General features: G+C 38.0%; 12 protein-coding genes and 1 pseudogene across 29 annotated transcripts; 5 read left to right on the top strand and 8 right to left on the bottom strand.

Moving 5' to 3' along the window:
- Positions 1 to 6,190: 6,190 nt before the first annotated feature.
- On the bottom strand, positions 6,191 to 7,349 carry LOC131670264 (probable ribosome biogenesis protein RLP24). The gene is made up of 2 exons (XM_058945723.1): positions 7,083 to 7,349; positions 6,191 to 6,751 (listed from the first exon to the last, which is right to left on the bottom strand). The coding sequence occupies exons 1-2, from the start codon at positions 7,161 to 7,163 to the stop codon at positions 6,314 to 6,316; spliced, it is 519 nt and encodes a 172-aa protein (XP_058801706.1). The 5' UTR covers positions 7,164 to 7,349; the 3' UTR covers positions 6,191 to 6,313.
- Positions 7,350 to 7,927: 578 nt separating this feature from the next.
- On the top strand, positions 7,928 to 12,232 carry LOC131670259 (neither inactivation nor afterpotential protein G-like). The gene is made up of 9 exons (XM_058945711.1): positions 7,928 to 8,089; positions 9,287 to 9,489; positions 9,636 to 9,995; positions 10,068 to 10,241; positions 10,333 to 10,486; positions 10,838 to 10,956; positions 11,017 to 11,200; positions 11,536 to 11,764; positions 12,079 to 12,232. Exons 1-9 carry the CDS (start codon positions 7,969 to 7,971, stop codon positions 12,218 to 12,220), a joined length of 1,686 nt encoding a protein of 561 aa, XP_058801694.1. The 5' UTR covers positions 7,928 to 7,968; the 3' UTR covers positions 12,221 to 12,232.
- Positions 12,233 to 12,246: 14 nt separating this feature from the next.
- Positions 12,247 to 18,013, bottom strand: LOC131670262 (pantothenate kinase 3). Of its 5 annotated transcripts, XM_058945717.1 has the most exons (10): positions 17,971 to 18,004; positions 17,812 to 17,878; positions 16,585 to 16,765; positions 15,720 to 15,898; positions 15,307 to 15,648; positions 14,893 to 14,969; positions 14,640 to 14,816; positions 14,034 to 14,187; positions 13,840 to 13,953; positions 12,247 to 13,753 (listed from the first exon to the last, which is right to left on the bottom strand). In XM_058945717.1, exons 3-10 carry the CDS (start codon positions 16,709 to 16,711, stop codon positions 13,700 to 13,702), a joined length of 1,224 nt encoding a protein of 407 aa, XP_058801700.1. In that variant the 5' UTR covers positions 16,712 to 16,765; positions 17,812 to 17,878; positions 17,971 to 18,004; the 3' UTR covers positions 12,247 to 13,699. The 5 variants fall into 5 exon arrangements, with proteins under 5 accessions (XP_058801700.1, XP_058801702.1, XP_058801701.1 ...); XM_058945719.1 differs by having other exon boundaries at positions 16,600 to 16,765; positions 17,812 to 18,013; XM_058945718.1 differs by lacking the exons at positions 17,812 to 17,878; positions 17,971 to 18,004 and adding an exon at positions 17,642 to 17,781.
- A 1,492-nt stretch (positions 18,014 to 19,505) lies between these two features.
- Positions 19,506 to 23,544, top strand: LOC131670270 (uncharacterized). The gene is given in 9 exon segments (XM_058945730.1): positions 19,506 to 19,595; positions 19,707 to 19,791; positions 19,908 to 20,020; positions 20,097 to 20,157; positions 20,312 to 20,415; positions 21,002 to 21,151; positions 21,220 to 21,456; positions 21,876 to 21,990; positions 22,062 to 23,544. Coding segments are annotated over 9 exon segments (1,296 nt in total). The 3' UTR covers positions 22,403 to 23,544.
- Positions 22,570 to 25,111, bottom strand: LOC131670269 (uncharacterized). The gene is made up of 4 exons (XM_058945729.1): positions 23,968 to 25,111; positions 23,582 to 23,871; positions 23,099 to 23,467; positions 22,570 to 23,026 (listed from the first exon to the last, which is right to left on the bottom strand). Exons 1-4 carry the CDS (start codon positions 24,091 to 24,093, stop codon positions 22,570 to 22,572), a joined length of 1,242 nt encoding a protein of 413 aa, XP_058801712.1. The 5' UTR covers positions 24,094 to 25,111.
- A 586-nt stretch (positions 25,112 to 25,697) lies between these two features.
- On the top strand, positions 25,698 to 27,235 carry LOC131670265 (gametocyte-specific factor 1-like). 2 transcript variants are annotated; one of them, XM_058945724.1, is made up of 4 exons: positions 25,698 to 25,853; positions 26,427 to 26,596; positions 26,704 to 26,835; positions 26,921 to 27,235. In XM_058945724.1, the coding sequence occupies exons 2-4, from the start codon at positions 26,432 to 26,434 to the stop codon at positions 27,095 to 27,097; spliced, it is 474 nt and encodes a 157-aa protein (XP_058801707.1). In that variant the 5' UTR covers positions 25,698 to 25,853; positions 26,427 to 26,431; the 3' UTR covers positions 27,098 to 27,235. The 2 variants fall into 2 exon arrangements, with proteins under 2 accessions (XP_058801707.1, XP_058801708.1); XM_058945725.1 differs by lacking the exon at positions 25,698 to 25,853 and having other exon boundaries at positions 26,406 to 26,596.
- A 6,986-nt stretch (positions 27,236 to 34,221) lies between these two features.
- Positions 34,222 to 46,225, bottom strand: LOC131670256 (uncharacterized). 9 transcript variants are annotated; one of them, XM_058945704.1, is made up of 18 exons: positions 46,024 to 46,225; positions 45,486 to 45,589; positions 44,959 to 45,394; positions 44,737 to 44,872; positions 44,553 to 44,666; positions 44,359 to 44,480; positions 44,085 to 44,281; positions 43,859 to 44,013; positions 43,581 to 43,783; positions 43,171 to 43,501; positions 42,684 to 43,109; positions 42,377 to 42,579; positions 42,003 to 42,239; positions 41,872 to 41,924; positions 39,635 to 39,732; positions 38,004 to 38,048; positions 36,936 to 37,139; positions 34,222 to 36,090 (listed from the first exon to the last, which is right to left on the bottom strand). In XM_058945704.1, the coding sequence occupies exons 3-18, from the start codon at positions 45,043 to 45,045 to the stop codon at positions 35,843 to 35,845; spliced, it is 2,859 nt and encodes a 952-aa protein (XP_058801687.1). In that variant the 5' UTR covers positions 45,046 to 45,394; positions 45,486 to 45,589; positions 46,024 to 46,225; the 3' UTR covers positions 34,222 to 35,842. The 9 variants fall into 9 exon arrangements, with proteins under 9 accessions (XP_058801687.1, XP_058801689.1, XP_058801688.1 ...); XM_058945706.1 differs by having other exon boundaries at positions 45,474 to 45,553; XM_058945705.1 differs by having other exon boundaries at positions 45,486 to 45,553.
- Positions 46,226 to 48,885: 2,660 nt separating this feature from the next.
- LOC131670241 (protein cueball) lies at positions 48,886 to 60,125 on the top strand. 2 transcript variants are annotated; one of them, XM_058945676.1, is made up of 7 exons: positions 48,886 to 49,080; positions 53,542 to 53,757; positions 53,919 to 54,102; positions 55,051 to 55,644; positions 55,723 to 56,037; positions 56,706 to 56,991; positions 57,758 to 60,123. In XM_058945676.1, exons 1-7 carry the CDS (start codon positions 49,002 to 49,004, stop codon positions 57,863 to 57,865), a joined length of 1,782 nt encoding a protein of 593 aa, XP_058801659.1. In that variant the 5' UTR covers positions 48,886 to 49,001; the 3' UTR covers positions 57,866 to 60,123. The 2 variants fall into 2 exon arrangements, with proteins under 2 accessions (XP_058801659.1, XP_058801660.1); XM_058945677.1 differs by lacking the exon at positions 48,886 to 49,080 and adding an exon at positions 49,469 to 49,571 and having other exon boundaries at positions 57,758 to 60,125.
- A 757-nt stretch (positions 60,126 to 60,882) lies between these two features.
- Positions 60,883 to 65,256, bottom strand: LOC131670268 (uncharacterized; annotated as a pseudogene).
- Positions 64,885 to 69,631, top strand: LOC131670240 (nucleolar protein dao-5). 3 transcript variants are annotated; one of them, XM_058945675.1, is made up of 5 exons: positions 64,885 to 65,418; positions 65,884 to 67,317; positions 67,398 to 67,613; positions 67,760 to 67,840; positions 68,685 to 69,631. In XM_058945675.1, the coding sequence occupies exons 1-5, from the start codon at positions 65,287 to 65,289 to the stop codon at positions 68,838 to 68,840; spliced, it is 2,019 nt and encodes a 672-aa protein (XP_058801658.1). In that variant the 5' UTR covers positions 64,885 to 65,286; the 3' UTR covers positions 68,841 to 69,631. The 3 variants fall into 3 exon arrangements, with proteins under 3 accessions (XP_058801658.1, XP_058801656.1, XP_058801657.1); XM_058945673.1 differs by lacking the exon at positions 67,760 to 67,840 and adding an exon at positions 68,110 to 68,574 and having other exon boundaries at positions 68,685 to 68,822; XM_058945674.1 differs by lacking the exon at positions 67,760 to 67,840 and adding an exon at positions 68,110 to 68,559 and having other exon boundaries at positions 68,685 to 68,812.
- Positions 69,632 to 91,235: 21,604 nt separating this feature from the next.
- Positions 91,236 to 92,579, bottom strand: LOC131670245 (choline transporter-like protein 2). The gene is made up of 4 exons (XM_058945688.1): positions 92,459 to 92,579; positions 92,087 to 92,383; positions 91,730 to 92,003; positions 91,236 to 91,657 (listed from the first exon to the last, which is right to left on the bottom strand). The coding sequence occupies exons 1-4, from the start codon at positions 92,548 to 92,550 to the stop codon at positions 91,418 to 91,420; spliced, it is 903 nt and encodes a 300-aa protein (XP_058801671.1). The 5' UTR covers positions 92,551 to 92,579; the 3' UTR covers positions 91,236 to 91,417.
- A 5,457-nt stretch (positions 92,580 to 98,036) lies between these two features.
- LOC131670244 (uncharacterized) lies at positions 98,037 to 101,934 on the bottom strand. Of its 2 annotated transcripts, XM_058945686.1 has the most exons (8): positions 101,754 to 101,934; positions 101,518 to 101,650; positions 99,775 to 99,900; positions 99,606 to 99,693; positions 99,211 to 99,528; positions 98,860 to 99,150; positions 98,534 to 98,798; positions 98,037 to 98,453 (listed from the first exon to the last, which is right to left on the bottom strand). In XM_058945686.1, the coding sequence occupies exons 2-8, from the start codon at positions 101,648 to 101,650 to the stop codon at positions 98,187 to 98,189; spliced, it is 1,488 nt and encodes a 495-aa protein (XP_058801669.1). In that variant the 5' UTR covers positions 101,754 to 101,934; the 3' UTR covers positions 98,037 to 98,186. The 2 variants fall into 2 exon arrangements, with proteins under 2 accessions (XP_058801669.1, XP_058801670.1); XM_058945687.1 differs by lacking the exons at positions 101,518 to 101,650; positions 101,754 to 101,934 and adding an exon at positions 100,455 to 100,549.
- Positions 101,935 to 102,818: 884 nt separating this feature from the next.
- LOC131670239 (uncharacterized) lies at positions 102,819 to 104,532 on the bottom strand (the record flags this gene model as incomplete). Its single annotated transcript, XM_058945672.1, has 6 exons — positions 102,819 to 103,085; positions 103,166 to 103,430; positions 103,492 to 103,782; positions 103,843 to 104,160; positions 104,238 to 104,325; positions 104,407 to 104,532. Coding segments are annotated over 6 exons (1,355 nt in total), but the record flags the coding sequence as incomplete, so codon positions are not given.
- Positions 104,533 to 121,896: the final 17,364 nt, after the last annotated feature.

Below are 121,896 nucleotides of genomic sequence, written 5' to 3'. Positions count from 1 at the left end.
AGATTGAAAAACGGTTTATAAATGCTCGTATAAATAGCTCGAGTTAAGTCTCTTCCCCAAGATAAGATATACTCTCTCAGGTTAGTGCGTTTATTTTGCCTAAGACCGAACAAGTTTTCCTGCGCGAAGACGCGCTTTAAAACTCTCGCGATAGAGAGCGAACATTTTACTTTTAATTCGTCATGTCTTCTCGCGGTTATTACTCGATCGGACAGAACTGATTTCTTTCCTCGTTCAATTAATTAATTCATATATGCACATTAATTATGTGGAATAAATGTAGGTCAATAGAAACGTCCACTGCAATCTATCGAAGGATCATCATTTTTCTCAAACTTGCTATAAAATTTGTTGGAAAATTATTGTGATCGATCACTCTTGAGCATAAAAAATATAATTTCAACATACTAATTGTTCTTCAGGATTTCACCATAATTTCAGTTTAATGAACGCGCGGATCATAGATTTTCTCCTTTGTTTCAGGATAAAATCGAAATTTCCAATCCTGTATTCGTTTCGAGCTATTTCGATGATACATTAGCATACTGCTGTTTGAGACCGCAAGTAGAGCAAAACAATTGTTCACTTTTTGCACGAAAAATATGACGTTTTTCATCTCATCGACAATGAAATAACATTTTCAATCGTGCTAAAATGTAATTTTTTTTTGTTTTCGAAAGGCTTTACGTCGAGTAAAATGTCACCTATCTGGACAGGAGCCACTTATATTAATGCAATATTTTGGTACTTCTTGGCTGTCTCCAATGTGATATACAAGGATATCGTTGAGTGGTTTTGGAGAAGGAGGTGAAAAGCAAAACAAGGAAAAAAACTACTCAATCGTGCGATAGCTGACTTGCGAAATTGAATTCGCAAAATCACGCGTAACTTGCAGAATAACAAGTGCCAATGAAAAAGAATTTTCTAGTGTCTACTTGTGCGAAGCCTTAAAAAAAATTTTTTTTCATTTGCTTGTTAATATCTGAATGCTTTCATCGTACATTATATACCGTAATCGACGTTAATACAAATTATTTTTAGATTTTGCCTTCAACGTAGCAGGATAAGTTCAAAAAAATCTTGCCTACATAAGCAAAATAAATCCAAGTGACCCGTAAAAAAATTTTTTTTTCTTTCTTGGTTTTACCCGGAATTTCTTTTATACCTTTTATTTGCGTCAATAACATAAACACGAATAAAATAAAGAGTAACACATTGAAAAGAGCTTCCGCGTTCACTAAATCACGAAAAGTGTTGGCTTTAGTCAAACGAAAGCGCGGGAGAAACGTTTTTGGAAAAAAATATCTCGGAAAAACTTTCTTGGCCGGCGCCAAGGCATCGTCAAACAAGTCACGATGCGCCCGAGCCAAAACACAGATCTTTCGAGTGCGTGATCCTGCAAATTTCAAGGGACTCAAGGATATTTTCCCTTTTGTGACTTTTGCCGCTTGCTGGCGAAATATTCCTTTTCTTCGAAAAACGTAGATGTATCCCGTGGTGCTTTTGTTTGCCGCGTGGCGGTAACTCGTCCCCCCCCTTTCTTCATTTGTTTTCTTTGCACGATGCCTTTACTTTCGTAGCGTCGAGTTGGAAAATTTGGCGCCGTATTGACATTATCGTTGTTAATTAGATCTTGTTTACTATTAAAGGAGAAACTTTTGACTTTTCCGTCGGTGCGGGTGGTATTTCAGTTTGAAGAATTTCTTAACGAAAATGCTGTTTGATCCTGCTGATGAGTATCGACGCTTTTTGTGAATCAGTAGTTGTTTATATTTATGAAGTTACTTATATTGTTTACAATATACAGTAAAATCTTTCTCTTTACTGTAATAATTACGTTAAAAGTACGTTGATAATATGCGAAAAAGGCAGATTCATCATAGCACAGCAAAACCACGTTCCTAACTCTATTTAATCATTGATATTGTTTTAAAGCGGTTTTTTTTGGAATGGGCAAGTAACGGGAAAATCTGAGCGGGTCGCCACGGTAATTGCTGAAACGGTCTCGAGCTACTGCCTCACGGAGTATTTACAGTGTCATCGAGGCCTCACACCTCCGTCGGTTTTTCTCTCGGGTACATATTATATAAACGCGCGCGTCTAACTGCCTGTTCACCTTTTTCTTTTTAAATTCCTCGTTGAGAGAAGATTGATTCTCTGCAGAGTGTAAGAGTGCTTTTACGGTGAATGGGATGAAGGTTTTGAAAATTACTTCGCGTTAAATCTTTGAAATTGAAGTTTACGTCTTCAGTCACCAGAGAGACTGACAGCTGATGGGATTTCCGTAACGCGCGAGCGTCGCAGGTTTATTTTTCTACAACTATTAGTGTTGACAACCGTGCTCATCTCTCGTTTGTATTAATATTCAATTTCATGCTTGAATCAAATTGAAACTGTTATAAAATACACTGCATTCATAAAATAGTTCGATGCTTTGAGGTGCTGACATCCGTGAACGTTTATTCACAAATAAAAACCAGTTACGTAGATATTAACAGATTCAGTTATAATTCCAAACTTAATATCGTGGCAGATCTATAAACGATAGTTAATTAGCCATATATAATGGGCAATGTATCGAGTTCATTTCTTCTTCGTCTCTTTCTGAATACTTCGTACTGTCAGCTACGCTTGACAACATAATTTTCTTTATTTTTTAAGCTATTGGTTTATTTGATATCAAGCTTTTTGTAAGATATCTCCATATAAGAGATATCTTATTTTAATTTAACTATTTTTTATTCTTTTTCAATTGTTCATCCGGGACTATTTGAGGAATCCGTTTACATAAATTACATTTCAAATTTTTTCAAAATAAATTAACGGTGCCGAATGCACCGAAATTAATTCACAGAAGTTCATATGAAATATCGATTTATAATTCTCTTTATTGTTGATAATATTTATCCGAAGCTAACTTTACGACAAGATATTCAATAAATTTATATCTTTTATAAATAAATGTAAATAGAGTGCATTAAGATTATTTTATTGTATTATTTTAAAGTTAGACCGTTGAAAGAATGTGGGTGTCATTATCTTTTCAATGCCTACAAATTATTATGCTTATTTATATTAATGGAATATTGTTATTAATAGAATATTAATAGATGTAAAACTTTTCGATCTATTATTTAGTGCTGATAGACTTATAACAGTGACCCACGTGACTACATTCAGTCAATCAAATTACGAGTAATAAATGACTTCACTTGGCAGTCCATTATTTTTTTATATAGGAAAATAAAAATATATAGAAGCAGATGTACCTTGCACGCTTTTATCTTTTTTTTCACTTATTGTTGTAATATTTAACGAATTTAACATAAATTATTTTTTTCAAAGATGGATTTTTCAATATTTTTACAAAACAAAATTACAGTGGAAAAATGTATGAAACACCTTTTCAAATCCATGATTTATCATATCGAAAACTACTTTGGTCTTTTTTTAGCATAATGTCACAGCGCAACAGCTGCGAAGAGTGGTAATCAAGTTTACGATTGAATTTATGGGAACCAATACAATAAAATTTGTTTAAAAAAAAATTTCGATATTAGTTTCAATAATTTTGCGATAAATAAAAAGTGTGCTTATTATAAAGCTATAACAAAAATAAGTAATAGTAAGTTCAATACAATAATCAATAAAAAAAATCATTGTTGTAATATGAATGTAAGTTATAAACAGAGAACTATGGCTCTGAGTAAGAAAGGCAATTATGCACATGTATTTATTAATAACAAAAATTTTTCTTAAAAATATTTATTGTAAAATAAGCAGATTTACTCATTGGTAAAACTTATAGTTTCAACAAACTTAAAAAACTCTTTCATATCATTATCAAATGACGCAAAGAACAGATATGTTAACAAAATCAGTCTAATTAATAATTTTGATCCCTATACTTTTGCTGACCATAATTTTAAACTTTGATTTACAGCCTACAACACTTCATCATTGTATAAACTTATAGATAACTGTTATAAAACTGCTTTATACAGTAATTGAAATAACGTTCGATTTTGATATAATCAATTTATACCATAATAAATATATTTTTTCAATAAATTGTTTGAATTATTGTTTTGTATAAAACAACTATAACCTACATTAACATTGGATCAATTAGTTACTTATATAATTGATTATTGTATTCAACTTACTATTACTTATTTTTGTTATATTTTATAAATAAACTTTTTATTTATCGCAAAATTATTGAAACTAATATCGAAATTATTTTTTAATAAATTTTATTGTAATGATTCTCATAAGACTCAATGCAAACTTTGACCGCCACTCTTCGCAACTTTTGCGCTGTGACCATGTTAACAAAAGGTTTATAAAATAATCAATGCAATAATCTTTCTGTGTTTTTTTAACTTGTCAAATTATTGTTAAATCTTTAACCTAATTTTTTAATAAAGTTTGCGACATAACAGCCTTTATTTCAATCTTACACATTTAAAAACCAGATTATAGATTAGTAACAGAAAATATTTAGAATGATTTCAACCTCTGATTTTTACGAAACGATTTATTCGCTGCTAGAATCATAAAATGAGTGTATAAACAATAACAGTACAACTTAATTTTTTTTACTTTAATTATCTTCAAAATTACCCATATCAGTTATGATAAATTAAATTTTTATTACTAAATCTTAATTAGAAACCACATCTCTATAAGCTTATTTGTCGTCTCATAACAGTATATCACGTGATTATATTTCATACAATCAGATCACAAATAAAATACTTCAACATCGCATCCATCACTTTTTCATAAGGGTATTGGAAAGAACTTACCTCGCTAATCTATTGCTAAACTGTCGAAGATTGATAGAAATATTGGATGAATTGCTGATCGATGCGTGTCAGCAAAAATAAAATCAAAGCCCTCAAATAGAGTAGGAACACAGCCGAAGAGGAAGTTATGATACCTATTTTACATTTTTGTTTATATGGAAGTTTGCTTCAACAGTTAGAAGCATCATTGTCTCGATGTTGATAGAACCCGTAAACATGAAATTTATTGCTCTATAAGTATTTTACGAACCTGATTATGACGAATCCGGTCCAATTGTTGCGATTTCACATTCACAATCGTTGGTGCATCCGATGCCTTCCAGATAATACAGCGACTAACAGCAATAAGCATGCATTTACGATAAACAACAAAGTATTTCCACCAATCTATATATTAGAAGAAAAGCACGTTTGTAAAGACCATGCGACACATTTTTTGAGATACTATTTATTAACAAATCAAGTTTCAATAAACGAAAATTAAATTAAATTTAGCCTTGTAAATAGCGATTGCAAAAGCGATCGAATAAAGCTCGGGACTTGTTTACTTTTCGAAAATAGTAACTTCTCTTCTTTTTCGTGTCCTTAATGATATGCACGTATAATTAGTAATACAATACAATGGGCGCACGTGTGCGATCAGGGCGGACATTATATTTTAAAGTTTTTTACGATCGTCATAAAGAGGAAGCTGATACTTTTACCCTATATTTCATCAGTATTAAATTACACTTATTATAAAGTTGATGATTTCAAGCTAGTTGCCAACTTGTAGATTTTTTTGTAGGTAAATCTCACTTTGCACGATGATTGTGTTTGTCGATTTTTTTGAGTTACGAAAACTAAAGCAATTCAGGAGAATTATTACGACAATTTTATTATTTTGAGTCACTTCATTTTAAATATATTTTTATGAAATGCAATTTGAACAATTCTGATTATATTGATTTTAATAGGTAAAGAACAATCTGATAACTTAATTATTTAAAAAATATAAAAAAATAATGATACTACAATTATATATTTTTCAAATATAAATATGTAAATTGTCAAATGATTCATTATATTATGCAATAAATAGTACATATTTTGTGAAACACAAAACGATTCCCTTATTAATAATAATAATAATAAAAATTTATTCATCTTAGTAATAGTCCAAAATCAATACATAGTATTTCTTTTTAATTTCAATAGCTGGCTCCATCTACATGAAGTTGTAAGAAATTAACTAAAATATCTGTTGATAATTCAGTAAATTAAATATTTGTTATCAAAATATTTTACTTCCATAAAAATTATACAATTATAGAAATAAATTATCAAAATTATTCATAAAAATAATCAAATTTATTTTTATAAAAGAGTTTCTAAACGAATAACACTACAATACTTATATTAATAGCAATGATCTTATTGTTACTTCAACAGTATTTTAATATAATTAAAGAATTATTGTTCCTAAACTAAATTAATTAAAAAGTAAAAAATAAAGTCTATAACTAATTCACTTCGATTGCCTCAGCTTCCATTTCCTCGTCACTTTCTTCAATCCTATCATCATTTTCTTGTTCTTCTTCCAACTTCTTTCTCTCCTTGAGACCAGCAGCAGGTGATTTTACAAGAGACAGATCTCTTTGAACCTCCTTGATATCTCTGTCTTGTTCAAGTTCACGTCCCTTTCTTAGTCGTTGTAAAATGTGTGTATTGACTCTCTTTTGTCTAATGCTTTCAACCTTCTTCATAGCATCGATTGTCTGGGTCCATAATTCTCTGTTATATTTAACTGGAACATTTCTCCTTTTTTCAAATTCAAAGGTTGGATCAACAGCCAATTCCTTGCCAACTGTTTTCCTGTATGCCTTGGTCCATTTGACTTTTCTTGGATTCTTCTTCTTCTTGAAGGCTGCATGACACTTGGATCGACAGAATCTGAAGATCTGTAAAATATATTCAGGTTGTATAAAATGGTACATACATCTTCTAGCATGAATTATTAACACATATATCAATATAAATAATCAGCAATTGTTGAATGTTCATAGAAATGACATATGTCAAATAATATGTTGAACAATTAGAATTTATTTACTGCATAGGTCAATAAAAATTTACAAAACAAAAGTACAATAAATAGATTTATTGAATCACGTAAATTGTTTTCGTCAGGAATAAATTATTAGAAAAACAAAAGCAAAAATTACCAATACTCAGAGCTAACCAAAAAATTAATCTCATCAAAAATAAATTTATCTAGGCAAGAAATCTCACCTTGCAGTCGTTTCGAACGAATTGAATACCATGTCCAGGATATATCCTTGACGAACAAAAATAACACGTCTCAATCCTCATGGTTTCCTTCTTTTTTAATAGAAAAAATACGAGGAAAAATGCGTCGCAAGCAACGCAATTTACACTACACGTGTTCGATCTGGCAAAGTCGCATATAGAGCGCCACCTGAAATACAGTGGCGCGAACTTACGACTTTGAAGAGAGAAAGAAAAGTTCGAAATTCAGTTTATGCGTGCTTCACTGGTATATTTATTTGTTATCGTGATGAAGTTATTAAAATATAACTGTACGTGCAGAGGAGAATAATGTTTTCAGAAAACACGAAAAGATCTAATTGAACCTGCGACCAGCCAATGAACCGAGAAGAACGAACTTTTAGCGCTTCCCTCGTAGCGGACTAAAGCTACGCACGGGGATTAGCCAAGGCATTACCCGACGACCTGGAATCGCGACAACAGACCGCATAATTCCACAACGAATAATCGATGAGGCAGCGGAATGAGTAAACACGAGCGATGTCCTTCGTGGATAAAAAACAAAAGTCCATCATTCCCGTTCGGCGTTAACACCCTCGTCGTACTATCGACTTATTGCTGCTGTGCTATAGTTCGACTGGAAATCGATTGCGCGCGCGCGCGCGTGTGTGTGTGTGTGTGTGTGTGTGTGTGAGCGCGCGAGCGAGCACAGCTTAAGATATCGATTCGATGCGCGGGCACGAGATACTAATTTAATATTGAAAATACCGCGCGCTCTACTACACGTGAGAGACAGTCGCACGGAGACGAAGAGCACAGTGACACGTTAGCCGGCTTACGCGCTGGCTTATTTTTTCTTTTCCTTTCTTTGGGTTCTCGTTGCAATATCATGTGGAATTTCTTAATGCTGTCGGTGATCGTTACGATTGTTTCGTTGCTCTTCCGGCATCATCTTACCTCACCGATTAGCATCGTCGATCATCCCGAAACTAGTTATGACTATATCATTGGTGAGGATTTGTAGTGTTTTCGTTGTTACTTACGCCTTTTTACGTCTTGTTTTATGAGCTAATGCATTTCGGAATTTATTTATTTATTTTTTGAGTGTATATAATTACTATGCAATGTTTTGCAATGTGTGTCATGTACAAAAATTATATAGAAGTTTCTTGCTTTTCTCTCTCTCTCTCTCTCTCTCTCTGTCTTTTATCTGCCGAAGATTAATGATGAATCTGATGAAGCATTGATTTGTCGAAGACTATAAGAATAATCACGTTGCGGCGCGCCCGTATAGTTCTTCTTTCTATATAATATAATCAAACTGAGCGCGATCTACGAGGAAAAAAGGATGCTGTTTGATGAATTCAAAGTAATGTTGAAATAATTTTTATTAACGTTGCGTAACTGTTCAATGAACATATAAATGTATGATGCGAAGTGCTATGTAGCTTTACTGACAGAATTGGATTGTTCATTGAATTTAATTTTCATGACAATGTCGTTATCGTTCTTTGAAATTGTCAGTAAAAATTATTTGCAATGATGTTTTAGCGTTTTAAGTATTTATGCAGTAATGAATTTGATTGTGAATTTAAAATTTTATTTTTTTTGCAACCGAATTTCTACTCCATTGAAATAAAAATACACGAATCAAAATAGCGATTAAAGTGAGTATGTAAGACTGACAGATAAGTGATATATAAAAAATAATGAAGCATGAGTTTAAAACTTTGAAATTGAAGTCCAACCATCCGGTCGGAGGGATTGTCCGTAAAACTTGTGTAATCTATTAGCGTCGAAATTAGTGTTGAGTAACCATATAAAATTGAAAAAAAGCATACTCATGGCTTCGAAAGTAGGCGGTAAGATGGCAGAAAGTAAAATTCAGGTATAGAAAACTGACAAACAAGAGAGGTATATATATAAATACATGAGAAAATATACAGGAAATTAAGGAAATTAGTAAATGTACAAGCATAGAAAGATATGCGAAATTGAAATAGGAGAAGAGTTTCTATAGGAATTAGAGCCGGCAGTACATGTTGTGTCCAACGCCTCTCAGAGAAAAACAACAGTTGCTGCAAACCACTATAGAGGCAGCTGCGACACACCCTTTAGCTATTTCATTTGCGAATGAGAAATTTCATCTTAAAACAAAATAAAATTATTGAAATTTTGTTAATAAAAGAAAAATGATTATGTTCAAGTTGGAGCCGGCACCGCTGGTTGTGTTATGGCCTCTCGTTTATCCGAAAATTCAAATGTGTCAGTATTATTGGTAGAAGCTGGCGGATATTTCAACTGGTTGTCTTCCATACCTTTAGTAGCTCCCGGCCTGCAAAAGTCACAATTCGACTGGAGCTTTAAAACCGAGACGCAAAAATATTCTTCGAAAGGATTGTGGGATTACGTAGGTGCAGTTTTGCTCTAATTCTTTCTTTGAAGCTTAACTCGCATTACTTCATTCAAATCGAAAGTGTGCAAGGCTCGTTAAAAAAAAAAGCCAAAGCTCTGTTTACCCGCATTAAAAACAAAAATTCAATGATTCCGAAACAGCAACAAATAATCCCGCGCGGCAAAGGTCTCGGTGGCAGCGGTCAACTCAACTATTTAGTCCATTCATTCGGCCGTCCAGAGGATTACGATCATTGGCCACGAGGTTGGTCTTACAGCGACTTACGTCCATACTTCATACGCGTTGCCGAGACGATGCGGGTACGAGAGGCCGATGAGAGTATCGAACTCGTTCGCGCTTTAAGCATCGCCGAACGAGCGATGAACGAGACCGACGTCAAGTTCAGCAAAGCTCAGACTACGTTGTTCGAGGGTAGCAGATGGAGTACTTTTCATTCGCATCTGCAGCGCGCGTGGAACAGAAGAAATTTGCACATTTTGGTGAACACTTTAGTGACGAAGGTGAGACGTTCGTTGTATTTTTCTCGCTCGCGTGGAACTGCATTCTTATCGATCGCTTTTCCAAAATGAAAGGTGCTGCTGAACGTGACGAATCGAAGCGACGGCATCGAAATACGATACGTCGACGGGATAAGGGAAAAAATCGAAGCTCGGCGAGAAGTCGTACTTTGCGCGGGCGCAATTGGAACGCCTCACCTACTGCTGCTCTCCGGCATCGGGCCGGCCAACGATTTGCGGAAACTCAAGGTACAGTCGACGCTCAATTAACATCGACACGCGGAGCCCTAATGAACGCGCATCGTCTAAATTTCCAATAAAAATTCGTCGACACACACAGGTTGACGTGAGAATGGACATGCCGGCCGTTGGCAAAAATTACTTCGATCACTTGAATATGCCGGTATCAGTGAACGTCGATGCGCCAGTTAGCGTTACGCTGGCTAAACTGCAAACCTTTGCTACTCTCGCTGATTACTTTGTGTTCAAAACTGGTAATCATGTGCAATCTTATACAATTATCCGACCGTGCACTATATTTCGTTCGATCGGTCTCATGCATATTTTATTCGTGTTTTTTATTCCGATTTATTTCTTTGCCATTGCAAATTTATTATTGTCATCGTTGAACTGACGTTAAGTTATCATCTTATCACAGACATTTCTCAACGGTCAACAACTACAATTCAGCGCAATCGCAAAAATTAGCTTTTGACAGACTTATGGCACTCGTAAAAATCGGTTTTTTAACGTTTCTTGACAGTGCAAAAAAAACCACGAGACTGGCATATATCTGAAAAAGAATACATTCCATTCGGCTCGTAAATATTTGTCCTGCGTTCAAGGGTACCTTGCTACAAATGGAATAATGGGCATGGCACGTCTCGACAACAGCGGCGTAATACTCGCCGGCGTAGCTGCCAACGAGAAGCTACTCAAAGACCTAGCGAATTATCGTACAGAGGTAAATCGCAGTAGAAGCGAGAACATCAGCGTGGCCGCATCCAACGAAAACAAACGTCAGACTTTCAGGTCTCTCTACCCAACGTACAATGACACGGTGCGCGAGGGTTTCCTGCTCATGTCGAGTTGCCTTCAACCGCACAGTCGCGGCTACGTAGCTCTTCGCTCGCAAGAGCCGACCGACAGACCAATTATCGAGCCAGCATTTTTGGAGCGCCACCAAGACGTCGCGTGCACCACGAAAGGTACTACACACACACGCACACGCACATATTGATTTCGCTCGTTCCGTCTTTTCCGTGGAAACGACTGCCGCATAATTTCTGTCTCGTTTTATTTTACTTCTGTTTATGCAGAATTTTGAATTTTACAATTGGATTTGTTCATTTTGTGTGTGATATTGCAGCAATGTTGTTCTATAAAGTGTACTAATAAACGAAACAATTGATATGTAAACAAAAAAGAAAACACCTCAGAGGGAATAAAAGAAAAATTCGTCGAGTAGATACTTATTATGTTAGTCATGTCGCACTTTCCTCCAAAAGTCGCCCTCGATATCTCTGACTCACACCTGTTGCAGCGATAAGACTTGGCCTGTCGATCTTGGAAACACCGTTATTCCGTGAATTCGGAGCTGAAGTACACGTGCCTGATCTCGAAGAATGCCAGCATCTCCCACAGGATTACTACAATGATGCTTTTGCCGAGTGCGCGATAAGAACCTCGGCGCTTACTGCACATCATCCTTGTGGAACTTGCCGGATGGGAGAGAATCGCGATAACGAGACTGTCGTTGATGAGTTTTTAAGGTGAACTTTTATTTATTTCTATTAGGAAAAAATTCAATTTTTTTAATTAAAGATCACTAACGCGTCGAATTAATTTTTTCAAACTTTATAGGGAGGCAAAAAGATCAATCGGCTCTTGTAACACATTGACAATTAAAATCCTTTCAATTTTTGAGATCAATACATTTTCTCAATAATGCACCATTACAGTAAATCATTCAAAAACTAACTTTATTTAAAAATCTAAACAATTGAAATTTATAAACTTCATATTCAATCGTTATAACATTAATACGAGATAATATTCATTTTCTCATTGACATGACGTCTTGCAGGGTATACGGCATCGAGGGTCTGCGAATAGTCGACGCCAGTGTGTTTTCAGTCCCAATCTCAGGTAATCCAAATTCCGTGATTATCGCTCTCGCCGAGAAAGCTGCCGATATCATCTCGCAATCGACGGGATCAAGACGGTAATATGTAGGAGAAAAGAAACAAATTTACCGTCTCATTCTTTGCTGTGTGATTAACCAGTGCCTTTGCAAGTATATTTTTCAATAATAAAGTCATCTATTAAATGTACAATTCTCTCGGGGTGTAAGTTATATCGAAGAAACATTATTTTGTTCTTGAGAAAAAACGAGAGTTATTGATTTCTCTCTAATTGTACTACATACATAGTTAAAAAATCATTCGCACTGACGAAATAACAATCACATTAGGCAAAGATATTAATTACTAGCCAATTCCAATATTGATTTTTCGTTGATATTACTTTCATGAAATTTTGTGCATTTTTTTTTGTATGAAATGTCATGTGCATTAGAAAAGTTTGAAAAAGAATGAAAAAGCTTATCAATGTACATTCAAAAGTTACATATTCTTCCAACACAAAATTATCACCAAATGTGATTTTTTTAATAGTCAGCGCCTATAAATTATATATCATGTTCAAATCATTTTTAAATTATCATAATATTTATAATACATATAATTAATATATCCTATTTTTTAATAAACAGATTGATAATGTATTACCTCACCTAATAATATTATGCGTTGCATTTGTACATTATTAATTATTATTTAAATTTTTAAACGAGTGCATAGCAGTGTATCAGAATAACAAAGTGTAAAATTAATAATTAATATTATCATCGTTATATAAAATAAAATTTGTAATATATAATTTATTGAAAAAAAACTATTTTTGAGCGATTGGATTCTATAATAAAATAAAATAATATCGACTTTTATATTATGTAAGCGCGTAACATTAATTCGTTTTTGTTACACATAATGGTTTTTTTAATCGTAACAAAGGAAGCTTCTAGTATATATACTATTACCAGTCATGATTTCGTCTATTTATCAAACAGAAACCTTATACATAATTTACGCTAAAAATCCCTTTCACAATTCCAGTTAATACAAAGGAAAAGACATCGTATGTAACGCTACTTTTATAATCTATCTGAACTTCTTCTTCAACATTAATATAAAAACATATTTATAATAGTTAGCTTCAAAAGAGAGTAGCGTAAATAGAAAAATAATCTACTATTCTAGTTGTAGTGAATTAACAAACAATTTCTATAAAATATTCAATTTTAAGCAAGATTGAAATTGGGCTATTCCTAAGTCACAATTATGTGGTTAAAATATAAAAATATTTTCTTTTTAAGCCATAAGTTATTAGAAAAGTTATAATTGCCAAATCAGATTAGATATTTTACTTCCAAATATAAGCTATATAAAAAAATGTCGAAGAATTTGCCCATTTGCCATTCACGCTTGGAATGATATCGTTCTTATGTAGAAATTATTAAATACGTCAATAAGTTAACAATCATAAGAAACAATAAAAATCCGATAATTCATTTCTTGTGACTGCTGACACAGTTATGTTAATATGATCCTATTTGCAGTTTGTGCATTATGTGATATTAATTTTCTTTAACTGGTGTTACCAGTGAATTGTAACAGGCATCCAACTGCACCGAAGTATCCCTACGAAAAGAATTAACAAAATTAATTAAATTGTATAATTTTTTATTTAGTATTAAATATTTTTCAGTAATTTATTTACGCCAAACCTCGTGTTCTAAGAAAAGAGCTTTGAGTGTTCCTTTAGACCAATAATCCATGGCAGAAGCGAGTAATTTCATCGAAATAGGATTAACGCGTAAAAAGTTGCCAACAAAAACTACCTGCAAATTAGAAAAAAAGGAATTGGTATATTATAAAATTGAATGCCTATAATACTAAAATTTGTTATTGATAAGCTTACCCTCTCGATTTTTTCATTAACAGCGCACATCCTCGTGATAGAGCCGATATTATTTGTGATTGTGACGAGTGTTGCTCGGGCGAGATCTTCTTTAGAAACGGCATTTCTTCTGTCTTTAGAATTCATTTGCCCAAAGCTATAGACATCGTAAAAACTTAAAATACGTGCAATAATTAGAAAAAGAAAGATCTAAAAAGCAATCTGAAAAATAAATTAGTGGTGTGTTGTTAGTGGATTATGAGGTGGAAGCGTCTATTGGCGATTCTATATTATAATTGCGGAAAACAGTGCGCTTAAATAAGTAGAAAAGAGAATGATAAAAGGTTACAAGATGATTAAAAAAAGACAAAGCTAGCTTAAATAAATCCAGCTGAACACATTATTTTTACAAATACAACCGATTATTGAAAGCAATCAGTATTTAAATGATATTTTATTAATTAGTTATATTTTAGCAATTACAAAATCGTGCTTGAAAGAAAATTTTATAATTTTATAGATAAACTTAGAATTCAAAACCCAACTTTAAGTTTCATGCTAAATAAATATCTAGTTAATGAGAGCTGCATATATGAATAAAAACTCAGGATGCATAAGATGAATTACCTGCTCGCGACGAGATCCCCTGGTAAACCAAAACGACTATAGTCACCTCCGTAAATATCTTTGACCAACTTATCTACTCTATTACTATCCCCATGGGTGGCCAATTCTATTGCTTCCTCGAATGTATTACATCCAGTCAGTAGACAGCATAATCCTAAAAATGTACCTCCACCTAAACTGTAAAAAAATTACTTTTAATATCGTATTACCAGCAAATTCAAATTCAAAAAATGTAATAGAATTATTTAATTACCTAGTACCACTTATCCTTTTGTAGTTGTTTGGACCTTGTACAGTAAGGATGCTGACCCCGGAACCAATATTTACAAGCTGCAATGCAATTTAAAGTCGTTAGAATTCATAACAAGCCTGATTTCAATCAGAGCATTGAACTATTGGTTATTCGACATAACGATTTCGATTATTCATTTATTTAAATGTATTGAAATGAAAAGACCGTTTATCCTTTCCGAGTAAATGAGAAATCATAGTCTGACTACGCAAAAGTTCATTTTTCAACTACAGAGATAAATACCTATTCAAGTCTTTCACATATGAATAGGATGTCATCTCTATTAACTATCAAACTTTTGAACTTCGTGTCAATCTTATCACGATGAAAACATTACTTGAAAAAACAAAATAATAAATACAAGCGAGGACTAACCAGGAATGGATATGGCTCGGAGAAGTCATACGGCATCTTCTGACACTTATCGTCGTCAGTTGGATTCGCATAGTAGTAACATTCGTTTGGATTGTTCATTTCGATGTACAACATACCCTTAATCAGACTGTCCAACTCGTCGAACTTTGCCAAACTCAGATTAACTTCCTTTTTAAAGTTCTCTTCGAATTTGTAAGCTCCACCACCAGTTGCACATACCGTTGTCACCAACGTAGCCATACCTTTGGACTTTGCCAATGCTAAAAAATTACCCATCTCGCTCGTGGGGAATCTTATAAAGTGTAATGTACCACGTCTGCCTCGTATGTATACGTCGTCCATCTGTAAAAAACAAGTATTGCTCAACTAGTTTTTGCTTATTCACTTAAAAATACAATGCGTAGGCGACTCACTTGAAGATGCGCATCTCGGTGACCTGTCTTGCCATATGCAGAATTTTTAGTCAAATATTGACGAATATTTTTTAAAGTTTCGACTTCCGCGTCAGCTTCATCTTTTGTGATATATTTTGGCTCGAAATATACTAGTTTACAAAGTGTGCCACCAATGTCCATGCCGAACCATGGCATAGCTGAAAAATCGTTGAAAATCACCGGAATAAGACTGATTATTTATTGTGTTTTCAAGAATGCTGAATCATCGAAAATGATGGATTTTATCGTATTATTAATATAATAATTTAATATAGTACTGTAGAACATAAGAAAAAATAAATTGTTTAAGAAGGTTGACTTTTCCTACTATTTCGTTTTTTAAGAACGAAGTGGTTTTCTTTTGAAAAACGCCCGATTATGGCGCAGTGACAATGACGCAAGTTGATGACTATTCATGAATTTTCGGTTTTTTTGTGCTAACAAGCTTGTGTCACAGGCGACTATAGACGGGCCTTTTTTAACTTTAACAATCATTTACTTTAAATTTTCATTTTAAACTTTACTTGAAATTTTCAATGAACTTCACAATATATTTTTTACTTATAGAAATGAATAAAATCCATTGATTCTACAATTCTAACATGTTCTTGAATGTAATGTGTTGAATGTGTTAAAAGTTAAATTGGTAAGAAAAGTTATTCGTTACAATTCAATCTACATATAAATTTACGCTTTGTTATTGAAAATCATGTTATTTACTGAAGGAAATCTAATACAACATGGTTAGCGTACTACACTCTTTTATTAGTTTACTATAAGAGGGAGGGTGGTAAAGTATTGTGTAATAAAAAAATAAAGGTTGCTAATTCAAGCACACACATACAATTCCCAGACTCACAGGGTGGTGAGCTGTTTTTTGACTGCTTGACCGGCATAGCCGAAGCATTGGTATAACCATTTGAAGCCATGACCTCTTCATTAAGGCACTTTTCATAGTTTTGAGGCCTCATATTTATATTTGCCTGTTGCTTTCATTGAAAAGCCCAATTCAGCTGCACTTTTAGCTGTAACATACAATATAAATATTATTTATAAAAGGTACATCAGATGATATATTTATTTATTTTTATTATATATTGGAATCTGTTCCTATCAAATTGTCTGACACATTCAAATAATTTTATTTCAACGATGGTTTCATTTAAAGTATTGTATTCAAAACATTTTTTAAGTGTTTATACAATGACACATGTTATATTTTTTTACCATAAATAGAAACACAAATGACAGTTTTCAAAGGAATGCTTTTTCTACTGTACTATTAAAGTTATATTCAATATGTTTGCTGTAGGATCAAATTATTCCATATACTTTTCATGATTTATTTACATATTAGGTCTTCTATGAAGATAATTGAGAAAATAAAGATTAATTATTCATGGTACAAGTCACAAAATGTTGGTGAATAAGCTTAGCATTTAAATATATTTAATGTAAAGTTTCCTTTCTGCCAAATTGCAAAGAGACCCAAATTTTTTAAAAGCTACCAAACATGAGGAGACTAGTCTGTATAAATTTACATTTGTACTACCGACTGATACCCAAGTATTGTTCTGTTTCTGTTTGCTTCCTTTTGAAATTTTTTACACAGAAAATTTCCTTATACAAAAACAATAAATCTCTCTCTTACGCCTTAATGCTTTTGACACATGACATGAAAGCTAAGTCTACATCATTTCATACAATTTAATTTTTCTCTGCCTCATTTATAAGTCAAGGTTTTTCTAATGATTTTCATTACCTAGTGTCAGTCATTCATACAAGTGAATTTTGAGAAAACCATAGTAGAAATTGCAAGGTAGTTTGAAAAAACTTGCAAATCATGAAAAGCTAACAATCAGCTGATAAACGTCGCGAGCGCACGCTGTGCTGGGTATTACCTAATAACTATCAGTGGGAAAAGGCAGACGTGAAAAAATTTCTTCGGAGATATAAGTATGTATGTGTGTATATATACATCGTGCGCGCGGCGATGATATTATACTTTACTATATAACGGTACTCTCTTGAATGGAGCATTCCACGCACACAACATACAGCTGTCTCTCACCTGAGCCGAGCAGCATATTATATCGTGTATACACTTTTGGACACTATCAACTGCCGCAGTCGGCTATCTAAAAAATATACGAGTACAGAGAACACAGCACTTAACCTCAACAATCTGTCTTTAAGTTGTATCTCTCGTCTAGTGCAGTATATATACTACCTCGCAGTTTGTTTTTACGCGACTGCGCGACTGCTTGCCTGAGTCGCACTGGCCGTGTGGATCATCACCCGATGTGCGCACAGCAGCTACGACGGTACACGCGCGCCTGCGGCTAGGGAGAAGGGGTATAACCCGATGGTTACGTGCTTGGCTACTACAACGCATTTACACGTCCTTTCTGGATTTACATATGTGTGTTATATTATCGGCCTGACCTTTAACTCTAAAAATAGGTGTTGATTTGGTTTTTCTTCTACCTGATTGATCGTAAAGATTCGGCAAGATTCTTATTTGATTACTTATGGAAGAGGAGGATATAGACGCATTGAAAAATTAAATGTCTGGTCACAACTTTGGAAGGTCACGGAGATTATTTATAGTTATATGCACTACATACTACATATACCTTATAAGACTTTATTCAAAAACTTAGATTTATACGATGAATTAATGATAATAATCGAATATGTTTTTTTGTCAACGACATTTTTTGTTATATCATTTAGAAAATATTTTTTTATGTATGGAAAAATAAGGTTTTTTTTTTCGTTTAAATTGATGGATTCAGAGCATTTAATCATTACGTTAATCGAATTAGCAAAAAATATTTTAAAACAATAAATATTTTTAAAAAGTGTGAAATATGCAAACGGGAATTTTTTAAGAATAGAAAATAGAATATTGAACTGTTGTAGATTGATTATGAGCCAAAAATAAATAAATAAATGAATAATAAGAGCTTTCATTATAAAAATTAGGCTCTATTTATATACACATAAAAGTGCAAAGGTATTAATTTTTAAATTATTACGTTTCGATTTTTATAATTTATTTATTTAGTATTTACATTTTTTATAACTTTTTATCTCTCTAAATTATTATTAGATGCGATGTCATTTTACAAGTTCACGACAATGTAAATACAGTGTAATATGTACTAATGATCGGTTAATCTCATATATATTTGTCAGATTAATTTATAATTTTATGATGTTGCTAACAGTACAGATAATTAATTAATTAGGTTAACACATATGTATTTATCTTTCATATTCAATACTCGAATGTTCTCTTCAAATAAGGTGTGACAATCACGAGTGCAAACAAAAATGATTTAAACATGAAAATGTATATAGCATTTATAGTACGTGAATTTTTCATCCGAAGGTAGGGCGCGATTGACACACACACACACACACACCCACACACACACACACGCGCGCGTGTGAACTTCAGACTAATTAAGTCTGAAGTTTATCTGGTGTTTTGGCCGCAGCAAGACGAACTCTTTCTTATTTATCAATTTCACGTCGCGTAAGAAAGATTAGATTACTGACGATATCAAATATCAAACATCGTCTACAAGACTGTCTAAAGTAAATATAAATACTGTCAACTCATTATAACCTCGTCAAGGTTTATCCGACGGAATCCTCTAGCGAGACACGAAATCTCAGATTGGATTTTCTATCCAATCTGAGATCAATTTTTTGCGAAAGTGAAAAATAATCGAGACTAATCTGTAGTGTGAAGAAATGAATGCAACACTGCGAAACCACTACGGCAAGTATGTGAGCCATATTCCCGATGGGCTTCGCGAACTCTGCGCGGATATATCTCGGGAGGTCGAATATTTCATTCTTATTTGCAGCCAATAAAAGTTTTTTTATTTGCTTGCGTTTGTGTAGCGTGATTTCCGTGATCAGAGAGCAATAAAAAGATTTTTTCTTCGTTAGGTTATACGATCGCAACCCGACGATGTTTACTGTTTTATTGCCGATTACTTGGATACTTTGTTTATCACCCGTGAGAACGCTAAAGGTGAGCTCGCACGATGAAAAAAAAAAACTTTTACGATTCGATCGTTCCTGCCGTACCTCGTTGTAATTGAATTTTTCCCTGTCATTTCTAACGTTCGCGTCTTTCCCGCTGCCAAGTTGCCGTACAAATTGTGCAAAGCGTGACAAATAAGAGCGAGCATATAGTGGAGATCTTAGTGGGAACTGGCTTGAGATTGGAGGAAATCGCCGCAGTTGCACCGCGTCTACAGGTTATTTTCACATCTTTTGCCGCTTAGTTTATTTTCAATTTGGAAACTTATATGCAAGTGTCCCCGGTTCCTTTAGAAAGCGTTCAAGGTCTATTTAAATGCCAACGACGAACAGGAGACGGGATGTGGCTGTGACGGTAATCGATTTATTGCATTTTCATTGATACATACATCTCGATCCATTTTACTTTTCTTCTTGCTATTTCTTTGGCTTTACGCAACTTATTTTTTTAATATCTACATTTTAATGTCATAAATAAACCAATGTTCTCATTTTTCTTTTTCATGTAGATGATATCTTAGGTGGCAACGGAAAAGACATATCACTTTGCGAAATTTTGTTAACGACTGGAGCGAGTTACCGAGATGCACAACTAGCTGCTAGTAAAATTCAAGTATGACAATCATCGATCACTTAAAAAAAATCAATTTTTAATGAAATGTCAAAATCCCTCTAGAATTAGTTAATAATCAGTGTTGCATTTTTAAAACCGAAGGAAATTTCGTTTACACAGCTCATTTGAATAATAATTGTGAAGATTAGCTTAATCTTCGTAATTACGCACGAGATGCTTTTTTCTTGTCGCGCACTTATGAGATGTATTTCGATATTTCATCCAAGATTATTTTCGAACAAAAACGATAATTATCATCGAAGTGTAAACAAAATAATTATCTTATTAAAGAGATACGGCTGTCTATGCACGTCATTTCAATTAAAATTGTTTCTATCAAGGCAACATCACAATTAAAATTTTTTTCTTAGTTTTAAACTTTGCTCTTGCACTAAATTCGCTAAAACTTGTTGAAAAAAAACAATTGCTTATCCCCATTCCGAAGATATTCCAATCGAAGAACGAGTTGATTAAGTGCAGGAGAAACGATGTAGCAAAGCGTGACTGCCAAAAAACACGACGACGGCACGAAAAGCACGTTGTTTCACGCGCATTATAGTAAAAGCAACGCTGTTGTCTTCGATAGGCCTTATTCCGAAGATACCGCGAGCAAACGTTGCTCGCCGAGAGCCGAGGCGAAGTTCAATGGCAACGCGCCGCTGCTAAGACCGTGGACTTGTTGCGGAAGTCGGGGCTTACGCGAGTTCAAGCGTCGTACGCCGCTACAACTATTCAAGTATTCATCTATGTGCTTCGTATTCGTTGCTCAGTCGATGCAGTTCTGACTTCTTTGATTGCGCTTAGGCCGCTTACAGAGGATACTACACGAGGAAAAATTTGAGGATCGGTCGAGGTCAGCGTTGGCTACGGCGGAAATACTTTCTCGTATTAAAAACACCAAGAGATAATTAACTTTTCTATGCAGCTCGGGATGGAAAGGGACCGAAAGGGATTGTCGATATGTGTGCCTGGTACCGCCAGATGATTGAAGAATCCGGTATCACTTCTGAACGGGCAAATCGAGCAGCGATTGTCATTCAGGTTATTTCGAAAAAAAAACACATATACACCATTTTTCCTTTTACGTAACATACTACGTCGAAATTATACTCAAAAACAATCAGAAATTTTTTTCTTCAACAATCTCGAGTCGGATCGTTCGAGATTTCCTCGCATTAATTCAAACGAAACGTACAAGCGTAGATGTATATATATGTGAAGAGATACATGTGGAGTGCGCTAGTGAAAGCACACTTTTCGAGTGCTTTTCCTCGTAAATTTCATTTACTCCGAAATCTGAAGTAACTAATAGCGTACTTGCTGTTTGACGCCTATACCGAACAAGCACTTTCATATTTCAGAAGAAACTGGCTTGAAGCGTCGAAGCCCTTGTGATATGTAAATTCGTAGTTGATTTATTTTTTGAGTCAAGAAATTCATCCAAGTACGTGTAATTTCAGACTGCCTATAGGAAACATCTAAAGAGGAAATCAAGGGACCAGAGGTCGGTTTCATTAGAAATTTCGAAAGAGACACTCGAACCGTCAGAACGAAGTGAAGATGCCACTTCCGAAGGTTCACTTCTTTTTCTATGTTTCTTATTGTTATTCGCATTTGAGCACACGGATTATCGTTAATTTTGAAAGGTTCAGAAGACCATGAAAGCTCTGTGAAATCTCATTCGGAGATGGCACGTACTGAAGACGAGCTCGATGACGACGCAAAACTAGCTACCGAAGCGACTGAAGAACAAGCGCAGGTGCAAGAGGTAATCGATGCAGGAGCAAAGCCGCTCTTCGACACCAGCGATGCTGTGCCGATCGAAGACGTTGACCAAGTTGCTGATGAAGTTGAGGATCAGTCGGCCAAAGAGCCCGAGGGAGAGGAAAATACGGACGGCGATGAACAAGACAAAGAGCACGACGAAGTCGAAGAAAACGAAGAGGAACCCGTGGTGGAAGCGAAAAACGAAGATGCCGAAGAATAAAAAGCTTTCTGTATATGTTTTTGTGGGATAAAAAGAGCACGCGGCTAATTTACAAAACGGTCATAAAAAACCTTTATATCAAAAGAATATGGTGGTACATGTAGAGTCGCTATATATCGATACTAAAACAAAAGCAAAGTAAAAAAACAAATCTCGAAAAAGCCTGCTCAATAATACGAATATCTGCTGGATATTCTCTTGCAAGCCGTCTTCCCCTTAGCTCTCCGCGTTTCGACGTCGCGGCTTGGATCCTTTTTGGCGTACTGCTCCTGCAGAATCGACAGCGAGTCCTTGTGCGCCAACGTCGCCGAGGCATCTTCGTTGTCGTCATTGTCGTCGTTATAGTCGTTGTCGTCGTCGTTGTCGTTGTCGTTGTCGTCGTCGTTGTCGTTGTTGTCGTTGTCGTTGTCGTTGTCGTCGTCGTCGTCGTCGCCGCCACCGCCGCCGCCGCCGCCGTCGTAGTCTTCGTAACGCTTTTGCGTGAAAATGCCGGAGTCGCGCGAGCACGTGACCGACGGGCTGCTGGAGAGACGTTTCCCGTTACAAACCGAGCAGCGTTTCTTCTTTGAGCGCCGACGCCTGCAGCTGGGACACGCTTCGCGCGCGATCGCTGTGCAATCTTGCCTGCGACGGGAGTGGAGAGTCATCGGAATTAATTTTCGCGCGATTTCACGAGCGTTTCGACATCACACCCACCAAGTCAAGCAGCACCGAGCGCAGCAGCAGTAGCACGTCCGACAGCAGCTGCAGTGCCGGCGATAATGCTGACAGTGAGCGCAATGCTCGTGCCACTGACAGCTGCTGCTGCTGCTGCTGCTCGAGTACAACTCAAATCGCTGGTCCTCGCAGACGTGGCCCGAGTGTCGGTGCGAGCTCTTCTTGCACCTGTGCAACTGTCGCTTTCGGCGCGCGGCTGTCTCTTCGTATCCGCGCGTCGGCGTTTCGACGACCTCCATGTCTGCTGGAAAATTGGCGATCTCGTTGACCCGCGGTACGTCGCTCGAGAGCTCGCTTATCGTCGGCATTACCGCAATTGTCCCAGCGATTGCATTCGTGGTTCCAGATCAGGCCGATGCTTCGACGAGTCTCGCGATACGCGTAATTCGCAGGCTCCGGTTTTGCCGGCGATCCACTGTGCAAAGCTCCGAATGCATTATTTGCAAGCGAGTGCAGACTTACGTGTGCGCGGCTAGAGACGACAACCTTTCGTTGGCGCGCGCTTGCTCCCCGCGATACAGGCTCTCGCATTTTTCGCGCTCGTCCGCAGTCGGACGCTCGGCTCTCAAACGTAAGCCGACAAAGTTTTCCGATTGGTCTTGGCATTGGTCACGGACGATTTCAGGCTCCTCGGTAAGCTTGACTTCCTTGAACGAGTCGATCAATCCAGTCTCCACGTCCTCCGGTATTGACCGGTGGTACATTTTTTCATCGACGGGATCGACCGGTTTGTCGGTTGATTTTGAATCTTGCTCATTTTTTTCACAGCTGAACGAGTCTTCATTCTGAGATCATTGCATGCGAGCGTTATTCGTGAATTATGTCCGAGTGTGTCGCGTGATAATTACTTCGGAGCTTTCCTTTTCGACGCGGTTCGAACTGAGCCCGAAGTTTTTCGGAAACTTGCGACGAGCTCTTTTGAAGGCGATCGACATGGCTGTTTTAGAGGACGATGGTCTAACGCTTTCCGACATGATCGTTCGAAAGATTGTTCTTCACCATTGATGTTTATCACGAGACACTAAGAGACAGAACATTGGTTAGAAAACTCACCAACCTAAACGTGTCTGAAAATCATTAAGAGTTTACCGCTTTTGACATAAAAAGTTTATAGTAAGCAACTTCATGCTTTAATAAACATTACCAATATAACCAAATGAAATACTTTTTCTGTATTGGATTGCATAAAATACTTATCAATTAAGTCTTTTAAGACGACATGACCTTAAGACTATATAACATTATGCCTAAAAACTCAAATCTAACGACGTTGCAAAACTAACGGGTTTGACCGAAATTTCATCGGGAGATCGAAATTTTTACTATTGCATTCTGAATGTTTAAAAAAACGGCATTCAATTAATGTATCAGATTTATTTGTGAAATTCGCTATATATACTTGCAAGATAACTACTTTTAACGACGAAAAGATATGTTCTATGGTTATAAAAAGGAATATTCTTGATACGAAGGTAATTATTTTTATGCCGAAGAATTCTCCCGTTGTTAAATGTTTCTTATAGCTTGGTGCGGAATGCTGCTTTTCCGTAGTTATCAAATTGAGACGTTTATATGCGATTACAGGCTCGGAAAACAACTGCTGTAATCTTATTATATGATATGACAATCCCGTTAAGCTAATTCTCTTGAGCAAATTCTCTCGCAAATAATATAAATATCTCTTGTTACAAGATAATTTTCTTCCATGCAACCGGGAGTTGGCATTTACAGCAATTTTAGAAATTAGCAAAATAATATCGTTCCGTATGAAAATACTTGACAGCAACATGATGGAATTCAACTTAAAATTGGCATAAGATTCATAGATTTTAACGAACTAGCGCACCCATGTTTACGAGAGCGATTAATACTCTTAGCGATTTAATAATTATCAGTTTAAGCTCAAAATCATCTCGCATAGATAAAATATATGCATCAACTGTAAGCATAACAACGCTGTACGCCGTTTTCTGTATATTTTTTCTAAAAATATTTTTGCAAATAAAAGTAAATCATATTCTATAAGAGTTCATACTTTTATTTTTGAAATTGCCATCAGATTTATGGATCTTATCAAGTTAGCGCGACTATGTTTATACATGTTCTTGTAAAAATTTGTTGTTTATAAGAGTTGTCATTGTTAATTATTAGGTTTTGCTCAAATCATTTCATTGTTATACATGCTGTTAAAATATTTTTAAAGTGTCATGAATAACATTTTCAGTTTTGTGTGTATTTTACTATTTTTTTATTCTTGCAGTAGAAAACAATTAATTTTTTACAACAAGAGCAAATCTTGTTGAATGCTAGTTTACAAAGACACTCTGGCGAAAGAAATCCTCTTGAATGTTTCGTTGTAATGATAGCTGAAGAAGAAAAGATGCATCTTATAAACGCCTTAAATACGTTGCAAGATGAAGGGAGGAAAAAATGTATCCGTTTTCAGCCAAATTTTCTGACGTTTTTCCGAGTGTCAGTGTGTTTGAAGTATTTATATATTCAAATCGTGTCCGCTGTCGAACCGGCTCTTCTCATAAGCCATGCTCTCTCTCTCGTTCGAATTGACTTGTCAGCGTTTTCGGAACATCCTGCCCTTGTGATTTTCTCGCGGGAACGACGGAGCCTATAAAAGCGTCGGCATGACACGACGAAGAAATCAGTGTTGTTGGACCCTTTGTTCTGACAATACGCATTTGCGTGGCTTCGAACGAATTCTTCTGGAAGGATATCATCGGTAAGTGTAATTCAAATAATCCATTGGCATTATTTCTCGTACGTTCATGATACGACTGATGAGTCGCGCTTGTGCATAACTTTCGAACTTTTATTTGTTCATTGAACAGAGTATTTTTTGTTATTTTTACTGCGTGCACGTAAAGTTGACGTGGTGATTACAAACGATGACTCAAGCTAATGTTATAAAATCCACTTCGTTACTCGATTCGTTGTGCACCAATTCGAACTGTACGTTCTTGTACTCGAGTTTTGAATAATGATTGCTATTTCACGTTTCTAATTAAAGCACCAAATAACTTTGTTGAATTGCCAAGAGAAACTATCAGAAAGTAACCATGATCATCAAGCTAGTAGTCCAATATACGGATCTACATATTAGCGCTCAAATGGTCATCTTTGGACTGCGCAATATCGTTCGACAAGTATATAAAATTTCAATAAATATACACACGTTCAATCTACTTAGCATAATAAAATAATAAAATTTATGAATTTATGCACAGCCAGTTTTAGCACTAGCGTCTTTAGCGTCGTTATGAGCTACTGCAATACGAATTATTATCAATTCCAGCCGAAATGGAGCTCGAACCGCTTGAGGTTTGTCCCTACGACCCGTCGCATCATATTCGCAAGTCCCGTCTGCAGCGGCATTTAACGATCTGCTCCAAAAATCATCCCAATTCCAACATGAAACGCTGCCACTTCAATGCCTCTCACATCGTGAAGAAAGTCGATTTTGAGGTGAGTGACGGGGCTGATTTTGACATTACGTGGCCTCTCGGCGACGATTATCGGTCGTCGAGGCGCATCCGAGAAATATCCGATTAAAGATGTCGCTCTTCTGGCAGAAACACCTGCTCGAGTGCCCAGACCGGGAAGCTGTGCTGGGCGCGTCAAGCGACGATCCAGATATCCTTACGCCCATGGATGCACTCGCGAATGCAGATCCCAACGGCTGGGGAGAAGGCGCCTGGGGAAACGTGAGTTCGCTCTTCTTCGAGTGCCCGCAACGCGCTGGCGGCGCGCCCACGCGAGCTCGATAATCGCATGTCGATTCTCTTGCAGGAGAGTGCTGGCGAGACTTACAAACCAATCGAGGCTATGAAGGACCGGGCGATCCCGCATGCAAAAATTGCCTTGTCGAAAGCCCAGCGCAGAGAGCACCGTCATCAAGAGAGAAGGAGATGCAACGAGGTGATTAATAAGGAGCAGGTGAAGACGGGCAACCGGCGCTCCGTGTGATTGCTAGTATTCCATTCGGCGTAATGCTGCGTTTGCCGACCTTTTATCAATTTTATTGCAGCACAATGACTGATTTTTACGACTGATTTTACACCCCGACTGATAAATTTCGCTAGCAATAAACGATTTTTTATTTTTAACGATGACCTTTTAGTTATTGCAGTTACCATCAATCAGTTATCATCCGAAGTCGTCATGCTGCTTCATTTGTATATGCTCGATCAAACACTCGACTTCTATCTATATTACGAACTCTTGCGCTCTTCGTGCTTAGCAAATATTCGGAATCGGAAATGGGACAACTAATGACTTTGGTATCGACGCTGCTATAAATCCTAAATTAACGTAAGAAATACAAAGGAAAGACTTATTGAAATTCTACGCTCGTGACTCGTATTGGCTACATAGAAACAATAATTTCAGTTTTAACGTCGTATGTATTTCACGATTCAAATCTTTTAGCAAAATTATCAAGCGCTTTAACGTGTTTAGATTCTCGTTTTACAGCGTACGCCATGGCTAGCTATACCGCAGAATTAGAGGAGCCACGTTCGACAAACTGAATCATTATATTGTATGTGGATTAAACGATACCGCTACTCGCGAAATCTATCGTTAAAGTCGGTTTTCATAAATATTGGTGTGTCAATATGTATCTCTTCATTATCGGTGATTTCGCGTTGTTCTAAATGGACTTCGATTAATTTAATCTTTTATCACGATCGAAATTTTCGTATGAATTCTCTTCGGTGATACGTATTAAAAGAATTTACAAATGTAAATTTCGAGCCGAGTGGAATGCGCACTATCTCGTTGGCTTTTCCATGCGCAGTTGTTTGACAATCATTAGCTTGTCGAACGCGCGCGTCAGCGACGGCTGAGACACTACGCGAATGCCAACACACCGACGTCGTCAGTAGGAATGAGCAGGCGTCCGAAATTTCTCCGCGCTCGCCCCGTCGTAATAACTCACTTCGCTTTCGCTTGAGTGATCATTATGCACCGAAAAAAGTCAATTGACTCGTCGCAACGACCAATTGTGTAAGCTACAGCTGGTAAGTACCTAACATGGCCGTGTGAAAAAGGGAACGTTTTCATCTGCGCTGCGCGCTTTCCATTCAACGTCCTCTTTTCTCGATTTGAAAATTGTATCTATACGTTGCGGGGCCTTAACGGAGTACGGACTGCCGAATCTATAATTTTCTAAGTAGACCCGTAGACGCTTGCAATACCTGAAATCGGGCAATTGGCAGGATGAGTTGTCGGTTTGCGAACTAAAGAGCAGGACTAAAGGGGGAAGCTACAATATTGATGAGACACTTTTATTAATAATTATTAGGGTAATGCATTCGTTGTTATCCAGTATAATATTTGTCATTATGAAATGGAGATCAACGTAAGTATCAACTGGCGATTGATGAAATATCTGATTTCATTGCTCACGTGTGTCAACAATCATTTATCATCAGAGATTAACACGTTTCTCTTATCAATTACATCAACATTTCAAGCAGAGCATCAGCTTCATTGCACGTGCACGTACGTATAAATAATTGCATTGGATTACGCAAGAGTGATATGGCGCTCGCATCCGTCTCGAATCCTAATACACTACTGGACTAGTAGGTGTAATATTCGTTTGTTATGGCGCCGAGCGTCTGCCTCGGCAGAGTGGGGCGAGAAAGGCCACGCCTATTTGTTATTGCTACGGGTCTCCATTCCAATCGCAAGTGTTAGTTCGAGCGACGGTGCCAGAAAGCTTGACGAATCCGTCGATTACACTACGATGGAACTGGAATTTCCGCCCGCGCGAACGTGAGCGCACTTGCGAATGGGGCGCCCGACCGCACGCGATGGATTTCTTTTTTGTTGCTCGCTTCAACATCAAAGACGCGCGTTCTGCTTTTCCTCGCAATCTGTTGCTTAGACCGTAATAATTAAGAACGATCGAACATGGGCGCCAGAGTGGCGGCAACGGCTTTCTGTTAACGAATGTATATTGGATACAGTACACGTGTCTTGTTTTCAGGCGATTTCTTTGCCTCGGCTGTTAGACCATATAAGTAATAACAGTTAGTTGTTCATTGGACCTTGTCATGAGCAATGAGAATCAAACATAACTAAATAACGAATCCGAGACCTTCGATTCGAATACAAAATTAAACTCCATTCTTATACTTTCAACTACGCGATGAATACGGTTCTATGTTTTCACTTATGCGATCTATTCTCGGCGAATGCGCTCTTATGCGTCTTGATGTGCGATTTTGAAACTCATTTGTTCTATCGCTCAATCAACACAGAATGTCTGCATTTTTATAAATAATTGGGTTATTGAAAGGGCCGGCTGCGTCTACCTAACGTTGAAAGACTGGGCTAAAGAAGAACCCGCCGAAGTAACTCCTTTCTATTGAAAATCAGAAGGCTAAAGTGGAAGTACTCAAGGATGAACCGATATAACGAAAAAAAGTTTGTTCTTTTCGGCATTCATAACACGAGTCTGCCGAGTATCGAACATGCTAGGACAGCGAATGCCGATGAAGAATTGATGCCTATTTCAAGCTCATCGCTACAACAGCGACACCACAGGGAGACACACGACCAAAGTGAGCTTTCCCGATATTGGAATACCATGGGTGTTTTCCTGAGAATCGAAAATAATACTTCAGATCCAGCTGTTTTATTCGGAACATGTACCCATAATGCATATGCGTTACATAAAGGTTATGTAAGTCCTTGTGTATAACGCGCAGGTTAGCGGAAAAAAAACTCTTGAACAGAGTCGGAGGCGTCATTTTAGAGCACGCGAACCACTTGAGGTATTATTACTGAATGAAGTCGTCGTTAACTAAAATCTTTTGGAATACCCGCCCAGCCGTAAGTGACTTGACCATTTCTGATAGCGAGGGAATATCTGCACGAACACAGTGGTGCCCTGAATTGGTCGCCAAATGCAATGGAAGAAGAGAAATTCTGAAGACATATTCGAATGCGATTGGCGGTTTTGTAGATTTGAACTGCGAATCGCAATTGAAATGAGTTAAGTAGCGAGCAGAATTGGCCACGCGGATAAGACAAAAAGACTGGCAGACACTTTCCAGATTTTCCAGCGTAAACTTTCGAGCGTATAAATAGTAGAACTTGGGAATTGCCCATACGCTATCGCTAAGGCCTCTTTGACGACTTGGGGTTTAGCGATGTTCACTATAGCAGTCCATACGTGATTGACGTAAGCAATAGGACGCTCTGTGAGTCGGTTCTTCAATTTGCGCGATAACACAGCGAGAGATAAATGAAGAGAAGTATCGTACGGCATAAAACATGTGCATGTCTCGGAGTGTGGGCGAGCAGTCTTTGCGAGATCCGGAATGAAAGCAGTGTACCGCGCAAATTTTACGATGGAAAGCGTTTCACTCTTCAACAGTGGAAGTGTTTCAACACTGACTTGTGTATGCTGTGAGCGTCGGTGCGACGGCCTAGAATCGCTACTGCATTTGCAGCAAAAGACAATTTATCGCTATTGAGACCAAGTCCGAGCATCGAATGTTTTCACTGGCTCTTCGTTTGGCTATTAGCAAATCGTAAAGTATCGTCGAAAAAATTATGCACCTCATACCAAATTTGACGTACGCTCGGCTTAGTTCGTACTTCATTCTTGCGTTGGCCGAATCAGTGGTAAGTCTGTGTATTATGCGTCGATGACGTCGAGACGGCGAAACACACCGTGCTACTTTTATTTTGCTCAAGATGTGTTCAGATTTCAGAATAGGGTACAATCATTTGACGATTCCAAGTTGGTTTATCGTTACCAGTGATGCGCATCTTGTCATTTGACTTGGAACCACGTGCCCATTTGAGATGATCGGTTAGGTTGAAAAATTCTTCTTATTTTTATTTCTTTTAATCAATGAATATGCACTTTTCTAGTATAAAAAAAATCAATCACTCAGATGGAGAAAAACCACTAGGTACAGATTTACAAAAAAAAAATACAATAATTTGAACGGTAAACGAATCAGATTACAGCATAACGAAGAGGTGAAATCGCAAAGCTCGTTATATGATTATGCAGAAATGGATCGAACGGCCATTCAATATAAAAAAACTGGAAAGGCTTACCGTACTCCTGAGCCAATGCAACGCAACGTGCACTGTGCCTATAGGACAACGAGGCACCAACGTTCTGGCACCAACAGCAATGGCTCGATTCGGGAACGCCTCAGAGGTTACCGAAAGCACTCGTATAAGCCGGCCTGCCAAGTTGCACTCTCATGTAAGTATAATAAAGCACGATAAACGCACGATAAACAACAGTAGACACGGAATGGTGTACATTAATAGACGCAGAAACACGAGAGAGGTTCTCTCGTCACGATTTCCTCGGAGAAACTGCTCGAAACGCATCTCTGAATGGGCTTAAATCGAGCAAAAAGGGTACGCCCAGCTCCTTTCAAACCCATTGCGGCTCAACTAGTACCGAGGGGCATCTCATTTAGAAAGGCCACGTGGGCTGAAGGTCTATCGTTTTGTTTGCTATTTTTTTTATAGCGTCGGTCCAAACGGGACACGTGTTCGCTTTTGCCTAGAGTTGTCTGTCAGATCCGAAAGTTTCGTGAGGCACGTGCTCTGTTTACGCTGTACGCACTGTCACAGATTTGACACGTTTTACCTTTATGTTTATTGGTTCTTGGAACGCAGGCCGTGAACACTTAAATCATTTGGAGGTTTCATTTATTGCTGATTCTCACCACTCCTCTGTTTGATCAATTTTACATGAAAACAATATTAATTATCAGCTCGATCGATTGTCTAATTAATGTATTTTGCGAACCAACGTAAATCGCAATTAGAATTTCTCTTTTGTACGTATTTCTGAACTTCGAAAGTAAGTTATCTCTAGAACTTCTAATGATCTTCTAATGACGCATAGATTATAGCAATTAAATATTGACAATTTAATTCATAAATATTGAACTATTGCGATTTATTACGAGACTCGTGAATCAATAGAAGCGCAATTATCAATAAATTAATTGCAATTTATTATCTGAAAAGAATTCTAATTTGATCGATTACAGTAGCAGACATTCCTATAAAAGCTGTCTTTGACACTCAAATCATTACAGTAAACGCATATTTTAATAATATTTAATAATAACAAAAGTAAATTGCACAATTTTATTATCATTATTAGCTGTCGCTGAAGTTATGAAGTGTTGTTACATGTCAAACAAAATTTATTTGAAATAAACTTTATTACACCAAGTTTATTTATTATCTGTCTTATATTTTAAGACAATGAGTAAATGCCATTTCTATATGAAATAAGCACATGACATTCGGGAGAATACTCAAGTGCGTATTTTTTCTTTGTTTTAAAATGTGATAAACAGATTAGGGTTTATTTATGCATTCGTTAGTTTATGTTTTTTAAATCTGGTGTTTGCAATGGTTGTCTTGAGGAGATTGCTGATAAAATAATTTGGGTGGTTTCGCAGTCTCGTGATATATTCTTCGTAAAATTTTGTAATTTCTTCTTTAACTGTTGGAACCTGTAGGCCATTTCGAATAATTTCGTTTGGAACTAACTATGAGGCTGGTACGATGTTACGTATAAGACTTTCGATTGAAATCTTTCCAGGATTTCAATATTCAAGTTTGAAGCAGCACGCCATAGTTGAATGCCATAAGTCCAAATTGGTATGAGTACAATTTTAAAATAAAATAAAATAGTAAATTTTAACGCAAGGTGGAGTATTAAAGGATGGCATTCTTACTCTATTTGTAAATGTACAGAACGTAACCGAAAAAGAAATTGCATGGAGAATATTCACTAATAACAGATATATTACGTGCAGATCAAAATCAATTGTAAAGTGATTTTACCTTAAAGGTTTCGCTCTACCGGGTTACTGATTCTCATCACTTCTGCGGTGGATCATCATTACCGTAGCACATTCCCAGGCAACATTGGTTGTACCCAGTACGTACCTGCCACCAGTTTTTTGGAACGTTATCATTAAATGTGGTACTAGTAGGACTGGTGGCAGGAACGTACCTGTCAGGTGTAAATGTCCGCTTAAGTAGCAAGAACATTGTTGCCGGTACGTACCAAGCTCGTACCCAAAGACACGATAATGGTACATTGTTGCTACCTTCTGTCAACTAATGTTTGGTACGTACCGGCAACGATGTTCTTGCTACTTAACCGGACATTTACACCTGGCAGGTACGTTCCTGCCACCAGTCCTACCAGTACCAGTCCTACGGGTACGTACCTGGTACAACAAATGTTGCCTGGGTATTGTCTTACCGGGTATTAATTTAATCATTGAAAATTATTAGTACTCTATTTAACGTATCAGTCAAAGTGATTTTGCTTATATTTTTCACTTGAATCAATTTCAGGAGGTCAACAGAGCACTAAATATCCGTATTTACCGGGACTACGATCTCTTAAAATTATGGATAAATGATGTTGCTTTAATAAAGGTAATTAATACATTTATGTGAATTTCTTTCTTGTTTGTATCTTGGATTCTTGTATGTCTTTGTAGGGTTTTGATATAAATTCACGTTTTTTAAAATATATTTATTTTTTTACATTTCTAAATTAAATCATCACACTCCAAGACGTGCGGATAATCGATTGTGATACACGAAATAAACGTGCAATGTTTTGATTCTATTTGTTTAGATAAATAAAGTTGCCTACAGCATTTTATATAATCTCTAACAAATATATCTTATATATCTTTATGCGTTTTTTCTAAGCTGAATGGGCCTTCACGGTATTATCTCAAAGTTTATAAAACTCAAATATGCGCTCACGATCCAATTGTGAAAGATGAACCATGCTATGAAAGTATCAAATTATTGAATTCATTTATGTAACATCTGCTAAATCTAATACTACGCGTAACAAAATAAGAGCAAATGTCGATTATAATTTAGACTAATTACGACAAAAAAATATGATAATAAATGTTTTATTTAATTTCAGATCATAAAAAATTTTTAAATAAAATTTGAACACGAAGCGTTACACGTCGAGTATCAATGTTTAAATATAGTTTGTTTGAGCTATTGCAATTCAATAAAAAGACAGTCGTTTATTTGTTTGGATTTATTTTTTCACTATTGAAATATAAAATACAATTCGATAACAATACGGTGATCAATAAATAAAATGTCGCACCCAAAAAACATATTCCAGCATTTTTCGAGCAGTGCAGAATTGCCCTCGGAGGTAAATTTTAACACTGAATATGCCGTCTTTGAAGATTTTGGAGTTACAGCAAGCTTCCTTATCATTATTATTTCTTTTTAATTTGAATACACTTAATACTAGCGTATTGGAATAAAGTGACTTTCTTATACTCCAAACTCTTCAATGAAACTATTTACAACGCGACCATACTTAACACATATAAGTTCAGAGAATCGCCGTAAGTTTTTTTTTCAATCGTTTCTTTTCTTTCGCTCAATGGCAACAGCATTAATCTGCTTATCACTTATTACGATGGTTACGCCATCAACTTTTATCTATTTACAAAAAAGTATAACTAAGTAAGCTGCTTATTGAATATAAAAATCCATCTACAAATATTACAATTTTTGTTTGTTTTTATCATTCATCGGACACACCTTTCTTTTATAATTTCAATGCTTACACACACATATTTAATAAAGCAAAATCAAACAGCAACTTTGCAATTATATTTTGGCAAAAAGAATTTCAGTACTTTTCCAAGCTGTCTGTGACCCTGCAAATACTTACACCGAATGACAGTTGTTTATCATTGCATTCATTTTACACTATACCGAAAAATTAAGAAACGTTACTTTACACTCTGCAAAAATAACTATTCCAACAGTGACAAATAAAAATTGGTACGAAGCTTACAAAGACGTTGGATTTTTTACTTAACAAGTAGTACTTTTTGTTAACTTATTTACGCGTATTTACAAAATAGTTTCTATGAAAAAATATCATTCAAATGATTCACTTGAAATTTAATGAGTTGACCGGCACTACCACTGCATCGAACAAATTTTTTTTTTTATGTGGACTCTAGAAAATCCGTGTAGTCTTTCGTCATTGATGCACTTTATACAAAACGGCATAAACGAAATAACTAATTTTTTTTTATTTTCATTTGGCTTATAAGTCTATATACTATACATCTGTGTATTTGCAAAACAAAAGTAAATTTACAACGAAACATACGCTTTCATAACATGTTAGAATCTCGATTATTTTTCAAGACTGAATGTTATGTTACTCCAAATGCAAAAACGAGACTTTTCATTCGCACGTTTTAACAAAGAAACCTTAATTGACTAATATACATTGTTACTTTGTTGATTTTTTGTTTGGAGTTTGATCAGTCGACATTAATTTTACCTCGAATGTATGCAAGTAATTGCACAGAATTTAGGCACATCGATCGGAATATTAATATTGCAACTTTTGAAAATTTTCATATAACTACCTATGTTAACCGCGACACAGTTGAAAAAAAAGTCTCGTTTTTTACGCTCCCGATGAAAAGAAATATTTCACCAAATATATAAAGGTTTTCAGTCGAATCATCTACTTAAGTATTCTCGTAAGTACGCTCTCTACGGATTACACACCATCATTGCTTGCGATGATTTATAAAAAAAAGAAGAGCATCGCCACTGTTGCTTTTTTTACACAAAACTCAAGGTGCTTTGATTTATTGCTCTCGTTTGCGGATTTTAGTTCATCCATGGCGGTGCTGATGCGTGGTACCGTGGATGATGCATCCTTGGTGGGTGGCGTGACTGCGTATAGGTGGGCGGCGATGGTGGCGGTGGTGGCGGATTACATATCGAAGCCACCAGGGCTGCCGGTGGTGGTGGTGGCTTCATCGCTGTATATGGTGACATAAGGTTGTACTCCATAGCTCCACTCACCTGATGCTCGGGCAACGCGTTTTGACTAGGTGATCGACTCCCGTCAGACCCTACAATTATAAACATCCACGCAGCGCCACGTCAGGTTTACCATTTTTATTTTCAATTACGTGAGTCGTTCGATTGAATTTTATGTATTTTATTTTATCTTTTAAATGTCATATTGTTAGTGTAAATTTTAAGGAAATGGGTATTTAAGATACTCGTTTATGTAAGATATTTGTCAATGTTAATTTTTTGTCAATACTGTTCGCTTTAGAGAAATTGACATATCATAGAATGTATAATTTCTGTACGATTAATAACTGCGTGGCTAAGATTTGGCGTATCTGTCAACAAGATCATCGCTAAATTTTCAGTGAAATATTTTTTGTCAAATCATTTGTCAATGTAAATTTAATGCATGAATAAAAAATGCGCACGATCGAGTATAAAATTATTAGATGCATTGTCGATTTACCGAAGAATGTTAAATCTTTGAATGTAAAGCGAGGACAGATAATTAAGTATCGATCAGCATTATTGGGATACAAAATTCAACAAGTCGACAGAACTACAAAAAAAGGACAAACAACGATATTTTTACCGATCTAGTGAGAAAAATGACAATCTTGAAAACTTCAATAAACGTAATAAAAACATCTTATAAAATAAAATTTTCACAATAAAAATATGTAATAATAAAAATATAAAAACCACAGAAGAAACAAGGACACGTTTATATGAACGTAAAAAAGTAAATGTATGGCATAATAAAATCAAACACAATTCATGAAACCCGAAAGTATTGAAAAAAGAAAATAATCGAACGACCCATCTAAGAATAAAATAGGAAAAAAAAGTAGGGTGCGATGTACCTTGGCGTCTTTTCTCTTTTTTATTTTGGAATATTTACCCTGAACAAGTCTCATCTGCGGCGGGGGAGGCGGCATGTTAATAGGCGGAGGTGCGCCATGATAAGGAACAGGATGTTGCTCGCCTTCGCGTGGCATTGGTGGCGGCCTATTCGGTGGGTAACGCGCGAAATGCGTCTGCCATGGCATCCCAGGAGGTGGTGGTGGCGGTCTGCCGTGCTCGCCGTTCATCGGCTGCTCACAGCCTGCGAGCGCATTTTTTTCATGTTTTAGTTGGTATATTAAAATTGATTCACAATTTCATAGCTTATTTTTAATTATATTAATATGCGATCATTCGGATATTGAAACTGCTTGAACAATTTGATTTGATATTGTTATACAATACGGACGTTGTTATTGTTGCCGTTATTGTTATTATTACTTCAAGAATTACGTTCATGTAGAACGTTGCAGAGGTACACTAGGTACTCGTGCGCATGTCAATTGGTCATTCGATTTGATAATGTTTGATATCAAAAAGATAACACTTTATTTATAGCATAAAAAATAAAATATTAATTATAAAAGTGAATTCTTCGTGTCCTAAAGGCCCATTGTATCATAATAAAATTGACAAAGGAAAGCGTCTTGTAGCTAAACTATTGACGATCTTATTAAAGCAATTATGAAAGCATATATTTTTCTTGATTAAAGAGAAGTTAGAGGTCACATAGTGTAAGGAAGATAGCGTCTATTTTTCTGCCAAGAATTTTGTTTTGCTTATTAATAAATTTGCACGATATTGGTAAGGGTTTTGATAAAATTTAATATCAACATTTCACAAGGTAACGTCAGCGGCATATTTTTTTATTTTTAATTTGGTATATTAAAGATTGTCACCTAGGGAAAATTCAATTTACAGAATAAAGTTCATACGTAAAATAATCTTTGGACACTGATCTTTAAAATGGCGTACGAGTGAAATAATTTTTATAAAATATTTTTAACAATTAATTAAAAATATGACCGATATGTGGTTTTACGTCGTTGACAACTATTAATTATAATTATTTTATGCTTAAAACCGAATAAAATGAAGAATAAATCTCATTGGACAGTTCATTTACCTGGATTATGACCCGGAAATGGTTGATCCATGCCACGTCTTTCATCTAGACAAAAAAAAATCAGAAGCATTAGTCAAATCAATCAAAAATAAAGTTTCAAATCAACACATTGAAATTTATTACAAAAGTGAAATGTACACGCTAGTAAGCTAAGAACTGTAACGTGCAAAAAAATTAAACAAATATATATAACGTTCCCCTGATTCTCCTCTGGCCTCGAACGCATGCAGCAGTATTTTCTTTCCTACAGTAGAATAGAATCGAAAAACAAGAGAGTTGATGATATTGCGCTTCATTCACCACCCAGCCAGAAAATAAATAAATAAAAAAAACTGCAGTAACAGATCTGTAAACGGTATGATTCGCCAATAAATGAAGAGAAGGACAAGAATAATAACGTTTCTTAGACATGGAAGTAGGTGGCGTAGGATGGATAAAGATAACTTGCAACAACATCAAAATAAATAAATAAGTAAGAGCTCTAAACAAAAAAATCATCATGACCCTGAAAGTAAAGATTCGCTAGAATATCTCTACACTATCGATATGCTAAACGAACAAACTCAAAATATTCGTTATAAAGAACCCTGGAAGCATCGAGTATGTTGGTATACACTTTTTTGGCAGCTGTAAATAAAGGCATTGGAAATATGCTTTTTTTTTAATGCATTTATAAGAATTGAGAAAAAAGAGCCATTTGATTATTTTAGACTATTTTGCAGAAAGCATTTAGAACAACTAATGATGCAGAGCCAAAGCAAGATGGTATTTGTAATATAATCATTCTCTGTTGAGGTGCTTTTATATATAGAGTATCATCTACAATTCCAAAAATAAAATAAGTGTGAACAGATATACAGTATGTTTAAAAATTATTCTGATGTCCGTGCTAATTATATACAGTCTGCTGCGTTGCTAATTGTTATGCTGCTGCTATATTTTCTGCTAATTAACGCAATAATAATGGCTCGAAAAAGATGCCATATTCGATTATCGTTCGATAGTTTTGGAAGATTTTTGCACTCTTTAAACTGGGAGCATCATCCGCAGGTTCGTCCGTACGAATGTCCGTTGATTTCTAGTAAATGTAGGAATAATTTACGCAACTCATAATAAAAATCAATTGTTTACCAACTCGGCTTGTCAAGAAATCAAATTATATAGCAATACTTTTGATAAATATAATTGTGATAAATGTTAGTTCTAATTCTGTTGGTAAACAAGATTTTTCATACCTTCACCACATACCAGATCTAATCACAAATGTAATAAAAATAATTAATAACAATTTCAGCTTCAGGAAACCGGTTCCTCTAGAAACATATAAGAATTTCGACCTGTGATGGGCAAAAAAGGTGTAATTCTCAAATAATCCTATCGATGTATACACCAATAGAAATAAAAGAGCCAATAATACTAAAATAAAAAAAAGTAAAGGAAAGAAGTTGCGATAGAAATACAGTGTTTTAACAAATTCAGCTTATTTTCTCTTTTTTGAAGAGACACAAAGAAGTGGAGAAAAAAATGGTTTATCATAAAATTTTTATGCAATTGCAATAAATCGAAGAAGAGCAGTCTGTTGTGATGACGGCCATCCCTAAAATATCGCTGTCTCGTCATTAGTTACAGACCTTGGTAAGGTGGCGGCATTAGCAGCTGCTTGCGTTCGCCCGGCGGTAGATTCGCTCCTGGTGGGCCATGCATCACGTGCTGCTGCTGATCACCTTCTCTGCTTGAACAAGTGAGTTACTTGCATTAGTTATTACGCGCGCCCCGCCCGAAATATCTTTAATTGACTGTTCTCCCAACGGAATTTCGTTTCGTAATACAAATTTGAAAATCCTCTAATTATCTTTTCGTTTCCAATTAATTTGCTCTTTTTTTTTATGTTTACAAGATAAGACAATTAGAGGTTTAAGAAATTCCTTCGATAAATTTTATTTTCCAGTTTCAAAAATGTTCAGAGGTCATTTGATGTAGATAGCACGATATTTTCACAAATATTTGGTCATCGAATGTTCGGCCGATTATTTTAAAACTTCAATTAGCAACATTGTATCAACTGAAAAAAATTCGACGACTTGAATTAATTTCAAAATCAAACGCATATGTTAAATACTAATATGTGACAAAATTCGTCATTTTCTAATATCAAATATTGATATTATTAGAGATAAGTTGATGTTATCTCATATAAATTAGTATCAAGTTGAGAATGGAAAATATTTATAGAAGGAATATCCTACTCTTTACAAAACAATTATTATTGAATGACGTATTTCTGTAGAATCATTGCGGTCATATCAATTTTTATTGATGAATCTGTATACTTAGTTCATAATTTTTTTCTACTATAGTTTTTCTCTATATTTTATCTTTTTCACATAGTTTTTTAACAGTAATCTTAACTTTATTATATCATTAATCACCATAACGAACTATTGAGACTGTGAATATCGTAAATTAAGTGATAATAAAAAAATTTTAAGTTGAGATAAAAAAAGATGAATTAGACATTTTTAGTATCAGAGTACTTAACATTTTTTAAAGCTAATACTTAAGGCTGAATATAAAATATACCCATAAAATTTGATGCAGTTGTAAAATATATATCACATACACTTTTTATTTTTAAATAAACAATATTCTCAGCCGCAAAATAAAACTCATAGTTACGCACCAAATAAATGTAAGTTAAAAAATAATTTCAAGCTGATAAAATATATCGTCGTTTTACGAAAGTATCAGAGGTTTTACGACAATAATATTCCATTTAAAAATATAGTTAAAATATCACACGAGGTTCGCATATTTATACATTTTTATAAATAAACACATGGTTGTAAGAACATTATCATATTAAAAAAAAACACCATTTAATTGTTTGTGCATTACTAAACAAAAGTAAGCAACTTTCTTTGTTCAGAGGGAAAGTTATTAGAATATATGCATACGTCGAAAAATTTTAAGCCACTGTTCTATTATTTTTTCTTTTTTTTTTTTGAAAAATTAAACCATTAGGTGGCAAAAACATTGGAAAAAAATATTGATCTTGAAATTTAATGTACAAGTTTGTATATTATGATATTTTTTCAAATATGTGTAGAAGAGTATACAATTCTCTTTATATGCTACATTGGCGTTTCCTTTATATCGTAACAAAAGGAACATAAGATATTTACATTTAACAAATTGATCGACTAGATATAGATTGTATGCTTTTCTACACGAACGCTGTCTAAATTTTCAATTTTTTTTTCAAAACTATTTTTTAAATATTTATTTTATTAATAGTTATCTCATAGTATTCGGTATGATAATTTTATTTATGTTGATTGGTTTATCGCCGTGCAGTAAGTGAAAAAATTTTTTTTTTAATTTATATACCAGAAACATTTTTCTATTCCTCTAGTTACTTAAAGGAAAAAGTTATTTTTCAATTGGCAAGACGAACATAAAATGTTGTAGAATAAATATACCCAATATGAAAATGCAACTGTTTCCTTTTTCAAATTTTTCACTGAGCCATCGGCGAGAAGCCAATCGATATTTACTTGATTAAGCAAGAGTGAGCTTCCTAACTCTGTTACCGTATTTTCTGTGATTTATGTTTTTGATTCTATTTTTTATAAAGTTTTTTTAAGAAATAAATTATTAGCACTTTATGGTAAAAATTTGTAACATTTTGTAAGATACACCTAATTTCTGCATATTCATTTGAAGGCTTCCTTGGTATTGACTCTATCTATTACATAGGTACGAGAATAAAAAAATCAGTACTTTATATTTTTCTTTAACACTTACAGTGTATAAAGTCCATTAGATAATCAATACACCTTAAAATATACAATAGAAATGTGTGACTTACCCAGCACCATGTCGTTGAGTCGGTGGCCTATTCATTGGATGCATCATAGGTTCCTTAAGAAAACAATAATTAGTCAGATTGATATTTATAAATAGTTTTCACAATTTTCTATAACAAAAAACCAAACTTACAGGTGGCCCATCGACATCAGAGAATCTTCTCTTGAGACCTTGACCTTTATGATGTTCAGGTAGATCTGAATTTTGATCAAAATGGGACTGCGGCGGCGGTGGTTGAACGGCATAATGCATTTGCGGTGGTTGCATTTGTCCATTTTGATAATGAACTGGTTGATGAGGATGATATTGCATTTGAGGTTGCATTTCGGGTGGAGGTACAGGATGATGCGGCACATTAGATGCTGGTACCTAAACAAACAATGATTTCAACCAAATTGAAGTAACATTATAGTATAAAAAAATTATATGTATATTATTTCCTAAAATTCGTCAGTTCTTATTCACATAAATAATCAAGTTTTGATTATTGGTACATTTATATTTACCTGCATTTGTCCCTGAGGAGGAGGCGGTTGTGGTAGCGGTTGTCCTTGATAAAGCCACGGAGCTGCTTGCGGTGGCGGATGAGATGGTGGCGGTACACTTGTTATGATATTCATGGAATGTTGCATTTGATTAACTGCCGGAGGTGGAACCATCTGAGGTGGAGGAACTGGCTGTGGTGGCATGCCTTGATCCACTGGACCTACTATAAAACATATTAATAAATTTATAATTATTATATTTATAATGATAATTTATAATAATTATTATAAATTTCATGTGTTTCAAATTAAAATGAAAAATCTTTACCATCTTGAGGGTGCTGCATCTCTCCACCTGGCGGTGGCAATGGTGGTTGCGGTCCGTGTTCGGCCATGGCCTGAGATGTTGGCACCATGTAACCTTGCGAAGCGGGTGGAGGCGCATGCATCTGCATTTGCGGAGGTGGAGGTTGACCGTCGAACTGTGGCGGTGGCATATGCTGTGGCGGTGGTGGTGGTGGACCCATGCCTTGAGGTGGCTCGTGGTTCGGTGGCATTTGTTGAGGTGGAGCTTCACTGTGATGAACTATAAACTGAGTTGGTGCTTGAGCCACCGAAGTTTGTACCGGTTGGTACTGAATCTGATAAGTTTGTGAAATAGGCGGAGGTGGCTGATTCGGTGGAAATGGTGGTGGAAAGTGAACGTGCATTAAAGACGGTGGTGGCGGTGGTTGTTGATTCACGTTGATAGGACCTGAAAAAAAAATTTGTATAGTTAATTTACAATTAGTTGTCTACCAATTAAAACGATCTACCTGAAGGAGGGGGTTGTTGTAAATTAACATTCACAGTCTCGATCATAGTTTGCGTAGGAGTTGCTGACCTCGGCTGAGTATACACATAAGACACAGCCCCATTGATTGCACCCGCACTGCTACTGATAAAAGTTTGTTGGGGAGGTGGTTGACTCATGACGTACATCTGTGTCATAGGTTGCGGGGAATTCTGAGATCCAGGTGGAGGCATCCCTTGCATTGGTAATGGTTGACCAGGATGTATTTGGTACTGAACCTGGTTGACTCCTGGGGGAGGACCTATCAATTGCACTTGACCAACCGCTGGAGGAGGAACGAACGTTTGCATTTCCTAAACATAATTTCATGTTATAAAAGTAAAATCTTAGCTTTTTCCGGTTCTAGAATGTATAGCAAATAAAACAACATACTTGAGGTTGATCTGATTGTGGCATTGGTCCAGCAGGAGCTGCAATATGAACTCCGGTAGGATGAAGTTGTCCATGAGTCCCAGCAACTGTAGCTGTTATTATTGTGGCTGGCATTGATACAACTGTGCTCTGAGGATGCGGTATCATATCTTGATGTATAGTTACGACGCTTGGTTGACCAATCGTCATTGTTTGAAATTGAGCTGGAACAAGCAATAATAATTGCGTTGACAATTTATAAAATAAGATTACTCTATTTTAATTATTTAATAATTTACCTGGTTGTATTTGTTGCATAGGAGGTTGTTGAATCACCTGTTGTTGAACAGGTGGAGGTTGTTGCTGAATGTAAGATTGTAATTCTGACTGTATAGTCTGAATCAAGTTGATAGCCAACTGTTTAGCATTTTGTAATGCCACAGGATTTGGATGTCTGAAAAAAATAATAAAATCTGTGAATAAATTGAACAATTAAAGAGATTAAAAGTACACGTTTAAACGCACTCTATACACAAGTGAAGGGGTTCTGGAGATTCAGTTCCTAATCCAGGATCAATAAGCTGTGAACCACGTCCTCTCAAACTAACTGTAGCACCCGTTTCACCTCTTATGTACAATAAGTTAGCACCGCCAACTCCAATAATCCGCCCGCGCAAATCAAATCCTTGCGGTGCATTTTCGATACCAATGCAAAGTTTTTCCTAAGTTAAATATAGTTAAGATAAATATAATACATAGTTTGAGTTTCACGAGTGAATAGGATAGAAATAAGTCTTACAACAGTTGGAACTCCTGAGTGTAGGCTCATCAATGGTGGAGGTGCATTTGTAAATCGACTTGGTCTATTTAAAGAACTCCTATGTTCAGTCTTAATGATATCATTAATCTTTTGTACAGCCACTGCAAAGCATTGATTCTCATTAGTAAGTTATTCATAAAAGACAAAAATAATAATTGTCAGAATCAACTTACAATCGATATTGTGCTTTGAATGTCCTTGTATGTACAAGTATAGTGGACGTTCATGAGGACATCTTGCTTTCTCCTGTTCAGTCATGAAGCGCCCACGAGTGGATACTGTTGCACCTGAAAAAAAGAGATAAATGATTATTTTATAAAAACATCTTCGATTAAAGTTTAAATAATAAATAATTACCTGAAAAGGAATTGATCTCATCCTGTATGTAACCTTTTGTTAGTAAGGTTCTTGCACTCGGTGGAGTTTCGTTAATTTCAAACTCTGTTGTGAACATTTCTGTTCCTTTGTATCCACCATTGGATGATGGCATAAGCTGAAAATTAATTACAAAATAATTTAATAAATATTTTACACGTTTTTATAATATTCTATTTTAAAACATAATTCAAACAATCATACCTTGTTATTACCATCAATTGTCTTTATTTTTCCTTTTGCCATGTGTAAGGAATTAATCCTGATAGCTGCATTACCAGCTTTTTTCATGATTGCTGGTGTATTGTACAATCTTAATCAGCTTCTAATTTAAAATATGTACATCTAACATAAAACAACCAGCTAGAATTAAATGCAGCTACCATCTTGTTTTCTTTCACTTTCTATAATTTGTAGTAAATATCAGTTGATTCACTTGTATACTAGGATCATGTGATAATTATCACGTTTTTAACGACAAAGCTCCGTTGAATCTAACATACGAAAAAGGAGTAACTAAAGCTCTGAAGTGTCCTATCGAAGAAAACTCAGCCTGAAGAAGTATATCCATGTAGGCTTCCAAATTTAAATTAGAGAAACTAGAACTGCTTCTTCTCTCTCACTTTTACATGCATATACCCTGTGAAATCAGAGTATATCATTTTAGTAAATTTCTCTTTATGAACATTTATTAAGTTAGAGGTTAGTTACATACATACATATATACATACATGTAGATACATTGTGTGGAAAAGTTGCTAATTAACATTGTTGCTTCCAATGTACTCTCTTGTATGTGCTATTGGGCAAAAATAACGAGCTACGAAAGTGGACACTGTACGATCAAAAATCATCCGATTTTGAAAGTGTTTTGAAAAACTTTCTTTTTAAAATTCAAGTTTTGTCGTACTAAAACAACTGGAAAACTATCACATTCTAACTCAAGCTTTTGCTTAACCTATCTCTCGCTCTCAATACTAGACAGAGATAAAAGAACCGCGTAAGAATATCTACTAGGCAAGTTCACATTAATAATAGCAATATTGATCACAAGTGATCACGTTCGCAAAGTGAATATTATATTGAATCGTACATCCTCTACATGTATAATTTGCACTCGAGTCGAATTTTCCTCTCGGCTTGGGACATACAACGTCAAACACTAATCATCAAACCGAGTACATAAAAAAAAACAGCGCGAGGTCTTCCAACACGATTAGCCAAACATCACAATAATCTTCCGTCTCTCTTTCTCTCTCTCCCTCTTACCTCTTGTACATTAGCGGAGTAAAGATTTTTTTCTGTGCCGCGAACGATGATGGCGAGTCTGATAGATACTTAATTCAGTAGCCTATCATTTTTGGTTCTTCTTCTTTTTTTGTTCGTTTCGCTTTTAATCGAGTGAGGGGGAATCGGACACGACAACCACTCGCGACCTGACGATATCCCGCGAAACTGCGAGAATATCAGATGCCCAACGCGGCTCCAATTGACGACAGCCGCTCGCGCAATCACGTTATAGGTTAATTCTCGTGGGGCTATTGCCCCACGAATTTCTCGCGCGGGAAATTTTAAGCGGAGCTAACATCTTTTATAATAATTTTTATTTTCCTTTGGTTAAAGTTGGTTAAGATCAAATATTTATGGACTAAAATTATTTCTTAGACTGACACATTCATTCGTCTTATTTATTTTTGAGTAAGCTTCATAAGCGGAATAAGACCATTAATAAAATCAAGTTACATAAAAGAAGATTGCGCTATGTATCTGTATAAGGGCTGACTGTTAATTCCTTCGTTATATCGCGCTCCGTATTTTCATTATCGACGGTTATGCGTTATGTTTAGAGTTTTTCTCCTTGTATAATGTATTTTTTGTTGATGTCTCTTTTAGAAATTTGTGATATCTTAGATCAACATTACGTGACAACGGAAACTATAGTATTCTACACTGCAAAAAGTTCGATTGCATTTTTACACGATGTCAAGTGAAAGTGTTCAATCATTATCAGCATAACTGAAAGCAACAATCATTCGGGTAAGCCATCATCCGTATTTTCTCTATACTATCAGACTGTGAAAATCTCATGCACAATATCGATTTTATCTCTATAGCTCATCAAGTGCTACTTAAAAGACAATCGTTATCGAATGATGTACCTAATCAAAACCACTCGAAATTTGCGTCTAATAGAACATTGTAAAAGAGTGACACGACAGTAATCAGCTATTTCTTCACACGAAACAATAAGCAATTGAAATAATCGCAAAAAGAGAGTATCGAGAGGCATTAAAAAAATGAAACTGGATTCCGTTTGCTGCTGAGTAAGTCGTCATGCGCGTAACTTTAGATGACCGCATAACGCGCCACAATATACTGGCCTACGTGATTGATTGCTAATTTCGAATGGAGCTGCGTTTCGCTTAATTGATCGTGTCTAGTTCTGCAACTGCCAGTCGTCCTTCTATTATTATTTCTGTATAGATGCCTTTTTGTTATGTATGATGACGGTTGTTCGATATTCGAATTGACTGTCGTCTTGGTTGTGGCGTTCACCAACAAAAGATTAGTCTCGTAACTATAATAATTGATTAACTGTCCATTCGCGTATTAATCATCGATGTTGTATCTCAAACGGTAATTTTTTATTTTTATTCGAAGCGAACTTGTAGCAAAATACATCATTGTGTACGTGCGTGAAAGCCAACTGAACTGTAAATAATTCGACGATCGTTCGGGGTAATTTTTTCACAGGCCAATAAATTCACACCCACGCGCACTACGCACTCCTTTCTCTAAACTACACACACGACCGTCATTTTTCAGTGAGTCGGAAAAGTTACTTCCTTTCATGGAACTCGTGTTAGAAGTGCTTGTACCCCGTCCTCAACCGAATCGATAGCTGCTATTAAAGTGCCTTGTCAGTAAAAAAATTCCTATTTGACAATCAGCTAAAATTAGATTTACTTTGTTGCATATCTCAACAGATATCTTTTCACGCGAACGGATTATCTATTATTGATTTCTTTTGCGTACTTTGATGTAAACATTTGGAAGATTGAAAAATTCTTGACGACAAAACGTAAACTTGTTTTGATGTTTCCATTCTACGCTGACAAAAAAAAACTTGTGTTACAACCTAAGGAAAATGTGGCACGCGAATCCCGCAATTCTATAATAAATTCATTGACCTCGTTTACCAAACATCAAGAATTTCATAATATTTCTTTTTGGGCAGTCAGTAGTTTTGGTTCGAGGAGTTTTCGGAAAAAAAGAAAATAATCGAAAATATTAAGTCTTGATACATTGTTTTTGTACATGTATGTACGTTCACATTTAGTTTAATGAATTTGATTAAAATTATACTTGCAAATTTAATGTAAGTCTATGAAGAAGAAAAAAAATTCAAACGTTCATGCGCTATAGCAAACATCCTTGTTTTTTACAACTAATATTCATGAGTCGAGCGTTGATACGCAACATATGGTTGAATTTATTTTTTTGACCTTGATTTATTCAAAAAATCTTGAAAAATACTAGAGTAATTATTTCTAGTAACAATATCTATTTTAAACTTTACAAGCTACTTTCTCATTATGGTAATGAGGATTATTAACTTGAGCCTGATTGTTCATCACTTCAAGGTATGAAGTATATTTTATCATGTCCTCTATAACTGAATGATCGCAAGATGGGAAATAAATTACGTGCTATATCTTACAGCCACTCGAATCTTATCACTTGCATAAAGTAATTTATTGGTGTATTATTTTATACGAGCCATTAGTTGTCAAGCCGGCGCAACTGATACTTCGAATACCCTGCCTTCTTCCCGGAACATTTCTTATACATATTTTCAGTCAATCAAAATTAATCAAAGCAAATAAACCATTGGCTATATATGGAAGACAGGCAAATTCCCACGCAGAAGTAACATGTTACAACCCTTCCCGAAAAGATAGGAATTTCTCGTTAAATATTTCCCACTCTTCTGCGCCGCCGCATGCTTGTGTAGGAAGAGAGAGAAAGAGAGAAAGAGACAGAGAGTGAGGGAGAGAGAGAAAGAGAGAGAGATCGTGCCTCGCTCGCAATCTATACAACACGTCCAAGCTTCAGTCGGCTCGCAAGCACTGTAGCGAGAGCATTGCATCCCTTTTGTATATAGTAGCGCGCGTAAAGTTGTCACAGGTATAGTCGTGTGATACACGCGTACGAATGAGGACACACGTAAAATTATTTTCACAACGATGAGTTACCGTGACAGAATCCTGTTGATACTTAACCTTCTTGTGGCAGTTAATCTCACGGCTGAAGCACGATCATGGGGTGAGTTTCCACGAGGAATCCAGTTCTCTCTTATCACTTTTATTGTCGAAACCGGCACATAGCTTTTCCTTACATTCGTTAAAGGCTCGTTGACACTAGCGTAAGGGGTTACGTAAAGTTCGGAATATTTATTCACATTGGATTTTATCGCTGAGGTGTTGATCGCTCGGATAATCTATGACTGATAGTCCAGTTGAAAGTGTTTTATGTACTATTGACAGTTGTATAAATATATATTCAATGTCACGAAAGATAATCTTGGCAAAGTTATTACTTCGAATTAGTATGGATGCATCGGTGTGCGCACGGCATTATTATGAAAAGGTGGCGCGCGCTGACGACTCCATTCGCCTGCTGAGCCGAGTCACGTAGGCCACTGAAGCAGCATGCTACTATACTTATACTACTTTCTGCATACTGTGAGCGTCTTTTTTACTTGTTCTGGAACATGAATGAAAATTCGGAGGGACTGACCTTCTTTCGATATCGAGGTATTCGTAAAGTATCGCATCCATTCTTTTTTTATCACAAGTAGATTTTGATTTTAGGCGCGTTGAGAAAAAGCCCTTTTACATAACGAATGTCACGAACGCAAGTTAAGGCGCGCACGATCAAGAAATTCAGCTCTAATAATTTACTGTAGGTCGCGAGAGCAGTGTGAGTTGTTTCGTTTGTTTTTGTTTTTTTTTTTAACTTATACTGGTTAATCGTGCTTTCGAAGAGATACTTTGAATGTAGTGTTATCTTATGCTAAGGCTGAGGATTACCTGAATTGATGTTAATTTCTTATGCTAGTGAATAAATTATGTACACGTGCCAACAACAATTATAAATGAATTTAATTATTTTACATAAGTGAACATCGACACAGTACAGTTGTATCGTAGTTTATAATGAAAATTCATTACGTAAAATAAATTATTTTTACAATCGAAAATCCAAGTATAATAAACGATGAATTATCTAACGCTACCTTATAAATGCTTGTTATTCTGTACAAAAAAAGGAGCTTTAATGTACACGTTCGTCTATATCAAAGATTTTTCAGGTTTTTCTCGTCATTTATGATTCTCCAAGTATACGTGCTTTCAATTGCTAATTCGGCTACATTAACCAATATACGCAAGTGCTGATATGTCCAGTCTAACGTTCGTAGTTTCTTTTTCTGACGTCTTTTCGGCCGAAGATTGAAATTTGACGCTATTAAATCGCTGGTTTTATTGAAAGGTTTTATCAAGTCACACGAAAGGTTTTGCAATGCAATTGTGATAATTTGGAGGAAAAAAACTGATGAACACTGCACTTTTGATACGACCGTATGTTATTAATGTGGAAAAAAGTGTGTGCAACGTAATTGATTAAATTGTCAGTTTTAGATAAGTCATTTGATTCCTAATCGCCAATAAAATCATCACCTAAACCGAAACCATTGTCGCTATGAAAAATAGTATGAGCCGCTTAGATTTATCTCCACTTAAAGAAACCATCGTCATAATAAATTAACAGCTCGTCAAAAGTTTATGACTCATTATACAATTGGAAAAAAAAAGATTTGATGGCAAACATTTTAGTAACGATAATAATCTGTCGCGAATTTCCATATTTTGCTTTAGCGCTCTAAATTGTGCGACTCGGATCTTCTACCATAATCTGGCTTTCTCCAATTTCTCGTTTAACATGTAAAGAACAGATAGAATTCGCTGATTTTGTGTATATATTATCGTCCTTGACGTAAACAAAAAAAAACTTGCCGCGTTGCCGATTTTTGCGTGTACGTAGGTTCGGTGTGCTTGCTTTGCAGAAAGGTCGCATAAAACGAGCGACTGGAAGTTTCCGAGATCGTTTCGAATTTTCTTTTGAGGTTATTTCATTTCCATTCATCAAGAACTATTTACCACGTGACCATCGTCCAGCCAATCAGATCACGAATAAACTGCCTTCATTTTCAACCCATCTATTTTTCTTATAAAAAAAAAAAAGGACGAGGAGGAATAAGAGGAATGGCAGGATCTAAAGGAGCATGCTGGCGTTATACGTATCATATTGAATTTCCCTGATTTGGTATAAAAATGAGATATGATTCACTAGTATGTTTATTAAAAAAAGTGTTCTACTTATAAAGTAACGTTTGAATTACAAAGCGCATTTAATCGATCCCAGAGCTGTCGAAATTCAATTTTCGTTTGAAATGTCACGTGAAACCATACGGCAAACCGAAATCGGCACTAGAGTCAATAAAAGAGGTATCGAGTGGCCCCTTGTCGCGCGAAGAAGCCACGTGCGCGTATGAGCCCAAATTGGCTTGCCCTCGCTGCTTCGTCCCTCGGCTACGCGATACTTGGTCCGCGAGGCAACGGTCTTCACCAATATTGAGCAATCGATTTGCGTGCGATCGCTTAATAAGGATGCGTAAATGAAAACACTTGGAATACCGGCTGGATAGTTTTCCTTTCGTCGTGCGCCAAGCATTGAAAATCGATGTGTTTGCTCGGGATCTTTTTCCTATTTCGTTACGCGACGAAGAGTTTCGTTGCCTCGTCGCACGGGGAATCACGCCGGGACCGATTTTTTACTACACGCAAAACCTTCTCCGCGAGCACTGAGCTTGTGGAGAGCCTTAACTGCCACATCGTTGCTTCATTCGTGATCTACCTGTCTGTCCAAGCTAACTTTAGCTCGCTAACGGCAACGAATTTTTCAGTCGACTTATACAATCGATGCGGCTCGCGCTGAATTTTCAGCGCCCAAGTCACCTACGAAACTTGAAACTTCGTTATGCTTAATTTGACGTACTCTCGGGTGACGGACGAAAGAACGAGGAGTGCTCGTAACATTTGAATATGCACAAGAAAGCTAAAACTTGGATACACGAAGCGTTCCGCATTTTTTCCGTTCTTTTAATACGAGTCAGCGTTCAGTCGTCTACGTGTACGTAGCCACGCGCGACAAACCAATTTCTTCTCTCTCTCTCTTTCACAACGCGAGCCTCGTCTTAAATTACACCTCGCGACTAAAAAACTGACTAGGAATTCGCTGATTGCGCTTTTAATTGGATAGCTGCGCAATGGACAATTACTCTTTTTAAATTGAAATTCAAGGTCGAGCGTTTTCGGAAGAGCAGGACTCGCGATCGAATCGACGATTACGCGCGTGACGTATATATTTACGGTGAGACGGCTACAGCAGTCTTCCTCGAGTGACCGCGCGTTCGAAGACCAGCGACAATACGTCTTCGCGTCTTTCAGCTTGAGTTTCGCGAATAAGTTCTTTCTCGTTTGACGAATGGCAGTACCTATAAGGATAATGCAATAGCAATGCTCGATTTTTAGCTTCTTCATTGGCGCCTCGACCGAAAAACTGATAGCGAAACATTGACAGCCACGTCGTTCAAAGGCGCCATCCAAGTTGTACTAACGGTCGCGAATCGTTTGTCCTTCGCTTCGGCTTCGTTATCAAGTTCCAACTTTATCACTGGCAGTCGACGTCCAACCTCGTACGATTAGCTAGGCTGTCAGGCTGACGAAAAGCAAAACAATCAGGGAATAAGCTAATCTCCAATCCGCTGAACGTTCAACTTCGCGAGGACGAACGCCAAATTTTATCGAGCAACGTGCGATACTGATCTCGGCTATGCTTTTACGACCGAGTGCCATGAAAATAACTTAGGATTACAGCAGAGTTGATGTCCGAGGGCGCACGTCTTTGTTTGATACAAGGGTAAGGGTTGTACATACGTTTGGAGGGATGTTTAGGAGAAGCTAGTGTGTCGAACACATGGGCTTGGACTTTCTCGAATAGCCAGCTAAGTAAGCCTCGAGCGAAATAAAACATCACCGTCGATGAGTCGACGGTGCTAGCGTACCATCTAGCCAAACATCCTTGTCTCCTCAATTTTTACGAGCTCCTTCGAACCCTGTTGTAAATCACTTGCTGAGAAGGTGAAAATGCACTCCAAGCTAGCCTCGACCGCCCGGAAGAATTTCCTCTCCCTTAGGTCTAACTTACAAAGGTGCGCAGCACTCTCGCAATAAAAATCTCATACTTTACATTGACTTTGCTGCAATCACTATACCTTTGAAATCCGATGATACGATAGACGCTCGTTTAGTTCGAGAAAGGCAGGACAAGGTCGCTTGTCGCCAACATTCGACCCAGCGTTTGCCAGGAAAACCTAATGAAAAATCAGGGAAAGCGTGGGAACGAAGGAGCCGAACCGACAGTGAGGCCCACTACCAAAGGCCCAATAACAGTTTGCGTCAGCTACTGCGGAGCCTCTCTCATAGTACATGCTTTCACACCATCGACCCACGTCGCCAATCCTACATAAATAACAGACCAATGCGAAGGTTAACAGACCATGACCGAGGTCGCTGAATTTCCCGCGAGCATGTGGTCGAGACACCACGATGCCAACGACCACCGTGGGCATCCCTTTTTCAAACTTCAAATTTCTTTTTGCAGATCTAGCGGTGACGGTCGACAAGGATATCAACTTTCTCGCGCGCAACGGTACTCTGCTCGGCAAAACCGTCATCGCCAACGCGACGAAGATGTCGGCGATGGCCTACGACGACTACACTCACACCATGTTCCTTAGCGATATGAACAATCGCGAATACGCGATTTTTAGCGTCGACCTACGCCTGAAAAATGTCACCGTCAAGCCTATACTCAAGAGTAAGTATCATTTCATTCGTTTGATTCAACCAAAGCGCACGACGTTCATCGTTATTTTGTCAGTACTTCTTTGTTATGATAGAAAGAAATTTATTAATCTTCCGTTCGTTGTCAAAAGACATTCAACGCGGAAATCCACAATACTTTCATTTTTGTTTTAGGAGATAAAGACTCACCAATAGTAAGCATGGCGTTCGACACGCCAAGTCGCACGTTATTCTGGACGACAAAGTGGTCGTTGATGAAGATGAAGATGCCACGCGACAGATCACCAAATAAGCCTTCGCTCGTCCATAAATTCGACGTGGAAAGTGCTCGTGACATTGCTCTCGACTCGTGTAACAAGTAAGGAAGCGCACTGACTTCATTGTATTGTGCAAACGTATCCCTGAAGCGAAAAGGTAGCCTAGGTTTCGCTTGTTTTTAATGCACGTCGAGTTCGTTGACCGTGAATAATCGAGTGTATTTCTTCAACAAGCGATTCGGTTTTACTTAATTAAGAAAAAATCTTTATTAATTCACAATTTGATTAGAATATTCACAGGCTCCACTGCCGTTTCTTTGATCCTATCAATTAAACGAAAAACTAATACCTTCATTGAAATTGATACGCAGACCGAAAGCATTTTCTAACCAATCAAAGCCAATAAAAACCAAACGAGCATATAAATTCCTTTCGCGAACGAAAAATTCACAAAACTGTTACATATAATCGACCGTTATTTCTTGTGCGTCTATATAGAAGTTATCTGAGGACACTTTCAAAGCTTAAAAATAAATTGCGACACTTGCGTAACGCACTGAGACAGAAGAACTTTTGTTCTCGTCTAGATCGATCGTTAGTTTTAAAGAGAGAACTTGCTTTGTTTATGCTATGTACCTTTTTTGTGAAACATTCGAGATTAGAAACCTTTTCTACGGTTTTTTTTTAAGACTTCGTGTGTTTGTCTTACGTTAATAATTCATTTTTTCTGAGGAATGTGATGCCGAATGGAAAAAAAGATTAACTTAGATGCCGAGGCTTCTAGAATTTCCCAATGACGTAATCTTCGTTTTGCTTTGGCACTACGGGCTACTTATCGTAGTGTATCATTTTTGCGTTGACGTTTACCAACTGCATTATTTAATAGTAAATTTTTATTATTCGTTTATTTTTCCATAATTTCAATTTGAAATCAAGCTAGAAATTACGTTCCACGAATGAATTTTTATCAAAATTATTCCAAATTTCAAATCAAAACGTTAAGTAAATAATAACAACTTATAAAAGTGCGTTATTTAATTGATCCACAGACGAATCTATTGGACGACAAGTAACCGCTCATCGCCAAGTATAATGCGTGCAAATCTCGATGGCAGCGATATGAAAACCCTGATAACTGAAAATCTCTACGAGCCAACAAGTATCGCAGTGGATCACACGAATTCCCGTCTCTACTGGATCGACGACGAGGAAGGTATCCATTACAAATTAGAAACGAGTAATAGCGACGGAAGTAGTCGCACAGTTCTTGTACATGGTACTCATCAAACTCCACTACATTTGGCATTGGATAAACAAAATCTATATTGGACGGAGATGGTTCACAATGCCATATGGAGGATCGATAAAGAGCCGCTAGCTGAAGTAGATTTACCTAAAAAATTAATATCTTATTACGAGAAGGGACAGTCTGAGCCGACGAGTATACTCGCGATGGATAATTTGGGAAGTGAAATCGATTGTAAATCTATGAAGATCGAAGAAATAAAAAGAGAGAAAATACTTGCCTCTACTTTGAAAAGTGCTAACAATCTTACCTCGGATGACGAAGACGTTAGTGATGATAAAGGGATTTGTGCTAATGGAGGTACTATCAATGGCACTGATTGCAAGTGTAAACCAGGGTAAATAATGATTTTCCTGTCCGAAAGTACATACTTTAATTTTCGAATTGTGTATAACTTTCAACATTCTCATTATAGGTATAGTGGGTCAAGGTGTGAAATTTCAGTGTGCCATAATTATTGCCTTCAGGGTGAATGTTTTGTTAACGACAAGGGCTTACCTGTATGTAAATGTAGTGCATCGCATAATGGATTAAGGTGTGAGCATGACATTTGCGATGGTTACTGTCTGAATGCTGGACGCTGTAGTGTCTACAATGGCAAACCTATCTGCGATTGCAAATATTCAAGTGGTGTTCGGTGCGAAGTTACTTTCAACATGGCAGAAATTTGCGCTTTGTTTTGTGTAAATAAGCAGCTACAGATTAATAGTGTGGATACTAGCTCCTGCAGGTATGACTTTATTACCAGTACAAGTATAAAGAGCTTAAGACCTCTCAACATGAAAATTTTCCTAATTTTTACGATTATTTTAGAGTTGAATCGCATAGTCAGAGATCATTTTAACCAAAGGTCTTATTTTAAAGAATTAAACTCCTGGAAAGTAATTAAAATCTTGATGATATTAACGGATATTGAACCACGTCTAAAGAGAAATGCCTTATAGCTGTTTTTCATCTTTTTTTATATGTATGATAAGTTAAATAATTGAGCTCAGTTGGTTTGAGCATGGTTTAAAAGTTATAATAAATAGGGAAAGTTTAATCTTCAAAAATTAGAATACCAATTATATATTTTATTTAAAATCACGCTCAGTACATTAAAGTTTTTCAAAGTTTAAAAATCTCATCAAAGGCTAAAACTTTTTAAAACATTTGAAAAAAATTCAAATTTTCTAAATATCTTCCAAAAATATTAAATAAATAAGCCCCGAAACCTGATGGTAATTCTGAGATGAAGATTATAACTATATAGAATTCTTATTAGAACAAAAAAAAAAGGATTCTTATTAGTTGTAAAATCGACAATTTTCAAATTTAAGAAGCGTTTAATTTTATAAAATTTAATTAAAGTATAATAAGACTGATTATGTTACTAACTAAATTGGAAAAATTAAACAGGTGTACCGAGTTAAATCAAACGATTGAAGAAGTTCTGAACTACGACAATTTCAACTGCACATTTCTGATGCCATTGCTAGCTGTTATCGTTGTTATGATGACGATAGTTGTAATAATCTTGAGCGTATACGTGAACCGGTTGCGACGAAGGCCACGTGTGAAGAAACGTTTCGTGGTGAACAAGGGTGGCGGTATTACCCCACTTACCTCTAGGCCTTCACAACTCACCACAGATCAGTGTGAAATCACGATCGAGAACTGTTGTAACATGAATATTTGCGAAACTGTAAGTCCAAAATTAGCTAAAAAGCAACATTTTTGGTGTTTGTAATTTTTTTTTTATTTTTCGGGCCATTTGTTTTTTCATTAGATATTGTTCTTTTTCTAGCCTTATTCATTTTGTTTATTTATCAAACTTCGTTCACATATTGTTACAAAGTTTATTTGTATTATTACATTCATATCAGTGTTTTATTTGAAAAGTTTGTGTATTATTAGCGCATGAAACAAACAATATGTTCGACAATATTGGTGTGTGCGAAACTAGATGGTATTAATCCTTTGCTGTGATTTCTTTTTAATGTTCCAAGCTTGTTATAATAACATACAAGAAAAAGTATTTGTTTTGTGCGCAAATTTTTTTTATTCTTTCGACAAGTTGTATTTTTGCGATTAATAATATTTTTTACGCGCATAAGATATTTAGCGATCTTGCTTTCGTTTCATTGAAGATGCCATTCTTCTAACATTACAAGAAAATTCCTCTCTCATTTACTTACAAATTCACGTGTTTAGCATAGGCATTATGCAACACGTGGTTTCCAGAAACTTCATTATTCAATGCTTCTAACACATAATTGAATTGAAAACAAAATAAGGTTTGCTTGAGAAAGCTAGCATTCAGAGTATAAATAAAAATGTGGAAGCCGCAGATGCATGTGAAAAAAGCAATCATTTATGTCATTATTAGCGTGAAACCTTAAAAGAAAGTCATTGACAATTAATATGGATCGGTGTAAAATCAGAGGCCGCTTTTCTTGTGTGTGTTGCAGCCATGCTTCGAACCGAAATTGCGCACATCAATCACAAGGAGCAATGTCATTAAGGAGGAAAAAAGCAACCTCTTGGACAACATGGAAGGTGGCAACAACTCATGCTAGTACTGACTACTTGCCTTTGTGCCCCCATTTTTTGGAGACTGCGTTTTAGCTCACATTGTGAAATACCATTGTTAAGTATTGTTGTTAAAGTCCTATGGACAAATTTGTATAAAATATATCAACAAATCTCTACAGAGCTTTGAGAAACCAAAGGCTATCTGCGCTGAGAGAGAGAAAGAAAAAATAAATAGTTCGCGAAGGTATCTTTCGTGGGACTGTGTATAGAAAAGTATTTGAAAAGGATTTTTTTTTCTCGGCGTGTAATATTATTTTTTTGTAGACAACTTTGTAATAACTATGTGATTGGTCACGATGTTTATAACATACGTGCAACTATGAAATAGTGTGAGTCAAGTCAGCCCCTAAAATTTTAAATTTCTATAAGTTTGTACAAAATTTAGAATTTTATTTCAAAAATATTGAATTATAAGTTAAGTTACTTAACGAATAGAGTTCGTTGTTAAAATCGAAACATTTTCTTTACTTTGTTTGTTTGTACTTAGTATAATTAAAACAAATGAGTTACTATTTTCAAATTTGTCATAACTGTTATTGTAAAAATGTTGTACTAGGGGCTGGATTACATATAGCTTTAATGTAAACCACAGGCGAATCGTAAATTATACTTAGATAAATAAGAATCCATTAATTTTTCTGTAATAATTATTTTTAATTATCAAGTTGCCAAATGCAAGGAAATTGAAGTCAGTTATAAAACAAATTAGATGGAATACTTAATTGTTTTTTTTTTCTGAAATGGTTCTAAATATAAAGTTACTTACAATTTACAATTAATCTATAAACTGCTTAAACACGTGTTCATATACTGATTAAGTCTACTTGGACCAAAGTAACAAAGTTGCAAAACCACATTTATATTGAGAAAGATATGCTCGCCGTTTTTTTTGGTAATTTATAAAAGTTCGTTTTAAATTTATTTCACATTCATAGTGTTAGTTATCAAAACAAAGTTAAGAAAATTCATGTTAATTTGATGTCACCTCTTATAAGTTATTGTATTTATTAGAATCGCAAGTGGAGAACCTATATTACATTTTGTTTTATATATTCTTAAGTGAGTTCCTTTCCGACGAATTTCTCATAACGTTTACTTTAAAATCAACGTTCCTAAAGTTTAGAATAAAAATTAAAAAAAACATCATATTACTTTTTAGATGTTTTAAGTATTTTTATTATACTAATACGTGACCACGTACGTCACTGATTTGATCATAATGTAAACTAAAAAATCCGCGAAAGCAAATTTTACATCTGTCCGTAAAATTCATTAACGCAGCTGGTAAGTTAGTCAGTAAAGTCTGAGTTGATACTAATTTTTCCTAAATTGAATTATCATTGCTAACTATAACTACTGCATATATTTAATTAAGGTAAACTTAAAAATAGTTTACTATAAATACCGCTTACAAGAAAATCTCACTAACATTTATATATCGAATATATTTTTCATTATTCATTTATATATCAATTACATTTTATATTGAAATTTCATGACAATTTAAAGAATTAAGAAATTGCGTGATGCGTTAGTCTGTGCTCTTCCATGCAAGACAAGTAAACTTGCAAGTAGTACTTCTTGTTATAGATGCTAAATTTATGTGCAGATTAAATATATTTTATTTATATTTATATCTAAATAACTGACTTCATTCGTATCTTGCTAAATAGAACACACTCGTTGGATTTCTTGCGATGCAAAAAATTTCAGTGCTACTTATTGTCACTGTTACTTATGCCAATAAATGTTCTTTGCAGAATCCATGATCAAAATGAATAATAATTTAATTTTTTCGAATCCACCTCGATTCACTCGACTGTTTCTTATGAGCACAAAACTTACTCCATAAGTATATTCATTCCAAAGTTGTTCAACAGAGATTAAAGTATATTTCAACGTACTTTGCATAATCTTTGAAGAAAATTAAATCTGTTATGATCATTTTGCTTATGGATTCAGCATTTTTGATGTTAATTTTACGGACTGCGCCGGAAAATAGCCCTCTCCCACACACTCATCCACAGAGTTGTGATAGTGGATTTATGGTGAAAGGGATGTATTCCTAAATAGTAGAAATGTTTCTTTTTTATACCAAAAGTGATCTTCCATGGTCGCTATAACTTTCTACACAATTTCGTTATGCCAACACGACTTCCGATTGGTCACTTTACGTATAAAAATGCTAAACATATTCCCACTATTATAAATATAAAAAAATACTTAATACAAATGGCCTTTATCTTGTATGTTGAATACTTTTTTATTTAAGAATACCCTAAAAATCATTACATCCTATCCTAGATTTCAATTCCAAAATTTTATTTTAGTAGATATTGTTTAACATTTTCTTTATAAGCAATGTTCGCTATTAATTTATTGCTATAGCTTAGAAAAGGCATTGTAAATCTTATCATTGTTTCAAGTGACAAGCTTCAAAATACAAAAAGATAGAATCTCGACATATGAAAATCGTGTTGGTGGTAAAATCAGTAATGAAAAGGTGTACGGGAAATATCCAGCCTAAATATTCCACCGATTCCATAGTTGGCAATATAACCATATATCTATAGTATCCCCATGCAAGAATACATGAAATGTCAAGACCTCTCCCACCCACTGTATTCTTTTTCTAATAAATGTCTTCCTGCACTCGTGCACTAACCGTGCAGAGTTGTTGAGTTTTTTTTATCAGAAATTTGTATATTTGGAACAAAACAATATTTGATTATTGTAGAAAAGAAATCGTATAGTAACTGTTATTCCATATTGTTAAGGAACGTGGTGAGCAGAAAAAAGGGAGGAAGTTGGATGGAAGTTCTATATAAAATGCAACTCTAGAAAGAGCATCGTTATTAATTTAATTTAACGCTATATTTATAATAGTTTCCCATAAAATCTAACTCCCAAAACTTCGTTTTTTTACAATAATTTCATAAGCTGGTTTGTCATTGTTACCATTTGAAATGATCAGTTTAGCTGGGCCTATTTATAAATTAATTAATTATTTATTAATTAATTTATAAATTTACTTGTAGTATTGCTTTGAGTTTTTCCCTCATACAATTCTTTCCGTAGCTTCTTTACGTAGCTATTTCCGTTCTTTAACTTTTATCGTTAAAGTAACTATAAACAACCCAGTTTTCGGAATGAACAATATGTACTGGTCCCTTGGTTCTCTTGTGTACGATGGAGAAAATCATTGACCCCGATACGTCATGAAAAAGATACAAATTGAGAGTATCTATAAATAATTAAAAAAGATTTTGAGTAAACATAAATAGTTTTCGCAAAGTCCTATTTATTATAGATGTAATAAATTTACTTTTATAAGCATCACCTATTCCTTGAGTCACGATAGCAACCAGATTTGGATTGATATATTTGTATAAAACTGACTGATCACTCAACACTTGACCCTGAGAGTGAACACGTTCGATTAAACTTTTTGAGACGACATGTGTTATCTGTTGTGTCTTTGGCGAGAAAGCTATCTCCCATACGTGAACGAAGGCAATGAATTTTGAAAATATATCACAATCTTTATGGAAGCTTTTAAGCTTTTAAATAGTTTTACACACCTTGTGAGCGATTAGATTCTGCGAGTTGCTATAAGTAAGCGAGTATCCGAATAATACACCAGTCTTTCTGTCGGCAGTGAAGATGTAAGTACATAGTACGTCCAGCAGAAGTTGCAACAGCGCTTGCACTTTCTGGAAAGACGTGCGCTCGGTCGTGCTTATTCAAAATAACTATACCACGTTAAAATATATCCATTAATGCATGTAACAAAATTGACTGCTTGATTTGGTAATTTAACTTTGTCAGTCTATCCAGTAGCTGTCCGTTTATTGGGTTGAAAGTGTATATCATTCCATTTCCAATGGTCTACAAAATTAATAATACTCTTAATTTTACGTCGACTTTAAAGGTCGCGATTGAAAATGCGGATAAAATTAAAAATTAAGTTGCCTGTTGCAAGCAATGCGCACTGAGGTGAATGCGGCAAGTGCCTACTTTCACGTTGAACATACAAAACTATCTTGTTAAAATCCTGAGATAAGCCTTTGATGTTATTGACTCGTGATTGCCAAATCATTTCACCTTTCTACCTCTACTCCGTACAGCTATAATAAATTGTTAATATAAGTCACACGAAAATTAAAATCAGTTTATCTATCGTTCAAGTTTGATATAACAGTTTCACCTTTCCTGACGATGAAACAGCTACAATCATTTTATGCAAACCAAATTTATCATGAACCAAATCGGCTCGTTGATTTGATTACTGTCGTTCAAAACCCAAAGTTCCTTGCATGAAAACGTTTATCTGGTTTACTTATAGAAGAGAATATAAATCAACAATTTAGATATTAACAACTCAAAAGAATACTGCAATTACTTAAAAATTAAAGCCTAGCGAATATAATACATCAGTTTATTTAGTCAGTCCAACGTTTGACAAAACTAAGACAATTGAATAAATTATACTAATAAAAAATCTATTTGTAAAGAGTTAACACGCTAATAAAATATTGTTATCTAATAATAATTCAACAATATAGTTGATTTTATATTGATACTCAAATGCCTGAAAATAATATTTTCAAACGCTTAATAAACCACCTTTTGATATGATGACTCTAATACTACTTTTTTGCTATCTAAATTAGTAACATACAAAAAGTCTATCCATCTATATATCGTGAAATAATTTTAGGGCTTTTCTCAAATAATACCACGCACTTTCTATTATTACTGCCGGCTCTAATAGATATTGCAGATATGTTTCCTGGAAGTATAGTGTAAACTTGTAAGGTCCTTGAGCACCGGAGCCAAATATAGTGTTAATTGTTATTGACTGAGGCTCCGATTTAGGTTCAAATATATTGATATAAAACAATAATGCTAAATTGTTGTCACCTTTCAAGCAAACATAATTTGATGCTGTTCAAATATACCTGTAATAAGTTATCTCCATAAATAAAAAACTCTATTTTAAAATAATTAAGATAATTTTGATATAAAATTTTTTACTCGGTTTCTTGAGATATGAAAGGTGCAGAAATTTTCTTATTTTTCAATTTTTCTTCAGTTTTACTATGATATGAGGTGACCTCAGTACCATTATTATAAATTGGTAGAATGTGATGTAAGGTTCCATCCTTCATGTGCCATTAAACATCTTCAATCCTGCAAACATTACAACAGTATTACTTGATTGAATTGCCTATGAAAATACACATAAAATGCATTTCATATTTTATCGAACATGTAACAGAAACTAATTCTATCAATATCTTATTACAAGATATTGAAAAAATATAGATTTATGAAAAATTCTGTGTACCATACAATTTATAATTGTAAATTTAATAGTGCACAGCAAAAAAATTGACAAAGTAAAACCTTTCACTATTGTAAAGCCCTGCTGTAGAATATAATATAAATGGAGAATAAATTCTGAAATAGACATTACAAAATTTAAATATGTATAAAAGTGATTTTGAATACTTTTTTATTGGATTATAAAATATTCAAATTCATGTAGCATTAAACTCATTAGTTGTTATATCTATTTATCATTAGTTGAAGAGCAGATTAATAAAAACTAGTTTGAAATTATAAATTGAGTGAATTATGAGAAAAAATAATACCTGTCTCAATTTTGTTCTGCTAATGTCCATTCATTTATTATATGTCCAGTAGCTAAATTGCAATAACGGACTAAAGCTGGGACACCACCATTCACTGAAATCAAAGCTGCAATTACATTTTCTTCAGTTGTAACAACTACTTTTTTAGCCATTGAAACCGTATCAAAACTTAAAGCAATGAATATCAGGAAAAATTTATAATTTAATAAATATTGTTTTTTATTTGCTTTAAATATTTTCTTCTACTTGCTCACATAGATCGAATCCCAAACGGAGCCATTATTATGTTAATTGAATTTTCTGTGGATTTTTTTCAATTTCACGTTCTGGATCAAAATTGAAAGAAACCAAGTAAATTGTACCAATAACTTATGGCATCTTGATTATTATGTTTTGAAGTAATCACTGTGCAACAAAAAATGAATAATAAAATTTATATAAAAAAAAATAATTATCTCAGTAATATTATTTAAAACTAAATGAAAATCCGTATACCGTATACCGTACTGCTCTGTTCAATTTGCTTGTTTCAGTCATCCGACAACTTGTCTGCAATCCATTGTTGCAAATAAATATTTCAATTATTTATATGACCGAATACCAAATAACATTTGAAAGCTTTAGGCTCTCTCCAGATAAGATCCGAGGGTCAGAAAACCGCGCGGTATTTTGCCACAGTTCGCTATTTCGCTCTGTTCCAATTCTATACTAACAATAGCTAAAAGCAATGGCAATAGCATTGTGATATGTCGGGGTCGGAACATGTAAACACAGTTGATTAGAAGAAAGTAACTAGTTAATTTACTAAATTAACTTTTTTCATTGTTATTGTTATTTTGTGTAGTTTTATAGATCAACATTATTTTTATTTATATATATTTTTTCTTCTAATCAACTATGTTTACAAGTTCCCACCCCAACAACGCTATTACCAGATTGAAACAGAGCGAAACAGCGGACTATGGCGAAATACCGGGCGGTTTTCTTTTCTGACCCTCGGATCTTATCTAGAGAGAACCTTATCCGCACGCTTGTTTAGATCTAAAATATGGAAAATTGATTATGATACATTTGAAAAATATGTAATAATTATCTGAATTTATTTTATTCATTAATAATTACACTCCAGTTAGACATTTTTAAGAACACTTTCCAATCATATTTCTGAACAAATTTATTAAATTTAACATTTATTTAACAGTAAAAAATTTGAATTATATTGAGAACAATCTTACCTTCCCATAATTTTCAAATAGAATAAAATAAAATAAGAACAATAACTATCATACGTATCATTTTTTAACACACGTTATATAAAAATATCAAAGGGAAATATTGCTGCGAATTAGTATTTCAATGAATTTCATTGATGAGCGTAACGAGTTGATCGATTGATGATACTTTGTTTTACTCATTGTTTTTCTACGTTTATCAAAACTATCGCATCACGCGCTATGAAAACTATATAAACATAGTTAAGCTTAGAGTACCGAATCCGAATATCAATAATGATTCAAAAACAATATTCACTCATTCGTTTCCCGCAAATCCTTCTATGACGTTTGTTAAGGTACATTCTCAATAAAAGATGCGTGAAAATTGAAAACGCACCTTAACAAACATGCTACTCGGCTTTGATCTGCGTGCAGCGCCATTGCTGCATCGTCACTCTTCAGCGTCACTTCGTTGCTCAACGTGAAGTTCGGTGCCGGGATCATTTCATTCTCTACCTCATTTGTCGTGCACCCATGAAGACAGCAGGCAACGCGCGCGTCCCCGTCATGGCCACCGAGGACATCGGCGTTTCTGCGCTCATATATGATTATCTTCTCAAAAAAGATTCTCAGCTTGCCAAGGTTTTCCAAAAGAAGACTAACGCTGTAAGTCCAATATCAAATTTTTAAAATCGCGTGAAATCTTGCTACTTCGTGTTGAGAGTCCCGCCATTTACTAAAGCAACCACGTGGACCCCGCTCGACTTTCTTTTTCAAATGATTTTCCTATGAAAATCACGAAATTTTGGGCATTTCGCCATTCAAAATTTGTTATTTTAATATTATTTATGAAACTCATCAATTAATTAACAAGATATTTCAAAATAATCGACTTTTTTGTATAGTCTTGCGTTTTAAGAAATACACGTGCTTTTTTAAACATGGACCGAGAAATCAAATTTTAAATAAAAATAATATGACTTTTTTATAATATTTGTTATATTTATAATATGCCATATACTTATATAATATTATATCATTAGGGTGATATAATATTTATTATATTATCTCATATTGATTATTCAGTCTCATCAAGTGAATAAGCTGATAATTATTTATTTACATTTTCAGCCTGCACTTAGTAAAGGATGCCCTTCAATATCAGAAGTTTTTCAGTATTTCCAGAAAAATTCTGCTAAAAAAGTTTCTGTAAAAAATGTCAAACAGAGCAACAGTTCAGATTCAAGTTCTGAAAGTGAAGACGAGACTCTTAAGAAGGCACCTCTTGCCAATGGTAAAGGGCCTGTTAAACAATTAGCTAAAAAGAAAGATGAATCGTCAGATGATTCCTCTAGTGAAGAAGAAAAGCTTGTTACTCAAAAAGTACCAACAAAAGTCATTGCTAAAGTACCAGTAAAAAAAGCAGAAGAATCATCTGATGATGATAGCTCAAGTGCAGATGAGATGCCTGCCCCTAAAGCTGCTGCTAAACCAACTCCAGCGAAACCAGTTGTACAAACCCCTGGCAAAAAAGCAGAATCTTCTTCTGATGAATCTTCGAGCGAAGATGAAAAGCCAGCTGCTAATACTGCACCTCAAAAACCAGCTGTAAAAGCCACACTTACAAAATCAGTTGCTAAGCCTCTTGCCAAAAAGAAACAATCTTCATCAGATGATTCAAGTGATGATGATGAATCAGTTGCTAAACCAACTCCAACAAAATCAATTGTTAAAGCTCCAGTTAAGAAAGTAGAATCATCATCAGATGATTCATCCAATGACGACGAGAAACCAGTAGCTAAGTTACCAGTAAAATCAGCAGTTCAGACTAAATTTACTCCTATTGTTGCTAAGGCAGCTGGTAAAAAGCAAGAATCATCTTCAGATGATTCTGATAGTGATGAAAAAGCCATAAAAAAAGCACCTGTCAAAACTCCTATAACACCAAAACCAGTAATGAAAGCCCCAGTAAAAAAGCAGGAATCAAGCGATGACTCAGATGAGTCGTCGTCAGAAGATGAAACACCTGCTGTGAAATCCACTCCTGCTAAAACTCCTACAAAACCAGCTCTAAAAGCTCCAGCAAAATCTGCAGATTCTGACTCAGATGATTCCTCAGACAATAAACCAGTAAAGCCAACTGCACAGAAAATAGTCCCAAAAATTACCCCTGCAGCAAAGAAAGCAGAATCCTCCAGTGATGATGACAGCACTGAAGATGAAACTGAAAAGGCTAAAGCTAGTCCTGTAAAATCTGTTGCCAAACCAGTTGTTAAGAAGGCTGAATCCTCTAGCGATGATGACAGCAGTGATGAAACAGATCCAAAAGCAAAGGCTACTCCTGCAAAACCAACTCCCAAACCTGTTAAAAAAGCTGTTTCATCCAGCGACGATGATAGCAGTGATGATGAACCACCTGCAAAGAAGGCTGCAATTCCTGTAAAGTCTGCTGCCAAAGTTGCTAAAAAAGAGTCTTCCAGTGATGATTCAAGTGATGATTCTGACGATGAGCCTAAAGTATCATCTAAAGCTACTAAAACTGTACCAGTAAAAGTAGCTGTAACAGTATGTATTTGATTGCAATTCATTAAAATATAACTTATTCATAATTATTAATTATTAATATTTTGAATTAAATGTTACAGCCTAAAAAAGCCAAAAAAGCTAATGATGATGACGATGATGATGAAGATGACTCTGAAGATAATCCTGAAGAAATTGAAACACCTAAATCTGTAGCAAAGTCTAGCAAACGAAAACACGAGAATAACGAGGAGAACGAAACAGAAAAACCAGCAAAAAAATTTGCTAAGAATAACTATAGCAATTTTGTAAAAGGAGGAGTACAAAATGGAGACAAGGTAAATAAATTATATTAAACTTGTAAATCATCTTATTCCAAGTGAGAATTATTAACCTTTTCTGCTATAATACAATAAAGAAGGCTACATTTATTGATTATTTTTCAAAATGCTCTTGAATGATTGCAATAAAAATTTATTTACAGAAAAACACACCTTTTCGGCGTGTGAAGGACGATGAAATTGAGGTGGCTCCTCATCTGGCCAACAATTCATTTGAAGCAAAGGTAAATGCTTGGAAACAAGAAAAGAGAAATATAAATCACCTGCCAATTTGATAAAAGGCTAAATTTTTATTCTTTCAATAGCTAAAAAATTTTTTATGCTTCAATCCTAAAATGTTTCCTTGCATTCACCATTGTTGTTGAATAATTAAAATTTATATTAATTATCTAATTTCAGATCTAATGTGATAAATTATTGGAATATTATAAACTATTTTATAAAACTTTCAAAATATGGCAGCTGATTTGTTGTTTCTCTTTTCTGTTTATAGGACAACGCGGAAGGAGCGGAAAATGATGGTTTCAAAAAACAGAACGGCGATAATTTCCGCGGTCGAGGAAATGGTTTTAGGGGCGGACGCGGTGGAGATCGCGGCGGTGGTTTTAGAGGACGCGGTCGTGAACGAGGTGGCGGCTTTAGAGGACGCGGTGGTGAGAGAGGTGGATTCCGAGGTGGTAGAGGCGGTTTTGGTGGTGACCGTGGTGGTAGAGACGGTTTTGGTGGCGAAAGGCGGTCTTGGGGTGGAGGTGACCGCGGTGGCGGCGGAAGAGGAAGGGGCGATGGTTTTAGAGGCAGAGGAGACGGTTTTAGAAAATCGTGGGGCGAGGGTGGAAGCAGAGGAGGTGGTAGAGGTGGTTTTAAAGACAGACAGAGCTTTAGTAATGATGCACAACCACAAAACAAAAAAATCACCTTTGACGAGTAAACATAAATAACAAATGTACGTTAATTTAGGGTAAGATTACTTTTCTCAAAATGAATAATGATTTTTAAGAGAATAAAATTGCATTAAATTGTAGTTGTATATCTACGTATTTTTTGTAACGTGTTTCTTTTGGTTTACAGCGAGGATCAAGAGGGTCGTGGGGAGAACGGGCAAACTTGGATTTGAAACACACTCGAGGTAAGTCTTTTCGCCACGAAAAGACGAAGAAAAAACGCGGTAGTTATCGAGGCGGACAGATCGATATGAGTGTTAATTCTATCAAATTTGACGACTAACATATATTTCAAGTTTGTCAACGAATGCGCATGCTAGAATTTTAAGAAAATGTCATTCTCTGAATTGACGTACTGCAACTTGTAAAAAGAAGGGATTTCTAGATTGAGGTCTAACATAACTGAAATTTATATATTATACATATTTTTGTTACAACGAAGTTAGATAGTAATTTAAACATGTTGTATCAAACCTAAGATTATTAATTGTTACGATGCAGAAAAGTAATTTGCATCGTAAAGTGTACTAATTCTAGAGCAAATAGAAATGGCTTTACAATGTGTCGTAAGCTCACATCACTGTTTTAATTACCATATATGCTATGAAGTATCTTAAATAAATTAGTACTTTTGCTTTCACACTACATTGTTTAAAACAGCTATTAAGTTTGTATGCGCTATGTTCGTTCCGTATAAATCGCAAGTATTCCATTTTTTATTTCACTTTGTCATGTAAATCAGTAAGATTTTTTATTGAAGAAAGGATTATTAATTTCTAGTTATTTTACTTAGCAAAGCACTCACATTGCGAAAACTGATCGGATGTTAAATCCTCTTATTGTTTAATTAGGGAATTCCTTCTAAATATTTTAGACCTACAGCTTTGTGGGTTATTGTAATTGCTCTGTTGATTTCAATACTTTTGATTTATTATCAAAAGTCATTCTGTAATATATTTTGTACTAAATTATATAAATTTCAAAATATTATATCTCCTCAAACAAACGTTTTAAATATATGTCATTAGAATAAAACTTGGTAGAATGTCAATTAGTAATATTTACTCAACATTAAAATCTTTACACTTAACTATTTTGATTACTTGTTTAATTTTATAATTTCTCTTATCTCACATGCCTAGTAAAATTTACCTAACATTACAATCCTTATACTTAACTGTTCTAATTACTTGTTTAATTTGATGATTTTTCTTATCTCATATGCCTAGTTTATAAATAGTAAAATATATTCTCATGTATGACTAATTTACTTTTACGGTTACTTGCACTTCGATCATTATACTGTTAAAATTATTTTTAGAGATTATTATTTGTTTCATAAGCATTTTTGTTAGAGACTTAAATTGAATATATAATATTTTGCTATTCACAATTATCGAGTTAAAGTTGAATAAATCGGTTGTTCAGTAGAAATGTGGAACGGTGTAAAGTGAGGTAGGAAAAAGAATGAGGTTGGTAAGGCAGAAGCGTTTCGTCCCGGCCCCAGATAACACAGTGACAGCACTGTACCGTCACAAGGAGTCATTGAGATTCGACGATCGGTAATACTTGCCACGAGTGAATGAATATTTTTCAAAAATTCGATACTTTTCAAAAATTTCAAAATAAAAATTACTTACTTTTTATCAATGACCTCTGTTATTTTCAAAAAATGACTCGATAATCTTATTTTTCTGCTAAAATTATTTACATTCGTATAATTAATAATATTTATATAATTGAGTAATGTTGCAAGCTTTATTTCTTATCGTATCGTATATTGTATTTCATATGACTTATTATTTATTGATAACATTACATAGTCGGTATAAATAAACTGTTTTTGAGACCGTCCGTAAACATGACCATAGAAACTATAAAAGAAATTAATTATTTAAAACATTATAACTGTTGCTTTCAATTTGGTTAATTTATTTTCATCGTTAAATATTTATTAGTTCACAATGTACATAAGTAATTATTTATTTCAGATTTATAAAAACAATAAAATAATAATATTATTTCTAATAAAAATGAGAGTCGACTAGGAAGATAATAAATCAGCAGGAATTCAGCAAAAGCATCCTACAAAGAAAGATGGAAAACGTGTATAGTGCAGAGAGCAAAGAAAGGCCTCCCGCAAGTAGAGTACTTATACTTGAGTATTGCTGTATGTACACCTATTTTACGAGGAAAAAACGATGTAGATATATATGAGAGGAGGCGATGCGCGCGCATTGCTCGTCCGTGTGAGTATCGTGAGTCAGTATACGTATAGCAAAAGGCGAGAGCCGCTTTCTGTTACTCTCGCACACGCACACACATATATCGCATGGAGGCGCAGCGTCTTTCTCCGGAGCCGGCTAGCTGCTATTCTCGGTAAAGCCGAGTGGGGCGCCGCAAGCTGAGCGCTGCTGCCACCAACGCTGCTGTTCGCCAACAGCAAGTCAGTGCGCTCGTAGCCGTCACTCGGGTATTGCGGCAACATTCGTACACTGCAATATATAACCAACACGACTCTCTCTTTCTCTTCGCGTGTGAGTCTTGGTTCTTTTAGTGTTCAGTGCGGCGAGTTCGAACAAATAGCTTGTGTTCTTGGCAAGCACGTGACGATGTCGTCGCGGTACCACCGCTGAAAGTGTGTGCCGGTGCTTGGATTTGAGTTTCGATCGGTAATCATCGACGCGCTGAGAGAAAGAGTCAGCAACAGCGCTACGTAAAGCAAAAAACATGGGTAGTACGAGGATCTATTCCGACGGCCACGAGATCGATGGGAGCTGGGTGCTCCGGATCTTCGTAACCGACCTCAACGTCGAGCGCAGTCTCAGAGTCAAGGGCGAGCTTCACATTGGCGGTGTCATGCTACGACTCGTCGAAGATTTAGGTACTTTGGAATACCTTTGCTTTTTATATGCAGTGTGCTTTTAGTCTTTTCTAAGGCTATAATCAACCCCGGACACGTATCGACTATATAGCCGGCATGCTTTTAAATCCGAAATAGAATCGGCTATTTGTGGGACTACTTTGAATTTTCATTGAGGCTCTTTCTCTCTCAACGACGACGTGGAGAGCAGCCGTCATGTATACGTAATCTGTTAACGATTTATTTGTTATCCGACCGTTTTCATGTATGTATCGGTGGCTTATTTTTTCATCTGATTCCAGTCTATCGCTGCGAAACGCTTATTATCAGATAAGTAGACGGTTTCGATGAATTCCGTTTCGCTTTCACATTTTAAAGTCTCGCTTGATTGGATTTGATACAGAAACTTCTTATGCCTTTTTATGCTGCCAAGTAAAACGCAGTTTTCTAGAAAGTATTCCAAAAATAAACTGACTCCGCGGCTCCGAAATAGAATGGCGAAAGAATCGATCATTTCAAAATTTGTTGGCAAAAGTTATTAAAACAGCGATTGGCAAAGGCATATTTTTAAACGTGAGTAAGCTCATTTAAAAACATTTCGCTTGTTAGCATAAGTCGATCGCGCGTGTATTGGAAAAGCGCAGAGTAAACAAAAGTCAGCTGTTAGCACGTACTATGGAAAACAATGGCAGCACGCGAGAGAGTGTCAAGGCGTGCTTATAGCGCAAACTGCAATTGCTTTGTCAATTTTTTTCCTTCACTCTCGTTCTATCACTCTATTGTCGACGATAATACTAATTGTAATACTAATTACAATATTCATCAACCTGCGTATAAGTAGCAGAAGTCGTGAAAGTATATTATTTTGCAGCGTGCACATTTCTAACTTGCGTTCCTCGTTAAACAGAGGTGTGTCCCTCAACTTCTTTTCTTTTTCGTTAGTGCAAATTCAATGTTTAGCCACATGATGAGTCGGCCGAGTGCCGGCCAGCTGGTCTCGAGCAAAAACTAGTTTTTTTTGTTTCTTTTTATTGTCTTCTAACATTTTCTTTACTCTTTGAAAACGCATCGCAGACGGGGCCGCATCGCCCAAAATTCTAGGAAACAGGCGCCCGACAGACGCTAAAAGCGTGCGCACACAAAAGATTCCTGGACTCTGCGGCACATCAATTCCCGCAAATTTCCGATCGTTAAACAGTTTTGGTGACCCCCGCCCCCCTCGTTTTCTCACACAGTCTCGTTCACAATTGGAAAAATACCGTGCTTGCATTGAACCAAATGTTGCGCAACCTGCGCACTCGACTGCCTACTTTTTTATGAAAACTCCATCGATGTTTAAAGGAAACTCATTTAAAACGCATACAAAAAAATGAGGCCTCTGTGTGTGCATGTGGCGCAATCGCTAAAAAAGGAAATGTAAACTTATCGCGTCGGTGTATTTTAATAAAAATGTCGAAAGTCACGGTTGAAAGATGGCGGGTGTCGAGTTGTCGATTACCTTGAAATGCATTTCTCCACACACGCGCGCGCGCGCGCACACACACGTATACAGCGAGCGCGTTCTAGAGGAAGGTCAATATTAGTTTTGTACAGCTGCGGCGACGAGAGAGCATTGAGGTGGGTCGCCTTTTATACACGATGTAATAACGTAAGAATGGACCTGCGCGTGCGACGCACATGTACGAGCCTACAAGGGGAGTCGCGCGCGCGCACAAATAGTTGCACTTGAATGCCCGCGGGCCAAGCGCCACGCGCGTCTGCATACGCGAATCAGAAACGTATCGCGCACAATAGCAAACGCAAACAGCCTTTGCCGTGTGGTACCGAGCGGAAAATCGGTCACCGAAACCGATCGGTCAGAAGTGCTCGGTTAATTACCCATCGAGCGCGGGAGGGGGGGAGGGGCGGTCGTTGAACGTACGAACCTGCGTGCGCGTAGATCCAAGTGCGATTCGCATAGACGAATGAATAATTGATGCGCGCGTTTAGCGCCATTAATCCGCCGGCGCCACGCCACTTACGACGACTTTAACGCGTATCTTGCTCCAACGATTCGATTGCTAATCAGGCGTGTGCGTATCGCGAGCTTACAATGTGTCGTTACTCCAAAACTCTGCTCCGACAGTATAACGCTGGTCGTCGTTGATGGCCTAGGAGAACAATAGACCATGTAACCAAAAGCGTACGAAAGGAAGGAAGAAAAACGAGAGAAAGATTGCAATACACGTATAGTGGTCAGGTCGCGCCCTATACGCGATATGTGCTCGCGACGCCGCATCTATGTGTATGCACGGCAGAGAACGAGGCTCTTTCAGTGTGTATCAGATTTCAAATATTCAGTAGGCGCGTCCTCTCTCTCTCTCTCTTTCTTTCTCTGTTCTCCTCTCAGCCTACTACACCTACAATAAAGCATCGGATTATGTCTACTTGTGCAACGGCGTCGTGCAAAATGAAGGCTTTGCACAGGCGGAGAGAGAAAGAGAGAGAGAGAGAGAGAGAGAGAGAGAAAAATGCCAAAGTCGAGTAAAAGTCTTGGTGTTAGTGGGAGGACAGCCTTGTCAAAACATCACCGCGAGAAGCTACTTATCACTGTCTCTTTGAGTCAATTGATCCACTCCCCGTAACGTAAACGCGCCTGGAATTTTCGTGGAATACTTCCAAAATAAAAGAGTCGCGCGCGCAGATGTTTTGGCGAAGCGTATAAGTTCGGCAGTGGCGCTGTTACTGCAAGAGACAGTGTCGATGCCCCAAATGTCTGCAGAGTCTAGGATGCATCTGGCGTGCAGTTGGTTCGCTTTTCTTTCTCTATGCAGTCGATCATGCACGGAGCTGCGCGCGCGCGCGTGCCTGCCTGCGTACCAAAGAGGACCGCGAGGAGCAACAAGTTGCCCCTGTTGTTTTCGACAGCCTCCTGTGCGCGCCTGCGCGTTTCTATATCCCAGAGACAGCTGGTTTGCCAAATGCTCACACGTATACTAAGACACGATCGACGTTGAATTCTATGCCTGTGAAAAATTATATTTCTATAAGACTGACTGATTAAGTTTAAGGTTAAATTGAGCAATTTAAATATTGATACGCGGAAGAGAATCGAGCAAAACGAGTGTCTAAATTATGCGTTGATTGTTAGAACGACGAAACCAGCGATAAGACGCATGCGAAAAGTTTGCGCAACATATATCCCCGGAAAGGATATGCGCGACGTGGAAAGCGATCGCCATCTGTCCGCGTATACATCGAGTAAATTTCGCGCCTCGCTGGCAATTAAGGCACACCGTATAGCCGTCTGCGAGCAGGCGCGACAATAATATTTCGCGCGACGTCGTCGCAACGAGAGAGAGAGAGAGAGAGAGAGAGAGAGAGCGAGCGAGCGAGCGAGCGAGCGAGCGAGCGAGTTGCGACAGTGTGACCGCGCCGCGACATTTTCCCGAGGTAAGATAGCAATGAAGAGGAGAGGAGGGACTGGAAAAACTGGAGTGCACAAGAGAGTCGACTCGTCGCTGTCGCCATATAGGCGTTTAGGGCCGACGAACTGCACGCGCGCGCGACCGTGGCGTGTCCATTAGCTGAAAAGTCGAAATACAAACGCGATAAAAACGGAGCGCGCAGTTTTCGATAACGTGGCGCAGCTATGGCTGTTTCTCTCTCTCTCTCTCTCTCTCTCTCTCTTTCTCGTTCTGCATTCGTGGCCTGGGTCCTTTGGCGCACTAATGTTCTCGTACGTTCGTCCGACAGCTTGTTTATTTATCGACTCGCGCGCGTCGGACGAACAATATGGGCGAGATCCATTCGTGAGGAGCAAACATCGTTAAATGCTCGCCATCCAGACGACGACAGTTGGACGTCCATTTGTAACAGGTCGCTTCATTGACATATTATCAAGTGCAATTGAATCGAGAGAATTCGACGAGTATTCCGCGATAGGCACGTGACGTGTGTCATAGCCATTGACACGGGGAGCGATTTCGAAGAAAAGAGAAAAGCTAAGAAGGCTACGTTTTCATTCTCAGATCGGTTGATCGTATTACAATGATTCAACGTAAAGTTGCGCGTGCGAATCTCCATATAACGCGAGAGCGAGAGAGAGATAGGTACCTATATGGACCTCCCGTGCAGCGTGTTGCTGAAACCGCATCTGCAGCACGACGCTCGAGGGAAGGCCGTTATTCGTCCGGTCTCTCTTCCAACGTGCACTGTACCACTATGGCACATTACGCGAACGCGCTAAACGTCTACACGCCGGACTCGTTCGCTCTCGATAGTCGTCTGTGATTTTTCTCTGGGGGAAAACTGCTCCCGACAAACCGACCGGCTCTTCGCCTTCCGGAAGAAGAAGCTGACGCGCACGCATTGTTCTCTCCGCGCCGCGAATTGACTTTCATCGAGGTCGTGCGCGCGTGTATCGTCGATTGATGTCATCGTCATAATTTATTCGCTAAATCAGAAACGACTAAGGCTCGACAGTCGGATTCCTCGATGTGCCGGGCAATGTGCGAATTCCGTTCCCTAAAGCGCCTCACTCATTTTTTCCAAAATCCCACGTTACGTACGTAAGAGTACTTTACGCAAGGTGTGTAATTTACGATCGGGGTATGCCAATTACCAATGAAAGCCCTAGACTACGTTAAATCTTAAGCAATAATAAATATTCCATGGCCTGTGCAATCGTAAATAACATTGCAGCTGATGTAAGCGCACTTTTGGCAGACCACATCGCGAAAGACTGAATTTTTGCATGCGCAGGATTAATGCGTGTCTACATAAATTTCACACGCCGCACGATTATTATAGTTATACACGCTTATTGCCTGTTAAGGTATCGCGAGAGCCGCGGTCGAATGCCAACCGTAATCGTGTACGTATAGCCGATCGTCCGCGGTACGGACAATCGACCGCGGCAACCATGATTCTTGCCCGAAGAAGTCGAGCGACGTACGCGCACCTCGACCGATTTTTTTTTATTTACCACAACGCCGATGATGTGCGTCGTCTATTTCGCGTGTCCGTCCCGCGTTGACGAAAGATTTCACGAATAACTACATAAGCGGCCGTATAGCCTGACTCTCGTCATGTCGCAGTGTACAATCGTCTGTCGCGCGTGCTCTTTGCGCGGAAATTAGCTCGGCAGAATTTTTCGCCTCGCTTATCTGCTGCACGCAACTCGCGCTCTCTCTCGCTCTCTCTCTCTCTCTCTAAAAATAGCCACAGACTCTGTCGCTTGGCGTACTTCCAGAATCCGAATTTTGAGGAGAGCAAACGAAGAGAGCGATATATTTTTACGTCGCCGTATGAATGGGGCTATGGCGAAAGTGACGCAAGTAATTTTGGAGCGCTCCTCGTCGACAAATTTCGCCTTGACGTTCATTAATAAGCGACCGTTATCTCGGAATTTTCCGTATCCGTAGGAAATGCTTCGAGAAAAAAATAAAAGCTAAGGAAATAGCGTAAAGTTCGAGCATCATTAAAGCCGAGAGACGCAGTTACAGAGCGATCAATCACGCTCTGCCGCCGCCAGCGTAGAAATTTTCCTTTTCGAAACGACCAAGCGAGAGAAAAAAAGCTACACAGATAGTATCGCGGGGACTCAAGGTGGTCCCCGAATAATCTCTTGCCGCGCGCTCGCAGGTGCATCTCCCGGAGAGCTGTTTTCTTCGGGCGCGTGCACATTCCTTTTCAGCGTAAGAATGTCCTGGGGTGCCCTTCACACCGCCATTGGAACGCGTATCGATTTTTCCGTGCTCTTATTTATTTGATGCTCCTGGACGAGCGCGTTAAATCCGACGCGCCCTTTGGCCTTGCTCACCGAATTTCTTTCTCGTTAATCATAGGCGCGAGAGGAGTCATTGGTCACGGCGTCATTTACGTCAATTGATTCGACTTCCAAGAGGGCTCGGCCGGCCGTAAATCACTCGATAAGAATTTTCAGTTTTGAGTCGAGTCGAACGCCAACGCAATCGCGCGAAGACGGGAAAAGAGCTCGGGCGGAAGCGCCTTTTCTGAAAAGTTTGTCGCGCGAACGAGTCCACGTCGAGCCGAGTTATTCAAATGAGAGACAATGGCACGCGTACATTCGTGAAAAGAGAGCTCGACGTCGGCTCTCTCGGCGGCGACGTCGTTATCATAATCATCGTACTCGCGTTTAATGGCGCACGTCGGTAAATAAAGCCAAGGAAGGTGTCGTTGTCTCGGGCCATGTAAATTGTTTGCTTGCTGGTACCGGAAATTCGTAGTGGCAGGAAGACCCCGCGGCAGCTCTTCTCTACGTGCTACTCTCCATCAGGATATTGCCGTAGCTGAGATTCTCGTTTTTATTAAATGTCCCCACGCGCGTGCCGAGGAGAAAAAGCGACCAAGGGAATGTACGTTTTTCGAGAGGGACAACAAAGGCTTGCTCCCTCGAAACCGTGAAGTGCATTTGGAATTGCAGCTCTCTCTCTCTCTCTCTCTCTCTCTCTCTCTCTCTCTCTCTCTCTCTCACGCGCGCGCGCGCGCACGCCCCGTTGTCGTCGTCGTTCGAAAGAACCGTCGGAGGAGGGAAAGGCTTTGATGTGGCCTGTGGGTTCACTTTGTCCTTGGGTATTTTGTACCTTCTCTCTTTTCAAATACGACGAGGGGAGTTTTAACGCGATATGCCGTAAACATGAAAAATCCTTTTTGTTGGGGTTAAAGTATCTTGAAAAAAGAAACAAACGAGAGCTAACGGTGCGGGAATTTCTCTCTCTCTCTCTCTCTTTGAACTTTATTTGCTCACGACTAATGTGGAATCAATTGGCATAACAAACGCAACAAAGGTATAAATGAACTCATCAAAGAGCATTGTTTTTCTGTAAACAAGATGAGAAGAAGTTGAGAAAGAAAACCTTGCTGGCAATGACCAACGTAAAGAAAAAAAAATTTTTAAAGACGGAAAAGAACGATTCCAGCGAATATCCCAAATAACGCTGAGAACCGGTCAAATTCACTGCATAAATTAAAATTCTTACGAGGGTTAGCTCATTCAAAGCACGCGGCTGAAAAACTGCGCGTCTCGCAGCCGATGAAAAATATAATGCCCGTCGAAAAAGTTGAAAAAGGTTGGCAAGCTTGAACCCGATCACTTGGTCAAAGCTACGTTTTCGCGCAGCGACCCATAAATTGGTGCTTTCGCGCGGGCGGAAAAAGTTGGAACTCGGAATTCCCCTCCTGTGGACCAATAATTCAGGGAGATTTAGCTTCCAAAAAGAGGAAGAAGAAAAAGAAGAAGGGAATTCGCGCGAGATTGAAATGTCAAAGTAATAGCGTGATTTCGCCGATCATGTTAAAGCAGCGCGAGAAACCGTGCGATAAAAGTACAGCGCTAGTATGGAACAACGCTCATACGGTATATAAAGTAAGGCGATGACAAGACTGCATTCTTCTCGCGCGCCTCTTCCGCGAAATTGGCGACTCTGCTATCCTGTTGGTGCGACGTGTATACAGCGTAGTCGACTCGACTCGACTCGACTCGACTCGGCTCGATAATAATCTCTGCCTTCGTGTGCATGCAGCTTGAAGCTCGAAGCGCTCTTCCTTCAACCTTTCACAATTCGCTTCGCGTGACACTTTTATCGTCGCTGTATAAACTTACCTTTTTATCGCCCGAGGAAATTATCTGCAAGTTGATGGCTTTATCCACGTATTGAGTTGTGCATCTTTCTAAAGACACTTTCATTCGTCGAGAGCTTGTAAATGACGCATATCGATTCCCGATCGTGTTATCAACTAACGAGTACGTTCAGCTGCAGTATTCGTCACGCGTAAAAATAAAAAAGAAAGGGCCAAACTTGAGGGCACGCGTCGTTCGAGGCGTGCACCGCGCACGATACAGCTCGTCATCGCGCGCATTATCTGCTTTGGCGTTGCTGGATGGCAGCGCGGCAAGGCAAGGTCGCGATTACGGTACACGTCCACGGCACAACGAACGCTGCAGACTTGTTTTCTTGCGCGCGCCAGCCGGCTAAAAGACCTTACGCGTGCTACGCGCGATCGCGGATTCCGTGCCACATACTTACCCACACGCACGCGCGCACCGTTATAACGCAACGCATTTTGGTTGTTTTTTTTTCTTTCTTTTTTCTCGGAAACGCCTGCTACTCTGCATAGTGAAAGCTCGCAAGTGCGCCCGCGCGCGTGTGTTTACCAAGTTGCGAATGTTTTCGATTAGCTGCTGCCACTGCGGTACACCCACTGGGAATATCTTTATATACGCGTCGCCGTCTGGCTTTCGTTTTGCTCACTCGGCGCGTGTTATTTTCGACGTTGACTCGCGAATAACAAGGCTGAGTAGCCTCTTTTACAGAGAGAAGCTTCTTCGCTGCCTCTCTTTTATTTTTTAATCGATCTATCGGTCGGCCATTCGTTTACACAACTCGCTTACGTAACCAATAATACGAAAAAAATTATATGCATTCCCTGAAGAAGAGTCGTAAAGTTCGCGCTGCAATAACATTTATTGTCTCCCGCGATAATGTGCGACTGGATGAGTGCGCGTATTGTTGGCGCCTCGTTAAAATATCAATCCATTGACACCTGCAATACAACTGCTTATTTATGCCTAAAAAATGGCCGTTGTTCAATTGCCAATTGATCACTGCTAGGCACGTATATTTTAAAAATTTCATTTCACTGCACAGCCCTACATCGTTTTCCATTTCCTCGTTGTCGCGCTATTGTCGTGTACAAGGTACGTCTACTCCCTCCCGAAAACACGTTGTCGTCGGGTCCGGAGGGCGACCGACAAATCACTCACGCGAACAATATTCGCCCCGGCGAATATAATAGATTCAAGCAAATTAAGCGCATCCAAGGGGAAAGCCGTAAATCAGGCATCCGCTCTCGCTCACTCGTGAGTCACTGCCTGCTGTCGCTCGCGCTTTTTACCCTTTTTAGCATAAAAATCGGTCGTCGCTTTCGCGAGCGCGTACGGACGCGCAGTCAATGGGATTTCTTTCCGCCGAGTGAATCCACCTGTGACTCACGTACACCAGCTTCTGGATAATCATCGCGCATTAGTCACATTTGGTATTTTTCACGCGGCCGCCTCTTGCATTGACCGACGGGAATGGCTAAGTCTAACCCACTTGCTCTACTCTGTGGCTTTAATAACATTTGAATTTACCAGCCTGCGTGCATTGGCGTTGATCGAGTGGGTCGTTTAATTCGAAACGACCTCTCGCGCGCATTAACCGATTCGATTGGAATGTGCTCTTCAACAATAACGCCACTGACTCACATGCAAAATTATTGCTCGTGATTTATTGCGCTTTCGTTGCGCATAATTGGCGCTTCTTCATCGAGACGCATGCGCTCATTGTCGACGGGCCAATTCGACCTGATGGATTCAATGATCTCATAAATGCAAGGGAAACGCGCTAAAACAGCAGCACTCGCGCAGACCGTTAAAGGTGTTAAGTCCAACCTACTCCAAGCCTCTGAATTAATCATCAGGCGGATTAACAAACTTGGCGCCATTTTCTCACGAGATGCACACAAATGCATCTTTATATATATAGACGTACTTGTGTACAGAAAAGCATTTGCCTCGACCGCTACCGTCGAGTTGGCGCCACTCCAACTAACTATATAGTATAAGAGAAGGCATCGTCCGCTGCAAAAAAATGACAAAGATCTTTGGAGAGCTGACTCACACTCGCGCGCGACGCACAGATATGCACCCAAGCTATATGCTTGAAGATTTTTCGGAGCCAATTGTTGCTGCGCCGCTGCTGCTTAAGCGACAGATGCAATCAATTTTGTTTTTACGCATCTCGTTTTTTCGTCGGCGATGATTCGTTTGCGTCTGTTTTATTCCTTTATTCGTCGGACGTCCATTTTTTTCGATTTGCAATGTGTCACGTTACGTCTAACTGAAGAAAAAAAAAAAAAAATTGTCCTCAAAGAGACGACGATAATAGTTGTTTCAAGGCTATATTCTTTTGATTTATAGCCTCAGTACTACAAAAGTGCTGGCTGTGACTCTCCGATATTAGAATGTCAAACGATAAAATTAATAACGTTCGTTGTCACAATAGTTTTGCACGAATACCTCCAACTATACTGTACAGATAAGTGACTGTGATTTCAGCGCAATCTCATTAATCTATCACTTTTTCTCATTTGTTTCAGGTAAGCCGCAACATCGCGAAATCCATTTCAAATGCAAATTGACGCGATAATCAACTCGTAAGTGTATTCTATTAATTATCGTGGATAATGATTCAAGTGAACAATTGAAAATAACAGAAAAACGGCGGAAAATCCATGGAAAAGATAGTTGGTAGAGGTTGAGTCAGATAGACGCACAACGAGTTGCAGCAGCAGTCGAAAGGAAATGTTCGTTGTGACTCAGAGAATGAAAATAATATGTCGATCGAGCGTAAATGATGTAGAAATGATTGTTGGCTAAGGTCGAATCAACGTAAAACTGCGTCGAATTGACCCGAGAAATAACTGCCTTGATAAGATCCCAAGCAATGATTTTGAACTTATAAACAGGCTGCAGATAAACTGTGACTTCTTTCATCACACATCACATTAGTGTCGTTCAATTAACGGACACACAGCCTGCTTATATTTTATCTCTGGTTGCTCTAGTATTTTAATTTGAAATATACGCCCTGACGTTAACTACTAATCGACGCTCGAGCTGAGGTCTTTCAATTAATCTCTAAAACTAGCTCGTCCCTTCTTTCTTGCTCCTGTCTCGGTTGAATTGACGTGTGTATTTTTTTTTTTCACTGAAACAAACAGAGTGAAGAGCAGCCTTGCACAAATGAAATAACAAGGCCATCGTCGAATCGAAAATGGCGCGCGGCTGAATGTGGGAACGAGACGTGAAAACAATCGAAAGAAAAACCAGCGCGCTGATTTTTCGAGCTAGCAGATCGAGCAGAGTCGAGCGGAAATCGCCTGCGTGTGTGACGTTTCATACGAAGAAGAAGGAAGCTTTTATAAGTTGGTTCGGTGTAACGCACGCACACCGCGCAGCTCGGCGGATCCGATTTCTCACGATCGGCTCTGAAAATCAGGACCGTGTGCGCGTGCATGTGCAGCTAATTAAGGCTCCTGCCGCTTGCCGGGTACGCGAGAGGTCCCCAATACCCTCGACGCTCGATCCCCTTGTAAACACACCTGGTCCGTGTCAATTGGGTTTTCTCGGCTTTTCTCCGTCGCGCGATCGCGCTCCCGTTGCAATGCGCGTACAACTCTGCTCATGAATATGCGATGGCTCTCGGAGAGTTGAATAAAGCGCCGCTTTGATCTGCTCGATTTTTCGCAATCGTGAGCACTGGTTTTATAGAAAAAGAACAAGCAAAAGACAAACGCAGCGCCAGCTTGGCATTAAATATTCAAATGGAAAAGCAGCTGGACTGCACTCGTTTTATCTGCGGTGCGCACAAGTTTTGACACTCAATTACCAGCGCGGACGCTCTCGACGAGTTTCTCAATTATCAGCGGGCTGCAGAAAAGTAGAAGAAGCAGAGAAAGTGATAAGTTTACGAGGTAAGCAGAGCGCAAGAGAGAAGGAAAAAAACGACAGGCCAATTAGCGGCAACGTCTTAACTTTTGATGCTGTTGCACAGACGATGATTCGTGGGTCGCATAACTTGGCACAAACTTAATTGAACCTTGGACGAAGGGATAAAGAAAAAAAAAGCGATCACCTTGCCTGCAAAAGCCTTGACTCGCTCCAAGCTTAAACTTGCAGTCAAGGACAAACCCTATTATACGTCAAGCGGGTCCACGTGCGCCTCCCCTCGGCCATTACCGTCGAAGAAAAAAGCAGCGATTCGTTCTATTCCTGAAAAAACGACAGAGAAAAGAGGTTATACAGTTGCAGCCAGCGAACATTGGCCCGCTCACCCTGCGCAACGGATAACGCAGACGGACAAGCCGTGGACTGACATAATAAAGTATCGCCGTGGCGCAGAGGGAAAAGCACAAAAGTAGAAGGAAATAGCCAGAGCTTCCCGGCTACTAATCAGGGCTCACTCGAGAGGAAGAGTCTTCTCGTTGGAGCGAAGTCGCGCTCGATTGAATCGCAACAGCGCGACTGGACGGTCATTACTTCCGAAAGCCGAGGAGGTCAAGGCACGCGAAGGGGGCAGCAATTGTTCTTTTCGCGAGTCCGCCCCTTTGTCAATCAAAGTCGGCGCGCCATTCTGATTGAGCCCTTCCCGTGCGCATACTGACTGCGAGGCCAACTCGATATTCCGCCTATTGTCTCCCCTTGCAAATGCAATTCCACTTGGCGATAGTTATGCAAATATCGATATCGACAGACACTACGCGGTCGCGGAAGTGCTTAATTGGACCCTTTTATTTTTTACTTTTCGACATCCGTCAAACTAAATTCAACACGCGTGAGCTAAACGAGACTCGGCAAAATTGCTTTTTCGAATGGTCCCCTTTGGTGAATCGAGATTTTTATGGGTCTCCCCCCGCCCAACGAACGTTATTTTTAGAAGTGATCCCAAAAAAAAAAGAAAAGTTGCGCGCCGTTAAATCAGCCGGGTGAGCGTCGAAAACAATCGTCGTCCACTCGAAACTTTAATCCAAGCGTTCGTTGCACGCAATCGAGCAATCGAGAGAGAAAGAAAGAGAAAAAAGCGCGCGTCTGACACATTCTGATGTCGTCAGTTCCGCACGTTTTATTTTGACGTTCACCCATTCCACTTCGGTTCAGTGCGTGTGTGGATATTTGATCGTGAAAAAAATGTCGTCAGCTGCTGGTAGACCATTTTCAAGGAAGAGAGAGAGAGAGAGAGAGAGTTTCACGATCATAACGATGACCGGGAAAAAATACGCATAGCAGCGTAAAGTGGAACGTGCTTCTTTGTTCAATATTTTCGAAGTATAAATAATAAACAGTCCGCAAAGATCCAGTCTTAAAACTTAACTCGTTTAGAACATTAAATGTTATTCTTACGATGAGTCATAACAATTTTATTTGTGCATGTGTGGGCGTTTTTTGCCGAGTTGGCTCTTCTTTTGTCTTCGAGCACAATCAACTTTCTTACATCGAAGTCCTCTTAAATTTTGTGAAACACGAAATTCTTCTAAAAGATCGTATTTCGCATGCCAACCGTTGCAATCAATTGGCCGAGTAAGTTAAGGCGACGATGCATCAGCGCGTCTGTCGGCGCAACTCTCAATCGCAAAATTAGCCACTCAATCGTCCGTTAATTAGCAGTCAAACGTCGAAGTCACTCGAAAGAGGCATCGCGTGTTGTGTCGCGGTCGTTGTTTGTTGGAATTCATTCGGCGTTGCCGTCTGTGCATACGTTCGCCTGCACGCGAGAATCCAGAACAAAGCTCGCTGCAGGTGACGTTGAGTCTGATTAGAATGGCAGCACTGTTGCACGATTAATTCGAAGCATCTGCCTGTGTCACTCGGCGTCCGAATTTCACGTTGGACGGAGAGGCTAGCCGTCGCCTTCGTTAGCGGCTCCCGCAGCTTACGGAATTCCGCGCGCGACTCAGTCGATTCGCGTTGCTGGGTGTACACGGGCGAACGCCTCGTACTGGCTGGTCGAGCTGGCGATAGGCACGAAAGGTGCAATCGTAGCAAGCTCTTGAAACTCAACCCAACCCGTCGCGGTATTATTTTTGTGTAATAAGCTTCGCCAAGCACTCGCGCGCGCACGACTTCCGGCACGAGCGCCGAGCGAATTAACAGGACCGGTCGAGAGCCCCGAAAACGCTTCCTTTTAATTTTTTGACGTGTGCGGTTTCGAGAGTGGCCGCGCGTTCAAGGCCGCGATACCACGAGCGCATAAGAGTGCAACGACCTTCGTGTCCGCCGCTGCGCGCGAAAGCTACATTCTGCAGTGTCACACCCATACAGTTGCACGATGATAAAAGTACTCTCGTCATTTGACCATTTCTTTATTCCTTTTTTTGTTTGTTTGCGAGCTGCTTATCGAGATGCCGGATGTCAGAGCTGCAGCAGACAATGCACGTGATTTCGTATTCATCCGTGGCCTCTCTATCGCTGTAAACAGTTTCATTATTAACGACGTTCAATCGAATCCTTTGTTTCTCCAATTTTGTTATTGGTTTTTCAATGATGGCCTGCTTACGAGAGAGAGAGAAAGAGAGAGAGAAAGATGGTAAAATCAACCGGGAATACGCTCAATACCCCGTAACGACGCGGCGAATGACCGTGGCCGTAAAAGTACTTACGCGAAACTAAAGTGGGCGCGCGTAAGCATATAAAAAGCGGACCGTCACCGTATAATCGAATAGCTTCTAACCCACGCTTCTCTCTCTCTCCCTCTCTCTCTTTCTTTCTTCTTGTGCAACAACGGATTATTCGCGCAGAGAAGGCCCACACGCGCGCTCACGACTCTTCTTCGGCTTTTATGAATCTCGATATTTCACTCCCCCCCCCTATACACTGTATATATATCCAATTTTTTTCCCTTCTCTCCCGGAGCCTCGTTCGCGCGGCCTTATGTTTTATTGATGCTTCTGTTTTGTCTACAAGGCTGCCGACGCGCTCGCGTTGTCGTCCTTAGAATTTCTCTCTCTCCCTCGAGAAAGAGAGAGAGAGAGAGAGAGAGAGAGAGAGAGAGAGAGAGAGAGAGAGAGAGCGAGCTTCCTCTAATTCCGAGGCTACGGCTGCTGCTGCGCCGTCGACGTTTGCACAATGCAGACGTTCTTCCTCTCGTCCACGACGACTCTCGTGCGATCAACGAGCTTTTTTCATTCGCCGATGCAATAACAATTGCAAAGGCACTTAGCGCGAAACACTAAAGCGACGCTTTAGAAAACCGAAAGAAGGATGTTTAAAATATGGCTGTTGAAGCGATCGGATTGCAGCTCAGTAGTGACGAAGAGGAAAGCATTTGCCACTATTGCGAGTCGAGGCTGGAAGTCCCGGAAAGCTAACCGGGGCGCTCACGGTCCGTGAAAACGCCCGCGAGAGAGCCTCGTCCGTCCGCGCCAGATGGGATTGCGAAATGTCGGCGCACACGCGGGCGTACCGAAGCCGCGCGATTGTCTTTCGCGCCGTTGCCGCGAGAGCCCACGCTCGACCGGAAATGCTTTAGCCAAAGATAGCCCGCCGAGATGTTGCCGCGCTTTTCCCCGCCGATTTTTCGCGGCCCACTGCTTCCTCTCTTGCGAAAGGCCTTTGGCTCCGAGTACAGCGAGATGTAATACTTTGGGCAGGAGGGCCGCTATTGAATATCCGAGCGGCGCGCGCTTAACGAAGTACCGCGGCGGGCGCGATCGGCGAAAGATGGCGAGTCGAAAGTCTCTGGGCGATGCGCGCGATCGATAAGCGGCTACGGCGACGACGGGGGCGGCGAAACACAAGCCGGATGAATTGGAATCCGAACTGGTGGTTAGGAGTAGCTTGTAAATAATGTAGAGAGAGAGAGATAGAGAGTAGCGGCTGGGAGATCCGAAAAAGCGACAGAGACGTAGAGCGCTCGCGTGGGTTGCACTTACATAAGTGCAAGACAGAAGCGAGAAGGGGGAGCGGGGAATGTATACGGGTACAGATGATACCGAGACTGGATAAACACAGGAGGGAGCTGCCTGATGGATAAATAGATAAACACATGCAGATAAGAGGATAGCAGCGGCGCGGGCATGGGTTTGCGCGCGCGACGATTGATATTTTCAGCGCGCGCCCGTGTTTACGCCTGGCTTTCGTCGGCCAAGGGTTGCCGGAGCTCGGCCGTTTCGCCGCTCGCCGACACCGATGTCAAACGATCAACACACTTATACGTCGGGCGCCGCTGCTGACTAAGCCTGCCTTTCGTCTTGTCATGCCGCGAGAGCCGCCGCCAAGGGCTTAGCAACGACATTAGCAGAATTGCGCCGAGTTGGCTGTGGCCAGAGCAAGGAAATGGAACGATGGCAAAAAATGCAAAAGCATTGCTGGCCGCGCGCGCGCGCGCGCGCGACAGAGCACGACAAAGCGCGACAAAGCGCAACGAGAAGAGAGAGAGAGAGAGGATTATTAAGTGGGCAAAGCAAGAGGCCGTCACTTTTTCTACAGTTGGGGCATCTCCACTCTCAGTCTACTCCAGCTCTGCTCGCAAGTGTTTTCTTTTCCAACGCTTCGGAATTTAACGACTTTCGCCTGCACATGTACGCGCCTACGTGCACAAGTGTGCTCTTTCTTTTCTTCTTCTCTTCCGCGGAAAAAAAAAAAAAATTCGCTCGCTGTGCTGCTCCGGATTTCGCTCGTCCAACGCGCACAGCGACCGTTCGATTATAATCGCACGCGCACTGGAAATGTTTGCGCGCGCGACACACGAACCGAGCGATATTAGCGGATTGGCGAGGAGAGCGATTTGCGAATTGATATTGTCGGAGGCGTTCAATTGGCGAATGAAAAAGAAAAAAAAAATGAACGTAAATGCCGTGCAATCGTAGCCACTTGTGCCTGCTGATAGAATAACGAGTTACGTAGCAGCATAGCGTCCCATATGTCACTCCGTGCCAACTGCGCACGCCCACGCATTTGATATTTTTTCGTTTCGCGCGCTTGATAACGGCTTGACGCCGATTTCCAATGCGGATAACTGCTTTTCGACGCGCTGTTGCCGGGTGGTACGATAATTTGGTTATGCTATTCTCCGTTCCGTCATAGGAAAGGCCTTCGATGAACTTCGGTGCAACTGTCATTTTCGGCGTCACTGTGATTGATAGAAAATGTAGTTTGGAAAACAGCGTATTCTTCGTCTCGGCATATCTCTTGTTCAATTCACGACGATGCTCTTTGGAGTGTAAAGCAACGCCGTTATTTATGGTTATTTTCATTTAAACTCGACGATTTATCATCCTTCTAGAGTTTTCGACGTACCATCCTTCGCATCATTATACTGCGATTGCATGTGATACATGTGTTTTGTTGTAAAGCATAAAATATAGTAAACTATTGAGAAGTGCCTCTTTAAATCGGTCTCATAATTGCGACGTCAATGAAGAAAAAGGTTAACCTTCTCCACAGGCATTTTGTTCGAATACAATAACCATACATAGTAACGCAGTCAAGCACATTTTCTAAATTAAAAGAGAAAAATATCGTGGAAGAGAGTAAGGCAATGGCCAAGAGGTTTCATTCGGAAAAAGAGAAACAACGTAGTATCGCAATTATAATTTCAAATTATACGAGATAAAAACGCTAATTTGAATGAATGTCAATCAATTCGACAAAATGCCATCATCGACTTAGCATTTGAACGTGACTCATCTAATTCTGTTATTTTTCAACTAATTTGGAAGGAGCGATGTTTTGTCTACCGTATAAGCAGTTTTTTTGGCACAACAACGTACAATTTTGTGCCATTTTTAACTGACGGAAAAAAAATAAAGAGCACTCGGTCATTCTTATATTCTCATTCATCCTTTTCAGGTCTCTACTCTCCGCCGCGTACAATTTCTTCATTCTTGCTGCCTCTCTCTCTTTTTTAGCCCTTTGGCGCGTTTTCTTTTCGCAATTTTCTTGCTTCGTCTGTTTTTTCTAGTAGTACAGTGTCGTATTGCAAGCGTCTTGCGCGTTTGTTTTTCATGCCTGTCTTTCACTCAAAATAGCTTAGAGACTTTTGTAATTAGCACTAGACTTTGTCGCCGTCGAGATAAAAACATGAAGCAGAAAAATCGCATAATAGGTCAACGACGCACCTGTGAAATCGGACGCCCAGTCACACCGTCCGAAAGAAATTAGACGTTGTGCGCGGATAAGGGAAATTTAATTAGAAAGCCGTGGGTGAAATGCTAATGCCCTCGTTCATCACTGAGTCGCGGGCCTCTGCGCGGCATCTTCGGCTGGGCGCGCGCTCGCCGCAAATATACGCCCGCGCATTTTTACCGACGGAACAACCAACAAGCGCACACGTTCGCGCGCTGAACCGAGTGTAAATACTGCGCAGTTGCTGGTGCCCTCGCGACACGGCGATATCGTTTCGCGCGTATGCGCCAGTGGACTTTTTGGAGAGCGAGTGTTGCAAGAAAAATCAATTACTCGTAAAGCTTCGTCGTCGGCGGCTCGTAATCAGTAGATGAATATGTTTGCGCGGACGTCTCTATAATCTCGACTGCAACGTCAGCGTCATTACGCCAACGGAGATTTGAAAATATTCGCTGAATAAAGACAGCGTGCTGTAGCCGGCTGCTGCACGTCTCTAAGCGGACGTAATTACGCGGCATTAGCCATACGGTTTCGCCTTGCAGCATTACACGCAGATAAGTAAGCTTCGTGCACATCAAAGCTGCAAGTTAGAGAGCATTTAGGCCCGCATGCTAGGCTCGCTCGCGTAATTGCGGAAGAGTATATTACGTAGACACGAAAATTTACCTCCCCGAAGGCTGTTCGTGCAAATGCACCCCGGATCGCCTTATCTGGCACTTGCAATTAGCTGATTGAATGTTTTTTTCTTCGTTTTTTCGCCCAGCGAGTTACGCGCCCTCGCGGACATTTCAGAAGGAACCTATTACCGTAAATCTCTTATATTAAACCGCGCCACGCCAGAATTTATCCGCGGCGATTCGACGGAGGCGCCTTTCTTGTTCGTACCAAGAGTAATTCTTCGAGGCTTATCGCATTATAACCGTGCGACAAAATCAGCCCGACTATGCATTATCGCGAAATCAATATGCCGGGAGCGACGCGCGTGAACGAAAGAGGGGAGGCAGCTGTCGCGCAAACGTATCGCGAGCGGAAGCGATTTGGGAGTACGTAGTAGCCGCGGCAGAGGGGGAGGGGCTCTCCTCGCGAAAATCCAGTGTCGCAATTTCGACATGATTGCGCGATACATGTGTGTGTGTATATATATATATACAACGCGCTACTCGTTTCTCACGTGCACGTATATGGTCCTGGACAACACGGGCGACGGATTTGGTGCGGCCGTCGGCAGCGGCGTTCGCAACGATGACGAAAGTTTCGCGCCGAGCCAGAGCCTATATGGATGGTTATTAGCTCGAGCGACGAAACGTCTCTGTTTGCTCCTTGGTCCGCTCGGTTGACACTGCCGTTGGCGCGCTTTCTCTTCTCGAGCGGCGACTACGACTTTGCTCGATTGAATTCTAGAAGTTCGGTACGTGGCTCCGCATTCTGTTATCGCTCGCAAAGCCATAAATTCGAGTTCAATTGTGTATCGGTCGATGGCGCGAACCATTAGTCCTAGTTATTGTTTGATGTAGCGCTTTGGAAGAGATCCGATCGACACCGGCGATTCGCTTAACAATAGTTTACTCCACGTAGACGCATACGTCTAGCTCAGCGCGCCAAGGCGTTGCGATAAATCAGAGCATCGATTTTTAACCCTCTCGTGCTCCTCTTTCCCTATGTAATCGTAAAAGCAGAGAGAAATGAAAGGGACGACGCGCCCTGCAGTGCATTTGACTTATTATTGCCGCGAGTCTTTTGACCTACTTTATCTGTGGCTGAGAATCGCTACGGCGCTCCCACAGTCGCGCGAGCGCGCATGTCACTGATTGAAAATAAAACCACAGACAAACGGATAAACAGAGAAAGAGGGACGAATCGGAAAGGAAGAAGGAAAAAGCGCGGGAAAGCTCGGTGTGTGTGTGTGTGTGTGTGTGTGTGTGCGCGCGTGTGCGCGCGCTCTTTTAATGCCGTTTGTGATCCAATTTATTCCTCTTCCTTATTATATAGGAACTCCAACCCCTTTCTCGAGCGTAGTATCCTTGGCGATCGAGAAATTTTATTGAAACCAACGATAACTTTGCTGAATTACTCGATAATTGCTTATTTTGTCGTGATATCGGTCTTTTAGGGCTAACCGTATAAACAGAAATATCAAGCTTCTGGTAAAAAAGTAACGTTTCTTTATTGATTCAATTTTTTTTTTCATAAACTTTACACTCATAACTTGAGTACTAATAAGAATCTTAATACGATTGGATTGGTTAATTAAAAAAAATACATTCCACAACATAAAAGCACATTGAATAAAAAATTTACAAGTAACATTCAACTTGAATACAGCATTATATTAAATGGCGGATTTCGGATTTTTCTTTGCATTTAAAATAATCATTTCATTCATCGACATTGCTCGGCCAATGCCAATTATCAAAATACAGTAGACTATAACAGGAAACTCAAATCCCCAAATGAATGACATAGCCATATCATGAACCTCCATATGCTCTAATTTGATGATTCCATAGCCAAAAACGATCATCATAGATGTGCTTCCTAAAAATCCCATAAATGCTAACGTGTTGAAAACCTGTAGAACAAAGAGACTTGCATGAGATAGACCTTGTTGAATAAGTACAATGTATAATCGACATGGACGTACCTCAATTGTAACTAAATATAATGCAGCGTTAGCTAAAACGATTTTGAAGGTTTGTTTCACTGCTTTGAATAAATTACTTCGGAATATTGATGCGTGAACCAAAGAAGTATGTACTATAGTAGGTACTAGTATAGCTCTGACTATTAATTCCAAAACCATATCATATCTATATCTCGAATATTCTGACTTTTTTTTATATTTTATTGCTTTTATTACTGCATAAATCACTGGGACGATCAAAGTTGATTGCAAAGCTATCGTATCTAAGTGATTCCTTGAAAAAGCAACGGATATGTGATTTATTTACAACACAGAAAAATTATTCAGTTGATGGAGTTTAAAATTCAGCGTTTTTACCTTGAAACCATTATGTAACTTTGTACGGCTGAAGCAGACGATATTATGCGCTTGTCCGTGGTCCAATACCAATAAACAGTATATTCCGCAATAACAGCCATGGAGAAAAGGATTATAAATGCCATTATTACAATTCCTCCAATAACAATAATTAAACTAAAAGTGACGATCCAGAACGTGCTATCATTCGACGATAAAATGAATCTTAAAGCATTTGCTGCGACTAATATTGCTATTACCTCAAGTAAAGCTACTATGAATGTAAATAATACTATGGCAGGGCAGTCGATAATGGCTCTGAAAATATAAAATTTTTTAAAGTAAACTATATGACATGCGAATAATAAAATCTTAGGAAGAAAAAGGTTTTACTGTGAAGAGTTGTCAATTAATTCGTAAAGCGTGTTTAGTCCTACTTTCTGTGCGCATAATGCTATTACGATTGCATATAATACTAAAGTCATAGCGGAAATACTGAATACTAAATCAAGAGCAGTATATACCGCAGCCATTCCAATAGTTATGATTATAACAAAAAATATCACAGATAACCACGAATATACTTTTGTAAATAATCTTATGTATATGAAATAATTGTATGCTGATACTGAACCAAAACTTAAACTAAGTACGAAAACCACACCAAAGCTAAAAAAATCAATTTAATTTCTTAGAAATATCATAATAATTTTTAAATTAATACATATATTTTTATTACGTTTCCACATTTGGATTTAGGTATGACAGGGCAATATTTATGTACCGATACAAAACAAAAAAAGTATCATTATAATCGTGCAACAAAATATTATCGAACTTATTTGTTGAGCTGCGGGCAAAAGCTGAAAAGAAGAAAATATAATTGATGGCCCAGATAAATAGTGTAAAAAAGTCTGAAAACGAACCTTGCACACATACCGTTACCCAAAGTAACAATATAAAATTAAATATATAGAAAAAACGGAACTTTGTATGAGATTTCTTTTCTATCGGATTCTTGAGACTACATTGTTGAAGAGCATGAGCATCTGCAATAAACATTTTTTTACTGCGTACTTAATTATTTAAAAATTATTTTGTAATTTGTAAAATTTGTTTTATAAACGCTTCACCAGAAAAACGATGTTAATTTATTTTTTCAAAAGACCATTTGATTAACAATTATAGAAACTTAATTCGGAAAAAAGTCAGTAACGTGTACAGTTTCAAAATACCTTGTATTATTTTTCACATTTTAATTGCATTCATTTACCAAAGCATAGTCCGATACGAACGAATTTTTATGGAATAAACTAGAGTTATCGATAATTCAATCACGAATCAGCATTATTACATTGCATTTTAAATATACGTACGCTCAGTGTCAGATTGCATTGCGAATCAAACTTTCCTTCCGTAAACTTTGTTTCTGATCAGTGGACGCTATGCGTCGTGTAAACAATGAAGAGTATCGTAACAAAATAGACGCGAAACGTCCAATGCGAAGGCGCGTGTTTGACTGCTTCAGATATAAGTCGATACTCGACGAGGCACGCGTAACCAACAGATTGGGTGGGGAACACGCATTTCGGTAAGGGGAAGAGTGGCAGCATCATGGGAAACATTCATTTGACCTTCCGTATATTGATTTTTTTTCTTCTCCGACTAATGGTCATAAGAAAAAAAAATAAGATAAAAAATTTCGATCAATAAAGTATATGTTTTTATACATCAATAAAGTCTAAATATTTCTGAAATTTGAAGTTGTAATAAAATATAATATTAAAATAAACTCATTGTTCGTACGGCACCTGTGGAAGGTTAATTAATTTTCAAGCATGTATGTGATTATTTGAAAAAAATAAATGAATAAAATTATTGATTAAATAAAAAAGTTTATTAAGGTAAAAAATATCTTAACAGCGTAAAATATTACTTATACTAACATACATATTCGAAAAGTAATTGAAAAATTTCAAACTATTATTGCAAATTTCAAACTACTATTGGTGATAAAAGGTTACTTATTTTAGTTGAGGTTCATTTCACTGTGATCTTCTGTATTTAAAATAATAATTTTATTGATTAATTGTACTTTAATAGTAAAACTCATCGATAACTTAGAAGCTAAATATCTATATAAAACTACTCTAAAAATTCTTATTAGGTTTAGGGAAATCTGTACTGGGGAATTTATATTTCCAACGCTTATCGTGATCATTGGTAGTGGAATTATTAGGCTTCTAAATATATCGTAAATATTCCATAAATGATCTGAAATAGTTACAAAGAGAAATTCAGTGTGAAGTATACGTTACAACGTTTAATTGTCAAAGATAATAAATTCATTTTTTGATAATGAATTATAAAACACTAACTCACCAGTAGTATAGCCATATATATCTTAAAGCGATTATACCATCTCAAACGTTTTCTGGCAGGAATTTAGAAATCCAATTCCATAAATTTATGTAAAGATCGAGGTAGTTGATAGATCAAGATCGAGAGTGGTTACAAGGGCCAATTGAGTTATAAAATAATACGTACAATCTTTCTACGTATTTTTCTACTTTTTTTATGTTTGAAAGCTTGCAGTATTAAAGCAAAAAATTGAGACAATCATTGTTGATGCAAATACTGTTCCAAAATATTTTCTATATATGATAAACCGTTAGTTATACTCAACAATGTACTATTATTTACCATTGTACTCATTATTAAATATGATTACCTTAATACTTCCATTGTAATCAACGCGATAGAAGTCTTTACGTCAAAAAAAAAAATTAATAGTGTATTCCGAAATGTCTATGCAAGAAAAATTGTTGATCACCTTTACCATAGTCAGTCCGCCAATCAATAGTTATAAATATCATGGGAATCCCGGCGGTTAGAAAATAAAATGAATATTATGGCATTTAAAGTGAATGAATCTAAAAAAATTTTTAATAAAATCATCGGGGTAGTAAAAAGTAACGATGAGAAGGACTACGTAGTATTTGCCTGGAAAAATATTGACAATAAATACTTAAAAGTCCGGAGCTTATTCGATTTTTGGAGCTATTCGGTTCACCAACAACTGTAGTTAGTCCGGCCTCAAAGTTTACGTTTATCGACTTTAAAAGAATTATCAATACTAACAATCGCGTAGATAAAATTCGATAAGATATATATCAAAGCATACAAATAAGCGATTGTCGGTTCATTATTTGAAGATTTATCACAACTAAATCTTGTAATTTTGTTGACTATCTTAACAGAAGTTGTACGACTTTCAAACAACAGCTAATTATGCCGAGAATTATTAACACGCTAGCTGTAGGCGCAGATCTTTGTTTCTTTTTCATATACAAAAAGACAAGTATATAAGACTGCCATAGATAAAAACAATACTATTAGTGGTGTAAAGTATATCCTGAAAAGAATAACCAGGAGATTATAGTATTTAATCGATTCAATTATTATTGCTCTTATGTACGAACTTTGTCATTGGTGCATTGATTACGCTATATATGCGTCAAGAGTTCCATCGCGATTAGAAAAGAATCCCGATGACTTATTTATACATCTAATGCAAAATGACAACTTATACAAAGTTTTATCGAAAATTTAATGATAATGGTAAAACTAAAATAAACTTTCGGGAATTAGCAATATCTAAAGCGTGCACGTATTTAACTGTAATTTCTATTGTCAACATTTTCTTGAACGACAACTCTCATAAACATATATATAACCCCAATTCATAGTCATGCTCCGAAGGAGCAGTCAAAGTGAATAGTTTAACTGCTTGTATCGTGAATAACCGAGGTTGAATCCAAAAATTACAGAACTAGTTGTAATATTGTGGTGTATTATGGCTTTTATGTTTGCTTTGGCATGTGTATCATCTATTATAACCGACTATAACAGGGAACATCTTTTTCTTTATAGGAAAAATCCATAAAGTTGGTATGTATCATTTTTTGAAAAAAATTTTCACGTATTATAAATAACTCATAGAAACATGAAAATATATAATTCATCCATTTGTAAATGGTAACTTTCTATTAGATTTGGATGTTGATTTGGTTGATTTAAAAGAGAATCTATAAGAATTTATAGAAATAGTAATCATTAAATTTATATACTAGTATTGTTTAGCGTACTTGTTTTTATTTTATGTTTGATTGTTATTTATTGCAATATTTGAACTTTTTATATGCGAACTTGGAGATTCTAATGAGTTCGAATAAGTCATGCTGTTTAAAATAGACTATATACATCAACATTCATAGACAAATAAAAATAAAATTTGTATCCATTTTTCTCACAAAAAGGGATGAACTTCTATTTATTTCAAGATATATTGGAAAAATTATCTAAGAGATTAACTAATCTACGATTGATAAAGCTATTATACTATTAAACAACACTAAATTTTACATACTCAATATGGCTCCAATCTTATATTAGTATGAATAATACAATTAACATCATGTGCTTTTTATTACCTCTAAGAAAACATACGTGAATATTGTTCAAATTTAAGAGGTCTAATATTTTGATAATTAGTTTCAGTTGCTTATATATTTCGTAATTTAAAATATACTAAAGATAAAAAGGCGTTCTACTCTATTTTATTCTATTCATTTTCTTTCTCTTTCTACAACATTTTAGCACGATAGTATTAAATTTAGTGTCACAAATGATTATAAAACTAACGATTTGTACTAATAATTTCAAACAAATTTATCAACAGCACGATTCCATTCTTACAGATTATTATCAATGATAATTATTCATAAATTGAATGTACTGTTGAATTTAAATTCTAATCTCACACTCTTAGATGTATAATAAAAATGTTTCCAAGTATACGAAAATTTCAAATTTTGCGTTCTTTTTTAGCATCAACCAATCACAATGCTGAATGTCGGTGACTCGTAATTTTTTTAAGATGAAAAAAGTCGTCCAAGGGAATACGATGTACGAGTTTGTGTTCTGAAACTTGTATTGCAATAAAATTTTCATTTATTTACTGGGTAAATTTTCAAATATAAGTAAAATCCAATGGCGAGTGGTTTTGTGCGCATAATTCCTTTGTAACTTTGGTTAAAAATCTGCATTTACGATAAAAAATACCACTTTTTGAAGAAATACTATTTTTTATTTCACCACATTAATATATAAATTTATACATCGTATAACTCAAATAATTTCAGCATTTTTCATCATAGCAGCATTTTGGAAAATCGAAAGAAGAGAAAATTTATTGGTATAGGTTGATTTTCTCCGAAATGTGGCGCGCTTGAAGCTTGATCAGATTATGATTTTGCCTATAGGAGTGTGTATAAAGAGTGGCTATAGTGACGTGTTCTTATACTTTCTTGCTTTTATTTCTCTGCGAGACTTCTCATTACTATTTTTCAATGTGCATCTTTTGCCATATCTTTCTATAATTCTTGAGATTCAAGAAGTATGAGCAGAGGCAGTATATTTATATTTATAGTATATTTATAGTTTTTATATAATCGATTAATTATTCGAAAATTTATAAATATATGTTACATCGATAATTACTACATCACACGTAAAACATGCCATTGTAAAATTTATAATTAGTTTTTCATAAAATTTAATATCAATATCTCCAATTTTATGTCATATCCAAAAATCAAACAAATTTAATCTATTTACTCTATGAAACTATTCTGATTAATATTTTAAAATGTATTGATGATATTACTAATATTTACAAGATGGAGAGTTTTTCCAGTGAAACTTCCGTGATTAATAACTTTTTATATTAAATTCTCTCTCATTACAATTTACAATAGGTTTTTTAACTCTAAGAACTTTTTATATGATTGAGAAAAACGATACATATTAGAATTTTGGCTTTGAAAAAATTTAACAATTAATTATTAAAATTAGGTAGGTAAATTTGAAAATTAATAACTTTTTTAAAAAAGTGAACATTTATTCCATCAATATTTTACTTTACAAAAATACTCTTTTAGCAATAAATAGAAATGGACTATCAGAACAATACATAATATATTTGTATTGTATAAAATGATTACTGTTGATTATATGAATTATTAACTGTAAGATTGTGAACACTGTACAGTTCAAATAATTATGCATAGTTAACTTTTTGAACTTGTTCTTGAGTAACTTCTTCCTCTTTATTTAATATTATAATTTTATTGATTAACATAGTTTTCACAGTAGCCGATACTAAAACTGTAAAGCATATCATTGGATAAATGTATCCATGGATAATGAAAGCAGTATTTTGTATGTTTTCAATGGTGTTGGGATCTCCAGCAGGAACTATAGTATACACAATTACTGATCCAATCATCGTTAACATCGATAATATAGAAATTAGACTGTCGCAGACCTGAAAAATGGAAAATTTAATGGAAAAGCATAAGTAAAAGTCATTTTAATAGCTATTTAATGGCTAGGTAAATAATATACCGTAAATGTAGCCAAGAACAGTGGGGATCGGCGTAACACCACTTCAAATGCTGTTTTCACAGATTTTACGTAACCGGTTCTATAGAATGTCATGAAAATTAGAGCAATTTCGGGCATCTTGAACATAAGGTTAACTTTGCTCACAAAATACACAATCGAATGTTCATTATTTCGCCGAGATCTTGTGTGTTTGAAAGCCTGAATTATTGTGCAGATGATCGGCATGAATGGAGTAGACATAAACGTAATGGACTTAATGTGATTCCTGTAAGTGACAAATTATTAACATGCGAAATATAATAATCGTTATAGAATATTGTTGTTACCTCAGTGCGTTTGCTACACTCTGTCGAAGAAGGTATGATGCATTTTCATCTTTTTTCCAGTAATAATAATTAGCGTACTCAGTTACTATCAAAATAACTAAGCTGTAGTAAAAGTTCGTCACAAAGATTGCACCGAATAATATGATGATTGCGTTCAATATAATAAAGCTCACACTGCGCGAGGAAAATATATTGAATAGCAGTGCATTGACAGCAAATGAAAACAGCAACGCTAATAATACCGTAGAAATGCTGACGAAAAGTACGATTGAAGGTCTGCAGAGTATGGCCCTAAAAAATTGACCAACCATATACGCCATTGTATTGAAATCCTCGTACAGTTTCACTTACTGATAAGAATCCTTAATTAATTCACTAAGTACACTTTTGTCGGTTTTTAGGTAACAAAAGGTAGCAACGACCAAGTAGATTAACATTATGGAAATAGGCACTACATATAATGTGAGTGATAAAATTAAATGGAGATCGCTAGATGACAATATCAACACTGTTATATATACAGTTTGAAAACACAGTATAATCGTGGCTAACAAACAGTATCCTACACCAATTTTGATGAAGAATTTAGTAAATCTCGCTATTAGAAATGTGCATAAACATATGGTTGTGACACTCGTTATAATACTCAATATGAATCCATACGAAAATCTGGAAAAAGTTAACACATTGCTTTAATTCGTCATTGTATTCAATTAATTATATCTTTGCTTTTAACAGTAGAGTACCTTAGTACAGGTGCATTAATACAGAGTCGAAGGAGAGTAAAATACTTAGCCATAAAGTCATTGGCGTGTTTTAGAGGTGCCATGATTCCTGGTAATGAATGCAAAAATGCCATAAATGATTAAGTACAGAAGTTTATAACCAAGTCGGTGTGTTGCATCTATTAATTACCTAAAGTACAGATGGTCATCCACACAGCTATGGCAATTCCGAAAACGATAAGACATAATTTATCCACTGGGCGTTTGTAGTTTTCTATGGGATTTTGAAGTACATTTGCTTGATATTGAGGAACATCTGTAAAAATTAGAATAATAATTATAATTAACCGAAGCAAGTCCCGGAAAATTTGCCGAACACGAGTTTGCGATCATGAAAATTATATTATAACAATAACAAGCTTTTGTATTACTTCTTAATAATTTTTTAAAAGGATATAACTGTGGAAAGCTATAACATGTTTAGAACGTATGTTTAATTTTTAATCGTATTTTTTAAACTTTTCATGGTTTTTAACACAGAATTTCGTATGATAAAAACTTATAACTTCGTTGATAACATCTTTCAATAATGAGTATATCAATATTTATTTACCAACAAATAATATTGTCGGTTGTATCATAGAAAATCATAGGAATGCACAATAAATTATCGAATTCTTATTAATTCTGCCAATAAATTATTTAATTTTTATTCGTGTATGAAAATAAATGGGAAAAATGACGAAAAAGATGAACGCATGAGGTATGCTAATCACTAGTGGTATAGAAAAAACTATTTGTAAATACGCTTATTTATATTATATTAATATCAGCAGTACTGTTTTAACCAAACTAGATTTATAGGATTACCAATATTTTCAGTACGTTTATAATTCGGAATAACCTCCATAATTAGCACTTTATCGAACGATACTATTCACAAATTGATATTTCTTAAAAATCGTCTCTACACTACGATAGGAGTGCCCGAAACGTGCTTTTCGGCGACTCTAGTGTGACTGTGAACTTTTATACTCTTGAAATGATGGCAGCATGGTGGCACGTGTACCTTGCTTCATAGTAGAGCCATAAGTGAGTAGTAAGAATGGGATATAATTAGAGATGTATTGTCAAGGTAACAAGAAACTCTCTGTGCTTCTGCACGACTCAACGTATACAGTGAAAATTCGTATTTATCACTGGAATTTTTGGATGACTCCTTACGAAATTTCTGAATAGCGCCATAAGCGTGGACAATGAGAACCTTTATCGATAACGATATCTGGTTGCTACATACGTCATTCCACCATGATCATCTACAGTGCAAGAAGTTCTTACGGATAATAGAGGTGTGTTTAACTACATGGCTTTCATTGTATATTTTTATATTATAAGTAATGTAATGCGAATCGAAATATACACTTTGAAATGGCGTATATTCTAATAGTACATTACGATACAAGTGCGGGAAAGTAGATTCTTGTCTCGTGTGGCGTTTACGCCCGAGCGAAGCGACGGTGGAAAGGTTCACGAGACAAGAAACTCCTTCCCGAACATGTGCCGTACCGTATTTTTTGATTCGACGTGTGGAAAGTGCGATTTTCAACGCACGTTTTCTGCCGAGCATGCGGGAAACACGCACTTTGCGCACGGAGTATCGAAAATATATATACCATTGATATTTCTCCAAACTTTCGAAAAAACCGGCATTATTAGTACCAGATTCAATAACAGTCATTGCTTTATTTTGTTACAAATAAATGTATTTGTAGCTCCCCTATACAATTACGTCCTTTTTATTTATGTATTTATGAAGCTTAATTTATTATTTGCTATAATTATATCTAGTCAAGTTTTAATGGTCACTCGTTAGTCACTTAGTGCTATTTTCTTTATGTTATCGTACGATGAAATTGTATCTGAGCAAGCTTACATATTGTGGCGTTGATTTTGGTTTTGGGTGTGGCATTGATGTTACTGACTGACTTCAAAATTTCACTACTTGAATTCTTTGCCATGTTGCCATTATTTTCCATTGGATTTTCAGCTCCAGGTTCTTCTTCCATCTAATTGTTATAATTGCCACGCGATTATTTATGACATCACTAATTACAATTCATTCTCTTCATTATAACACACACACACACACACACACACGTTTTTACTTACAATTTCCGCCTCGTCGTTGAAACACTATTAAACTTTTTACACAATAGTTTGCTCACTAAATGAAATAGTAAATTAATAAATCCATGGAGCCAGAAACTTATAAATAATGCAAGAGGAAACAGTATTTTTAACAATTAAAGTTTATAGCAATGCTTGTAGCAGCGATAAAGTACGTCTTTTCTCTTCAGTGACTCTGGCAACACTGTGCTTATAGTCCCCAAACTATGGAAATGTCTAGTTCAAGAGTGGAGAGAGCAGATGTCCATTCAATGACGTCAAAATATCTACAGTGTCGTGCCAGAATTTTTCTCTAATAATCATAGACGGTCCCCTTGGGTGAAACCCTGAAAACCTTGTATACCTGAGTCTCATTATTCCAATATACCTGGATTTATGGAAAGGAAAAGTATTTAAAAATAAGTTATATAAACTTTCATCGAACAATAATGTAAACAAAAAAGCATTAAATGATTAACGAGTGAACGTTAAAGCTAGACTAGATATAATTATAGCAAATAATAAATTAGCGAGGGCGAAATAAATCATAGTTTTTTATAAGATTTAATATCAATATCTCCAATTTTATGTCATATCCAAAAATCAAACAAATTTAATCTATTTACTCTATGAAACTATTCTGATTAATATTTTAAAATGTATTGATGATATTACTAATATTTACAAGATGGAGAGTTTTTCCAGTGAAACTTCCGTGATTAATAACTTTTTATATTAAATTCTCTCTCATTACAATTTACAATAGGTTTTTTAACTCTAAGAACTTTTTATATGATTGAGAAAAACGATACATATTAGAATTTTGGCTTTGAAAAAATTTAACAATTAATTATTAAAATTAGGTAGGTAAATTTGAAAATTAATAACTTTTTTAAAAAAGTGAACATTTATTCCATCAATATTTTACTTTACAAAAATACTCTTTTAGCAATAAATAGAAATGGACTATCAGAACAATACATAATATATTTGTATTGTATAAAATGTTTACTGTTGATTATATGAATTATTAACTGTAAGATTGTGAACACTGTACAGTTCAAATAATTATGCATAGTTAACTTTTTGAACTTGTTCTTGAGTAACTTCTTCCTCTTTATTTAATATTATAATTTTATTGATTAACATAGTTTTCACAGTAGCCGATACTAAAACTGTAAAGCATATCATTGGATAAATGCATCCATGGATAATGAAAGCAGTATTTTGTATATTTTCAATGGTGTTGGGATCTCCAGCAGGAACTATAGTATACGCAATTACTGATTCAATCATCGTTAATATCAATAATATAGAAATTAGACTGTCGCAGACCTGAAAAATGGAAAATTTAATGGAAAAGCATAAGTAAAAGTTATTTTAATAGCTATTCAATGGCTAGGTAAATAATATACCGTAAATGTAGCCAAGAACAGTGAGGATCGGCGTAACACCACTTCAAATGCTGTTTTCACAGATTTTACGTAACCGGTTCCATAGAATGTCATGAAAATTGGAGCGATTTGGGGCATCCTGTACACAAGGATAACTTTGCTCACAAAATACACAATCAAACGTTCATTATTTCGCTGAGATCTTGTGTGTTTGAAAGCCTGAATTATTGTGCAGATGATCGGCATGAATGGAGTAGACATAAACATAATGGACTTAATGTGATTCCTGTAAGTGACAAATTATTAACATGCGAAATATAATAATCGTTACAGAATATTGTTGTTACCTCAGTGCGTTTGCTACACTCTGTCGAAGAAGGTATGATGCATTTTCATTTTTTCTCCAGTAATAATAATTAGCGTACTCAGTTACTATCAAAATAAATAAGCTGTAGTAAAAGTTCGTCACAAAGATTGCACCGAATAATATGATGATTGCGTTCAATATAATAAAGCTCACACTGCGCGAGGAAAATATATTGAATAGCAGTGCATTGACAGCAAATAAAAACAGCAACGCTAATAATACCGTAGAAATGCTGACGAAAAGTACGATTGAAGGTCTGCAGAGTATGGCCCTAAAAAATTGATCAACCATATATACCATTGTATTGAAATCCTCGTACAGTTTAACTTACTGATAAGAATCTTTAATTAATTCACTGAGTACAACTTTGTCGGTTTTGAGGTAACAAAAGGTAGCAACGACCATGTAGATTAACATTATGGAAATAGGCACTACATATAATGTGAGTGAAAAAATTAAATAGGGATGGCTAGATGACAATATCAACACTGTTATATATACAGATTGAAAACAGAGTATAATCGTAGTTAAGAAACAGTATCCCAAACCAATTTTGATGAAGAATTTAGTAAATCTCGCTATTAGAAATGTGCATAAACATATGGTTGTGACACTCGTTATAATACTCAATATGAATCCATACGAAAATCTGGAAAAAGTTAACACATTGCTTTAATTCGTGATTGTATTCAATTAATTATATCTTTGCTTTTAACAGTAGAGTACCTTAGTACAGGTGCATTAATACAGAGTCGAAGGAGAGTAAAATACTTAGCCATAAAGTCATTGGCGTGTTTTAGAGGTGCCATGATTCCTGGTAATGAATACAAAAATGCCATAAATGATTAAGTACAGAAATTTATAACCAAGTCGGTGTGTTGCATCTATTAATTACCTAAAGTACAGATGGTCATCCACACGGCTATGGCAATTACGAAAACGATAAGACATAATTTATCCACTGGGCGTTTGTATTTTTTTATAGGATTTTGATGTACATTTGCTTGATATTGAGGAATATCTGCAAAAATTAGACTAATAATTATAATTAACCGAAGCAAATCCAGGAAAATTTGCCGAACACGAGTTTGCGATCATAAAAATTATATTTTAACAATAACAAGCTTATGTATTACTTCTGAATAATTTTTTAATAATTTTTTTTATAGTAAGCCAAATCCGATTAATAAGCGCTTCTGTGAGCATATTCGATTGCAACATGTACTGCAATCTACATGCGCGCAATCATAAAAAATATTGGCTTATTGCACTTTACAAAAGGTATACAACTAATTTTTTTAATAATTTTAAAAGAGTTTTATAGTGAAACGTTATTTATTCAACTGTGAATCGGCGTTGCTACTAAGAAGAATAGATAGGGAGGCCTTCAATCATGTAAGCGCTTATCTAAAACTGATAACAGCCTATACTTTCGTCGCTCGACGCTTGTGCCTCTACGCTTTTCTTGTATTTCTTTGTCTTTCGGTTAACCCTACGCCAGAGGCGGATCTTTCGCTGTCATTTTATAATTTTTAAGTTAACACCATATGGAAAAATGCAATAAAGTTATTTTTGTAGGGAAAGAGTAACTTCGAATAAACAAAGTAAACAATAAAAAATAAAAATGTATAGGTTCTCACGATAAAATATTATACAGTGATTTCGGCTTTTCCGTTATATAAAATATTAGAAAATTTGTTTAAAAATAATAATTTAATCACATCTGTGAACGTCTATCGAAGTATGTTATTTACATCGTAAAGGATATAATTATAGAAAGCTATAACGTGTTTGAACGTATGTTTAATTTTTAATCGTATTTTTTAAACTTTTCATGGTTTTTAACACAGAATTTCATATGATAAAAATTTAAAACTTTGTTGATAACATTTTTCAATAGTAAGTATATCAATAACTGCATATTTATTTACCAACAAATAATATTGTCGGTTGTATCATAGAAAATCATAGGAATGCACAATAAATTATCGAATTCTTATTAATTCCGCCAATAAATTATTTAATTTTTATTCGTGTATGAAAATAAATGGGAAAAATGACGAAAAAGATGAACGCATGAGGCATGCTAATCACTAGTGGTATAGAAAAAACTATTTGTATATACGCTTATTTATATTATATTAATATCAGCAGTACTGTTTTAACCAAACTAGATTTATAGGATTACTAATATTTTCAGTATGTTCATAATTCGGAAGAACCTCCATAATTAGCACTTTATCGAACGATACTATTCACAAATTGATATTTCTAAAGAATCGTTTCTACACTACGATAGAAGTGCCCGAAACGTGCTCTTCGGCGACTCTAGTGTGACTGCGAACTTTTACACTCTTGAAATGATGGGAGCATGATGACACGTGTACCTTTCTTTATCGTAGAGCCAAAAGTGAGTAATAAGAATGGGATATAATTAGAGATGTATTGTCAAGTTAACAAGAAACTCTCTGTGCTTTTGCATGACTCAAAGTATACAGTGAAGGTTCGTATTTATCACTGGAATTTTTTGGATGACTTCTTCTTACAAAGTTTCTGAATAGCGCCATAAGCGTGGACAATGAGAACCTTTATCGATAACGATATCTGGTTGCTACATACGTCATACCACCATGATCATCTGCAGTGCAAGAAGTTCTTACGGATAATAAAGAGGCGTGTTTAACTACATGGCTTTCACTGTATATTTCTATATTATATGTAATGTAATGCGAATCGAAATATACACTTTGAAATGGCGTATATTCTAATAGTACATTACGATCCAAGTGCGGGAAAGTAGATTCTTGTCTCGTGTGGCGTTTACGCCCAAGCGAAGCGAGGGTGGAAAGGTTCACGAGGCTAGAAGCTCTTTCAATACTCTACTTATAATGCCCAAATTATAGAAATTTTTAGTTCAAGAATGGAGAGAGCACGTGTTCATTCACTGACGTCAAAATATTTACAGTGTCGTGTTAAAATTTTTTTTCTCTAATAGCTACAGACAGTCCATGGTAAGGAAAAGTATTTCAAATTAAGTTACAGAAACTTTCATCCTACAATAACGTAAACAAAAAAAGCATTAAATGTTTAACGAATGAACAGTAAAACTAGACTAGGTATAATTATAGAAAATGATTTAATTAACGTGGGCGAAATAAATAATACGTGTGAATTTGCTCCCAGAAGAAGTAGGCTTTTTCAAGGCGATATTTGAATAATAAATATGTATCTGTAATATGTAATATCATAAAAAATAGTTTGATGACCATTGCTTTTCCGTATTATTGCCATGTAACCTTTTAACTTGTAACTAGCCACATAAGTATAGTAAATAATAAATCAATCTTAATTAATACATGGATAATAAGAACGTAATTGTTAATATTTTTCGAAGCTACCTCAGCTTAAAAAAGTATTGAAATTGATGCATTATTCAATGATATTCATTCAGTTTTTCTGAGCGTACCAATCTAACGCGAGATTTCAGTTTTCCTGAGCCCAAGAACGTGGGCGGCATGAGTTCCTCCACCACCGCGTCCGACTTTTGATTTTTACAGCACTTTATCTAATCAAAATATTAAAGAGACAAAATTTTGAAAATGTAACAAAGACAAGATAAAGTACAATTCATTAAGTATCGAATCCCACTATATTTACTTCTTCATCTTTATTTTTACACACAACTGCGATTTAAATAGAAAAAAAACCTAACACGCCTGCTATTAATCGAAAATAAAAATTTTTTTTATAAATATCTGTCGTGAATCCAGCCATTCAAATTATCAGGTGTAAAGAATCTGGAATGTATAGGGAAACCACAAATACATTTATTTATCGATAAAAGCGTTGTTTTTGTTAAGCTAAAAACAAGGGGTTGAAACGAAAATTTTTCATTCACCACCGGTGAATTATCAAAGTTAACGTTTTGACAAAGAGATTGAACCGTTTTGCAATTTAATCCCTTCGGCCAAAAAAAGTTAAGGCTCCGTACTTTAGCCACCTCTTAGTTAATTAATTGAAATATTTGAGCAACTTATAAATATATTCAATCACACGAAGAATCACTTTTTACAGAATGGTAAGAGCTTACTCTTAATAGTAAAACAAAAAATAAAAAAATATTATTTTTACAATAAATATTTGATATCTTAAAAATAGCCATTTTTGAGAGTTATTGGTACTTTTTGCAATAACTGATGATTAAAAATTAAGCAATAGCTTAAAATGTAGCTTTTGAACTTCTGTACAATTTACGTCTAAACGTTTTTATATAAAATGCAAACCGTGGCTAACAGACTTCAAAAACATGTTTTTGCAATTTTTAATCTCTTAAAAGAAATGTTGCAAAATCTCAAGTTACACGGTATATTTTTATCTGTAATTTTCTCTATTGATTGGACTAAATTTATCATAAGTACTTATGCAAAACGCTGAAAAAATTTACAACCAATTATAACTACATACAATTGTATAGCTTGCGACATTTGCGGATTTTTTGTGTTCAAAATAATACGTTGTGGAGTGAAAATAACTGAATAACGCTCTGAAGTAGAAGACAAAAACGTATTTATTATGCAAAAAATTATATTTAATCACAAAGTCGTGTATTTTACGATATTTTATAACATATAAAATGATCAACTTCAATATTATAGTACATGTAAATATACCATGTAAATGATCATTTAATTCTCTCATTCGAGAAACGTCTTGTTAATAAAAGCTTACTTTTTTTGTTTCAGGTGAGTAATGCAAAAGGTTTTACAAAGATGGTAGAGACAGCTAAGTAAATTGGTTGGAGATAAAAATAGTAAATATTGCACGGAGCATATAATACAAATATAGCACGTACTCGTATATTGCTCTCCTGCCGTAGGAGCGAAAAAAGAAAAAACAAGTGCTCGAATTACCGCAAAGTCATCATGCGAATTGACAATTGCATACACGATTCTCATCGGCGAAAACAACGACAATAGACCGATCGTGCTTCGTCCCTTACAAAATTAGGATACGAAACGTCCCGCGCGCAACATAATCGGCAATCACGATCGGAGAATAAAAGCGCGCGCGCTGCATCGTGCAGCGTCGCTTCGTCATGCAGCGGGCGCAGAGCGCCGTCGGGTAACTGACCTTTCCCGCCGAGGAGAAATTGTTAAAGGCCCTCCATTGTCTGCGTCGCGAGAGCGAGAGCGCAGAGGCCCAAACTCGCGCGGAGGACTTTTAGCGCGGCTGACAATGACGCTCTCGCTCTATTCAGCTCTCGAGCGCGCGCGCGCGCGCACGTAGCCGCGGCAGGAGGGATGGGAAACTCCAGCGCGAGAGGAACCAATTGAAAGAGTGCTAGAACAAACAGGCCGCACTCTGTACGCCCTTTTTTTCTTTCAAAGATATTCGACTATGAGCTCCTGTTGTTTTCACTTTTTTTTGCGCTGCTTTCCCTGTACACGCGGAAGACAATGGGGCTGGCTATTTTACCAGAGCAAATTGCGCGTCCAAACGACGAGCCGCCACTTTTGAAGCTCATAAATAACGCAGCGTGAAAATCTCGTTCGAACGAAAAATCATAGCGGCTGTAAAACGCACGCAGAGAGAAAGAGAGAGAAGGAGAGAGTAATCTTGAGAGAAGAAAGAGAGACTCTATGGGGGAGAGCTCAAACAGTTTATGTGAATAGGAAGCGTAGCCGAGGAGGCGTGTATATTCGTCGGGGTGCAGTCTCCATAATGAATGACGCATCGTGCGCACGCGCTTGATTCACGGAAATGTGACACGTGGACCTAGGTCCGCATTGTATCCGCGCACTTTGTTTCTTCTTTTCCCTTATCCGGAAAAATAAAAAGACGTCTCCGTGATATTTCATCGCGCAGCAACGACGATAAAGTATCCGTCGCAAACTAGGCGCCGCTTATTTCCGCGACGCTCTCGAGCGCGCGTAGATCGGAAATCGGTGATGCAGTTTCGAATCGTCGGCCAGGCTGCTGCGCGGTCGCACGCCCCGTAGGCGCCTCGCACGCATGACTCCCGAGGTATGCAAATCGGTGTCGTCTTCGATTGGCCGTTGGAGCGCAAGCCTCGTTATATGCTAAGTAAAAAGCTCGGGCGGGGTCCACCGTGTACTTGCTCTCGTTTATTCGTTCTCGCGTGCGCGCAGCCGTCTTATCGGGCAGCAATTTTCCGCGCGCTATTCTCTAATTGGCCCCATCGCCTTCCATATATCCTTGAGCGCGAATCAGTCGCATTTTGAATGACGCCCGTCCTCCAGTAGAACTGGCGTTTTCTCTCCCGGCCTCGTGTGTCTTTACATGCCCCACGGTTCATTTCTTTTTCTTTCATGAAAGCACTCCCGTTATGAGACAACGTGGGATGCTGGAATCTGTACATTTATGCTACATGGAAATTGCCTGTCTCTCTCTCTCTCTCTCTCTCTCTCTCTCTCTCTCTCTCTCTCTCTCTCTCTCTCTCTCTCTCTCTTTCTCGCCACGGGTTTTACGTGTACGCTTACGCTTTCGCCTATCTGTAGTTCTTTCCTTGAAATTCTACGTCCGATTGAAATAACAAATTACCAAAATATCTCCACGCTCGATACGGGAATGTGTATCGCGAAAGCAAACGGATCGTATCATTTTTTTTCTTTCTAGAATTAAATGCGCCAATCCACCGATAGCGATCTCACAGTTTGTTTGTATTCTCTCGTCAAAAACAGAAGCATGATCGAATCTGGAGCCTTGGTGAATAAATCGACTGTCCTGCGCAAGAGTAGCGTGTGCGTCCGAGTAGCGCGAACGACCGTGACCTGAATGTCAGGGCACTCCCGCGTCTTTTTTTTTCTTTTTCTTTCGTTGCTGCCCTTATCGCAACGTAAAAAAAGCAACCTTACCAGCCTGTCGGCGCGTTCTCATCCCCCGGCGTGTTTACGGTCTCGAGCTTTTTTTTGGGGTAATTACGAAGCGAAGCACGCGAAGGATGATGATTTCTTCGTGGAAAGGGCTGGTAGAACTTGCGTCAGCGCGTTTGTTTGAGATTACTCGACGATGCGATATTGATTGGAGAACTTTTTGAGTCAATGGCAGCTTTGGGTCTCGCTAGAGTCAAACTTCAGTTATTCGTTTTTTTCTTGATACTTGACAAATATCCTTTGTATTTTCCGACGTGCTCGTCAACTTTCATGGCAAATATTGAGAAACTGGTACTCAATACTTTGATAAATTTCCCGTGTCTTATATTAATCCGTGACTTTCACGTTTGGCGTAGTGAGTGATTAAACAGTTCAGCCGATCGTAACGTGCAAGTCCAAATTATGGATATTACAACTGGATGTTGCGCCAAGCATGCGCGTATCACGATGTCGAGCTTATCGCGAGGATGGAGCTCTTTTGCCGCATTTTGACGCATTCGAGACATCCATCAATAATGCAAACTTGCCACGCCCATGGCGTGCCGAGAAATCGAGGGCAGATGAAATAATTGACGCTTCAAATCCAGCTTATCTCGTGTGTCGTCGAAAGAAAAAGAAAAGCTTCGGCGTCTCGCCGAACGTGGAACTTGGAGGGGATGGACGTTAATGAAGCTTGCGTAACCGCGCGGAAGAACGCCGAGGAAAATAAAAAGAAGCATCTAGTCTCGTCACTCGAGAGTGCATAGTCGTGTCCGCACGACCATGCACATTCTCTGGCTGGCAATCGGAAAGCTGCGACCGGTATTTTTACCGCCCTCGCAGTCTCTCCCGCGCGTTTACGTGTGCTCGTGACTTGTTTTCTCTCTCTCTCTCTCTCTCTCTCGGCAGCGCGGAACTCGATAAATTCCTTCGCGCGGCTTTGCCATATCCTATATACTACTTGCTCTCATTCTGCGGATGCACATGCCGCAGCGTAGCGACGAACTGCAACCTCGCCATCGTTATATCCTCTCCCTCGACCTAGCTATTTTGTTTTTCATCCCGTCGCCCTTCTCTACCTTTTCCTTCGATCGGCTTAAAATACATGTTTTTTAATTTTGCAAGAATCCGGTATGCCAGATTGGATTTCGCCGGTCAAACATTGCAAATAGATCGTTCGCTAGATTTTGAAACTGCGATAAATGCTGTTTTGATTGGGAAATGATTTTATTGCTATATATCTTATCCGCCGCGTACGCTGCAATGTTTGCACAGAACGTGTACACTGTTGTTTAGCAGCGCTTGGTTTATCTATTTTTTTATCGAATTCATTCTTTAAATTATGTGGTGCTGTAGAAGACTCTCGTTGGAAATACCACTTTTCCTCTCTCTCTCTCTCTCTCGACGCCGATTTGAATAATACATAAAACAGTTTTTCAATGATAATTTAAAGGCTTGGGGCTTTGCTCGTGTTGAAAACGTAAATTATAGAAGTATTTGAATGTTAAAAACTAAAGAATACGCTGCAATTATTTGCAGTTGCACATATTATGTAAATCTGGGTCATAAATTCTTTGCGTGTTTTCTAATAGCAACAAACTCTGTCACTATTGATGTGGGTTTGTTCCAATATACGAAATCATTATGAGTTTTGTTCTTGCGCCAACTGCGCAATGAACTTATTAACGCACACCTACAAATCATCCGTGCCGAAGATAATGCACTTAATGACAGCGAAAGTAGACGCAGTATACGTAACGAAATTGCAATACAGACCGTCGAATCCGCCGGGAGAGGAAGAAGGAAAAATAAAATATGAAATTAGTCGAAGGCACTTCCTGACGTCGCTGCTGCTTATCGCAAGTTTGAAGGGTCGCTCGGCAAATACATAAGTGCAGCAACGACGCGACGAGAGGGAGAGACAGTTAGATTGGCCGCGTTGCACAGCTATCGGCTTATGCAAATATTTCGTTAGATAAAAGTCTTATCTCTTTTGCAGCCGCCACCGCTCCCAAATTATATTGCTTACTCGTCTTTGAATGTTATTCTTCTTTTTACTCCTCGGGTATTCACATGGACGTTCGCGCATTTAGGGGCGCGGCCATCAATGTGGGAATTAGCGCGCGCTTTCGACCAATGGCCGTTTTACGGTTCGCCGAGCTCTGTCTCCCGAAAGCTGCGCGCTAGGTGATAAAACTGACAGAGCACCGTCGACGAACGACTTGATTTATACTACGCTCGCAGCGTTCATTGACGCGAGCGTGGGACACGCGCGTCGCTAAACTCAAGTTTTCTATTCCCTTCTTATTCGCTGGTATCTTTGACTTTCTTTGAGCATTCGAGTTGCTCTTGTGAATTCCAGACGAGAGTCGTAAACCGATGAATCGGCGATCATTAAAATAACGTAATTTGCGAAAACGGTAAATAGCTTTGACGTAAGATGCTCAACTCGCCAATGAACGAGCCAGATGCTACGAAAACATGCTGCGAAGCGCAAGTGATATAGTTACTCGCTAAGTCGGAGTATCTCTGAAAGGAAAAGCAGCACGGCAGCGTGTTCGACGCACGAGAGGGAGGCGTATAGTTATAATGGAAATTAATGTCCGTGCATGCAACATAGAAAGCATCGGCCTTCAGCACGTCCTGTTCGCGCATTATATTATTGTAACACACGGGCATTGTCCGAGAGCCGCAAGTGTAATTTAATCAATTACCGTAGCATCGTTCAGTTATGCGTATTATCGAGGTCCTCGTTGCTTGCCCGCGTGAATGTTTATCTTGGAAAAGAAGACAAGCAGAAAATTGTACTCGCCTGTAAAATTATCGTAACAATAATGCGCTCTCCCAAAGCCATGGATGCTTTTGTAAGAAAAATGAAAGCAGAAAGCACGTGAAAGTTGTCGAAGCAAAAAAAAAAATGCCATGTCAACCATGAATATTTACCCATATCGCGCGCACAGTTAAAAGAGAAAAAATACTTTATAAACGCCGGCCTTCGAGGATCGCCTACAACAACCTGATGGGTCACGGCGTAGCGTAGGTGCGTGCACTGCGAGCCATTCACTCTTGCATGCAGCCATTCCTGGCGCTGAGAGAAAGAGAGAAAGAGAGAGAGAGCTGGATATTATCCTTATCGCCGCGAGTGTGCGCGAGAGGAACGATTTCCTTTTTGTCGCGCGTGGGCTGCCGCCACCTGCACTGTGCCACTGACAAAATGTTCTCTCCTTTTTCAAGGCTCAAACGCACGGCCGAGAGATGAGTATCTGATCTCTCCGCGCGCAGCTGCCACCGACGTTGAGCAATTTATTGTTGTCGCTCTGTCGCGAGTCAAGTGAAACTCGCGCGCGGCCTTTTCTTATTCAAATGACACGCGGTCGCGACAATTGCAAATATCCTTGGATTCTCTTCGCTTTAAACGCCGGTTCGACTCGCCAGCTCATCTCTTCGTTTACGAGAAGAAAAAGCGCGTCGATTGGGCGCGTTCTCGAATCTCACTAGTAGTGCTTATCGGGAATCATTTGCACATCCGTGCAGATAGCAATCGAAGTCAATCAGCCGACTTCGCTTTCTAATCGCGAGCCTGCCCGCCGGTAGCACGAGGCAATGAATCGCCCGTCGTCGGCGCAGTTTCGCTTGCGGCCAATTCCGAAAGAAGCAGGGACGAGCCTTCGGAAATCACGCTGTCGCAAATCCGCGAGATCAGTTTTTATTGAAATTACAGGCCGTGTCGCCGACTGTAAATCGCGCGGCTCAATTCCCAATTGGGAAAATTGCCGAACGGATAGGCGTTGCAGTTTTCTGCTTCGCTTTTATTGTTATGCCGCTCGCATGACGCGGCTGCTGCACGCACGCACACATGCGAGGACACGAGCAGCTTGTAACGTCGAGCGAATTCGTCGGGAACGACAAGGTTCCCCGTCATTCCATTTGCTCGCGAATGAATGATTTTTATGCAGACGACACTGTTACGCGTATCTTGTCATTTACAATCTAGCTGTGATTTATTTTTACCTTCTTCGTGGCCGTTCTTCTTACGTCGGTACAGCCTTTGTATGTTATTATTGTATTCAAGCAAATCAAGCGAAATAGTAATATCAAGGTGTTGTTTATATTCAGAATCAAACGAGCAAATTGCGATTAGATTTTTTTTTGTTCTTCGTCCGGTGAAGCGGCAATTAGCTTCAGTAGCCGTATAAATAGCTCATAAATTAAACAACGTCTACCTGATTTCAATTGGAAATTTACGTACCGCGAGAAGAAATCTACAATCAAATCGACATCTGACAACATTTGGTGATTGAAAAACGTCGGTGTAACTTTGCACGTAGCGCTCAAACGCAGTATAACAGGGATAACAGTAACAATAGAATTGCATTCCTGTTGAAATGACCAACTCCGTGATTGCAGCGAGCACATAAAAGGATTGATTGCAGAAGACAAATTTTGAACAAATAACAGTCACACTTTTACAAGACTGCGCATTTATTCATTTATATTACAAACTAGCCATGCCGAATAATCATTGAGAATCATATTAATAATTTAGCGTTCAAAATTGATATCTCTGAAGCATGCAATTCTCGAGTAGGTCTAATAGTATACTATTGTCTGGAATATGTCTCGTTGGTGTTCTTTGAATATTTTGTCGATAAGTTACATTACCGATCTCTAAATATAAATAAATAATGGAATTTTGAGCGTAAAAAGTTGTCACTTACAACATTAAATGACAATCCCGTTGTGAAATCTCGTTCGGGTTGAAATCGAGAGTTTGACCTGTACTTTGGTCAGCGGTAGAATTAAAGGTCATTGTTAGCTTACAAGAAAATCCGGTGGAGCATCCTCGATCTAATATTACGCTTAAGGGTGTTCTCATTAGTTTCATGCGAAAGGGGTAGAGAGACGGGGGGGGGGGGTCACGCACCGCAACCGACAAGCTCGAGCTTTTGTTTAAGTTGTGATCTATCAATTATGATTTTACTGGAAGTGTCCGTCAAGACTTCGAGATTATTTTACTGCAATATTTATTCCGAAGTTATTTATGTGTTCTACTGTAATCACTGAATTTCTCTCAATTTGCACTCCAAATGAATTATTCTTTGACGACGCTCTCCGCAAGAGCCCGTGTGGGAGAGGTGAACTTTGCGATCAATAACGTTTCAGCGGATAAATAAATATTGAAGAAATCCATGCAAAATAATATGTAGGAATATTTCGTAAGCAAGGTAGAAATAAATTTCTTGAGCTTCGTACTTTTCAAATTGTTTGGCGAACAAAAAAATGTACAAAGCAACGAATAGGCAAGAGAGGCTGGATATTATTTCTGCGCTGAAGTGTGCAGAACGTTGCAGCGAACAATACACCGACTAAATCTAAATTTACGAATTAACAATATCTACCTCAAAACGCAATCAGCTTTCGTATTGAAAAATATACGGGGGAAGCAGGCAACATTCATTTATACCTATTGTCTCTGTTTTCTTCGACCCTTTGAAGGCACACAATCGGAATGTCATTGTTCAAAATGCTCGTTATCACTTGAAAGTTAAAGAAGTTCGGGTTCTTATAAATTGTTTTACGCGATATACTTCGAACCAATGCGGATAGTCGCGCGTATGTTTTCGTTATTTGAACTGAAATAATTGGCAGCTCAATTGTTGAAAAAAATGACGAAGCCTCGGTGAGCGACAGACTGCTTTGCTCCTTTGGAGCTTACTCAACAATCCTGCGGTATGCGCGACTGCAAACACATCGTTTGTAAATATTGAAATCCAGCCTATAGAGTAATTACGCAAGCGCGCAGAGCAGTTGGCGAAGCACGCAAAATATCAACTGCGGCGGAACTGGAGGGAAGCCGAGTAAGTAATTATCGAAAGAGCTGCGAGAGTGTATTATCGTGTTTCGTCATACACCGAGCGCGGGCTAAAAGTCCGGATCGCCTACGAGCGAACCCGATGTGTGTCCGCTGCGTTATACGTATAGATATATTCCGCGGGGGCGGCTCTTTATAATCGCGCAGAAAGATTTATTCGATAAAATCCTTTTCTTCGATCTACACACGCTTATCCACCTACTTATTTGATTAACTTGACGTCTCCCGTATTCAATTTGCTAATCGATTTCCATTCGCACAGAAATTCAAATTGTTCGCAATCAAATACTTCCAACTGTCCAAAAGTTACAACAAATTCGATTGGCGAGGTATGACTGCGCAGTGATATAGCGAACACAAATAAAGAGTAGTATCAAGCCTGCTATTGTAGAAACTCGGGCGGGTCGATCGACAGAATGAGGGTATTGGTCAGCACGATTAGGATCGAAGACACACCCCGATAAATATTCCAGTTGAGTCTTCTCTATCAATGCGCTCAACTATGATCGACGTTGATCGTACAACAAATAAACAGCAATAGCATCGAATTTGTAAAGTTTTTCACCACATAACGATATGCAATACGTACTGCGATATAGAGACACTAGGTAACCGTACTTTACATGGATCCGTATTTAAAGACTGACAACGTTCATATGTAGACGCACTTGTAAAATGCGTTCTCGTGACGGATAAATCCAGCTCGCGCGCATGCGTGTTCAACGACTGTAGGACGTGACGCGGACACATCTATGGAGCTTTAGGAAGTGCCACGAATATTCTCCTTATACGTCCGAGGATTGGTGCGAGCTTCGCGGCGCAAGTTGACAGCAGTTGTCTGCGCTAGCCGCAACGACTTGCCCTTCTCCGAAATATTTCGAAAATCCTCGTGCCTCGCGTTTCGCCGCACAATTCACAAGCTGCGGCCGCGAGAAGGACAGGCAGCTCTAGAATGCCCTAACCCCAAGAGCCAGCGGCTAGTATCGTAAGATTAGCCAGCAGCGTAGAGGATTCAGCCAGCGCTGGGCGAATAATCGTCGATCAGCGCGTTCTCTCTCTTTCTCTCTCCACTTCTCCTTCGCGCTTTGTGCCTTCCAACAGTCCACGAGCGCCCCATGCAAATTGCTTCATCTTCAACTCACTATGAGGTCACTGCGCATCGTGAATATTTAATATGCACGTATGTTGTATTTTATCTTGACTACGAGCGGAGAAGAGTTTAAAAAGCAAAATCCTGCTTGCGCATAACAGCTGCTGTCGATCGCCTATCCGCGACGAGGCTAGCTGGTTGCATTTAGGAAAATGTTGCGGCGGCAGCTCTCTAAATTGGAAGACGCGCGCAAGCTCGTCGAGCAAAAGGCCGCCATATAATCTGCGCGACGGCGACGGTAGCCAAGACGATATCGTGTGAAAACAGCGAATCAATCAGCTTGACTGCGAGTAATATAAGCTCGTGGAAGCATGAACGCGTTATTACGCCACGGAGAGAGCTTTGACTGTGTAATCAGCAGCGCCGACGCGAGCGATTTCCCCCTTTGACGAGAGCCTGCCGAAATCTTGCGCAACCGCAGCAGAGAGGCGCGTGCGAAGTTGTCGACCGACGCGTGATTTCATTGGAAAACACCTTTTCCAAAAATCGGATAGACCGACGAGTCGAGATTGTTTTCGATTGACTTCGGTGATGTCGGCTCGCGTCGATAAAAGTAAAAAGAAGCGAGCATGAAATATTTTAGCGGGCGTCCGCACAGAGCCTCCTCTCTGGGCTGTCGCCAAACGTTATTTCCTTCTACTTGCGCGATTCTTTGACGGGCGCCGGATGACAGGAATGTAAATACGAAAGCTTCAGCGTCGCTTGCGCTTCTCGCGAACGGAAGTGAAATTGCGAAATGACAATGAGCTCGGTGGATCGAACGAGATACACTTGCCGCGAGCATTGCACGTGATTCTTAGGACTCTTCGACATATTAAGGCCGTGTTAATAACCTGCTAGAGGCTTAAAACTGCGCATCATCCGCGCACGCCACTCGTAATCCTATTATTTAACGAGATAGTGCTCTGCCGAGAATGCCATGTTTTGCCGGAGACTTCTCCAGCGTGCAATATTTCAAAATCAATTGGACTTGTCAAACACCGCCATGAAACGTCAATTAAGAACACGAGCATATCCGTCAATTAGCGCGCAAGATTTATGCACAAAGTTTGGACGTATTCCTTTGATCGAAGCCTCTCCTCGTTCGACTGTGGAAGACAACGGCTAATTGATTTTTCCTTTTTTTTCCTTTCAGCTGCGTATACATATATATCTCGGAGAGGTTTCAAGGGTCGTCGCGTTATTCTTCTGCGTCGCCGAAGACGCTTGAAAGAGGGAGAGAGAGAGAGAGAGAGAGAGAGCGAGGAGCTCAGATATATAGATATTCACGAGGCCTCGTGATATCGATTCCAATTTATTACTATAGCCTCTGTACCGACAGATAAGACTCTCTCTCTCTCTCTCTCTCTCTCTCTCTCTCTCTCTCTCGTTCGCTCGAGTGGCGGCGCACGCATAAATGCGGCAGTCGCGAGAGATGTCAAGATAAGCCTGTTTTCTGCAGAGACGCCCAGTTCGTGCTACTACCATGGGCTTATCAGCTTCGCCGCTCTGCCGTGCCTTTCTTTGCTTCGTTTTTACATAATATAAAAAAGGCCGCGGTACGCGTACACGCATCTGTGCATCTGTCGTTGCTCTGCAACGGCAGATTTTTCGCCTCGCAGCACTTTCGATGTTTTATTCGGATTTGAAAGCAGATTCCAAATGTGCGTACGCCTGGAAACTATGGCAATAAAACATGTTTTAATTTGAGAATACACTTTTGTATCGGTAAATATTATCGCCTCAGCGTACTTTACGAGCATTATATTTGCCAAAAAATCTTTATCTACCTTATTCGCTTTGCTTTCAAGTTCAACAATAAATGGGTAAGCATTTTCGCGACAATCTCACGATAATGCATACTGAAAGCTTTCTGGTTTCGCTTAAGTTGAGGCTAAAAATGTCAATGTCGTGGCGGCGCTGGCGAAAATCGAATAAACAAAATTGTCGAGAAGGCGATAGTAATGTACGTACGCAAAGGCACCCACTGCCACAAATGGAAGTTAAAGTACACAGGCAGAAAGAGGAAGAATAACGCGCAAGTTCGGGTAGATAGTGAAAGCGTCCTGATCGCACACTCAGCTGCCAGCGGAGGAAGGAAAAAGCCGAGAGCGATAAAGAATATATATGACACGCGTCGTCCCCTCGGGGGCAACTGTCGCTCGATCGCGCGCCGACAAATTGCTCGCAACTCCGTATATCAGCTGAAATGCAACGAAGAAGAAAAGTTGCGCTCGACATCGCAGTTTAGATTGGCGTTGGCTGATTGATAACGAGTAAATAAACTCACGTGCTGACTTTTCGGACGAAAACGTGGCTTGTTGACTCGCATCGACGGAGGATCCGTCACGTTTGCCGCGAGCTTCGTTCGCAAATCCAACTGTCGTTCGCGTCTGCTCGGCTCGAAAGCCTCAGGCTAGCGCAAATGCTTCTCTATACATTAGAACTCGACGTAAGTCTGTAAGTGTCAAAGCTGGTTTTTGTAAATGCCGAACGCTTAATTATCAATGGCCTCGGCCAATCACGAGGTCTATCTCAGTTTTCATTAGGAATAATTGAATTAATTTGAGCATCTCGTGGCTCAAGTTCGTTTGCAACCCCAGTGCCGTAAGCGTGGCTTCATCGCTAATTATAGATCCAACGGGAAGCTTCAATTGTCGAAGAAACGCGTTAGAACATGAAAATTGTTGCTTTCTATAAACTACGGTTATTGCAAAAATGACGCTGTACTCGCGAAGGACGGAGTGAGTCATGCCACAGTGAATTTGATACACATGCATAATGAGATAATATGTCGACTGGGCAATGTTGCAGTACTAACGACACGATACAAATGCGTACTATTCAATAAATTACAGTGGCAGCCAGTCCATTTGCCTTACTACGCCTACGAGCTAATAATAGACAGTGGGCCAAAATTAACACGTAGAAACGGATGTAATTCCCGCCGCGGTATGGAAGTAAGCCGATGAAGACGAGAGATAAGCCACGAGAGCAGATAAAGAGCAGGGCTCGCACCAGGCGTATGTGCACTGACAGAGCGCTGCGGTGCGATCGGAGTCGCGCGCGCAGAGAGGAAGTTACGAAAGGCAATCGAACGTCGAACATGTGACTGCGCGTCTGGCGCCTCCTCGGACGTGAATGAACAGATAACGAGCGCTACTGTACGCCTGCCTGCCTGCCTGCCACCTATATATCTGCGCTGCTGCTACTATGCTATACGCCGTTATTTCCAGCGATCGCCAAAGACGCCTTCGAGCGTAACGTTCTTTATGCGCGCGCGAAAAGAATCAGACATCAAAGGCTTTCTCTTCCAACTTGTTGTATCTGCCGCTGCTACTGCTGCTCTGTTATTGCTACGCTCTCTTTCTCCCCTCTGCCGCGCTGACGCTTTGTTATGTTTCCGTCGGATTCATTCGAAGCTGCTACTGATGCTGATTTGGGATTTGTTTTGTTTTCATCGGTGAGTCATCGGGCAAATCGCAGTGCGCTCGACGTTCAATGAACTCGGCGATTCGCTGCAACTTTCTTATTTTTACCGGTAGCGGCAGACAAAACCTCTTTCGTGACACCAATTCTCAATATCTAACTAGCACAAAAGTGATAACAGTGCAACAATGGTATCCACGCCCGCGATATAACAGCGTCTAGCGTTTGCAAATCTAAACAATGCGTTTTTGCTTCTCTTCTGTTGCAGGTAAGCCAAAGGAAAGAAAAACAGTGTCTCGCCCTCTGATAGGGTCTTTCGAAGACGACGACGGCGATCAATCGGCGAGCCGTGAGTACATTAACCTTGGACGCGGCCGGCGCTCGCGCCATACGCGCATAGAGCGAAAAATTGGCTCTCTTTACCCAAAAGTTCAACAGCTGTTTGTGAACGCAGCGAAAGAGAGGCCTCGAGGGCTTCGTTTCCTAGTTCGCCAGCAAAGTACTTAGCTACGATCGCTACGTGCGCGGAGCATTGTAATGGGGCCAATTTTCCATTGACGAGTCGAGCGCGAGCTCTCAAAGAAACTGCCTCTCCCTGCCTTTTCTCTTTTGCGAGGCCTACCGGCGCTTTTCTCGAGATTTTCCTTCCGGCGTAGAGATAGATGGGCGCGCGCCGGCCAAAATGCTCGGCACAATGGATCGTATTGTGCGACCGACGAGACAGGGCGGGATGGGCACGACGACGCTCGCGAAGAGACTCTCTGCCTATTAGCATTTCGCGTCTCTTTTCGTCTTCGTTTAGCCAAGCAAAAAAATGTCGCTGTAGCTTTTCCGCAGCTCGATGTATGGGTGCGACAAGGCGGCCGGCTGTTGTTCCTCGAGAGGAGCTCGTTGCGATCGTTCGGCAGTCCTGCGATTTCACGCAACGACTGCGCGCCAGCCGGGGTAAAAAGCTATAGACGCGCAATACAGGAAGCGACGAGCGACAGATAGCAGTCGCGGCTCATTAACGTACGGCGCATTTCCCGTGCGGCGCGTGAACGGTAATTGCGCTCGCGCACACCCCCTTTTGTACCCGGCAGC

The sequence above is a fragment of the Phymastichus coffea genome, unplaced genomic scaffold (assembly GCF_024137745.1).
Source record: "Phymastichus coffea isolate CEN01 unplaced genomic scaffold, Cenicafe_Pcof_1.1 PCOF00105, whole genome shotgun sequence".
In the NCBI taxonomy this organism is placed as follows: Eukaryota; Metazoa; Arthropoda; class Insecta; order Hymenoptera; family Eulophidae; genus Phymastichus; species Phymastichus coffea.
Note: the sequence above shows the minus strand (reverse complement) of the source record. Positions and strands in the feature narration are given on the sequence as shown.

What these genes read in the sequence shown, in the direction of transcription:
- LOC131670264 (XM_058945723.1), bottom strand. Translation starts at nt 7,163, where the DNA reads ATGAGGATTGAGACGTGTTATTTTTGTTCGTCAAGGATATATCCTGGA. An exon ending in TCGTTCGAAACGACTGCAAG is followed by an intron (nt 6,752 to 7,082) that starts GTGAGATTTCTT and finishes TATATTTTACAG; the next exon opens with ATCTTCAGATTCTGTCGATC.
- LOC131670244 (XM_058945686.1), bottom strand. Translation starts at nt 101,650, where the DNA reads ATGGAAGAAGAACCTGGAGCTGAAAATCCAATGGAAAATAATGGCAAC. An exon ending in ATTAATGCACCTGTACTAAG is followed by an intron (nt 99,529 to 99,605) that starts GTACTCTACTGT and finishes AACTTTTTCCAG; the next exon opens with ATTTTCGTATGGATTCATAT. An exon ending in AGTGTAGCAAACGCACTGAG is followed by an intron (nt 98,799 to 98,859) that starts GTAACAACAATA and finishes TGTCACTTACAG; the next exon opens with GAATCACATTAAGTCCATTA.
- LOC131670241 (XM_058945676.1), top strand. Translation starts at nt 49,002, where the DNA reads ATGAGTTACCGTGACAGAATCCTGTTGATACTTAACCTTCTTGTGGCA. An exon ending in GGCTGAAGCACGATCATGGG is followed by an intron (nt 49,081 to 53,541) that starts GTGAGTTTCCAC and finishes TTCTTTTTGCAG; the next exon opens with ATCTAGCGGTGACGGTCGAC. An exon ending in CGTCAAGCCTATACTCAAGA is followed by an intron (nt 53,758 to 53,918) that starts GTAAGTATCATT and finishes TTTTTGTTTTAG; the next exon opens with GAGATAAAGACTCACCAATA.
- LOC131670256 (XM_058945703.1), bottom strand. Translation starts at nt 45,045, where the DNA reads ATGAAAAAAGCTGGTAATGCAGCTATCAGGATTAATTCCTTACACATG. An exon ending in ACAACAACCCCCTCCTTCAG is followed by an intron (nt 43,110 to 43,170) that starts GTAGATCGTTTT and finishes TTTTTTTTTCAG; the next exon opens with GTCCTATCAACGTGAATCAA. An exon ending in ATTTCCGGGTCATAATCCAG is followed by an intron (nt 37,140 to 38,003) that starts GTAAATGAACTG and finishes ATGCGCTCGCAG; the next exon opens with GCTGTGAGCAGCCGATGAAC.
- LOC131670262 (XM_058945716.1), bottom strand. Translation starts at nt 16,711, where the DNA reads ATGAGGCCTCAAAACTATGAAAAGTGCCTTAATGAAGAGGTCATGGCT. An exon ending in CCGAGCCATATCCATTCCTG is followed by an intron (nt 14,970 to 15,306) that starts GTTAGTCCTCGC and finishes ATTGCATTGCAG; the next exon opens with CTTGTAAATATTGGTTCCGG. An exon ending in TTAATGAAAAAATCGAGAGG is followed by an intron (nt 13,954 to 14,033) that starts GTAAGCTTATCA and finishes TCTAATTTGCAG; the next exon opens with GTAGTTTTTGTTGGCAACTT.
- LOC131670245 (XM_058945688.1), bottom strand. Translation starts at nt 92,550, where the DNA reads ATGACTTTAGTATTATATGCAATCGTAATAGCATTATGCGCACAGAAA. An exon ending in TTAATTGACAACTCTTCACA is followed by an intron (nt 92,384 to 92,458) that starts GTAAAACCTTTT and finishes TTATATTTTCAG; the next exon opens with AGCCATTATCGACTGCCCTG. An exon ending in AGTTACATAATGGTTTCAAG is followed by an intron (nt 92,004 to 92,086) that starts GTAAAAACGCTG and finishes TGCTTTTTCAAG; the next exon opens with GAATCACTTAGATACGATAG.
- LOC131670240 (XM_058945673.1), top strand. Translation starts at nt 65,287, where the DNA reads ATGAAGACAGCAGGCAACGCGCGCGTCCCCGTCATGGCCACCGAGGAC. An exon ending in TCCAAAAGAAGACTAACGCT is followed by an intron (nt 65,419 to 65,883) that starts GTAAGTCCAATA and finishes TTACATTTTCAG; the next exon opens with CCTGCACTTAGTAAAGGATG. An exon ending in GAGTACAAAATGGAGACAAG is followed by an intron (nt 67,614 to 68,109) that starts GTAAATAAATTA and finishes TTCTGTTTATAG; the next exon opens with GACAACGCGGAAGGAGCGGA.
- LOC131670269 (XM_058945729.1), bottom strand. Translation starts at nt 24,093, where the DNA reads ATGTCGGAAAGCGTTAGACCATCGTCCTCTAAAACAGCCATGTCGATC. An exon ending in TCGAAAAGGAAAGCTCCGAA is followed by an intron (nt 23,872 to 23,967) that starts GTAATTATCACG and finishes GAAAAAAATGAG; the next exon opens with CAAGATTCAAAATCAACCGA. An exon ending in GCTCGGTGCTGCTTGACTTG is followed by an intron (nt 23,027 to 23,098) that starts GTGGGTGTGATG and finishes CTCCCGTCGCAG; the next exon opens with GCAAGATTGCACAGCGATCG.
- LOC131670265 (XM_058945724.1), top strand. Translation starts at nt 26,432, where the DNA reads ATGGAGCTCGAACCGCTTGAGGTTTGTCCCTACGACCCGTCGCATCAT. An exon ending in TGAAGAAAGTCGATTTTGAG is followed by an intron (nt 26,597 to 26,703) that starts GTGAGTGACGGG and finishes CTCTTCTGGCAG; the next exon opens with AAACACCTGCTCGAGTGCCC. An exon ending in GAGAAGGCGCCTGGGGAAAC is followed by an intron (nt 26,836 to 26,920) that starts GTGAGTTCGCTC and finishes ATTCTCTTGCAG; the next exon opens with GAGAGTGCTGGCGAGACTTA.
- LOC131670259 (XM_058945711.1), top strand. Translation starts at nt 7,969, where the DNA reads ATGTGGAATTTCTTAATGCTGTCGGTGATCGTTACGATTGTTTCGTTG. An exon ending in TTACTTTGTGTTCAAAACTG is followed by an intron (nt 10,487 to 10,837) that starts GTAATCATGTGC and finishes CCTGCGTTCAAG; the next exon opens with GGTACCTTGCTACAAATGGA. An exon ending in GTCGTTGATGAGTTTTTAAG is followed by an intron (nt 11,765 to 12,078) that starts GTGAACTTTTAT and finishes GACGTCTTGCAG; the next exon opens with GGTATACGGCATCGAGGGTC.